This window comes from Marmota flaviventris, chromosome 8 (assembly GCF_047511675.1).
Source record: "Marmota flaviventris isolate mMarFla1 chromosome 8, mMarFla1.hap1, whole genome shotgun sequence".
Lineage (NCBI taxonomy): Eukaryota > Metazoa > Chordata > Mammalia > Rodentia > Sciuridae > Marmota > Marmota flaviventris.
The window spans coordinates 9,254,076-9,398,254 of NC_092505.1; the positions used below are offsets into that span (position 1 = coordinate 9,254,076).

Genomic DNA, 144,179 nt, shown 5'->3' on the forward strand with positions numbered 1-144,179 from the left:
GAGTAGCATGTGACCTTTTGTGACTGGTTTCTTTCCCTTAGCATGTTTCCAAAGCCCATTCATGTGATGACAAGCATGGGTACTTCACTCCTTTATATGGCTGAATAATATTTCATTGTAGGACTATAGTCCTGGTGGATCTCTTCATCAGCCCAAGAACACTTGGGCTGTTAGGAATAATGATGCTATAACTTCTGTGCACAGGTTTTTGAATGGATATATGGTTTTATTCCTTAGTTATACCTAGAACAGGAAGTACTGGGTCATGTGCTCTCCACATTTAACTTTTTTGGGGATCTGCCAAATTGTTTACCAAAGTGGCTGCATAGTTTTACATTCTCACCAGCAATATACAATGGTTCCAATTTCTCCATATCCTCACATCTCACTCTACTTACCAGTTCTCTCTGCATGAGTCCAACTACTCCTCTTAGACTTAAGTTCCAAGATATCACACTGGCAGATACAGAACTTCAACCATGATACGTTCTGAGTAAGTCTCTGCTGTTAGTTGGGTGCACTTTTAATTATAACCAGTTGAACTTCCTAACTAGAGGATATACCTACATCAGGAGAAAATACAGATCTAATATTACATCCTCCAAAAGAACCAAATAAATACAGCTGCCATTCATTTGAGCACTTATTGGATTCTTCTTACATGTGGCCTCATTTTTTTTTTCCTGAGCAAGTGAACTGATTGTCCAAGTAATCAACAGCATAGCTGAAATTCACACCCAAGTTTTCTTTGAATCACATTGTCCTTTAATGTGAAGGAATTCTCTTGAGCTTCTCCGTTTTCACTTTATAAAAATCACCAAAAGCAAGGATCAATGTTGAGCATAGTACATAAAAGTAATTAAAAATAGAATTCCTTCTAATTATATTAATTTTGGAGACTGATAAAATGACTAACAAATCGAAATATAAAAGTAAGGTTGGTTTCACGGTCTAGCCCCTTATTTGCAACTGCATCTGGTAATACAAGGTTAAGCATGTGTAACTGCTTAAGATTTTCCTGAATTCCCTCAAATGTTGGCCCTTGTGTTTCCAAACACCACCGCACGGCAACCTGAGCGCTGCCAGCTCAGCCATCAGCCTAAGGGCCCAAGGGCCTAAGGGCCAAGACCCTGCCTGGCATCCTCCAGTAAGCACCAATAGCCTACAGAAAAGAACCAGCTACAGGCCTTTGCCCCTGACAAATATGGTCGCGGTTAGGCTTCAGGCTTGGGGCGGTGAATGAGGATCACCTGATGAGAATCCCGTTCTTTTATTGGTCTTCTCTCCGGGAAGGGCCGGACACGGTAACCCAGCTGGGGCCGGCTTAAAGGGACCGCCGCAGAACCCGCCGGAGCTCCGCCTTCTGGGCTGGGCAGGCGGGGCGCCGCGCGGGCTTTCTGCCCCTCCCGCGCTGGACGGAGGCGGGCGGGGCGGGCGCTTGGAGGCCGCGTCTCCGGGAACCGTGGTGACAGCCGGCGGCCGGCAGCCCCGCGATCCCGAGGGGGTTAACCGGGAGCCAGCGGCCGCGGCGCGGAGGAGAGAGCGCTAGGCTCCGGCGCGCGAGCCCGGCGCAGCCGGCGGGGGCGCACAGGGGCGCGCGGGCGCGAGCGCGGGGATGGAGGACGGCGTGGCCGGGCCCCGGCTCGGGGCGGCAGCGGAGGCGGCCGAGGCGCGGGCGCGGCCCGGGGTGACGCTGCGGCCCTTCGCGCCCTTCTCCGGGGCGGCCGAGGCCGACGAGGGCGGCGGCGACTGGAGCTTCATCGACTGCGAGATGGAGGAGGTGGACCTGCAGGACCTGCCCAGCGCCACTATCGCCTGCCACCTAGACCCGCGCGTGTTCGTGGACGGCCTGTGCCGGGTGAGGGCTGGGCCGGGCGGGCCGTCGGGGCGGAGGGCGGACACTTGTTGCCCCGAGGAAGCGGGTCGCAGAGCCGAGGTCCGCCGCGGATGGCAACCCCGGGACGCCCGGACGCGGGCCCTTGCCCCCGGGGTGGCGCTCCGCGGGTCCCCAGTCCCCGAGCGCCTGCCGGCCGCGCGCAGCTCTGGAAGCGGGTCTTCAGCGGCTCCGCTCCGCTCGGCCGCGGCTTGCTATTGCTTCCCAGCGACGCCCCTGCGCCCGGTGGGTTTTCGGGTGGGGACGAATTAGGACCCGAGCGGCCGCGCAGCTCCTGTCGCCCCCCTGGGGCGTTAGCCACAGCCCTGCATTTACTCGATAGGGGAGGGGGGTCACCTCATTCATAGGGAGGAGGAAACAGACGTTGAGCGGCGACGTGACTCACTGTTCATAAATACGACGACGTCTCTGCATTCTCAATCTGCACTATTGGAAGAAAAGCCAGTGTTTGGGTGAGGATCCGTGGTTGCTCATTATCCTGCGGTTCGTTGGCCAGTTTTGGTCGAATGGTGTTAGGGGGAAGGGGACCATTTTCAAAACCTTTCGGATATTTAGCCAGGAAGCTAGCTCCCTTGAAGGAGTGACATGCCACCACCATGGACACTCAGTACCTTGGGAATTGATCCCCCTCCCCCAAATCCGCACATTTTTAGACACTTTGGAGGGTGAGAGAGCAAGTATGAGTAATCAATGATGGTGGTGGGGAGGAGGAATTTATTCCAATCTTCAGTTATTGTGGAGGAATAAAATTTGGACAGTGTAGGCGTTGCAGAATGAAACCTGCCTTTGATAGCTGCCCCGTTAAGAGAGCAGCTGTCAAAAAAGCAATGCTTTCAGGCTTGGCTCTGGGTCCACAGGCACTGTCAATGAACTGTAGTTGAAGCTGCTGCCAAGAGGAACACTACTGTGGAAAGGGAACGGTGTGCCTTCGTCTCATTTATTTATAATTTATTTGCCCATTTACTTTCAGAAAGGTTTTTATAATGGCCACATCAACTTCTGGGCATGCTTTCTAGAGCAATAACTGTCACCAACACAGGGTCTTCCTCATCTTAGTCCCAAACCTGTTCTTCTCAGGCAGCAGTGGCTAATGCTTCGCTTCTACTCCCAGCCACTGGGGAACCCATGTCAGGAGAATTGCAAGTTCAAAGCCAGCCTCAGCAACTTAGAGAGACCCTGTCTCCAAATTATATTTTTATTATTTATTTATTTATTTACTTATTGAATAAAATAAAAAATAAAGGACTGGGGATTTAGTTCAGTGGTAAAGTGCCCTGGATTCAATCCCCAGTACCAAATAATAGATAGATAAATAAAACAAAAAATAAAGCTGCTTCTTCTCTGGGTAGGATAAGCACCTTTCTTAGGGGGTCCTAGGCTATTCCCTGGAGTAAGATCAAGTCATGTAAAACTGCATTGGGTGTCCAGTGCAGTTGCTGGATGAATTTCTGGGTGTCAGGTGAGTTGCTGGGTGTCCAGCAATTCATAGTTTTCATTTTCTTCCCAGTGTCAGGAACAGGCCCCAGACTGCTTCATTTAAAGATTGGCCCACTTTGCCAACTCTTCATTTTAATCTTTATTGGGACTCTGCTGTAGGCCAGGAACTGTTCTAGGAGCCGAGGCTACATCAGTGACTACATTAGCATTTTCGTTTTGAGAACTGACATCTTTGTTGGAGGAAGCAGATAATAAACAAATGTCAAATATATCAGAAGATGACGGTGCCATAGGGAAAAACAGACTTGGGGCTGGACGTTTGGGAGGGATGGAGGTGGTGGCTTTCCATCAGCTGATTGGGGAAGGCCTTACCCATGGGCAGTGCTTTGAGTGGACACACTGGGCTAGCTTGTGTCCCATTTGTGCATTCTCTGTGTTGACTGGTGCCCTGTTCCAGGCATGGTTTTGGCCTGAGGACAGTGGTGAACTTGCCAGGCTCCCCGCTTTTATGAGCTTGGGCTCTAGTGACTGGGGAAGAGGTGGACCCTAAAAAAGCAAGTAAACAAGGCACTTGTAGATACAGTTAGTTGTCTCTTGGTATACATGGCGATTGTTGGTTCTAGGAAACCCGTTAGTACTAAAAGTCCATGTTATGTGCTTAAGTCATGGCATTTGCATATAACCTAAGTGCATCTTATACTTTAAATTATCTCTAGTTACTTTTTTTCTTTTTCTTTCATTTTTTTGTGGGGGGTACCAGGGATTGAACTGAGGGGCACTCGACCACTGAGCCACATCCCTAGCCCTATATTATTTAGAGACAGGGTCTCACTGAGTTGTTTAGCGCCTCACTTTTGCTGAGGGTGACTTCAGACTCACAATCCTCTTGCCTTGGCCTCCTGAGTCACTGGGATTACAGGTGTGCACCATCATGCCTAGCATCTCTAGTTACTTTTTTAAAAAAAAATATTTTTTGATGTTGATGGACCTTTATTTTATTCATTTATTTATATTCAATGCTGAGAATTGAACCCGGTGCCTCACATATGCTAGGCAAGTACTCTGTCACTGAACCACAATCCCAGCCCCTCTAGTTACTTTTAATACCTAACACAACTTGATCTGTAAATAGTTGGTATGCATACTTTTTTCAGGAGTAATGATAAGGAAGAAAGTCTTTACCTATTCAGTGCTGATAAATTAATTTTGATTCATGACTGGTAGACTCTGCAGATGTGGTGCCCGAGGGGACGGAGGGCTGATGGTAGTGACAGACACAGTGGCAAACATGGCTGTTAATGAAAGTGGGCTAGAGAGTGACAGGGTGGGGGGCCGGGTCCTAGTGGTCAGGTCCTAGCAGATCAAGCACTGTGGTGGTTCAAGAGGTCTTACTGAAGAACTGGTTTGCTGGGGTGACCCTGAGGGAATCCATAAGAGATGTCAGGAAGCAGTGTTGGCCGGAACCTAGGGGAGGAGCTACCTGGCAGGAGCCCTAGACTTAAAAGTTGCCCATTTGAGGTGTTGAGGCCCAGTCGGGAAGGGAAGCACCCATGTCTCCAACCTCAGTAGCCCTGAGTGAGCAGCCAGGAGACCAGAGAGCCCAAGCTGTAGAGTCCATAGGTAGAGTCAGCCTTCCAGAGCCCAGAGAAGGGCAGAGAGTGGCTCTGGGGACCGTGTGGGTAGAAGGACACACAGAAGCCTCAGCCTGGAGCCTCTTTAGATTGAGTGGCCCAAGAAGGCCTCTGTGCAGCTCGAACTGGGTTGATAGGGTGATTTTTGTGTGGCTGGCTCCAGGCAGAGGGAATAGCAAATGCTGGAGTTCAGTGCAGGGATGAACTACGGGTAAGGCGAGAAGGAGTCCCAGGTGTGTTGAATTGGAGGTGGGGAGGTGGTGGCTGAGGTCAGGGGGCAGCCAGGGAAGGTTCCTTGGAGGGCGATGGGGCTATGGTACAGTTCAGATGTCATCTTAACTGCAAGGCCAGGTGGGGAAGAAAGATGAGTGGGCAGGAGAGAAGTGGAGAGGCAGGCTGGGGGCTGCTGCCATGGTTGGGGAGCTTGGAGGGTGATTGCTGTAGGTTCCGTGCAGGTAATGGGAAGTGGAGAGAGCCTCCATTCAGGCCCCCTTCTTCTTCTGAAGCTTGTGAGGAGCTTCCTGCCCTGGTTGCCCCTTTGCAAAGTCCTGTAAAATTTACAACAGTAGGGGAAGACAAGAACCCACTGGGCTAAGGGGTCTCAGTCCCCCAGAGGCAAATAGCTTTGGGCAGTAAGGCAATCCAGGAGCCAGAGCCACATCTTGGGATGTCATTGGTAAGCCTTCTAGAGAGTGGGTCCTTTCTCGTTTAGCTAAAACCAGCCCTCTGGGAAGATGTGGCTTCTGAACTTCAACCTGAAGCTTCCTTCAGGGTAGCGTGTCACCGTTGGGTGGTATAAGGGACATGTGGGTGTGCTTTAGAGTAGTAGTGTTCACCTTGGGTAGACAGATAATGAACTGCAAATGCCTGTGAGCTGGCATCCCCTGTCCACAGCCAGTCTGCTGGGGGCCACTGTGGAGAGAAATAGCCTGCAGAAAAAGACTCTCTCAAGCTTGTTTGCATATAGCTTCCTATGATTCTGTAATCTGAGTCTCAAAAGCAAACAGAAATTGCCCTGACCTACTGATTCCTTTGAGAGTTTACAGAAGCTGTTCTGTAATTATTAATGTCTGGTCTGAATAGTGAGATCATCTTTATTAGCTGGATCATCATCAATAATGTAAATAATTTATAATGACTCAGTTTTTACCTAACAATAATTGAAACTATATTATTAGATTAATATCATTGTAAATTAATGAAAACAATAAATGTAAGATTATTTTCTTTGTCTGTAACTACTACTTTTATGAACCATTGTTCTGCTTCAGAAAGAAAAGCAGTGCTTTGAACCAGTAACTGCATATGCATATGCTTTGCACTGTGGGCAGTGGCTAGTTATTGGTTCTCTAGGGTAAGAGTTTACTCCACCATCATCAAGGTGACCAGGAATTTCAGAGTTCTCAAATAGTATTCTATTAGAAGCAGTGAGTAGAGTTCCACATAGCAGTGGAAACACATACCATTTTTTGGTTGTCTGAAACATGAATATTTATTTGACTGATAGAGTGTTGCTTGAAGGCTAAGTTAGAAAAATCACAAAAATCTATTCTAGTGAATATACTTATACATACTTTAAAAAAATGCTTACCAAAGATTTGTGGTAGCTACTTCCCTTGATTCTTTTAATAAAACAATGTTCTGATTGGTAAAGAGGGAGTTTCAATGATATCCTTGAATTCTTCCATCAGGAGGCCTGCGCAGGTTGGTTCTATCACTCTAAGTGTACCTTAGAGTCTCCAGGACCTTGTGACATTCCCATTCCCTTGGCAGGCTCTAGGTGATTTTGTCAGTCACAGTCGAGGAAGGGTCACTACCCCAGCTAGAAGGGTCTGGCCTGACCCTAGGCATGACTGTATCTTGAAGGTAACGGAATACTTGATGACCAGGTTCCTCCTCTAGCCAGATGACAGCCCGTCTGTACCTTGATTTCTTTGAGTCTCTGATGGGAGCCCGGCTCTTGGACTGGAGGATGCCTTCTCCTGGAGTGCTGTTTGACCTTGAAGCCTGAAAGCAGGATTACTGGTGGTCAGCAGGAGGGCTTAAGCCCATTTTACCCAGGGATGGGCTACCTCCCTTAAGCCTTTATATGCTGCACCCTAGGGCAAATCACAGACTCCGCCTCCCAAAGCTGACTTTGGTAATAAGACATCCTTTAGTGGCACTCTGCTGACTGAGGTGTTTTGAGGATGGAAGGTGGCACAGCTGTGGGCACAGCCTCTGCCTGAGGTTGTCTTTCTGCCCATTCCTGTCAGTCAGTGAGCGCAGCACATGGTAAAATGTGACAGTGGGAAATCAGGCAGTTTTAGGCATTTTCACTTTTTGTCCTAGTAGGAGGGTGAGACGTGTGGTTTCTCAGACTTAAATTATGGATAAAGTCTTCCCTTAAGTGATCTGATATCCAATATGGTCTGGTTCAGTTTATTTGGTTGTGTTTTTAAAAGTTCACACATTACATAGATGCAAGGTATGTTTTAGAACTTACCCACGATTTCCCTAATTTTAGAATTTCTGACTCTTAATAAATCAGTGCCTGCTACACCCACAGGTATTTTCTTAATTCCTCCCCTCCACCTCTCCACTAACAAGAGCGTGGTCCACACCCTCCCTTGCTCAGAGCCTTTTTACTTCAGTAGCAATGGCTTTAAATGTTACAGTCTGCAACTACAGACTGACTTTTCAAGGCTTGGGACAATTACATAAGGGAAGGAAAAATAGGCTTTGTGATAGAGCAGAATAGAGAGAGCGGGCTGCTGGTTCCTGTGCTTATAATTCAGGCTCTTGCCTTTGTCTCTTTGTTATTCTTTCCTTTTAAAAAATGCCATCAGATGACACAATCACCGTTTCCCCTCATGCCACCGAGGGCCTGGTGGTGTGCAGGTCTGTGAGTGCGTGAAGCGTGGGTAGCCTGGTGGTGGTGGGCACACACTGTGCACAGTCATGAGGGTTCGCCTCAAGGGCTGTGGGAGCCGGCCAGTCACTTGAAATGCAGTTCAGTTGTGAGAGAGCGTCCCCTTTGTAGATACTGACCTCCCTCAGGACTGCAAGTGCATCAGTCTCCCAATTTTGATGGTGGGAAAGGGGGCTTCGTGTTGTCTACAGCTCACTCATCATAGAAATCCTGGGTGAAGGCCACCCATGAGGAGATGTGCAGTGTCCTGGTTGACAGCAGGGGTCTTCAGCGTACCTTTGCCACTTAGGCAGGGTGACTCTGGGAATTGTTACCCTGACCTGGGCCTTAGTTTCTCTGCCTATGAAACGGGGATGCTAGTGGTACTTACGTCTTTTGCTGGGTGTAAAATGCTTGTCATGGAGACTGGGACATTGGGCCCTTGCACATTGGGTCATTGTATCTGTTGTCTACTGCCATGTCACTAACCAACCCAGCACTGAGTGGCTTACACCAATAAACGAGTGTTACCTCTCAGCGTTTGTGGTCAGGGACTTGGGGATGGCTAAGCTTGAGCCACTGCCTTAGGCTCTCACCAGGCTGCACTAAAGCCTCAGTGCCGGTGTCTCCTTGAGGCCGGCAGCATGGTGTTCCTTGGAGACTCTTGGCTGGAGGTCCCCTCAGTTCCTTGCCCCTTGGGCCTCTCCAGGGCAGCTCATGGCATGGCAGCGGGTTCCCTCAGAGCGAGTGGGAGAGGGCATGCTGGATGGAGTGGGACCCGTTGCAGGTCATTTGAAGCGAGAATGACATGGGCATGAACACCAGGAGGTGGCTTACAGGGCCAGCCCCCCCACCTCCCCACTGCAGTGAGATGCTGGTCCATTCATTTTTTTCTTTATAAACTTTCCGATGTGTGTGGAGCAGTTAATGTCGTTCAGAAATGAGACTGAGAGCTTGGGGATGTAACTCAGTATAGGGCACTTGCCCAGGACGCACGAGACCCCGGTTCAACCCCAGCAGGGGGGAAAGGTTTATTAAGGTTTCTTCTAATCTGATTTTTTCTTTTTAGATTCAACAGTGTAAAAGAATACACTTCTAGCCTCCACAACTTAATATACAATACCTGATTGGTGGGGTGATAGCTAGATTTTTAAGTTCCTGATTCACCAAAAGCTGTTATCTACCTTATTTCTGAACCCTTGGTTTAGATAAGCTGGAAGGTCCAGTACTTTTCCTCTTGTTGCTAATTTTGGTGGATGCAGTATGAAATTCCCACGAGCAATCGTAATTAGCACCGTAGAGAGAGGTATTTGAGGTTGGCCTGAATTTAGAATTAGAAGACAAAAATGTTATTTAATTCAGAGAGCTAATTTTGGATTTTTCCTCCCGAATATAACAATAGATTGTCTTATTTTATTACCGTATTAGTTGGCTTGGGCTGCCATCACAAAACACCAAAGATTAGGGGGCTTAAACAATGACATTCACTTTCTCCTAGTTCTGAAGGTTAGAAGCCTGAGGTCAGGGTGCCAGCACGGCTGGGTTCTGGGTCTGCTCTTTCCCTTCTCACTGTGTCCTCACATAGTCTTTCCTCTGTGTGCGCCGAGACAGAAAACCCTGTTGCCTCTTCTTGTAAGGACACTAATCCTGTTGGAGCTTTAACACATGAATTTGGAGTTGAGATACAAATGTTGTCTATAATAATTATCCTTGTATTTTTTATGTTAATCTTTGTGGGTTTTTTTTTTAAGACAATAAAGGTTTCCATTCATTAGTATGAAGTGCTTTATTTTGTACCATCAGTATGTAAGTATACATGTGGCCAGGCATCGGCCAAGAGACCCGTTCCAGGTCACACGGCTGGGAGGTATGGGTCCTGTGGCTCACACCTAGCTTTAGCTAACTCTGGAGCTGTGCCCCTTGTTGTCTCAGTGAGACGGTAATGCACATGGGTTTTCGTATGCCTCTTATGGGTTTTTCGTTTGCATCTTCTTTAAGGCTTAGGACAGCTCTATGAAGAATGTATTTTTATCCACAGGAAACAGGTTCATGCAGTTACACCTCCATTATTCCTTTGGCCCTGTGTTTTTACTTAGTGGCTATCTTGAGTGCTCATTGTGCACCAGGCACAGTGGCAGCCTTGAACATGTTGTGTTCAAGCAGAAGCAAAGCTGGGCTGCTAGAGCCGGGCAAAGCTGCGTCCTCCACTCATTCTGATCATTCGCTCAACAAATACTCCTTAAGTACCAGCATTATGCTGGCTGATGACCCAGCTGCAGGACCCCAGGCAAACCAGCTGACCCCCCAGGCCCCAGCCTCCTGTGTTGCCCCGCAGACTAGGAGGTCAGCATGAGGAGGGCACGGCTGCAGACAGACACGTTTCTCCCTTCCTGGAATTCACAGGCTAGCAGGAAGACCAAACTTAATTCTGTTGATATCATGCATGTCATATAAATCTAACTAAAAGCTTTATAGATCACTGTTGTCCTTGGGCACCTTATTTGGCCTCCCCAGGCCTCCAGTGTTTCATCTGTCAGTCAAGCAGCTGAATTAGATAATCCCTGAGGTCCTTTCTGGCTCCTCAGACTGAATGGCTCAGCTCTCTTCTACCCTGGGACACTGTCCGTGGGCCCCAGGGGCCACACCCCCTCTGCTTCAGTCAGGCCTTTCCAAGTAGGAATTTGCTCAAAAAGAGAGTTCATTCATTGTGGTTCTAGTTCTTTTCCTTTCAGCTTCTCCATTCTCCCACCCACACCCCTGCTGTGCTTGCCTCAAACTCAGCCTCAAACTCAGTCCTCCTGCCTCAGCCTCCTGAGCACTGTCTGCTGGTTTGTGGCTAAAGAGAAAGTACGTTTCAGTCATTCCAGCTTCGTGTGTTTAGATCTTGGGGATTCGTGTAAGACTGATCCATAATGCCCCCGTGTCAGAGGGTTCAAATGAGCCAGCAGCAATTCTGTTGAGTTACCATTTGAAGGTTTGCCAGAGATGACTTTCAGTGCCAGAACATTGAAGTGAAATGCTTTTAAAAACATTTAAAAACCTGACAATTACTGGAGACTTTTCCAAATGTCATGGTAGCTTTACCTTATTAATAGAATGATAATATGTCAGGGTTTGGCTATCTTGGTTTCTGCCTGTTGTCCTGGAATGAATTTATTTATTTATCTATTTATTGAGATGGGGTTTTGCTATGTTACCCAGGCTGTCTTTGAACTCCTGGGGTCAAGTGATCCTCTTGCCTTGTCCTCCTAAGTAGCTGAGACTGTGAGTTTGTGCCACTGTGCTTAGCGGGGAAATTCTTGGTAGCACCTATTTCTACTCTTACGTGTAGAAATTATATAATTAGCAGTTATATAATTAATTATAAATACTGTACTTAACATTTACTAATTGTGCTAAATATCTTTTGTACATTGTCTCATTTAATACTTCATACAACTTCCTTTTGGGGGAAGTGGGTTACTGGGGATTGAACCCAGAGGTGCTTTATCACTGAGCTACATCCCCAGCCCTTTTTAAATTTTTTATTTAGAGGCCCTCACTGAGTTGCTTAGGGCCTCCACAAGTTACTTAGGCTGGCCTTGAACTTGGCATTCGTCCTGCTTCAGCCTCCTGAGTTGCTGGGATCACAGGTAGGCACCCCACACTCAGTAATCCTTCCTAAAATTTCTAAAATTGATGCTATTATTTACTTTTTTATATATATAGGTAAAGGAGACTACTTCTCCCTTTACAAAGTAATAAGTACCATAGAGTTCCATGGTTCCTAGTCTCCTGACTCTGGGGTTCTGAGTCCCATGGCAGGAAGGGCCTTCTACTTCTCCCATGAGTGGCTCAGGCTCAGAGGGGCAATGACATGGCCTCAGGAGTGCTCAGTGGAATGGGCAGAACCAGAACTGAAGCTGGGTCTCCTTTCCACTGGTTTTAAACAGCTCACTTAATTCTGTGTCAAACAATGTCTTCCCTTTCCCACCCAACACAAAGGAACTTGGAGCCCACAAATTACAGACGATGTCTAGAGTCCAAGCTAGCCAGAAATTGGATAACCGGCAACACATGGGAAAGGCCTGTCCCCAGGACACAACTAGGGGGCTGTCAAAGGGCAGGGTGTCCCTGCACATGGAGGGAACAGAGAGCTTTGTACTGATGGTGTTCAAAAGACCAGTGGTCACCAGCAGGGGGAAGCAACTTCCTGTGTGTTCTGCCCTGGGTCCTGCTGTTGGCTTAGACTATTTCAGGCATCAGAGACAGAAAGTGTTTTCAGAAGGAAAGGAGAAGTCATTTCTTATGGCACAAAGAAGTAAGTTGTCATTTAAACTTAAAAAAGGAGAGCTCCCATCTCCCATTTAGAAAACCACACAAGCGAGAAGCCATTTCCTGATGGTGGCTTTTCCCTACTGCGGGTGAAGATGTCTCTCTGGGGGGAATCTGAAGTCAGGGAGCTGTGTTCACCTAAAGGGGAGATGTTTTAAAGGAATGATTCCCACCCACCAGCTCATGTACTCTGATTTGGTGCAGCTTGTTTGAAACACCACTCAAAATGATCAGCCTGAGCAAATGCAGAGAGGGTCGCCGGTGCAGCTCAGTGGTACAGCACTTGCCTGGCATGCGCCAAGCACTGGGTTCCCTCCCAGCACCATGCAAAAAGAGAAAGAAAAAGGGGAAAAAAATGCAAAGAAAGAACTGACTCCTGAAAACGCACGATTTCAGAGATACTGGGGATTTGTGAGCAGACTTCCAGTATTAGGTTCCAATTAAATTACTTTGAAAGGAGAAACTCTTGCTGGGAGGTAGATCACCAGACTGATGTGGTGGGAGTTGCTCTCTTGAATGGGATGATTCCAGAATGACCCCTGCTCAGGCCATGTAGTGATGGGAGCCTGGACTGGAGCTGAGAGTCCAGGGAATTGGATCGATCTCAACTCCACTTTTGCATCCTCGCCCGAGGATCTCAGGTGGTCTGGCTCGACTACCTGTAAAACTGCTTTGCAGGCCTGGAAAACAGGCCACCCATCAGAAAGATTCACTGGGCTGCCATACACCAATGGGCCTGCAGATACTCGCACAGGTTGGAAAGTGACTCAGGACTCATTCGGTATCTCTAGAAAGCTGAATCCAAGATGGAGCTTTTCCAACCGAGGTGAGGTTGGCTGGGGATAACAGGCTGTGTGTTGAGTCGACGACTTCCTGCAGTTATACAGAGGAGTGCAGGGCACATTGTGTCCTGTGTTCGAGGCTTGACATGGAGGAGCCACCTAGAGGGCTGTGCTTGGGACTTCGAGCAGCTTCACCTTCATAAAGTTGAAATGCTTGGAACTTTGTGTTTCAGATTTGGAGGTTTTTGGATTTGGGGATATTTGCATAGTCTTTTGGACTTTGGATTTTTGGATCAGGGATGCTTGACCCACAGTGTACAGAGAGGTCTAGATGGTGCCTCTGCCACTAGGATGCTGTGGCAGTGTTCATGATGGCATTTGAAGACAGAAGATGCTCAGAAAATAGTCTTTAATGTCAGTGAGTATATGGTTCAGGGTCTTGTATTAGGTCCCCACTTAATTCTTGTTTGCTTGTTCAGTTGTTACATCCTTCATTCTCTCTCTATGAGCACAGGGGTTGCATGGCAGGGCCACCCACTTGCAGGTTTTCATGCCGCTAGTTGTTAGTCTTACTAGATTTCAGGCTCTGCTAAGAGTGGAGGCGTGGGTGAGGTGTGTGCACACACACCCTGCATGCCCACCTTCCTAATGGACCACTACCGCCCTCAGTTCAGAGTTGTCCCCGTTAGGAGGCTATGCCATTATGGAAATTAGGAGGCTGTGCCCAAGAGCCCAGTCAGCCTGGATTCAGATCCCAGCTCCGCCAGCCACTGGCTCTTTCTTCTTGGGCAAGTAACTTCTCTGCTGTTTGTGGAGCACTGAAAGTGAAATGACCATAAAAATGAAAATATTGTTACTGTTAGTATGCTAACCAGGAAGACTTATTTTCCCAGGAGTAACTTAATCACCTTTAGAAGTTGCATCAATTATTTCAGACCAAGTGTTTGAGGCTTTAAATCATTACAGTGGTGTGTGTGTGTGTGTGTGTGTGTGTGAAATAAACAAACTTAGGTGTTTTCAAATATTGAGAATACTATAGTAAAATATACAATACCATCAGATTAGCATGACTCATTATCACTTGTAAATGCTTAGAATAAACTGTAATTTCACCATAATGTATTGGGACCTTATTAAAAGATTGCTTAATGTGAAATGAGCTTTCCTACAGAGTTGAAAATATTTGAAGAACTTAAATACTTTAAAAAAATCAATATCAAATTAATTGAATTTTCAGAAACTATAAAGTAAAAATCATTATTGTAGGTGAGAGGAAATCCTAGACTTCCTAGCCCAATTTAATAAAATCCTGTAATTGAAAAATAAACGTCCATGTGCGGTGGTGAGGGTCTCCCTCTCTCCTTCCCTCCCCTTTTTCTCGTTGTGCTTTGAATCTCCTCTAGGGCACAGACAGGCCTTTTCAGAAGTACATTATCATCTGCGACATCTGCACCTCCTGCACCAGCCAGCCGCTAGCACCTGATGACAGGTGTCTGGGTCCTGTCCATATCGGGTCCTAAGCGGGCCAGATCACCTTGCTGTCCTTCTTATCCTGAGTGCTGTCCTGGTTTCCATCAGACTGTGCCAGGGAAGATGACTTCCCATGGCAAAAGGCAGGCTGTCTGCTGGCGGCCCAGCGCCCCACTGTGCTTTTAATTAAACCAGCTAGTCTTCAAAAACGAGATTCTTACCCTGAAGTGGCATGTCACCCCACAGTCAGTCTGTCCCCAGTCAGTACTGCTAGATAATGGTGTCATAGAGAGGTGTGGGGTTGGGGTAAGGGGCTGAAGATTGAAAGGAGGGGCTTTGGCATAGTGTGATCCTGGAGCCAGTTCGGAATGACCCACATCTTGTCCACCCTCGTTGCCGGCTGCACAGCCATTCCAGGCTGACTTCAGCAAGCAGTTAGCACCAGTCGAATTAGGTCTGCCTGTGCTGCCATAAGGCTCTTGAGGGACACCGGGTAGTGACTAGTGCCAACTCGTAAGTACCATTTGCTGAGCACCAACTATAAGTTATTATACTTGCTTACATTGCTCTGTGATTTGAAAAAATAGTTCATTATAAAAGCAATGGTTGGCCACAAGAAATAAGAAGACAAGCATTTCCTGAAGTCCTCCACTGTCTTCTTTCAGCCTGTTCCTCAGAGGTCACCTCTGTGGAGTTTTACATAGAAACATGTATGGTGTATATAGAGATAAACACATTTGAATAAGTGCCAAGTGTATGTGTTTACAGTATTACATAGTACTGTGTTGAATATTATTATTTTGCTACCTGCCTTTTTACCATATTGTGGTTGTCTTTCCAGTGAGCTCTGCATTTCCTTTGACTGATGGATGTTTCGTTATAAGAACATAACCCAGTTAAACTAGTTTTTTCTATTGATGAACATTTAGGTCATTTCAGTTTTTTTTTTTTCCTATTATAAACCATGTTCCAAGCAGCATTCTTGCATATACATCTTATTTTGCTTATGTGAGTATATTAGGAGATGCATTTCTCCAGTGGAATTTCTCAGTCAGAGGATATGGTTATTTTACATTTTTATAGATATTGTCAGTTTGCTTTCCAGAATGTTTATATTGATTTGTATCATCACCAGCATAGCATAAGAAATCCTCTTTCCCCACATTCTTGCCAGAATTGTAAGTCAGTTCGAATCACTGCCAGGATCTTTGATACATGCAAAATAGTATCTCCTTGTTTTAATTTGCTTTTAATTACCTTATTAGGTACAGGGTTAACCATTTATTATGCTCATTGGTCATTTGTTGCTTTTTTTTTCTCTGTAAATTGATTGCTTATAATTTACTACCTTTTGAGTGAATTTTTCCTGTACTTAAGAATCTTAATTCATTTTTTTTTGTTTATTAAGGAAATCAGTTCTTTATCACACATATTACAGATATTTTCTCCAGGTGACCACTTGATTTTGTGATATTTTTAACCCACAGAAATTTTATTTTTTTTATTTGTGGTTTAAGTGCAAGAAATGTCACTTCCTGACTTCTGAGTTTGTCACATATCTAGGCCCAAATGTATAGGAGTATGTTTTCTTCCAGTATTTTTACATTTTTGTATTTGTTGTTTGCCTTTAATTCATTGCTATTGTGGCATAAGAAGAGAGTTCAGGCTTCCGGTTTTCTTCTTTATAGTTACCTGTTTGGTTTATAGAGTTAATTGACATATTTACATATTATATTCCTATAATGTTCTACCTACTTAAGCCACCTTTCAGTATAGGTTTGAAGTTTTCTCTGTATAGATCCTATTGGTTTTAGTTTGTATTTATGTTTTAGATCCTCCAGTGTAAATATTTTTATGTAAACTTAAGAAATGTATTAAAATTAGATCTTTTTCCCCTTACCTTTGTGGTGTTTTCACATAAAGGAAATGAAATGTGTTTCTAAGTATTAGCTTTGTAACCAGCTGCACCCCACACTTAGCCTTTTTTGCTGTTTCTAATACAGGTTGCATGTCTCTTAGCACCGGCCCAGAGGAGTCTGGATTTTAGAATATTTGTTCATATTTGGTGAGATTTCTTGGGGATAGGATCCAATATTAAATGCAGAATTCATTTATGCTTCATGTTCATATGTTGTATGTAATACATAGAAGAACCCAAGGGCAGTTTTATATGTTTAGTGCTTCTGTGTTTTGACTACAATGCATCTTGTGAAATTTGCTGAGGTGTCATGTTGGCACTCAAAAAGTTTTGGATTTTGGACCTGATTTGAATTTTTGATTAGTTCCGTACAACTTATTGTTCAATCTTTTGCATTATCCAAGTATATAATTAAATAATGATGATCTTGCCATCCATCATCTTTACAAACTTACATGTGTATTGTTTTCTTGTACAAATGATACTTCAGCATTGAATCATGGAAGCAGCAGATGAACACTCTGTCTTAGATAAACGCTGGTGCTTCACCTTTGGTTGTAACCTTGGGAGGGCATGCGCTAGTTAACTCACCTTCATGCATCTTTGATGAGTATTTTCCCGTTTTAGACTGGTTAAATACAAGAACAAACCTGGCTGTCTTTGTTACTTTTATATAGGTTCTAACCTAGCACACAATTCTTTAAAGTGGCTGCAAGAATGTTCCACACATCTCCATCTGCAGGCCAGAGTCTGCCCAGTGGAACTCTGAACCCAGATGGAAATATTCCATGTGGCAACCACTAGCTACATGTGGCCACTGAGCATTGAAGTGTGGCATATGTGACTGTGGAATCTAACTTATAATTTTATTATATTTTAATTAATTTTAATTGCCACATGCTACTGAGCACTTAAAATATAGCTAATTCTACTGAGGAACTGAATTTTTAATTTGATGTCTAGCCAATTTTAATGGAAATAGCCACATACGGCTGGTAGCTGCTGATGGGGAGCATGTTCCTCATTTATACCATGGGAGTGTATGCTGTTGGTGCTAGAAGGACCTGGTGGCCACTCAGTGTGCCCAGAGAGGTTGAGGCCCCTTATTTTGTTTCTGACTCCAGCTCTGCTCCTCACACTCCACTTCTCCTCTGTACATAAAAGCCAGGGTCCCGGCGTGTGCAGACCAGTAACAGCAGCAGCACACGTGCCCGAGCTGCACCGACTCCCTCCAAGCCCGGCTGGCCTGAGCGCGTTCAGTGACCATGTCTGGCTGAGTCACTTCCCTCAGCACTGCAGAGGCTCTCCCGAGGTAGGGACTGGGAGGGGGAGGCCCTGGCTGTGTGTCAGGTCTTGTGTCTGCCTCTCTGGAGGGGAACTGAGAGCACCCCAAGGTGCAGGCCTTGGGTTCCAGCATCCTCAGGGGCCCTAGTGCCCTTGAGGTTCCTGTGTGGAAGCAGTTTCCCTCTGTCCCTGTGCCTGCCTCACAAGAACGTGGGTCTTTGTGAGCCGGAGAATTAGAGAGGAGAAGGAAGAATGGACCTTCTGGGAGGACCCCACGAGGCTGCTCAGGGACTTAGGATCCTCAGGAACTGGGAAGCCTTGGCCTTGCCTGTGAGGACCTTGGAGTTCTTCTATTCAGCCAACGCTTTCTCGTTCCCAGGGAGTCCCGTGCCAGTCAGCTGGAACCCTGCTCTCTTGGCTGGCCTTCCAGTCAGCCCTGGGAGGAGGCAGGAGTGAGCTCTCCTAGGAGGGAGCCTTGGCCTTCTGGTGGGGGGAAGGCCTGCCCTCTTCTCTGCAGATCAGGGCTGAGAGGCCTGAGCGCTGCCTCCTGGGCCTCATCGAAGCTCAGCTGCTCCCTGGCAGTAGGGCTGTGGGGCCTCTGCTGGCCACCGCAGGTAAGGGTCATGACAGTAGCACCTTATGGGGCTTAGTGAGGTCACTTGACCCACAGGTGGACCATGCTCAGAGAGGACTTGGTTTACCAGCACCTCCACAGATGTCAGCTCTGACACATACTGAGGTGGTGCTGCTGTCCGTGCCTGGAGGGTGTCCCTGTCCTGGAGGTCTCTAGGCTGGGTCTTCTCTGTCTCTAGTGAGAACCCTGATGCAGGTATATTGGGGGGGACATTGTGTGCAGACGGACTGTGCTGGGGTCACTGAGAGAGAGCCCCTTTCATGCTAGAGCACAGTGTGTCCTGACTGTACAGTGGTGGCAGGTTCCTTGGCCACTGCAGGTCCTGGGCTCCTTGGCAGAGCCTTGAGTACCGGGGCCTCCACTGGAGCCCTTCCGACAGTGGTTTGTGGGTGCTGGGGAGCAGTGTCGCTCCTCCCTGCAGTCAGCCAAGGCCACGTACATACCCGGATCTGTTTGCCAGTTAAGAAGTCAGCCTCTGGTGGGTCAAGGACCCTGCCTCCTGGGGGCCTGAGCAAACCCCTCATTTTTTTCTCTCAGCCCAGATTAGATTAGATAACAGCAACCACCTGCAGTGCCCAGGCTCCCATGCCTGGGCAAATTGGTGGCAAATAGATGGGCTGTGTGTACTCTTAGCCGAGTTTGTGATTTGCTGAAAGGTCACCCACAGCTGGAGCCAGACACAAAAGCACCAGGCCTCTATTCTCCTGGCGGGTGCTGTTCCATTTTGTTTCCATGGTCAGGGAAAAGCCTTGAGGCATTTTTTTAGAACTTAAAAATTAGGTAATTTCTCCTCCCTCTCTGCTGGCCCTCGGTTCCTGCCTCCAGTGCACCTCAAAAGGGAAATGGTGACAGTGGATTTATTCAGGACCTGCTAGGTGCCAGCCAGGGTAGAAGGGGCTTCTGAGTTCATCGCCATTCTTTGGGTGGAGAAGCTGAGGACTGTGGAGGTCAAGTCACTTGCTCCGCATTGCCCAGCCTAGTGGGGGAGGGTGGGAGGTGAACCATGGCGGTCTTGGTCCAGTCCCTGTCCTCAGCCCTGACCCCTTGCTGCCTGTCCTCCTGGTCCCTCACTGTCCACAATGCCCAGGATCCTTGCATGGTGTGTTCTTGTTATGACTTGTGTTTTATAGGGAGGACACCCAGACCTGGGGAGTTTGTCCCCAGGCCAGTGCCTGCTAGACAAACACCTGTGGTCTGACTGTAAGCCCTGTTCTTCCCCCAGCACCACCTGCCCTTCTCTCACTGTCCTGCCAAGCACCTGGCCTGTCTCATCCCATGCTTCCCACATTACTCCAGGCTTCCAGAGAGGGGCGCCCCACTCCTCTTCCACCGGACAGTCTCACTTTTTTCAGTCTCTGACTCAGGATCGCTCTCTTTTCCCACGTGTTCACTAGCTGGTTCCGTTTCCTCTGTGGGCTGGGGGTTCACATCCTCCACTCGTTCAGCCGTTGCACTGTTTCTTTTACGAGGTCCACATTCTGATGCAAGGGTCAGGAAAGACACTCTTCTGATATCATCTATCAGTTGTGAACATCTGCGTTCCCTGTTTTGCAAAACTCTAAAATAATCACTTGCCCACGATGAGAAGGGTAGGAACGTGGTCGCGCCCCCAGCCCTCCTGCCCCAGAATGAAAGGAGAAGTGGAGCTGTTTCTCCCTGATGGTCACGGAGTTCTAGGTCTGCCTGGGACAGTGGCTGCCCTGGGGCGCTTCTCTAGACTGGGCACTCGTTCCTCGAGGGCGGAGGTGGTCTGGTTCAGCCTTCCAGACAGTTTCCAGTTGCGTATTTACTAAGCTGATTTCCTGGAAGTGGTGGCTATCCTCCCTCCACACAGCGCTGGGCTCAGCGGCAGAGCCCCTGGCCCATCCGTGTGGAAGCCTGCCCCCTCGGTGGCAGGCCGTCTGTCCTCTGGAGGCAGGACTCTTGTTCAGTCCACGCTGCCCCTGCCCACTCCGGGGAAAGGCAGCAGATGTGTAGACTTTGCTTGGCAGGAAGCTGTGACCTGGGTGGCACCTCAGCCCATAGCACACCCACGTCTTGTTCACGAAGATTCCATTTCTTGATGATTGTGACAGCGTATTGAGAGGGCTGGACGAGGGTGATTCGTACCTGGGGAGAACAGTCACAGGTGTCCTGGCAGTGCCAGTCACCCTAAGCATGTGGCGGTTGGGTGAGGGCTGGTTAGTGTCATGTCAAAACACATGAAATTGCCAATATTTGAGCATTTTTGACCCCAAACTGTATGCTTCACTGCTATGCCTCCATCTGACCAGTTTTCTCATGAGATCATCCCATAATGATGTCTTCCTAACTAGCAAGTTTGAGGACATCATCTGATGTCCTAGTTTGTATAAACTAGGTGTCAAGTTTCATTAGAAGACGGAGCTCCTTTCAGAGTGAAGGCGGGAAGTTCTCCCTGGAGCCCTGCAGCTGGTGTGCAGGACTGCGCTCTGAGGCTCCAGTGCTCCGAGCCTCAGGTACCCAGACCCTGTTCCCATCCCAGGCCTCCCTCCTGTGTCCACAAAGGGCCAGCACCACAGTGCTTTCCCACGTCCTCTGGCACTCCAATTCAGTCAAGCCATTGAGGTTTTCCGGTAATTGTAGATTGATGTCTCCAAATTGATCACTAGAAAGCAGACGTTGCATAGGAAAATCTGGTCAGGAACGAGACGGCCTCGGCCAAGAAAAGGTTTTTCCTTGGAATCAGAAGACACAAGTAACAGATGGCTGGGTTCTGTTGACTTCTGAAGGCAACGTCAGTCAATGTGGGTTTGTTGGTAAGCCATTCTCTTGCAGACCTGGAGTCCTGGTGTGGAGTAGCGGTGAGCCCTGGGCCCAGGAAGGTGGCTCTGGTGAGGAGGGAGCCCAGGGCTTGTGCGGCTCGCGATGCTGCAGATGGTCCCACTTCAGGACTGCCTTGCATCTCATCCTGGTGCTGGGAAGGTGGGGCTTTGTCCCCTCAGCGTGGGCCTGGGTCCCCTTCTGACCAGGGTTTATATTCAGAACTGTAGCCCTACTGATCCTGGGGTTTATCAGACCTTTTTTTAGCCCAGTCACTCAGAGGACAGGGCCACAGGAGTGTGGGTGTGTGGCTGGGCACCATCACCAGGAGCTAATGTGGGAACGTGCCAGGCCTGGCGGGAGGGCTGTGTGCCCTGCTGCCCAAGTGCCTGGCAAGGCTGGGAGCCACGCTCCCCCACCTGTAAACTAAACTTCTCCCCAGAAAGGAAGTTCAGACCTGGGCAAATTGGGGTGGTGTCCTCAGGTTTGCTCACCACTCATCTTGTTTCTTTCATCTATTTAAACTCAGTGGAGGGTTTGCTAAAGATAGATCTGAGATTCTGGCAGGGTGTGGGGGGCACTTCTTCAATACACTGGACGGCACCCCTCCAGCCGAGTTGTGATTGACTGCTTAGATCATGTAATTCAAGGTGCGTGTTCTGTGGTTTGGCACACGTGGACACTGAGCACCGTGGTGGAGCTGGCGAACACTCGGCTAGTTTTGCAGCCTGAATGCTGTCGTACTGTGGCTTGCTGTTACTCCCGCCCCTTGTGATTCAGGTGGGGAGAGGATGAGTGACATTGGGTGGTATTTAAGTTCAGTGGACCTGGATAAAATAGTGGTCTTTTGGGTGTTAACACAGCCGCAGCAGGATCCACCGCATGAGGGTCCCAAAGCCCCTCTTCTCCATAGATGGATGGATGAGACTTAGAATTCAGTGGCATTTTAAAGGACTTGAGGCGTTGACTTTTAAAAGTCATGCTTGAAGCTCAGCTGAAACTTCCCTCCACTTTGCTCTGACCCGCCGTGGTTCTCCACGTCCTGCGTGCTGGGCAGTGTCTGTGCTCACGGGGTAGCTGCTGGGTCCCTCACCATTGCCTCCATGTTGTTCTCTGAGTACACTGTGTCCCATGTCCTGTGCTGGCTCTTCCCTCCTTGCGGGTAGTCCCCACCCTCCCAACCTCCTTCAGGTCCTGTCACCTTTGCAGGGAGCCCTCTCAGCCAGCCGGTTTCATTTGTACCCTCTCTGCACCCTCTGTCCCTGCCCTACTTTCTTTTTCCCTGTGCTACCTTTTACTCTTTGCTGTTCATCTCTTTCCACTAGGGTGTGAACAGCTTGCAGACACGAGTTTCATTCCATTTCGCTCTCTGCTCCTTCCCGCTCCTAGACTGGCCTGGTACAAGTAGGTGCTTAAGTATGTATTGGGCATCACTGGGTAATATTCAGGAATTGAGGACTGGCTCTGGGTCTGTCTTGATTCCCTGCTTTTCCTAAGGAAAACCGCTTTGTATGTCCTGGTGAGTTTCTCCTGAGGCATCACCGCTCTCAGGTCCCTGAGGATTTTTAGTCAACAAACAAACCCTTATCCTGACCTCCCAGATCAAGTCATGAAATATTACCATGGCCAGAAGTTTCTAGGCTATCAAATCCAGTCATTCTTACGACTCTAGTATACAACCGGCTAGCTACGCTTTATGTTTATGATGTATTTTACCTGCCCACAAAAACCCACGCTTCTCAGGTAAGTGGAGCCTCTGTGTTTGTTTCTGCACCCCTGGGTCCCAACAACCACAGATGGAAAGTATTCTGGGAAAAAGAATCCCATCTGTAATGAACACGTACAGACTTTGTACCTGCCATCATTTCTAAGCAGTGCAGTGTGACTGCTATGCCCAGGACACTGGCTCTGTGTCATGTCCTGCAGGTCCTCTGGAGCTGGCTTAAAGCAACAAGAGGATATGCATAGGTTCTATGCAAACAAGCTGCCGTTTTATGTAGGGGGCGTGAGTACTTGGGGATTTGGGTATCCTGGGGAGACCTGGAACCATCCTTGGAAATGTACCTTCTAGTCTTGTAACTTTCCTTCAGTTATCTACACTCAGGGACCATCAAGACGTGGCCGATCATCTCCTTGCACATGCTCCAGGAGGAGGAAGTGCTGGCTACAAGCTCAGCACCCCAGCCTGTGGGAGCCCAGGAAGGGGACTGGTGCTCAGTGCTGGGATGGGAATAGGTTGTCAACCGAAAATATATGTGTGAGGATAATGTGGAAAAAACTGTCACTTAAAGAGATGCACTTGGAAAGGGAGCTCAGCACCTTTATTCCCTCTGGATCAGGGTGCTGGGAAGCTTTTTCATGATTCGTCATTCATTTATTTGTTCATTCAAATAAGCATTTTTTGACTTATTCTGGCAGTGTACCGAGACCTAGGGGAAAGCAGCCATGCCTTTGCCCTGGTGGAGTGTACATTTTCATGGGAGATGGATATTATTTTAAAATACATTAGTTATACATTGTGGTTACTGCTACAAATGAGCTGTGGTGGCAGTAACAGGAGGCCCTCTGGGCCGTGGAAGGTCTCTGCAGAGGGGACTTTTAAACAGGTCTGAAGGATATAAAGAGCTAGGTGAGGTCCAAGCAGAGGGAGCACAGGGCACAACGGCCTCTGGTGGATAGGGCACAGTGTGTGGGGGTGTCACAGTGCAAGCCAGATGAGCAGCGGGCAGTCGGGGTTCTCCAGAAAACCAGGCCCGTGGGATAGATGGAGTGCAGAGATCCAGAGAGATGCTCTGTGAGGGCCCGGAAGCCCACAGTCTGCCAGCCAAGAGCCGGAGACCCTGGAGCCGTGGTGTCGAAGGCCTGAGAGCCCGGGGTGGGGGTGTCATGCTGACAGTCCCAGTTCAAGGGCAGGAGAAGGCGAGATGAGAAGCCCAGCACCAGCAGTGAGGCAGGGAGGAGGGGCAGCCACCCTCCTCTGTCTTCTGTCCTGTCCGGGCCCTTGGCAGACTGGGTGGTGCCCTCCCTCCCTGGGGAGGGCAGTCTGCTTTACCAGGTCCTTACCAGCTCTGCGGGTTAAAGTGCCGGTCTCGTCCTGGGACACTCTCACAGACACCCCCAGAAATGATGTTTAGTTGGGTACCCCGTGTGGTCCAGTCACGTTGGTGTGGACAGTGGACTATCACGTCTTCTGTACTGGGCTGTCATCTCTGATTTTCTGATGATCTTATCCTTTCCAGGAAAACTAGTATCATCTACATAATGCTGCCCCTTAAAACTTTAGTTATCAGTCCCGTGAAGATCGCAGACAAGGTGAAAGAGCCTTCCAGTCTGAGTACTTTACCTTCTACAAAGCCCTTTTCATGACCAGGCCCTCATAAAGTGTCATGAGACACCCCAGTTAACTCCCACAAGTAAGTATGTCCCTCTCTGTGTTCTCCAAAGTATCTATCTTTATTGTGCTTTTTTTCTTAATAAGCTTTTAAATTAGAGTAAAATTCACATAACTGAGAATTTACTGTCTTAGCCATTTTTAGGTCACAGTTCAAAAGTGTGTGTTTACATTGTTGTGCAGCCAGTTCCAGAAGACTTTGCATATTGCAGAACTGAAACTCTGTACCCACAAATATCAGCTTCTCATTGTCCCTCCTCCTGCCCCTGATAATTATCAGAATTCTACCTTCTATCTCTGTGAGTTTGACTACTCTAGGTACCTTATGTAAGTGGAATAATAAAGTGTTTGACTTTGGTGGGCTATTTCATGTAGCAGAGTCTCCTCAAGTTTCTGCATTGTGGCATTTGCCAGAATTTACTTCCTTTTTAAGGCTATAAAGTATTCCATTGTGTGACTATTCCACATTTTGTTGACCCATATTTCTGTGGACAGACACTTGGTGGTCGCCATCTTGGCTGTTGGAAATGCTGCAGTGAACCTGGTGTACAGATACCTGGTTCAGGACATTGCTTTCAGTTCTTTTGGTGTATACCCAAAAGGGTATGGACTGTATGGTAATTCTATTTGTGACTTTTTGAGTGACCACCACACTGGTTTCCACAGTGGTCAAACCATTTTACATTCCTGAAAATAGTGTGGGGTTCTCGTTTCTCCACATTCCTGCCCACATTTGTTCTATTTGTGAGTTCTCCTTCCTCCCCATTCTTTCCCTTCCTCTCCACCCCTTTCCCCTGCCTGCCTTTAGGTGTGCTGTTCACTTTCCCTGGCTGCGGGAGTGCGCTCTTACACTCTGGTTCATTTTGCTGTCCTTTTTTGTACGTTTGTCCTACCAGCTGAGCTACATCCCCAGCCCTTGCTGCCGTTTTCAATTGGGGGGTGGGGGGTTATCTTCATGTCCATGAGAGACACAGGCCAACGGGTTTTCTTTCTTGTAATACTCTTGCCAGGTTCTGGGATCAAGGTTGTGCTAAAATAGAGCAAGTGGGAAGGGGCCCCTTTTTGTGTTTTCAACTGGAAGAGTTTGTGTAAGATTGATATTATTTCTTAAATGTTTAGAAGATTTCATTAATGAAAATATCTGGGTCTGGATTTTTTTTTCCAAGAAGGTTTGAAATTAGAGATTCTGGAATTTTCTTATAAGTATAAAACCAACTGATTTTTTTCTCTTCTGTCATTTTTGTAAATTACATTTTTCTTGGAATGTGATGATTTTATTTAAAATTTAAAAAATATTGGCATAATATTTTTATAGGCTTTTTAAAAACTACAAGGCCTACAGTTTCGTCCCCCCCTTTGAATCCTGATTTTGGTAATTATTTTTTTCTTCATCAATCCTGTCAGAGTTTTATTAAATTTTTCATTATTATTTTAGAAGAGCCAACTTTACCTTAATTTATCCATCACATGTTTATTTTATCTATCAATATTTGCTCTTTTTCTCTTTCTAATTTCTTTGAGTTTAATTGCTGTTCTGTTTTTTTCCTTTTGCAGTCAATATGTAAAATGTTGATTTTCATCTTGTTTTCAACATATTCATATAAGGCTATGAATCTCCTTCTATATGTGGCTTTTGCTGCATCTTACAAGTGTTGATATGTCATGTCCTCATGATATTTCACTTTAAGATTTTTTTTTTTAAGTTTTACTATGATTTTTTTCTTTGATCTATGGATTATGTAGAAGCATGTTGCCTACATTACCAACATTTGGGGATAGTTCTAATTATGTCGTATATTACCAACTGGCACAGCTCAACTATGATCAAGAACCACTCTGCTTTAGTCCTTTGACTTTTTTTCAGACTTGCTTTATAGCTCAACATTAAGTCAATTTGTTGTTTCATGTGCACTTGAAAAGAAGGTACAACTGTAGTTAGGTGCAGTCGCTTAATAGATATTAAATAGGGTCAAACTTATTATCATTATTGTTCATATTACTGAAGTTTGTTCTGTCAGTTGCTGAGAGAAGCATGCTAAAATTTCCTGTTGTGATTTGAATTTGCTTATGTTCTTTTTTGCTAACTTTTGCTTTTGAAGATATATTATTAAGTACATAAAAATTTAGAATAGTTGTATTTCCCTGATGAATTGACCCACTCTTCATTTAAATGATTCTCTGGTAGTCAGCTTTCTATTACTATAACAAATACCAGAGGTAACCAACTTACAAAGCAAAAGATTTATTTTCTTTCCTGGTTTTAGAAGTTCTAGTTCTTTCATTTTTTTTGGGGGGGGGGGGAGGTGCTGGTGTTTGAACCCAGGGCCCTGTCTGTGCATGCAAGGCAACACTCTTCCAACTGAGCTATATCCCCAGCCTAGAAGTTCCTGTTCTTGACCAGCTGGACCCATTACTTTCAGTCCTGTGGTGGGAGTGCTGAATGGCAGTGGCAGGAGGCATGTGGAAGAGCCAGAGCACCCAGCTGATAGCAGAAAACAATGGAGAGGAAGAGAAAGGGGCCAGGGCCCCCAAGTCCCCTCTTTCTAAAGGTTCCACCATCTCCCAGTAGTCTCATCTGACTAGTCATTTTCTACGTGTTCTATGTATTCTGTAGCCCATTATTTACTTTCCTGCTTTCTTTTGAATTAAGTATTTAAAAAACTTATTCCATTGTCCCTTACACTAACTTGGCTGTTAGACATTGCTCTCCTTTTAGTGGTTATTATAGAGATTACAGTATGTATTCTTGACTTATGAAAGTCTAGTATAAATTAAATGGGTGCTACTTCTGTAACTAATGCATTGCTCTGGGAATACCTGTACATTGGCTTCTTTCTTGTGTATCAGTGGAATCCCCAAAGATCTCTTAGAAGTGCTATTACAAATAATCATCAAAGTGAGTTGAAAGGTTGAAACTTAGATATCTTTACAAATCATTCAACTTCTAAAAAATTCTATAACTAATTTTCCTAGGAAAAAAAAATTTGCTGGGTGTGGTGGCTCATGCCAGTAATCCCAGGCTTGGGAGGCTGAAACAGGACGATCGCAAGTTCAATGCCAGCCTCAGCAAAAGTGAGGCTCTAAGCAACTCAGTGAGACCCGGTCTCTAAATAAAATACAAATTAGGCCTGGGAAGTGACTCAGTGATCAAGTGCCCTGAGTTCAATCCCTGGTAACCATCCCCCACCCCCCACCCCCCCAAAAAAATAAAAATAATGTATAATCTATTTTAAAAAGAAAGTGCACAGTTTGTATAAAATTACTGCTTTGGCCTTTCAGCACACAGAGGTGGTGTGTGCCAGATGCATTTCAAAACACGATCCTCAGATAATTCTTGATTTTGGTTCCTGAGGCCACACATCGACACGCAGCTGTTGGGAACTAGTGGTTGGTGTGTATTTAATTTTGTTATTTGGCTTCAGGATGCTCCAACTAATCTCTGGTGAGAGTCAGACTGAGACTGGAAAGCATGTGGGTGCAGGGCTCTTTTCACCAGGGCTGTCACCGTCACCAGGCAGGCAGGTACCTGCTTCTGTGCTGGCTTGAAAAAACCTGACCTGTGAGCTCTTTTTTAATTTGTAGCACATGACCCCAAATTACAAGGACTTGAAGGTCTGACCGTGTTTGACGCCTTTGGACGGATGTCCCCCACATCCCTTCTCATTTCCCCAGCTCTCCCTAATTGCACCTTCTCACCCAGCAATTTGATGAGAACCTTAACAGGCCTCAATATCAACAGGATCAGACTCCAGAGTGGAATGCACTTTTCCATTGCGGTCAGCAGAGGCAGAAGAGTGATTCGGCAGGAGGAGACCTTTTGCAGGAAGGATGTGTTTGAGGCGTTACTCACGAGATCACTATAATTATGAAGTATTATTTTACAAGGCACATTTTTTTTGACCATGATAATGTCCGTCTTCTTGGATTAGGTAGAAACATTCAGAAAGAAATGTTCTGGTGCGAGGAGGTTTATTTCTCATCATCATTGTGCTTTAAAGTTGTTTGGTAAGTTCATTCTGAATGAGTTGTTTTGGATATTTCTAGCATAACTGAGTTTCTAGTCCCTTTGGATTCTTAACTTCTTCTGGGGGCCAGGAAGGGATATTAACAGAGATTACTGGAAGTAAGGTGTGAGATTTTTATGCCTCTAGAATATGGGCAAAAGGTTTAAAGTCAACAAATGGTTGCATGGTGACAGTGACGGTCACCAGCCTGGGGCTGTCCAGATGGCTCTTACAAGCTGCCTTTGGCCAGCCTTGGCCTCAGGATCTAGACAGTAGCCATGGCCTTTAATAGGAGGGCCTCCAGAAAGTTGTCCCAAGGTAACCGGGAGTAAATATTGCTAACTTTGTTGTTATGATCATTATGAACCATCAACCCTGTGTGTGTGTGTGAAGTGAGAGGGAATAGTTTGCTGTTTTCATGGTCAGCCTTCAGGTCTCTTCAGCGGCTACTCTGGTCATGTAGTCTCTGTGAATCATGGTCAAATTTATCAACCTATATAGATTTAAAGCGAAATAGGCTGTTTGTGTTACCCATAGAGACTAGGTGTCTCCAGCAGTGAAAGTTTCATTTTCTCACAATCCTGGAGGCTGGAAGTCTAAGCTAAAGGTACCAGCAGGAGGGTTTCCCCTTCTTCTTGGCCTTCAGATGGCCGCCTTCTCCCTGTGTCCTTACTGGTCATCCCTCTCTGCATGCCCATGTCTGGTGTCCTTTGTGTGCCCCAGGTTTGTCCTCTGATGGAGACACCAGTCAGTGTGAATTAGGACTCAGTCACCTCCTTACAGACTGTCTGCCTGTATGTGGTCACTTCTGCAGTCCTGGAAGGTAGGGAGGCCTCAACACATGGATGTGAAGGGCAAGGGAACATCAACACAGTCTAGAGCGCTGTTAGAGTGGTCTGAGTTCTCCATTCTAGTGGGAGTATCTGCAGGAATTTATGAGCAAGTGCTGATTCTGAAACCTAGTGGGTAGATCTCTCTGATCCCCTTGGAAATGGCTCTGGGCTGCCCACAGCCATCATCAGTGCCCTTCCCCAGGCCTCACGTCCAGCCCCACAAGTCCTGGAACTCGTCAGAAGAGTTCCAAGTCCAGCTGCTTCTCAGCTCACCTCTTGTCCCCGTCCAAGCCAGTGCCCTCCACTGCCTAGGCCCCTGTAGTGGACTTCTGATTGTCACCTCCCTCCCGCCATTCTAGAACTCTGACTCCACAGCAGCTGGTGGTGTTTTTAAAATACGAATCAGAACAGGCTGCTCTCAGAATTCTCCAGCAGCATCCTGCCACCTTTAAGGGGGGCTCTGAGTGCCTACCTGGGCCCATAAAGCCATCTGTGAACTGCCCCCCAACCCCGCTCCTGCAGACTCCCCTCTGCTCCTGGCATGGCAAGAGCTACTCCAGCCTTGTGCTGTGTCCCAGCATAAAAAGTGTGATCCTTCTTCCAAGGCCTGGAATTTCTGGAATATTCTGCCCCCCCCCCCCCCCCCCCCCCGAGCTTCACCACTTCTGGGTCTGTGCCACTTTCTTTCTTGGAGAGTTCTTCTCAAGGCCCCAGCTAAGCCAGCACTGTCCTCCCCCTTGCTGTCTCTTCTCTTAGCTGTCTTTGTGGCAGTGGTCGCTTCTTGACAGTAGGGAACTTAATTACTTATTATCTTTTCTTTGCTAGAATTTCAGCTTTATAAAGGCAGCTGCCTCATTAGCCACCAAGTACCCAGCACCTAGGACAGCACCTTCCGTGCATATGTGTCGCACTGGTGCATGACCTTGTGGCTTGAATGGGCATGTGGTGTCCAAGGCTACGGTGGGCACGCTGCCTTTGTAAGGAGCACAGACCCCCTGGAGCACAGCAGTTCTGGGGAAAAACCTGCACCATTTCCTACCTGGTACCCAGAATCGCCTTACCTGGGAGGATGTGTCGAGGATGGCTGTGGGGGACATGGAGGCTGGCTTGACAGAGATCAGCCCTGATGAAGTCTCAATACAGACTCAGAGCTGGAAAGTCACTGACGAGACTGGTCTCTGACTCTTCAACCTAAACGGAAAGGCTCTTGCTTTGTAAAAGTAAAATACCCCGCCGGAGGTCCCCTTCCCACTGCCTCTCATCTCCATTTGGGCCACTTCCTGATCTAATTTAATTAATTAATTTTAGATCCTTCCCATTAATCCTGTGTGAAATGCAAGCTATCCTGATGTCTTTAACATTCTGGGGGCCTTATGCAATAGAGACTTTTCCTTTTGTGTTTTTAAAAAATTTAATGGCATTAACCTCTGGGAATGACTGCTATCTTTCTTTGGGGCTTGCTAGACTTCCTGCCAGGGTTTGGCAGATAGAGAGGAAAGAGTGGGGTTTGGGGATATGAATATCATCTTCCGTCATCATCTGCTCCTCCTCACCCTCGTCCTCATCCTGTTCTCCTTCCCCGTATTGCTCTTCTTCAATTTGAAAAAACCTTTCAAGTGCAAAGAAAGAGGGAGTATGAATAATTCTTTCTCAGGTGGAAAAAATGGTTCAGGGTAATACCAAGTCATTTTTCAAATCCCCGAGGTCTCATTTTTGTTTTGTTTTGGTTCGGTTTTGAGTAAACTTGGCTTTTAGTTTTCCTGTTCTCCCAGTCCTGGAACTCCCATCTTGACTTACTTGGGATTTTGGAACGGGTGTCCTTAGGAAAGGCAGCAGAACACATCAGACACTAGTATGGCAATATGTAAAACTGTGGATGTGTAACCGATGTGATTCTGCAATCTGTATACAGGGTAAAAATGGGAGTTCATAACCCACTTGAATCAAATGTATGAAATATGATATGTCAAGTACTATGTAATGTGTTGAATAATAAAAATTAAAAAAAAAAAAAAAAGATGCTTTAGAAACACCAAACAGTTGCAAGAGAGGCTCACACAGGGACTCCTTCCCAGGGAGACAAAGGCATCCCTGGGGCCATACTGGATCCACTGGGAAGGGCCTGGGACTCTAACCTGCTCCTCAGTGCTGTATTTTCCCCCCAGTGGTCTTTTGCCTGGTGCTTGTCTAAAGGACATTTCAAAGTTTGGGCCTAAAATTCTTCTCTTCTTCCTCTTACCCATCCCTTTTCACAGATCGCTCTATGACGCCTACCTGTCTGTGCTTTTCTGGGTTTCTGGTGTGAGTGTGCACAGGTGAGACAGGCGGTGCGGTGGAAGTTTGCAGGTCTCCAGGTGTTAAGACTTGCAGGCCCTGGGATTTTCCTGCTTTGTGCAACCTCAAGCCAGTCATTTGATCCCCCAGGGCTGATTCCCTCCCCTGCAGAGTGGAGCAAAGACCACACCCTCTTAAGATGGAGGGGAGCTGTGCAACAAGGTGAGAAGCCAAGGGAAAATAGGAAAAGCATACTTCATCTGCCTCCGGGGCACCTTGAGGTGTTCCCGCAGGGGACACCACACCCAACTCTGCCCACTGCAGTTCCTGGAGCCCATCCCATGCTTGTGTTTGCACACAGCTGCATCATTCCTGTAGCCTGGAGGAGGAGGGACTGGACCGGGTAACAGCCGGTCAAGTGAGTGGCAGTGATATTTCAGCACAGGCCCTGATCTGATTATTCCTCAGTAGTCCTAGGCAAGAGTGGCCTCATACTTTCCATCACGGCCTGCGCCAGCCGGTTTCCATATCAGCCAGGCCTCAGGAAGGTGGAAGGACACATGGTCATTCTTTCCATTCTCGCTGACCCTGCTTGCTGTCAGTCCCAAACACCAGCAAGTCTGGCTACAGGAAGTTGCAGCTGCTGATCAGGCTGTGCAGAGCTGCGTCTTCCAGCACATGTGCACAAGCCGGACTTGCCTTTCTCTTGAGAGCAGAACACACAGCCCACCTCCTTGGGAGTCCTTGGTCAGGTTCTATCTTATTTTGAGCTGTTGAGGTAATTATGGTACAGACACTCTGTCTGATTCTAACAGTGATGCGGCGTGACTCTTACCACTCTGGACCCTGACATCTGGTGTTAGCAGGAGACAGAGTGATAGCAAATTTCATGTGAATTCTCAGCAGCCCTAGGAGGCAGGTTGGTGGTGGCTATTTCTGTTTGGCAGAGTGGAAGGACAATCTGAAAGAAGAAGCTGAAAAATTCTTTTTCTTGGGGTCATAGTGGTAAACCAGGGGCCCCAGTGGAAGTAGCGCTCATGGCCCTGGACCTGCCAACAGGTTGCCTCTTCTTCTGAGCTCAGGGATGTGGTTGACACATTTTAGTTTTTGAAAATTCACTGCAGGGAAATGAAGACAGAGGGTCTATTTTAGGACCCCTGACTAATTCGTTTTCTTCTGTGTTTTGTCAAGTAAGAGTTATTAACAGCAAGCACAAGTAATGTCTGAGTAACTACACTATGTTAGGTTCCAGGGTGTGGCTACTGACTTGGTCATGAGCATTTGTTAAATATATGCAGAGAGTCACAGCTCAAGGGAGCTTTAGTAATCATTTAATCCAGTGGTCCCTAATCTGCTTGTTTATCAGACTCACTTCCAGCCTTATTCAAAATTCAGATGCCTGCTCCTACCCCAGATTCAAGGTTAAAGGTCTGGACTCTGTATCTTGGTTTTATTTTTTGTTTTTCTGAGTAGGGTACTGGGGATTGAACCCAGGGATGCTTAATCGCTGAGCCACATCCCTAGCCATTTTTATTTTGAGACAATGTCTCAATAAATTGCTAAGGGCCTTGCTGATTTGCCGAGGCTAGCCTTGATCCTCCTGCCTCAGCCTCCTGAGTCACTGGGATCGTAAGCATACATCACTGCACCTGGCTGGACTCAGGTTTCTTTTACACTGCATTTTAACAACCCCTCCCATGTGGATCTCAAATAGCCAGCCTAAAATCTCTAAGGGACCTACATTGAGAATCATTAAATACAAACACTTATTTTGTTGTTGTTGTTGGCTTACTATTTTTATTGTTATTCTTCAGCTGTGACCTTGCCTGGGTCATCTAGCTTGTTAGAGTTGGAATTGGGATGGGAAACCCAGCTCTGTTTCTGTCACACGTCTGTGTGAACATTAGGATAACCAGAGGATCTTTCTCAAAAGCACAGGATTCAAAGGCACCAGACGACTTCAGTGGTACTTTGTAACATGCCTGGGGTTCCTGGGAAGTTGCTCCAGGCCCAAATAGAAATCTTGTCATCTCAAAATGAGGACCGGTGGATTCAAGAAATTTCTTTCCAACCCTTAGGAAAGGTTCTTTGTGAGGCTGTCTCCAAAGCCTTCTCTCTGGACAGGCCCATCTCCTCGAGGTTCAGAGTGGGGCCACTGAGACCAGAGCAGGCACCAGCACTTGACCCTGGACAGGACCTGTTCTGTCCACTGACCTGCCATCTGGGAACAGCCACATGCCATGTGCCTGGTAGACCAGCAGGCCCAATAGAGAGCCGAGTGCTTGTCGTTTGGCCTGTCTCAGATCTCTAGGGTGTCTGGCCTAGAGACCAGAGACCCATTTCCTCCTACAAGACAATCCTGACATTTTCTTCCATCCCTTCCCTTCCTGAAGGTTCTCACTTTAGTATGCCACCTTAGTTCCCAGTGGGATAGGTGAGTATTTATTTCTCGGATTGTTCCTGTCCTTCACATTTAACATGGAGCCCAGCGTGGTTTCCTCAGTTGCTTATTCAGGTTATTTATTTTTGGGGTGTGGAAAGAGATCATGACCTGTAAGCAGTCAGTGGTGCAGGAAGGTAGTGTGGAGGGTAGAATTTTACATTTCCATAACACATCTCACCCTTTCCCTGACTTGGGGTCCTTGTCCTGTCGGGGAGGATGTCCCTGTCTCTCTGCCGGCTCCAGACATTTCAGGCTGTGTGTCCAAACCCTGCACTTGCTGTGCCTCTTTTGCCCTCTTTCACCCACTGAGTCAGTCATTTGTGCCAGAGGAGATACATGGGCACCTCTTTCTCAGCCCCATGTATTCGGCTAAAATTTGTAGATCTCAAATCTGACCATGATTTCAGTCTATGTTCAAAATCCTTGCCTTAGCAAATAAGGTCTTTCATTCGGCTCTGCTCACGACTCTGTCCTGTTTCTTGACAGAGCTCGTCAAGCAGGGATGCTGGACTTCTTGGGGTCCCCAGATCACAGAGTGCGGAATGATGGAAATATGGGCTCCTCCTGGGCCTCCTCTCTCACTTTCTGCACGGAGCTGACCCCTCTGGCCTCAGATGGGCCTTTCTCAGTAGAGGTGAACTCTTCTGCTGACCTCTAACCTTCTAGAATGAAGAAGCTACCTTAATATCTCCAGCTGCTACCTCCAGTACAGTTGCTTGCTTGCTATGTTACCAGTTAAGTTTTAGATGAGTGAGTTAGCAAGTCATTTAAAAACCAAGTCATGCAATTGCACCAAAGAAGAAAGCATAATGCATTAGGTGTCTTTGGGGCTTCTCCTATCCATGCATTTGCATCATAATGTTCATTTCACGTTGTAGATTTTCTAAATAGTAACTAGATTCCCTGGAAACTCCACCCAAGATAAACTTTAAAACATTCACATCTATTTACCAAAATACCCATAGTTCTACCATGCTTTTGTGTTATTCTTGAGCTGCTATAATTTTTTTTCTTCTTAATGTAGTACCTCTTGGCTGGTTTTAGTTCCATTTTTACAAAGTTTCCCATTCTTCCTTGCACAAGAGGAGACGGTTGAAAGTGAAAGGAGAAGGCCATTGAGCCTGGAATGTGCAGCAGACACGCGCCCCAAGTTCACTTGTGGCTGAGTTGGATGGTGTCCCACGGGCTCGTTGTTTCTTATCACAGGCTCCTCTTCATGCAGAGGCCTAACCTTGGAGGGGCCCCAACTGTCAGGGCTGGAAAGAACAGCTCAAGTAAAAGGCGTGGCCCTGTGTGGGCAGCACCGGTGAGAGCCGAGGAGCTCAGGACTGGGTTATTGCACTTACCCGGGGAAGATAACCTGAACCCTGTCCTTGTATTGGGAACAGAAGGGATTAGGTGGACAGCTGAGAGATCAGAATTCTACCACCGGCAGTACCTTAGGGGTCATTCGAGGTTGAAGGAGTTGCTGAGCTCCAGGACTTGGGTCACAAGTTCCTTGGACTCTCCTACGTGTGGCCTTTCCTCCTCCAGCCTTTGGAATTGGCACAGCAGTTTTGGAGAATTCCAAAACTTCTATGTGAGCTCCTTCCCTCCAAGTGAATGAGAGTTAGCAGCTTGTTCAGCCTGAGCTGGGGGCCCTGGCTCTGGCGCCCACCCTGCCTGGGCTGAGCTGGGCTGCTCCAGGTCTTGGAGTCCATTTCTCAGCGGTGGTTGACAATGTAAAATTAAAATTCTGTGCTCCTCCCACTGCCCACCCCAGGGAGTTGTCCTGAGGATTAAATCTAGTGCTCTGTGTGTTACTTTCTAAGATTTCATGGTGGTCCCCCAGTACACTACTGTCCCATATACTCTGTGTGGGTCAGTTAGAGGATTTGTGGCAGGTACTCTGTCTGTTGGTGGAGGAAGTGCTAGTCACTGATTTTCTATGTTAAATGCTTTTTAAAAAACACTTTCACCTCACCCAGGCTTCCTCCTCAGGCCATAGGTGTGACTCTTAGTGGGCTCACCTTGAGAGCAAGGCCATCTCAGCTCCTGAGCTGGACATGTACCAGGGGCTCAGTAGATAGGAGAAGAGGGAGGGAGGACTCCAAGCGGGGACTGCTGTTTCTAGCAAGCTGGGTGCCACAGCTGCAAATGGAGAAGGGAGAGCTATGTCTGGTTTCCTGTGGAGCACCCTGTGCCCTTGGCCCTGAGGTCCAGCTGGGCCTTCTGGGGGACCCAGACTTGGACGGCGGGGGAGGGCCAGGTAGCTCATGTCAAGAGAGGCTATTCTGACCATACGTTCTGAGAAATCCTGCAACCTGATTTGATAAAGAGTGACCAAGAAAGCTTTGTTCAGAAATTCACCGATTTTGCAGATACTCTCAGCTTGTATAACGACTGGTTTCCATCTCCCTTCTCCTCTCATGTCTTCTTGATCCCACATCTGCCTGCCTTATTGTCACATTAAGATGCTAGCATGTTCTATGCTATAACTGCTGACCACGTTTTATTCATAAGTTGATTCTTAACCCTGAAGCCAGCGAGTAGGTTTATGCTTGGCGCTATCCCGGTATTCCTCAGGGTGGGGCCAGGCAGTAGCTAGGATTCCCTTCCTTTTGAGTAGGCCCAGCCTCCGTCCCAGGAGGCTCTTGCAGATGAACTTGGGAGCAAGTGGACACACCAGTTTTGCACTGAGACAGCTGTTTAAAGTCCCACCACGTCGAACTGTGCTTCCCTTCACACCAGATCCGACTTTCTTGAACAGCACTTTACTTTCTCTTAGAGTTTCTGTTATCTTTTTTCATTATTGTATGCTTTCTCATTGTCTTTGGCTTGTTGCATCCTCTCAATTATGGCAGACATTCTGTTTTTCACATTGTCCATTGTGGACTGCTCATCTCAAGATCCGAGGCTATGCATCCTCCACCAGAGACTTCCCTTCACCCTGTCCCTGAGTTGACTCTAACATGTCCAGGTTCGTCTCTTCTTTGTGGTTTATGCCTTCATATTGATGGACTACATTCACATGAATCCACTCTGCCTCCCCATAAGAGAATGAGGAGTGAATTATCCAAGTTCTTGAAAATATATTAGTATATTCGTGTTCTGCCCTCGCTGACTGGACCTTAATCTGAGCCATCCACTGTGGCTGATAAAAGGCTGGAGTCATTGACTGGCACTGTCTTGCAAGGGACTGGTTTTGCTCTCTCTGTGACATTCTAGAATGTGTTATGGATGTGTCCATGTTGGGTCTGGGCTCCTGCTCGTTGCCCTTGCCATCTGTTTCCATCTGCAGGAAGCGGCTTTGGCCCCAAGGACTCTTCGGTTGCATTCCTGAAGCTCATCATTTCCATGTTCTTCTGTTCTTTCTGGGACTCCTGATAGTCACGGGTCTCTTAGATGGCTACTCTCTATCTCTAATCTTGTATTTTCTGTCTTTATGTGTTGTTGAGACACGTAATTTTGACAATTTTCTACTAATTAAAGAAGTGGTGTGCATTGGAACAGCCATCCCGGAGATCGCAAGATTACATGACTATAGGATGACGTAGGCCCAGGAGAGCAGGAAGAAGCAGACTGCAGGGATGGAAGAAGGCGTTTTCCTCTGGGAAGGAGGGATGCTCCTCATTGACATGGTAGAGATGCAGAAAAAGGGGAGACCTGAACTTGTTATTTGGCCTTGATAGTCATCAAGTAGAAGTTGAGGTCCTCTACTTAGATCAAAGACTTGGGGTTGCAAGAAGTATGAAATGTGCTGAGAAGACAAATGTGTAGTGCAGTTTTGACCCAGAGTCTTGAGGACCCATCTGAAGTTGCATAGGACATATCTGTAGTGGGGCCAAGTGGCCTGGTTTCACAGTGTTCACTAAACTGTCATCAGGAGGAGGACTGAAATTTGGCAAGGTGAGCGTGGTACCAGGACGTCGGCAGGGGAATTCTGTTGAGGCACATTTTCCGTCAGTGAGGAGTGCCAGGAGAGACGAGCCGAATAGTGTTCGCCTGTCCAAGTTGGTGACTTCATATTCTTTCTGGGTCCTTCTCGCTCCCCTCCCAGTCACCATTCCCACGCTAAAGTGAGAGAAAAAGGAAGTTGGAAACTTTTGGTCCCCAAATTTGTGGTTCACTGCTAAAAATCTTTCCATTTACATCAAGCCAGTTTTCAAACAGCATCCTTGGATCACTGTGGTAAGACCAAAGCCTCACCCGACAGAGTAATTTTGTCTTGCATGCAGAATTTCCAGCTGATGTTTGCTGGGGCCTAGGAGCAGAGTGCAGATTAACCTGCGTCCATGGATTTAAAAATGTTGAGGCTGGAAGAAACCTTAGAGACTGTCTAGCTCAGTGGTTATAAAATGCTTTCATTTTTGTTTTTTTTGTCATTGTTCTGATTGAAATACCTTTTTAAAAAATATTATTTATAAGTTATTTTATTTATTTATTTAATTTTATGGGGTGCTGAGGATGGAGCCCAGCGCCTTAAATGTGCTAGGCAAGCGCTGTGCCACTGAGCCACAACCCCAGCCCTGAAATACCTTTGAAAATGAATTATTTCACTGAATTCTGATATTTAAAGTGGAGCTGCCCCACCAGAAGTGGGGGTCAGCCCTGAAGCCTCACGGTGAGCTTCCCGGCAACCCCAGAATTTCTCCACTATCATTTCCCCTTATTCCCAGTTGAGGAGGCAGAACTGGGAGGAGGACATACAGGGTGGACTATTCCAGCCGGCGTGTTCCTTCTGTGGGATATTCTCCCTGCTGCTCCTAAGCAGCAGGCCCTGAGGCAGCAGGAATGCAGATCCAGGCCTGGTGTTCCACTGGAGGTTTAATCTGAGGTCATGTCACCCTGGGTCTTGTGAAATCTTCCTGTCTTGGAAGTTGGCTGCTGATGTCTCATGATGCCTCATCCCACAGGTGTCCCATGTCCTCCAGATAAAGTGCAGGTGGACTCTGCTGATGCCCTAACCTACCATGCCAAATGCCTTTGATGCCTCAGAGCAGCTGGTACAGTGGACCTCGGGGCCCACAGCTCCCGCGCCCATGGAGTCCATCATCCCCAAACTGAAAATACTAATAAAAAATTCTGAACCCATGCCAGGCACGGTGGTGCACTCCTGTAATCCCAGTGGCTCAGGAGGCTGACGCAGGAGGATCGCAAGTTCAAAGCCAGCCTCTGCAATTTAGTGAGGAACTAAGCAACTCAGCAAGACCCTGTCTCTACACACACACACACACAAAAAAAAAATTATATATATATATAAAAGGGCTGGGGATGTGGCTCAGTGCTTAAGCACCTCTGGGTTCAATCCCTGGTACCAAAAAAATTAAAAATTAAAAAAATAAAATTCTAAACCTGTTCAGACTTCTTTTTCTTGTTGTTTCTCCCTAAACAATACAACATAATAATGACCTATATAGCCTTGCATTAGGCATTATAAGTAATCTAAAGATGATTGAAAGTCTATGGGAGGATGTCCATAGGTGACGTGTAAGAGCGAGGCCATTATATAGAGGACACTTGAGCACATGTGGAATTTGGAATTCTCAGGGGCCCTAGAACCATCCCCCGTGGATACCAAGGGGCAACCGTATTGTCTCCCTAGTGATCACAAAGGGCGTTTCTTAAAGTGGGATGATCATTCTCTGCCTTTTCTTGGTCACCAATTATGTTAGTGATGATTAAATCAGGTCTTGGATAGGCGTGTAAGTAAAAGCAGTTTGTTGTAATTTATCACATTAAGTCAATTGTCTCAATGATTCATCTGAAAGTCCTTAAAATTTTTCATTTGTATTCTCTGCATAGTTCTAATTTGATGTTATTATGGAAATTTGATTTCTTCAATTAAAATGCAGTCTTGTTTTAATATAATACTTATTTTTAAGAAATAGATGTTATGTTTGATTTTTATAGAATATAAAATATAAAATAGCAATTTTTTTTTTTTTTTTTATTTTTATTTTTATTTTTTTTTTAATTTTTATTGTGGGTTGTTCAAAACATTACAAATTTCTTGACATATCATATTCCACACTTTGATTCAAGTGGGTTATGAATTCCCACCTTCACCCCATACACAGATTGCAGAATCACATCAGTTACACATCCATTGATTTACAAATTGCCATACTAGTGTCTGTTGTGCTCCACTGCCTTTCCCATCCTCCACCCTCCCCCCTCCCCACCTCTCCCCTCCCCTCCCCTCCTCTCTCTCTACCTCCTCCACTGTATAACCCTGAGGGTCTCCTTCCATTACCATGCAATTTCCCTTCTCTCTCCCTTTCCCTCCCACCTCTCATCCCTGTTAAATGTTAATCTTCTTCTCCTGTTCTTCGTCCCTACACTGTTCTTAGTTACTCTCCTTATATCAAAGAAGACATTTGGCATTTGTTTTTTAGGGATTGGCTAGCTTCACTTAGAATAATCTGCTCTAATGCCATCCATTTCCCTGTAAATTCTATGATTTTGTCATTTTTTAATGCAGAGTAATACTCCATTGTGTATAAATGCCACATTTTTTTTATCCATTCGTCTATTGAAGGGCATCTAGGTTGGTTCCACAGTCTTGCTATTGTGAACTGTGCTGCTATGAACATCGATGTAGCGGTGTCCCTGTAGCATGCTCTTTTTAGGTCTTTAGGGAATAGACCAAGAAGGGGAATAGCTGGGTCAAATGGTGGCTCCATTCCCAGCTTTCCAAGAAATCTCCATACTGCTTTCCAAATTGGCTGCACCAATCTGCAGTCCCACCAGCAATGTACAAGTGTACCCTTTTCCCCACATCCTCGCCAGCACTTGTTGTTGTTTGACTTCCTAATGGCTGCCAATCTTACTGGAGTGAGATGGTATCTTAGGGTGGTTTTGATTTGCATTTCTCTGACAGCTAGAGATGTTGAGCATTTTTTCATGTACTTGTTGATTGACTGTATGTCCTCCTCTGAGAAGTGTCTGTTCAGGTCCTTGGCCCATTTGTTGATTGGGTTGTTTGTTCTCTTATTGTCTAATTTTTTGAGTTCTTTGTATACTCTGGATATTAGGGCTCTATCTGAAGTGTGAGGAGTAAAGATTTGTTCCCAGGGTGTAGGCTCCCTATTTACCTCTCTTATTGTTTCTTTTGCTGAGAAAAAACTTTTTAGTTTGAGTAAGTCCCATTTGTTGATTCTAGTTATTAACTTTTGTGCTATGGGTGTCCTATTGAGGAATTTGGAGCCCGACCCCACAGTATGTAGATCGTAGCCAACTTTTTCTTCTATCAGACGCCGTGTCTCTGATTTGATATCAAGCTCCTTGATCCATTTTGAATTCACTTTTGTGCATGGCGAGAGAAAGGGATTCAGTTTCATTTTGTTGCATATGGATTTCCAGTTTTCCCAGCACCATTTGTTGAAGATGCTATCCTTCCTCCATTGCATGCTTTTAGACCCTTTATCAAATATAAGATAGTTGTAGTTTTGTGGATTGGTTTCTGTGTCCTCTATTCTGTACCATTGGTCCACCCGCCTGTTTTGGTACCAGTACCATGCTGTTTTTGTTACTATTGCTCTGTAGTATAGTTTGAAGTCTGGTATCGCTATACCGCCTGATTCACACTTCCTGCTTAGCATTGTTTTTGCTATTCTGGGTCTTTTATTTTTCCATATGAATTTCATGATTGCTTTCTGTATTTCTACAAGAAATGCCGTTGGGATTTTGATTGGCATTGCATTAAACCTATAGAGAACTTTTGGTAATATCGCCATTTTGATGATGTTAGTTCTGCCTATCCATGAACAGGGTATATTTTTCCATCTTCTAAGATCTTCTTCTATTTCTCTCTTTAGGGTTCTGTAGTTTTCATTGTATAAGTCTTTCACCTCTTTTGTTAGGTTGATTCCCAAGTATTTTATTTTTTTTGAAGATATAAAATAGCAATTTTTAAGTGACAATTTTTTTTTTCAGAATAATTTAACAACTATTTCAGAAAACCATACAGTGTTTTGACATATTTCAACCTGTTTCCTTCATTTGTAAATCAACTTCCCTCGGAGATGAGATTATTTTTGTTCTTTATCTTCATGATTAATTTTTGTGAGTCTTTGTTAAAGTTTGCACCGAGTTGTGATTGTGGGAAGGATTTTTGAATGTTTTCGTTGGTGCGCTGTAGTTTTATTTACTGGTGGGGTTCATTTTCAGACATTCCTCGATGCCCGGAACATCACTGACTCCACTCCACTCCCAGCCCTTCTCCTGCCCTCCCTCGCCCTGTCCCCCGCCTCCACCCCTGTGTTCTCCTCTTTGTTTTCACAAAGGAAAAAGGAGTTTTTTGAGAAGACATTTTATACACTGTCACGTCAGGTGCACTGTGCTGAAAAGCGCTGGCCACTCTTTGCAGTTGTGTTTGGAGCAGGTTCACCAGCACAGCGCCAGAGAAGTGCATGTGGGTTTTGAGCGATTCATTTGGGTTTATAACAGTGTTTCTGTGTTCACCCTGGACTCTGCGTATCATATTTTGCCTTCAAATGTTTAAAAAAAAAAAACAGTCCAAAATCATCAAAAGACAGAGGTGTGTCGTCAGAAAAATACGTTACAGATGAAGGCAGTGTGCGGCGTGACTCCCAGAAGAGCTTCGAGCAGGGCAGCACGGAGTGCGTGGGCAGTGTGCTGGCCCAGAGGCCAGCCCTAATCACAAGGCCAGGAGGGGTCTTTTCCATGCTGTCCTTAGGGGGTTATCGCCACATTTCCCAGGCCTCTTCCACCTTTGCCACTTATTTACAGAAGCAAATCACTCTAGTCTTTTGAAGGAGTTTTGTACCAAAAAGCTTTCTTCCTTTTTTTCCTTTTAATTATTCCCTTACTCAGTAATTTGCTCCTATTTTTTCCAGATCATATTTTACCTGTAACAATTTTGTTTTGACTCTGCGTTTTTGGAAAGGAAATGGCCTTTTTCACTGTTTCAGATTTGGTGGATTGACAGGTTTTAAAAAAATTTCTATCAACCCAAATACTACACTTAGGAAAACTCAATTCATATAGGGGCCTGGGGCCTTGGGCTGCCTGTGGACATGGGCGTAGGCCCTCCCCGCCCCACCCTCTGACCCTAACCCTCAACCTGCAGTGGGCTTCAGCCCAGGCCTCCCAGGAGAAGAAGTGGGAGCACACACCCCACCTTCACCCCTGCTTCCTCCAGCCCCGTGGCCTCTACCAAACCCCAGGGGGTCATGCCCTGAGCCTGGTGGGCTTTGTATTTAAAGACTAGCTCTAGGAAGGAATTAATTGGTGGCTTTGGGCAAGGTCTTCATCCTCTTTTTTGAGATTCTTTTCTCTCTGTACAGTGGGAATAGCACCTACCCCAGCCAAGATGAGAACTTTCAGAAGACCGTGTGCGGGAACAGTTGGTGCATAGCTTGTGCCTCACCTGCTAGCTTCCCCCTTCATTTTCTTCCCTTTTCACCCCAGGTGCCCTCCACCCACCTCTCAGTGCTCTGTCCAGAGCTCTACCACGGGGCTTCCCGCCTCAGAGACATCATGACTGAGGGCAAGGGGAGAGGAGAGGCCCCTGCCTCCCCCTGGGCTGGGGAGCTCTTCCATGGCATCAGTCATAAGTGGGTTTCCAGTCTAGAATGTAGTAGGGTGTAAAGAATCGCCACAAATAGGCATTGGTTATTTAGTAGTATATTAAATTATTTAAAATAATGTAAAGGAAACAATCTGTTTCTTTTCTTTTCTTTTCTTTTTGTACTGAGGATTGAACTCAGGGGCACTTGACCACTGAGCCATATCCCCAGCCCTATTTTTTATTTTCTTTAGAGACGGGGTCTCACTGAGTTGCTTAGTGCCTTGCCATTGCTGAGGCTGGCTTTGAACTCACGATCCTCCTGTTTCAACCTCCCGAGCCACTGGGATTACAGATATGCACCACTGTGCCCAGCAACAACCTTTTTCTTGAAGCCCAGTCTTCCTATATGATAGTTGCTTCACAGCGTTACTCCCAACTTCACAAATAAGTTGTATTCTAGAAAGTCTGCAGACCCACTGTCTAGTGCTGGGGAGGCATTTCCCCACAGGGACAATGCTGTAGCACTTCTCCCTCCAGCCCACAGACACCCGTAATGCGACTAAATCACACCACTGGAGACTGTTGGAAAACAGACACAGGAAGGATCCACAAGAGAGGAGGTACACTGAGGAAAGGGGGATGGATAAAAATCAGACTGGAAATGGCTCTGGGCCCTCTTGGGGTCCTGGAAAGGCAGCAGGAATGCGCCCTGGGCTGTGGTCCTGCCCCAGGCTTCTGTGAGTGCAGTGGCTCTGAGAGGAAGGGTCCTTTCTGCTCAAAGAGCCCTTTTATGAATGCCTGACCACACTTCCTGCGTCCACTCATCTCAGCAGCTCAGTGGTTGCCGCAGACCTTAGGTGACTAAGGGGGCACCAGCACACCTGGGCCTCCCAGCTTTGATGCCATCTCTCACCAGCAAACACTTCTACACTCGAAGTTAGCCCTTCACTTCATGCGAAGATGGAAAAGAATCTCACAGTTAAAGATGAATTCAACACATTTGAGGTCAAGTTCTAACCGCCCGTCTATTAAACAGCAAGCCCTCTGGTGGCTGTGTGGGGCTGGGGGAGGAACTGCGTCAAGGACAGACTGTCCCCAGTTTACCTTTTTGATATGATCGCACAGAAGTGTAGATCTCAAGGCTGAATGTGATTGCAGGGAGCTGATCGTGCACAGGCCCCGTGTCAGCAGCTGGCTGAGCCCAGTGGCAGGAGGTTTGAAGTGTGCCTATGAACTGCCTTCTGGTGGGACGTGGCGCACTTTCAAAGCTGCAGCTGAGGGTCCTGGTGGAGGCTTGCCGCCCAGCAGAAGCCTCTTGGAATGCATCGCCACCCAGACCTGCCAACTCCCTCCTGAGTCCAGGAGGAGGAATCTGGTCCTGACGACGAGACTGGCAGATCAGATGCATGGGCCATTTCACTGGATTATCTTCAGTCCACGTAGCAGAATGAACTCTGGAATATAAATGGCAGAAGGAGGCAGGTGGCTCCCCTTCCTCTTATGTTACATGAGCAATAAGTAGAAATTCCAGTGAAGTGCATTTTGTTAGAGATTCTTTGGTTGTAGGATATCTTTATAAAGATATCCCTAAGCATTTTAGTCTAGTAGCTAGACTAAATTCTAAGTCTCAGAGTTGACAAGATTATCCTGAACAGCTACAATTGCCTTTTTCTAACTAAGGGTTCCCCTTAGAGATTGTGTTCTCAACCTCCTAAGAGTGGAGTTCAGTTTTAGTGGCAGTTATCTGTTTCTTTTTTGGGTTGTTTGGTTTGTGTCTACACAAGAGTTTCAAATTGCTAAAATACATAGAACCATAGTGAGATTTGGGAGGTTGGTGGGTGGAAGGTAAAGCAATCCCATCTGTCAGATTTTTAGCTTAAAGCCAAAGTCAAGTCAAAGAACACTGGAATAAGACTGTTTAGCGTGGTCTGGCCTCTCCTCCCTGACCCCCGGCAGGTGGGGTTTGAGCATCATTGGTCCCTTGTGCTACTATAGACCAGATCTTGCTCCACGTCTCAGGAGGTAGCAATGTGTGTGTGCGCAGGGAGAGGGGAAGAGAAGGAAGGAGGTCAGAGACTCTGGAAGTCATAGATCCAGAAGCCCTCTTGCACTGGGCTACCTTGCCAGCCTGTGCCATTTGGTTGCCTGGCCACCTCCTCTGTCCCCAGCAGCCCATTCCATCTCTCTATGGCTCTAAAATAGTGCTCCCTTCCCGCTGGCTAGAAATATCTCTGTTTCCCCACAGTGTTATCTAGTACATTCCAGAGAAGTGGCAGGTTTTGAGAGACGGAAAGCATTCCTGTGGCTGTGGCCATCCCTCGCTCTCCAGAAGACAGGAGGTGCAGGCAGAGGCCCCACACTGTCCTGTGCCCCTCAGATGGGAGGGCTAGCACTCTGCCTATGTGGTGCTGAGTATGGGAACACACATGCACTGCGCCCAGCCCGGAGAGCCCTGCCCTCGTGGAGCTCCGCCAAATGGTGACCTAGGTGGTCAGTGATGACAAGAGGTCCTGAGTGAATCAACAGGTTCACTTTGTGGCTAGTATTTATTTGTTTTAAGTTGCAAATTTTGCAGAGAGCACATAGAGAGGTCACTGATTTAATCTCAAACTCCCTTTCTAAAATGACAAAAAGCCATGGTTGAGGAAAGGTGTGAGGGCTATCATTGGGACCCTTTCTTCTGTGGGCAGTTTTCTAACCTGGAACAATGTTCTCTTGTTGTGATCTGCACCACGCAGCCCTGTGGAGATCATTACAGAGCACTGCCCAGCCTTGGCTGTAGTCCTGTGTAAGGGGCCTTTCCCAGAGGCTGACCTCTCTTTCCTAATCAAGGTGTCTGTGGAGCTGCAGCCCCACTTGGGGGTGAAGGTCTGACCAGAGACATTGCTGCTGCTGAGCATGAGCTGGAGCAGGTCTCTCTGGACCACCAGCCCTGAGAGGCTGCAGGCCTGTGACGCCCTCCATCCGAGCCTCTCAGACCATCCATAAGGAAGACCAGTTTCCTCTGTCAATTTCCAATCTCTTGCCAGTCGACAAACATAATGTAATATAATAATGAATTACTAGAAGAATTAAAGGGACATATGCCATATAAGATGTTTTTTTTGGGGGGAGGCGGATACCTGGGATTGAACTCAGGTCCACTCAACCACTGAGCCATATCCCCATCCTGATTTTGTATTTTATTTAGAAACAGGGTCTCACTGAGTTGCTTAGGGCCTCGCTTTTGCTGAGGCTGGCTTTGAACTCGCCATCCTCCTGCTTCAGCCTCCCGAGCCACTGGGATTACAGGACTGTGCCACCACTCCTGGCTGTACAAGCCTTTTTATTTGCCCCAACAGACCAAGCAGTTCTGGTACCTTGCCTTCTGGGTTCTAAAGGCTTACTCTCTCCCCTTTCCTGTTCTTCCGTGGTGACAGAATGGCCCTGTCCACAGACTGCACTTTGGGCCGTACTTTCCTAAATGACAAAAAGAAGTCTTCAAACTCAGCATTTTAAATGTAAATATGTGTATTTATAACTGAGATTTTCCTAAGCTTTTTTTAAAAAATTAATGAATGTCATATTCAATTTGCCTTTCTTCGAATTTACTTTGAATTTTCTCTTGTGAACAGGCCGGGGTTTTATAGGGTAGTGACTCTCGACTTTTATATTCTTCTTTGGCATGTTGGCGGCCTTGATGTTCTCCCCTCGCCTGTTTCAAGCCCAGGTCTGTGGGGTGCCCTGAGAGTCTTCCTGCGTCACAGAGCTGCCTCATTTCCTCCAGCCGCTAGCACCTTGATTCTTCCTCCACCCCAGATCTGGCCCTGCTCACCCGTGGGCTTCACCTCTTACTTATTTCCTGCTCTGTGATCCTCTCTGCCCCACCCAGTGCCCTTCCTTCAGCCAAGCTGAGCTCCATGAAGTTCTGGAAGGTTCTGCAAGCCTTTTCGTGCTCCCTGCCGTTGGCACTGGTAAACCAGCCCTCAGTGCTCAGTGCTCTGGTGGAAAACAAGCTCTCCATTTGGCTTCATTTCCCCAATACTTTTCTGGCCTCAACAGCATGAATTTAAACATTGTTTGACACTTATCTTTTTTAACGTAAGAATTAATTTCCCTAAATGGAATTAGAGTCTAAGACTATGGGTCCTTTATAAAATATTGTTGCCAAATGGTTTTCCAGAAAGTTTGAGCCACTTTTCAGTGTCAACATTGATAAAACCTGAGTCATTAACTCGAGGTGGCCCCACCTCGAGGATCACACTTCAGCGCATGGTGTGCTCTTCTCTTTCTAGTAGCTGATGGAGGAGAATTGGCTTTCTGCTTTAAATGCCAGTTCTCCAAAGGCAAGGCCTTCACTGTCCAGAGTTGCCCAGCGTTTGTCCTGAAGACAGTGGACACACAGCTACTAATACCTGAGGTGATGTTGATGACATGGCCTGATGTTGAAGCACGGACAAATTGTGATGTGGGAGATCCTCCTTCCTGTGCGTCAGACAAAGGTGGAAATGAAGAGTAACAAAAGCGTTCGGCTTTCTAAATTGGCTATGCCTAGGGTGTGCTGGTGGCAGCAGGGTGACATGGTGTGTGCCATCTATACAGTCTTGGATCACATGGGGTAAGAGTGTCCCACAGAGTGCACTTACTGGGACAGCCTTGGGCACTGTGGGCATTTTATGCTTATTGAATCCTTGTAGCAGCTGCATGAGCTGAGTACCAGGTATTGTCCTATTTCATGGATGAAAAGACCAAGCACATAGAGATTAAATGTCTGGTCCAAGGTGGTACAGAATGAAACCAGAAGTCAATCCTAAGTGGTCATGTCCTCCCATGTACTTAGAACCATCTCTAGATTACTTGAAATACCTAATACAATGTAACGCTATGGAAATAGTTGCTGTACTTTGCTGTTTAGGAAATAATGATAAGAAAAAAGTTTGTACATGTTTAGTACAGATTGTTTTCCAATTATTGTCAACCATGCCTGGTTGAATCATGGAAGCAGAACCCATGGATACAAAGGGGTGGCTATAATTGGATCTCCAGGGCATAAGAACACATCCAAACTGATGTTCCTGTAGAGCAAGTGAGTGTTCCATGAAGTCTTTATTGATTTTTAGCCAAAGTGTAGCTTAAAAAGTGTCCCTAAATATGAAAAATTGTGCTCTATATGTAAATATGGATTGTAAGGCATTATGCTGCCAAATATAACAGATTAGAATAAATAGAATTTATTAAAAAAAGAAAAAGAAATTGTTCCCAAGAGGACTGTAGTAGATGCTCATGTCACATGCCCTCGTCAGAGTTCCCAGAGGGGTCAGTGGCTTCTCTTGAAATGTTTGTTCTGCATGACCTCACAGAAAATGTGAGGCAGCCCTGGGAGTGCCCAGTTCAGTTGGTGCAGTCACGTGAGGGAAGGGATAGTCAAGGTGGCACTGACGTGATAAATGGCCTGGAATTTTCTGGGTAGTCCCCGAATTGGAAGGATTAGGATCTCGATTTTAAGGATCCCTGAATCCCCAAATCCCGAATGCCAGACACCTACGGGAAAATGCAGCCAGGGGGGCCAGCCCTGTGTGCTTTGGGTGTTCTGAAGGGTGGGACAACTGTGGTCCCTTAACAAGGGGCCAGTATTGAGAGGACATTTGGAGTTAAGATCCAAGTTTTATTGGCGTTGTCACTGTGTGGATTCACATTTAGCCTCTCTTCTTTTTAAGAGCCATTGACCAAGGAATTAACTTTTGTATATAATGATCTGAGAAAGTATGAACACTTTCCAAAAAGTGCTAGTTCTCACAGTTTTGCTCTTAGGTGTTCAAGTCGGCTGTGTAAAACTTGCCACATTTCTTAACTCCGGGAGGAAGATGAGACTATTTCAAGTGTTTATGGAGAGAGCGTTAGAGTGGAATTTAACATAAATGGGAGATGCAGGCAGATCACTGTTGCTGGTCTCAAAAACAGTCTGACCGTGGCTTATAAAAACACTTTGGTATCATTTTTCTTTGTTCTAAAAATAAAAGTTTTAAAGTAACCACTTGTGAGGAAAAAAAAGTGTCCTGGTGCTGGAGAAAATCACGTAGATTGGCAGGTTATGCCCCATTTACAGCGATTGTGATTTGGGCACATTGGTTTTGAGCGGCAGAGTGGCGGCTCTCTGGGCTCGGCTCTTTCTTGTTCCGTGATTTGAGCGGGAGTTCATCTGGCTCCCTCTGAACAGATGTGCTGTCCTTGTGTTTGGATAACATCACGTTGATATTTACGATTTTTAACACATTATTTTCTTTTTGGTGTCACTTCAACCAAATTTTCTTCAGTACATTCAAAATTATTATATTAAGTGTTGGAAAGTACTAAAGAATTGCAAAACAGTTTCCATTATGAACCCTGGTTTCATCAGACAGAGTGTTACGACAATTCTCCTTTTGTAAAGATGTTTTCCAGGAAGCCGATGCCCCACAAGTCAGCTCGTCTATGGGTGGCCACTGTTTGTTCTGTCCTTCTTCCTTGATTTTTATTCTGATTCTCTTTTACCTCTTTGTTCTAGAAGTAAAAGATGGAGCACTGATAAAGGAATACCCTGCTGCTATGTTTTGGATGTGGTTTGTCCCTGTCAGGATTCATTGAAATTCCATTCACGGTGTCATGCTGTTGGGAGGAGATGGGAGCTTTGAAGAGGTGATTTAGTTGTGAGGAGTTGATGCCTTTTCCTCCAGGATGAGGTTGATCCTTGAAGGACTGGATAGTTGCTAGAAGGAAGAAGAGTGGGTGATAAAGCAAGGCCACCCCTCCTGCTTTGTCCCTTCCTCCTGCACCATCTGCCCTTCCACTTTCCTCCACAGGTGACCGCAGAGCGAGGCCCTTCCTGGTGCCATGCCCTTGGCCTCCAGTAGCCTGATATTTTGCCTTAGCCTCTAGAAACAGAGTAAGAGAATCTCCTGTGTGGAGCAGGTCAGAGCTTTAAAATTAGCCTTTTCACAGAAACCCCCCAGCCCCCGTGTGGGCACTGTCGTGGGCAGCTATGTCTGTGCCAGTGTGAGCCTGGGGCCAGCCGCATCTTCAGACCAACCCAGGATGTTAGGGTGGGGACTTGTGAACTTCTTGAAGGACTAGTACTGGCTTAGCAGATTCTGGGTTTTTCTTGGGGTACTCAGAAATGCCTAGACATTGACTTCTTGGGGGGAAAAGTTTTCTTACTGTTCTGAACCTTTCTCACTTCAGAGCCTGAGACCTGCATTGACTCACTGTTCTCTTTAAGTAATGTTTTCAGGGCAAAATATTTGAGTGCAGCCATCCTGGGTAACAGTCTGAGAAGGTGAACAGGAACGTCAGCTCCACGGGATAAGCTCCACGGCCCTGCGCGAGTAATCTGGGAACCCCCCCACCCCACCGCATTTTTGCCAAGATCAGGACAGGAATGCCTTTCTCATATTCTTCCAAGGATTTGGGGAAACATAATGAGTTAGTACATGTGAAGGGACCTTGTAAACTGCAAAGTGTAGGTTGAACTTCACTTGGAGTCCTTATCAGGCAGAGCCTGCGTAATAAACTGGAAAAAGTGAGCTCCATTCAGAAGAATGTCAGGACCTTCTCTTGGATCCAGTTCCAGATACCTCCACTGACTTAATCCACTGGGAACAAAGGGATACTTCAGAGCCTGGCATTTAAAGCATTAGGCTTCTCAGACATTTATTAGCAGGGAGAGCATTGTGTACCTTACAAAGGAGGTCTTTTCTTTATCTTCTTGCCCCTGAAAGTTATAAAGAGCTGCTTTGGTGGCCTCCTAGGAGTTAGGACTCATGGAGATAAGATTCATTGTGGGCTCCTTGCTGGGCTGCACTTGCTTGCTGAACTCACTCCTGAGCATGCTAGCCTTTGCCCACAGCAAGCTGGTTTGATGGGAGCTCTTCTGACAGGAAGAATCCTGAGCTGTGAATCAAACACAGATCATGTGAAACTTCCTGACACTACTTCATTTCTCCCCACCCCCCTGCAAATCCTGGCCTTGTTCTGAATTTTCCAATTATTCCTGGAATAAGCAGACCATATTTATCCATCTTTGCATTCTCACAATTTCCAGTGACCCTAATGGGGAACTTCATGCAGCTGCAATGAACGGCAATTTATGATTTGTATCATTGCTATGATTGCTGGAAAGCCTATTTTTAGTATTCAGGTGAAACATTTTGATAATGCTCCATTAGCCTTTGATTTCCCACACGTGGTTCAGTTATATAAGCTGAATCACATTGTACACAATTTGATTTTTTTTTTTCTGAGTGTTGGAGCCCTTAGCACTGATCCTGCCACAGACAAGACTGAAATGCAGGAAGTGCGGTGTCCTGTCCAGTGCAGCACACAGCCGACAAGGCCACGGGTGGAGACCAGGACTTCACACTCACAGAGCAGTGTCCTTTTGAAGCTGTACAGTTCTTAGGGAACCAGAGTAAAACTTCTCTACTATTCAGAATCCTTAGGAAATGCATCAGGCTGTTTTGGATAGCCAGGTTTTCTAAGCAGATGAAGGGCATATAACCTTAGTCACTAGAAATGTAATGTTTGGCCATTTGGGGATCAGCGTCTAAAATGTCATCCTGTAGAGATGTAGATGTGGTTCTTGATCATTTCCTTTCTTAATGGTTCTTACGGTGCCTTTTCCTGACTATCCAGCTGGTCCCTCATCTGAATCTAAGCCACAGTGCTTTGCTACAGGTGGAATTGGTGTGGGTAGAAGGTCCACACACCTGGAGAAGCTGGCTGCCTGGCAGACCTCTCGGTCTTTTCCTCTTTGTAGCACATGTGTTAGTGCAGGGCTGCTGCACTGGGTAACGGGAATGGGAGTCTGAGGCAGCCTTTGCCCTGGGAGTTTCTCACCTCTGGAGTATCTTCCACAGAGAAGCCAAAGGTCTTGTGGGTTGACAGCAGCATTTTTTTCACCAGTAATACATGGGGCCACAGGCACCTCATCGACAGCTTGAACCTGTCCACATGGTTTGTCAAGGGGTTGATGAATCATTCCTCACTATTTTAAGAATTCGTGTTAGGCTGGTTACAGTTTCACTGTAGCTTTGCCTCAAATTCTGATTCCAAGTCAAACATCCAAGAGAATTAAGCAACACATACAGACCTCAATCCTCTTTGTAGAACAGAAACAACACCCGTCTGGTGGTTTGGGTATTCAATAAGAGAATGTACGTGGAGTGCTTGACCCGGTACCTGAGAGGTGATAAGCTGTCAGCTTATGGTAGCAACTTTTCTCCATTGTCTCCGTCGTTGTCATCACTAGTTGCTGCTTAGTCTACCAACATCATCTTCTGTGAAAAATGAACACTGGCTCTCTTGGGTTTCAAGTATGTTAAATGTGAAAAGTTGCTCTCATGTTTACTATTTTAAAAAATTATCTCAAAATTTAAAAAGCCACAGCATGATACTTGCTAATGTGCATCCAAGTATGCCATTCAGTCGAGCATCTCCCCAGGCTTGGCAGAAGGTCCTTGGTGACAGTAAAAGCTGCCTGCTGGGATTTTGAAACTTGGGTTGGGCTCTCACTGGCCATCCCCTTGACTCATCCCCCAACTTGAGCAGTCACAGGATCGGCACTCAGGCTGCCACCTTCACACCTCCATAGGTGGTGGTAGGAGTTGTGAGCTAGTGCTTCTGGAACAGGGGGCTGGAGTGAGCCACCCAGGTGTGAGGCAGCCAAGGAGCACACCTGGGCAGGTGGGTGTGTACCTTAGTCAGTGGTTCTGGCATGGTCTTCTCAGCCTAGAGAACCACAAATGCTTCCACATGTCTTCTCAGCAGGCTGTGTGAGCACCCTTCCCAGCACGGCCCGCACACCTTCCAGGTAGCCTGATGGACTTGAGACATAAGAAACTCCTAGACCATAGACAAGCAATTCTGGGATCCTTGGTCTTCACCTGAAAGGCACACAAGGTGTTTCCAACTTATGTTTTCCTAGCCTTTTGGAAATTATCCAAAGTATTTCCCCTGCTGATTGAAGTACAATGATAAAAATGATCTGAATATTTTTACTACTGACTATATTACATGATTGTATGAAGAAATTATTCCCAAGAGAATGCTGTTTGCACAATTTTAGACCTTTCTCTTGAAAAAATTGTTAAAAATTAAATTATATATTCCATAGGTTGAATGTAATTTGAATTATACATTTTATTGTGAAAACCAAGTTATATCACTTCTATTTAGAATTAGTATGGATAGTGACCTTATTTTAAGTCCCTTACCACATCTTTGTTCCTTTTTTTTTTTTTTTTGCCATTCTGTTTTTAAATAACCTTATTATGGAGGTTTCTGTAAGCACACAGGCAGGGAGGGCATTCTCCTGAACCCCAGGTGCTTAGCTCATCATCCAGTCTCAACGATCACCCACGCAGACCCTGCCACCCTCACACCGCGGGGTTGTTGTAAGCATGCTCCATGCATCACTAAGAGGTATGGATTCTTAATAAAAATAAAATAAGTGGAAGTGCTTTCTTAGCACATCAGATATCCTTCTGTGTTCCTGTTTCCCCAGTGGGCTCATGGGTATCTTTTTTTGTTTGTTTTTTGATATTTTTTAGATGTAATGGACCTTTCTTTATTCATTTACTTATATGCAGTGCTGAGAATGGAACCCAGTGCCTCACACATGCTAGGCAAGTGCTCTAGCACTGAGCCTCAACCCCAGTCCTCAAGGGAATCTTTATAGTGAGCATGTGTGAGTTAGCATCCAGATAAGGTCACCTGTGGCCTTGAGTTAATCTCTTTCTTCTGCCTCTTCATGTTTGCGTTCTTCATCCTCAGTCATTTGCATATGAATCCACCCATCTCATTTGTCTATGGAAGGTCCCCACTGTCTGGAAACAGCAGTCACACCCTTGGCATTGTTTAGCACCTTCTTCTGTCCCCTCTGTTCATTGTCAAGTCATAGTTAGAATGAGCATTTCTTGTTGGTTTCATTTTAGTTCGGACAAGGCTGCTTCTCCCGCGATGTCTTGTAATGGCCATTGCTGTGCATCAGGAGGACAGAATGATGGCTGTCTCTCCTTTGGTGATGTTAAGATGGAGCCATCCCCGGTTGGTGTGGTCAGTCTGGTCCAGCTTGTAAAGTTCCCCTCAGCCTTTCCCCTGCTTGGCTTTAGCAGCCATCACTGACCCTTGCCCCACAGTTCGCTAAGGCACGAGTGTTTGGGCACCTGAAACCTAACTTTCAGCACCTGCACATAACTGTTTGAAAAAAAGGATTTCTAGAAAATATTCATTAGCAGGTATGTAAAAACTCTGAGTGAGTCTAATAAAATAATGATTTTTAGGTGAACATGATGGCCCAATCAAAATGTTTTTGACATTTTTATATAAGAACACATACTTTTCATAATGGTAAGTAGAAAAAAAATTATTAGTCTCAAAAAAAGAAGAATGTGAAAAGTAACTGGAAGAAGGTCGCTTATTCGCTGTCTTCCCATAAGCTCCAGCTAAAAAATTGTGCATTGTTTCTTAGAAATTTTTTAGAAAGAAATCACAAGTAATTTAAAACATTTATCTTCTTTAGAGCACAAACAAATGGAGTACTTCATATTCCTTTTGGTAATAATGTTAAAAAATCAGTGACGACTATTGAAATATCCCGTTAACTAGAGCAGATGCCCAGCCGTCTCACGGAGCCGGGGAGCGGGCTCGGGGCAGCCTCCCCTTTGCATTTGAAGCACCATCTCCCATTGTGCTTCTCCATTCCAGACCTTTTTGGTATGAAAAGATTCCTGCTTTCCACTCATTTGTTATAAGCCGAGGAGACTCGGAGGTGTTGACCATGAGCCCAGCACCATGTCTCACAGGCTGGTGGACTGGAAGGTGTGAGTCCTTCAGAACCCAGGAGAGTCGATTCAGCTCATGAATTTATGGCCAAGTGTTTATTTGGGACTTAGAGTTAAGATTTAAAAATTGTACCTAGTTTCTGGGTTTTATATATCATTCCCTTTTTTATGTGGAATAACCTTCATCAGAATCATTTCAGGAAATGAGAAAAGTAGGATAGAATTGTGAGTCAGCCATGGAAAGCTACAGCATGGAATGAATTAGTCAGAAGAAAGTGCTTCGGTGGCCAGCCGGAGCTGCATGCTATCAGGAAGTGGCGTGACTTTCCATGATTTTATGGGCTATAAATCATGTGGCATCATGCTCCAGACACTGAGAGTCATCTTCTTCCCTTTTACCCCTTAGTTCTAACTTTTGAGAGAAAATTGACAAGTGTCAGTGGGGCAGAGACCACCGAAGCCCTTTCTGTGGTTGCTCCCCACTCCCATCAGGGTCCACTCTCAGTCCGCTGGGGACAGGGTCATTCATCTGAGGCTGCTAGGTGTAGTTTGAGAACCCGTTGGCCATGACAGAGTTGCTGCTGCTACAAAGGTGGCATCTGTTCCTTGTGCTTCTAATAATTTTTTTCACACTCCTGTTCTGCCTGCTTTTAGAGCTGTATCGAGTCTGATCTGGAAGGGAATCTCGTCTCCCTGTGTTCTGTTTTAGGAAGGTGGTCTGAAGTTCAGAATAAGGCAGTTGTGTTGCAATCTTCTCTCAAAAAAATCTCAGGGGAAAAAAAAAACTCGTGGAAATGGGGTGGATTAAAATTGGAGTCATGTGAAATCCGTAAAATTCATCTCTAGAGGAAAATGCTGGAAATACAGTCAGCCACTAAAATTGCTCATGGGGGGAAATAAGTTTATTGCTTTATTGGTAATGTAAGTCAGTTAAAATATAATCAAGTCATCCTCTTCACTTTTATGATGGATAGGTGTATTCAGCCTTCAATAATTACAGCCGGGTGTGTGTGTAATTTCTTTTCTCTAGCCAGCAATCTAATGGAATAATTCAATCAAGAATGGAGTCTGTATAGGAGTGGTTGCACTCACATTAAACATTGATGAAATTCCAGTTGATTCTGATGCCCTTGGCAACCCGGTAAACATTGGAAGAAATTCTGTAAACCAGGGAGCTGTTTGTGGCATCTGGCAAGCTTCCTAAGGAGAATCGTTGGTCCAGAAGTTAATCCAAGGCATTTCTGTGTTCTTATCACATGGTGTCACTTCACAATCAGATGGTAACAATTGGCATGTTCTTCCTGCCCTTCTACCCGCCAACAGCTTCTCAGACCTCACTGTGCAAGAGAGCCAGTCACCTGGGGATCCTGTAAAAAGCACATCTACTTCAGTAGATCCCAGGTAGGGCCAATTCTGCCTGTGCTGCTGGCTCGGGGACCAGCCCGGATCCTTGACTGTGTCCAAACCCTAAAGGGTATCATGGCCTAATGCTAACAGAGCCTTTTGTTCCCAAGACCTTGAACATCTTTAGGTGACATTATTGCCACTCTCCCCAGCAGGATTCCCCACCCCACACTCCAAGATGGAAAGGCACTGGATAGGGACATCCCGTGAGTCCTCACCATGAGAAGGCCACTGCAGCCTGCCTTTTTTATCCTGAACCTCTCTTCGTCTTCCGGGCATGGGCTGTATGTCCCCAACTCTCTACAGGCTAGTGAGGATGCACTCACCCCTTCCTCTTCCTGTGAACTGCACTCTTTCTAGAAGTGAGGAAGGAGTCCCGAGCTGTCTGTCACCGGAGTCTTTTCATGGGACCCATGAGCCCTCTTCCTAAGTCTTCATTCCACAGTGTTTTATGAAGCCCGCTTGTCTTCATTCTCCAATGTGCAGAGCAAGAGCAAGGGTTCAGCAAGTTCAGAGGCACAAGAAGGATTTCAGCATTGGTGGCAAGAGGGAAGATGCTAGAAGCTTTGTGAGCAAAGGTTTCAAGGTTTAAGAGTTCTTCAACACTGACTCGAAGGAAGAATTGAGAAAGGATGTTCCCCGGGGAGGGCCCAGCATGGCATCTCCCTGCTGCTGGTTCAGAATCACCAGTTGCAGACACGGGTTTCCGACTAGCTGAAGAAATTAAGGCAGAGTGACAGAGCTGCTCCCGCCTCCTCTTGCTCCCCTCGGTTGCTCCAGTGGAAATAGGTTAAATCTTCAGTTGCTTATTTTATTTCCATGGAATTTTCACATAAATTAGCAAACCAGCATCATTATTTGAAAATCTTAGGAAACATGATTCAGGGTTTGTCATTATTTTTTCCAAGGAAGAAACTACTGTGGATATTTTCTGCAAGGATACATGGTGACTTTCCCAGTTGGAAGCCGGCCAGCAGACCTGCATGCGACCATCTAAGAGGAAACCGGGTTCTGCCGTAAGAGTAAACATAGTTACTGCTGGCATACTTTCTGTTCATGATGTTTTCTCTTGGTGTAGTTAAAAAAAAAAAAAAAAAAAAAGGCCTCATTCCCGATGGTTGCCAAAGATGTGGCCTTTGGAAAGGGGAGTTCAATCGTTGTGCTAGAGTTGCTTGCCTTACTTTATCCACATCAGTGCTGGTTTGTGCCTTTGGGTATGTGAATGAGCTGTTGTGGCTTGGTTTGGGATGATGGCAGGACGTGAATTTCGTCAGATGGGTGATGAGGCCTGGTGCACCGACAACCCTCTGAAGCTGGCGGCTGGGCCTAAGTGGGAGGACTGGAGCCCCCACTGCATTTCTGTCTGGTTGTTTTCTTCCAGAGATTTTTCCTTGAAAACCTTAAACTACAGATAGGAAGCAGTGTTTCTGTGAGCCCTGGCCTAAGAAGACGTGTGGTTCAAGATGGACACCTTTTATATTGTGACCTCTTCAGTTGGAGAGTGTTTTAGTTTATTGGGGTGCGGCGACACACACCGCAGACTTGGTGTTAACCAACAAAAACTTATTTCCTTCTATGCCTGGTGCCTGGAAGTTCAGGATCAGGGTCCAGGCAGGTTGGTTTCTTCTGAGCCTTCTTTCTTGTAGATGACACCGTATTGTGTCTTCACATGGTCTCTCCTCTGATGTCACTTTGTATGTCCAAATCTTCTCTTCTTGTAATGCTACCAGGCAGATTGATTAGGGTTCACCACAATGGCCTTATTTTATCACCTTTTGAAGGTGAAGACTCCATCACTTTCTGAGGTACTGGGTTTAGAACTTCAACATAGACATTTTGGAGGTGATACCATTCAGTCCACAACAGGGTTCATAGAGACCACCTTGAAATTGCAAAACTGTTTCTCAGACTTGGCTTATGGTTCTTCCTTTTCCTTGTAAGTGTGGTTCTGCCTTCACCTAGTGGGCAGAGGGCAGTTCTGGAATTTCATCATGGAGGTTAGAAGTGGAATGGTGACATAATTCTTTAAACCATATTCTAGGCCATTGGAAGAGGCCTAGAAGATTTCCTGCAAAATACATCCAGGAAGTTATGTGAAGAATAGAGGGGACTTGCCTCTTAGAAGTCTGGGATGTGCTCTTGCATCCTCATGACTGCCCCAGACCTGCCACCACCAGCAGGAACATCAGGGGCTGGAGACCTGGAGGGCCTCAGCAAAACAACTGGGTCTGTGCTCAGTAGATCCTGAGGTCCAGTGGGTGGTGAAGTGTGCCAGGTGGCACCATTGGCTCCTGTAGGAGCCCGGCACAATCATTTCTGAGCCACAGCAGCTGGCTTAGTCAACGCCTGGCCCTTAGTAGATATTCCGTGAGTAACCAAGAGTGGATGACCAAGCGAATGCATCGACAACTTGGCAAACCACTCCCCACCTCCTGCACTCAGAAATTTTTCAGAAGAATGTCAGCTATTGGGGAACCTTCTCTTAGTTGTCTTGATTGTTTTCTGTCATTGTGTCCCCCTAGGACATTCGCTGTGGACTCCTCCAGGAGAGTTCAGCCCTGCATACATTGGCTTCAAGGCAGGTGTTGGACATCCTGTTTGAACCTGGACTGGAGGGTCACTGGTGCCACACGACTGAGAGACAATGCCAGTGTTCTGAATTCCCCTCCATAATTTGCCATTCGGGAATCTTGGGTACACACCACTAATACAGATTTTGAAGAACCACAGTGAGTCATCTGGTAGATGCATTTTCAAACTCCAGGGCACACTAGATTATCACCTAAACCACCACATTAAAAAAATGAACATTACTATAAAAGAAATAAAAATAATATTATATAGTCACAGCTTAAGTTCTAGATGGTGCTGTTGAGGTTTTTGAACACCAGCTGCCACACTGTGGCTGCTGCTGATGCTCCTTTCTCCCCGTGCCATTGAAGGTCACCGGGGGCATGAGTCAGAACAGGTCAGCACCCAGGCCAGGCGTGCGGAGGCACAGCACCTAGTCCTTGGCCAAGGACTGCCTTGCTTTCATCATAGAGGATGGAGATAATGAAGAGTGTGAGTAACAGGTGGAAAATGAAGAACCTCAGACCGTGGTCTTTGGTCATACCCCAGCACCTGGCAATCAAAATCTGATTTGGATTCCAAGCCCTTGTTCCTTCCTTGGTATTTGACCACAACAGGCCAGTTCAGCAACTGCAGTTCAGCAAAATCATCAAACCTACACAAAATAAGAAGCAAGCACGTAAATTAAGCCCAAGGAAGAAAAGCACGCGTTGCTTCTCAGGGGCTGGCGTAGTCCTCCGCTGGAATCTGCAGTGTGAACTTAGAAGAAGAGCGTTTTCCTTCCGTGGTGCTGAGAGAGCATTCTTCGGCCAGCATGTTTTAAAGATTAGTAGATTTACTGGTAGGTGTAGATTCGATGACACTTTTTGAATTTTCATGAGTAATGTTTTTTAATTAAAACAATGATTATGATGGTAAGCAATTTATCAATTTTATCTCAAAACAAAGACAAAGATTTTAAAAGTGCTACAACAGTATGTACATTATATCTCAATAAAGCTGTTTTAAAAGTACTATGCTTTTATTTCAAAATGTTTAATATTGCAGAGAATTTTGTCTGCCTTAACTTTGTTATTATATGAACCCTTTGAAAATGTCCACTTTCCCAGTTGAAGAGAACATAAAGGAGCTTTTGCAGAAATCATAGTCATGCCGTTTTAAAAGGAGATCTGTTCTGATTATTGATATGTTAATTTCAAAATTCGTATTCATTCAGCTTATATCCAGCCATGCAAAACAAATTTTGTATGTAGCTTTGAAAGCAAAAATGTACTGTCATTAAAATATATTGACTGTCCTAATTCATTGCTTCTCAAAAAGTAGCAACATACTGTTGTGAAGAACTTAGGCCTGGAATCCCTAGACTTTGTTCAATATCCTGGTTCCCCAGCTGAGTGATGGTGGTATCTTAGCACCACAGCCTGGGTTGGAACTTAAATAGCAGGCATTTCTCTCCCACAGTTCTGGGGCCTGGAAGTCGGAGCCCAGGGTGTGGCGTGGTTGGTTCCTGATGAGGGCTCTCGTCCTGGATGGCAGATGACCAGCTGTTGCTGTGCTCTCAGGGCACACATGCCCAGAGAAAGCAGTTCTCTGGTCTCTGTTTATAAAGACGCTAATCCCAACACAAGACCACCTCCTCACGACCTCTTCTCACACCGATCCCCTCTCAAAGGCCCCAGCTCTGTCTACTGCCATCACCTTGGGGGATGGGACTTCAACATATGATTTTAGGGGGACAGTGTTTAATTATAGCCCAGTTGCCTGGCTCTACGTGCCAGCTTTCTGGTTTTTCCCACCAGGACTATTTTCTCCAATTTGCACATCTCCGAGGATATGTTTGTGACCCGAAGAAGGTGAGGGAGTGCAAGAGAAAGGAGGGTTTAGAGTGCTGCAGGAAGAGCAGGAGCCTGAGGAGGGTGGCCCACCCTGCTGGGGACAGGGGAGGGTCACTGTGCCTGGCTCGGGCTTCTGTGTTGCCTGTGTGATAGGAGCCCGAACCCCTCTCCAACTCCTGGCAGCTCAGTTCTGGTGGCCACCAGGGCTGCAGCCTCTTGGCCTTTCATGTTCTAAACACAACAACAACAAAACCACCCCTGTCTTGCTCACCGTGTGGACTTTCCATATATATAGTCCTCCAAATGGGGTTGGGGCAGATTCTTTCCTATAGATAGTCATTTTTAATAAATCATGCCTTCATGACTAATAATGTTCTCCACTTTGTTTTCTTGTTTCCCAGATAGGACATAATATTGGATCAGGCTACTTAGACTTTTCCTGTTTCCGTTTTGGGAAAAACATGCTATCTTTCCACATCTGAGATGGAATTGAACATTTCTTGTAAAATATACATCTCAGGGAAAAACCCATTGCTATTCTAAACCTGCTTCCTCCTATTCTTGACTTCCTGGTATGGTGGATGTTGCTTGTGTCTTCCAGCTTCTACTTTCTGCCTTGGAGAGTTATAATTTTTTTTGCTTAGTAGTTTGGGAGAATAGAGCAGTTACCTTCAAATGGCAAAGACAGTTTTGCTTTTCATGATTTTTCTTTCCTGTTCATCTTTGTGTGATGCTCTTTGCATCAGCTTCTAAAATAAATGAGAGCTATACACCCACTAACAATACATTAGCATTATTAGGATTTTTCAAATAATTTAAGTGTACCAGTAAATGATTTTCAGTTAGAGCCTATTTAATCTGAAACAAAGAGAATATTTTTTACATTAAAAAAAAAAACTAACAATAAGGATGAAACTGCCAAGCAGTACTATAAAGTCAACATTTTAATGTCATTTCCTCTTGGAACCAGAGTTTAGCCAGTTCTTGGCTTGCAGGCAAGAAGGGTTGGGGGTAGGGAGTTGTTACTAGGCAGGATATTTTTAATGAAAAAAAGGAAAGCTTTGCCTGATGTGACTTCTGGCCATTTTCTAAGTCACCAAAATGTTTGTTCTTATCCATTTTATTTCCATAAATTGCTTTCTTTGAGTGTCTTTCAGATGGTCAAATAGCATTGTGTATATCTGAGGAATTTCCTTTTATCCAGGGTGGATGGAAGTCTGTCAACATGTTTTCTGCATCTGTGCTCAGCCCAGCTTTGGAGATCCAGACAATACCAGTATCCCTTTGGACCTGTTTGAAATGACTTGTTTCAGAGGCACTCTGCACTGGAAGAAGTCATTCTTTCCTGTTGAACAAGAAATTGAATAAGTGCATTTGGTATTCTGGGGCTATTCTTAAGATGTTAAAACACCTGCTTAATTTTAGATCCCAGATTTATATACTCCCCAAGGGTCTACTCCCAGGGGCGTTTGAAAATCCCTGGGAGACTTTGGGGTTGCAGCAACAGATAGGGGAGAGTGGCTGGAGAGTTTGGGGGAAGAGGGAAAAGGGAGCAGTGGAGGAAATTCTGGAGAGCACCGGGAGAACAGTCTCGAAGGCAAGGGACACGGCCACCTAGAGAAAGACCGTTTCATCCAAAACGTCTTCAGTTGAGAAACAGCGAGAGAAATCGCGGGCTGGCAGCACAGGAGAACACAGGCTCTCAGATGCGGTCACCTGCTCCTCCTCCGGAGTACTCGGCGAGCGCGCCTGTGTGTGCTCCCTGTGCCTGCGTTCACCCGTGTCCCACATTGCAGCAGGTTTCATCAGAAACCACAAGGAGCCTGCGGACCACTTCCTCATTTCTGAAGTGACCTCCTTTGTCATGGCTCTAGTCAGTTTTCCGTGGGGGCCGACGCTCACATCTGTCCTTGCAGAATCTGTTGTTAGCAGATATCAAGCTGGTGTTCAGAGTGTCCTTGGCTGGGTTGGGGGAATGTGCCAGTGGCCCAACTGCCCACTGTGCAGTGCTATAGTCTCCCCCAAGGGCAAGAAATAAGCTTGAGGAGACATTGAAATGGGGAGGTGGTGGGGTGGGGGGGTTGAGCCTGCTTTTGTGGCTTTGCCTTGCCTTTGCCTTTTGGCTTAGTTTCCCCTGAGAAGCATATGAGGGGCCAGACAGAGAGACCCACCCACACCCACGTGCAGGCCCAGGGCCCAGGAGACGTGGTCCCAGCAGCTCCCCACCAACGGGGGCAGGGTGGGAGATGTTATAATAAGTGATGGAGCAAGTTCTGCCGCCCAGTCTTCTCCAAGCTTCAGTGCCAGATCCTGACGTCCACATCACACAGCTCCTGCCACTTATCACTGAGTGTCACTCTTCCTGCTGTTCACCAAGACTTAAAGGAGAAACCCATATACAGACATCTCCTCCAGCCGGAGAAGGGAGCTTCCTGAGAGCACGGCTGTTTCATTTACTTTTTCTCTTGGGGATCAATAGGTTCCTTGGACTCGGATAAGACTCAGAAGATGTCCCGTGAAAAAAATGCTAATTGACTTGAATCCCAAAGTCAGACTCCCCCTCAGTCATTTAAAAAGGTTGAGGGTGGCTGGGCGTGATGATGGCACACGTCTGTAATCCCAGCCATCCAGGAGGCTGAGGCAGAAGGATCACAAGTTTGAGGCCAGCTTTGGCAATTTAGCAAAACCCTGTCTCAAAAAAAATTAAAAGGGCTGGGATGTAACTCAGTGGCAAAATGCCCCTGGACTTAATTCAGAATGAAATAGATATTGAGGTTTTGTGTATTTGTTTTCCAGTTTTAAAAAATGTGGTCAAATATATGAAACAAAATTGACTGTTTAAACCATTTATAAATGAGTTCAATGGTATATACCAATTATCTCTTTTTTTCCCCCTAACTTCCTCTTTTTAGGTCAATATTTTGGAGTTTCCACATAGCTTGACCATTAATGCCCTCAGTCATTCAGTCAACAGATGTCCCTGAGTCATCTCCAGAAATTGGCTAGATGGGAAAACAGGCAGTCATTTTGTAGCCCATGGGGAATCTCAGTGGGCAGCCCGGGTGTTACAAAGATAAACCATGGACCCATTACACTTGTCCAGGAAGAAGAAGGAGCTCCAGCAGAGGACCTGCCCACGTCAGGGGTCCAGAGCAAGCTGTCTGGGGAGTGATATTTAAATGCTGTTAAAGTAGGAATGAGCCAGGAGAAGCTGTGGAAGATGCTGCAGGCAGAGGAAGCAACTTGGCTAAAGGTCCCAAGACCTGAGGACAGGCCGGTGGGGCATCAGTGAGCCGGAACAGGATGGCCAGAACTGGGAACCAGTGAGGCAGGACCTGAGCTGAGAGGTGGCAGGGGCAGTGCATGGTCCAAAGCTAGCTTTCCTTCAGAGAGAGCACATGGAAGCCATGGGAGGACTTGCTATGTCCCTCGCTTTCTTTGGGAATGTCCTTAAAGGAAGAGCTTGTTTGTCATTTGCAGAATGCCCAACAATCAACCTGACCTTAATATCTGAAATGGCAACTCTGGAAGATCTTTCTTTTTTGTGCTTTTAAAAACTTTTAAAATACAACAAAGACAGCCTGAAGATCCTGGCAATATATAATATATACAGCTCTCGGTCCCCCAGCACTGTGCTAGGCAGGCCCATTACCCACCCGGGTGGTGCTCAAACTTGCACATGCATCACAGTCACCTGGAGGCTTGCTAAACACAGAGTAAATGTCTATGTCAGTTTTCTTTTGCTGTGCAATAAATTAATGGCTTACAGCAACACCATTTCTGGCAGGTCTGTAGGTCAGAAGTGCAGGGACTCAAGGCTGGATTTTCTGCTCAAGGTATTACCAGGCTGGGACCAGCTCCTTGGCAGAGCTGCATCCTGACCAGAGGCCCTGCAGGAGATTGTCCCCAGGCACATCAGGTCTCTGTTCCCTTTTTAGGGGCTACTCTTGTTCCTTGAGGGCACTCACATTCCTAGTCACTTGGCCACTCTGTCTCCAAAGTCAGCAGTGGAGGTGTCTCTCACATTAAATCTCTGACTTCAAGAAAAGTCTGTCCTTTCCAAGGGCTCCCTACATAATCTCCAGTGCAACATAATCTAAACATGGAAGTAGAATCCACCAGAGTCAGTATCTCAGGGCAATGGAGAGAATGGACATGAGGGGCAAGGTCTTGGGGGCCACTTTAGGATTCTGCCTACCACAGTGAGGCAAGAATTTGCATTTCCAACAAGTTCCCAGCTAATACAGATTCCACTGCCCTGGGAACCACAGTGTGGAAGCGCCTGTCTCTGCTAATTCTACAACAACCTTTGACTTAGGTTGTCCCTACTCTACTGAGGCAGAAACTGAAGTCTAGAGGTAATGTTCAAGTCCAGAGGTAATATTTCAAAATATATAGCAACTAGTATGTCCTGGGCTGTGGCCAAAATGGATATCAAGCCCATCATGACAGATTATGGCTGTACATGCCATTGTGGCCATCCTGCAAGCACCAGTTGTTCAGGGACCCCCAGTAAGAGCTGTAGCCAGTGTTCATGTTCAGGCCAACCTGAGCCCAGCTTTGGCCATTCTACATGCTAACATCAAAAGGGAAATATCATCCCCTCTGCCCCAGGCTAAGACAAGAGGAAATAAAGAGGACAGTAGTTTATTGATTACAAAATATGTCTTTTGAGCATTCTGTCTGCTCAGTGTTGTACAAAGCTACTTTTCTCAAGGTTAAAGTCTGAATCGTTTCCTGTTGCCAGTGTAACAGATTACCAGGACAATTTTAATGGCTGAAAATAATACAGTTTTATTACCCTGCAATTCTAGAGTCCCATAAGCCCCTTTAAGGGGACACCCTCAGTAACCTAAGAACCTCCCACTTGGCCCCAGCCCTTAAAGGTTCTACCACCTCCCAGGAGCACCAACCTGGAGACCAAGTCTTTAACACATGGCTCTTGGGAACATTCAAGATCTGAACTATAGCAGACCCTACTCTTCTGGTCTGGTCTCTAGGTGGAAAACAGCTCATCACGTTGACCCTCCTTGCTTGTTTTCCATGTCTAATTATCACAAGGCTTGCCCCTTCTGCCCATCTCTGAAACGTTGTTCCAGTTACTATTACTGCAAACCTGCCACCCGGCCACCGGGAACTTGGCAGCTTAAAGCAGCGACCATCTGTTTTGCTTGTGCATCTCAGTTTCTGCAGGGTGGTTCTTTTGTCCTTCAAGTGCTGTCTGCTGGGTTTGCTGGGCTGGGTCTAAGCTTCTGCTCAAGATGTCACACTAACATAGCTGGCAAGCTGTGCTGGCAGTCAGCTATGGGCACAGCTGGGGCTTTGGAATGGAGGCCTTGGTTCCTTTCCATGTGGGCCTCTTCGTGGGCTGCTTTGGCTTCCTGACCACACGGTAACTGTTCTAGAAGGAAGCATCCTCAGAGAACAGGTAGATGTCTGTGGCTTTTTGTGACTTTGCCTTGGAAGTGACACGGTGTCTTTTCCACCACATGGTATTGGTTGAGGCCCTCACAAAGGCCCTCTGTGTTCAAGGGCAGGAGACATACATTCTCCCTCTTGACGGGGAATGGCCAGGTTCTACAAGACCATGTGGGATGGGAGACAGTGTTGGAGCCATCTTTGGAAAGCTCAGTCTGCCAGAATTGTCTTTATCACAGCTGCATGTAGCATCCCGTCCCAGTACACCACGCCCAGCATCCTCCCACCTCATCCCATTCTGTATACCTGTTCTCCAAGCCCAAATTGGGGTATATGGTCTATCAGAAGACTTTATCTAAGACATTAATTTACTTTTTTTATGCTCTTACCAAACTATAAGAAATGAACCACATATATTGCATAGATTGTTTTTATTTTAAAATAGACAAAGGTAGAATTTCCAAGAAATTCAGAACATAACAGATATTAGCACTTAACTGAATTCATCCAAAACTTAGGTGATAGATCAAAGGAATTCCTTGAAAATGAATAAAGTGGATATGTCTTTTAATAAAAGTAGCTCCTTATTTGATTCTGCATGAAAATTAACATGCCTAATATATATGTTTTAGGCAGTAATGACAAAACTTATTTTTTTTTTCCCTATTTATTTCCGATCTTTCCTATTATCAAGTCCTTAATCCACAGGACTTTCTATAACTGGACCCGTTCAATATCAAGATGGGATCATGACCTACTGTACTAGCCTTTCAGATCACCACCCTCAATATCCTGAGCTCTGAGCCTCTGCATCACACAAGAGAGATCATTTTTGTTATCTTGTCACCATAGTTGCAGTCCTGTCTCCCAAGCTGCTCTGTTAAACCCCTGTAGGAGCAAAACTTGTGTCTTAGGCTTTCGGAGCTCCCAGTAGAGTGCTGATACTGTACTGAGCCCTGGCAGTGGCTTAGGGTTTCTTGACTGATTTGTCTGTGAGCTTTCTGAAGGAGTGCCCACCCTTCCCTCCTCCTATCTCCAGTCAAGAGTCAGGTACTTGGCCACATGTTTTGTTTTGCACATGTTTATGAAGGACTTTAACTGTTCTACGGTCTGTGGCTTGATCTACTCTTAGTTTAGTAGAGGAAACCAATTAAAATGCGGTGAATGTAAGAACTAGAGGTCCCTTGTGTTATGACACTGTGTAATAGGGGTAATTAATTCAACCCTTGTGTTCAGCCTTGGGTTCAGGTTGGCACAGATCCTTAATAAATGGTGGTTGGATGAATGGACAGACTCATGATTTTCCTTTAGACTTGGAAGTCTGTTCCGTGTAGGTGCTTGCCCAGGTAGGCAACTTCTAGCCCCAGAAGAACCCACCTGTCTATTTGCCCTGTAACTGACTTGCTGCCTGGAATTTTCCCCTCAGCAATGCATTCCTTTGGGGTTGGGACTTTGATCTCCAGAATGTGCTGATTAAATACAAATTCTCTTGCAGTGCCTTATACATTAAACAGCTGTCATCGTTAACACCAAAATGGAAAATAGTTTATTGCTTAACATTCCAGTCTTGTTAGAAGAGGAGGCTCCAGGGAGGGGACCTTGCAGGGAGAAAGGAAAAGACCAGGATGTGCTTCCTGAGCATTAAGAAGAATGGAAACTAATGCAGATGAGAAGGGAGTACATGAAGGTCATGGCTTCCACAAGAAAGAATTGCATAGTTTCACTCAGAGAAGGTATGCTGGCTGGCTGGAGGTCATTTGCATTGCCCAGATGGCAGATTTTCCAAAGAATGTGGGATATCCTCTGCTGGCCACTCTCTGGAGTCTGCAGAATGCGCTTCATGACTTCTGCTCACGCATCTGCAGAGCTTGGTCAGCCACCTGTGGTGCATCGAAGTGACCGTTCCTGGCATGTGCAGAGCCCTGACTCATGGGAATGGCTCATCCAGCACAATTGATTAATTGGGTATTTCACAAGGTAAAGAGGGTTGGCAGGAGAGGTTAGCAAAAGAAAGCAAAATGGATGTTTTCTAGTGAAATCCCTGTCTTTAAAAGTGTTCAGGTAAGAAATGGGAATTTTTCAACAATTGGCAGAGTCGAGAAACACCAGTTTAAGGATTATGCATATGGTAAACAGTACAAATAAATTAAAAGCCATGATACCAAACTAAAGCTCAAAAGGGAGGGGGGGGGGACGTAGATTTTCCTCTCTGATTACCTTTAACCTTACATTGTGTATCTGTTAACCACAGTTATCTTGGCCATTGAAATACAGCATCTAGTTGGGGGTGGGGAGGAATCCTTTATTACAAAAGTAATCAGTGTTCACTGTGAAAATTCTATTAAACCAATTGAATCTTATTTTTTAATGTTTTTTTCTTTGCTTCTCTCTCTGTAGTTTCTCTTTGCTTTATTATTTTTGCAATCTTCTTTACTATAATTCTTCCCTTTTTTCACCAAAACAATCACAGCACTAAACATAATTTGAAACCTTTTTTGGTACTAGGGATTGAACCCAAGGATGCTTTACCACTGAGCTCCACCCCCCAGCCCTTTTTAATTTTTATATTTTGAGACAGAGTCTTGCTAAGTTGCTTAGGGTCTTGCTAAATTGCTGAGGCTGACCTCCAACTTGCTATTCTCCTGCATCAGTCTCCCAAGTCACAGGGATTACAGGCATGCGCCACCACACCTGGTGCCTTAACAGCAAGTCTTGAACATCTTTTTTGCCATTAAGTAGTCTTCACTTCCTTACTGTGAGTAGCTCCATAGTCTGTTGAATGGGTTTTTAGCATATTTATCGTCTGGTCACTGATTAGATATTGCAGTTGCATAAATAGACATACAGGGATATGTTTGCATCTAAATCTTTGCCCATGGCCCTGAGAATTTCCTTAGAATGAATTCACAGGAGTGACATTTTTGGGTCCCTATTCCGGTTCTAGTTGATGTGGTTTGAACTGAGAGTGAGTAAACTATAGAGTTCACTACTTTTTTACCCACATTTTCCTTTCTTTTTTTTTTTTTAAAGATGTTGATGAACCTTTTTTTTTTAAATTCATTTATTTATATGTGGTGCTGAGAATTGAACCCCATGCCTCACACATGCTAGGCCAGCGCTCTACCACTGAGCCACAACCCCAGCCCTCCCACATTCCTTTTGAAGTTCTTCCCAGTGATAGATGAGCTAATGGTTATATTTGTCAGAGATCTCAGATGCTTGACATTGGGTACAAATCTTTGGAGCCTTCTAATTTCTTCAGCTTGTTTCTGGTTGGTTGGTTGGTTGTTGAAGTGGACACTGTGATATACCCCAAAATAGAGATTTGTCTCTGTGTCCTCTTGGCTGTTGCCCACTTTGGGGATTACTTCATCCTGAAACAAGCCACCCCACCCAATTTCCACCGCTTCACCAGGGTAGCCCCTGTCCCACTGCTGATCAGTGTAGGTATGTCTCCTGCTCCATCAAGTGTCATCCTTCCCCCAGAACTCCCCAGAGGGTCAGCAGGCCATCGTATTGTTACTCCACCTTCCGTCTGCCAGCCCTGCTTTCTCCCCTCGCTTTCCCCCAGTAAATCTCCTGCACAAGGACCTCTGTCTCAGAGTCCAGAAGGCAGCAGCAGTTGGTTAGTTGGTTGGCTGGCCAGCTGGCTGGTTGTTTGGGTAGCTGGTTGTGTTGTTGTTTTGACTGGCTGGTTGGTTGGTTGGCTGCCTTGTTCACTGGTTGGTTGGTTAGTTGGCTGGCTGGCTGGCTGGTTGGTTGGTTGGCTGCCATGTTGACTGGTTGGTTGGTTGGTTAGTTGGCTGATTGGCTAGTTGGCTGGTTGGTTGATTGGGTTGACTAGTTGATTATTGTATAGGCCAAAGTATTTTCCCTCTACTGAGCGGAGTAGTGATTGTGACCTTTGTGACCTTTCTTAGAATGGAAGAGCCCAAAGGGGACTAGACTAATGGAAGGGTTTCTAAAAAAGATGAAGTTAGGCATAATCTTCCCAAGTTATTGTCAATATTAGATGATTGATCAAAATGTCTCCTAGATTTTTTTACAAGAGCAGTTTGAAATGCTGTCTTCTCAACCTGGTCTTTTAAAACTATCTCAAAACCTCACTCTGAAAATATGTTCAGATTGTCTTTCTGTGTCTTCTAATGCCAATCACATTAAAAATCTTTCTGCCTCCCTTAATCGTAAGCTAGTTCTATAGAGATCTAGAGATGAATCAGGGTTCCGGTTCTTAGCCATATTGTTCACTTCCCTCTTATGGCCCAATCATTTTTTTACTAAAAATTGCTTTAAGAAATCAACTCTGGTTTCTATGTATTTGAGGAGTCAAGGTCATCCCTATAACCAGGTCTCTCAGTATTTACAGTGTGATTTAAGGAGAGGGAGAGAACATTCCCAAGATGCGCAGGGAGTCACCAGGGGAATTCGTTGTGCCTGTGAATGGGCCACACAACACACACACAGAGCTGCCATGAGGAGAGGAGAGACGCGCTTTCCACAGCATAATTTGGTGCAGATCATTTGACAGAGGACAGAGTGAGCCCTAGCCAGGATGGCTAAGCTGCTCTGCCTGTGCCTACAGCCACCACACCCAGTGCCTGGCTCTAGGGGTTGACTGATCTGTTTTGATGAATTACTAAATTAAGCCAAAGCTGAAAATTTAAATGCCTTTGGGGGTCAGTCATTGGTGGAGGGGCAGGTGTGAGACCACAGGAGTGGTGGGGACCCTGGTACTGGAGATCCCTGGTTTCCACTAAAGGCACCTGCTTAGCCAAAAACACATGGTATTCAGGGCCACAGTGTCACATCCTCCTTTCCCTTTACCCCCCAAAATGTAGGAACACAGTTTCTATGTGAAAGCCCCCAATTTTTCAATATTGATACTTATTTCTTTTTAAGTGTTGGAGGCTACCAGTTCCCAAGGAGTAAACTGACGGGGCCATCTTGGCCTGAGAGAGGAAGGGCCAGCTCTTATGCCTCAGGCCCTCTGGTGCAAAGACATGAACCCAAGTCTTGGGCTCTTGACATGAACACACAGATTTTCCTGATGAGTGAAGTCAGCACATCCATTCTCTTTTGTGGTGGTGAGTGTGGGATCTTATTAGTTGTGTATTTGGGCTTATCTTTCCTTAAGAACATTTCCAGGATTGCATTGCTTCATGAGGATGGCAGGGTACATGTCTCTTCATGTGACTTACTATCTGACTTTTAAGTAGTCAGCAAAGAATGCAATATAAGAAAGCACATGCAATAGCCCTGTCGGGATTTCTCACTACAGACATGGAAACAGGGTGTGTGGATGGAATGGAAATAGTAGGTAAGAGCACACATACATTGAAAACTATTTCTGAGCGGACTCCTCCTTAGTTTTAAGACTGGGTGTGGAGACAAGCCCTGCTTAGCAGAGTTGTTGAGATTGTGTTTCTCTCTGGTGTTGACGATTTCCAGATTCCCATCTTGCTGGCTCTTTTCCTTTTCCTCCATGAACTCCTTGCCTTTTGATCTATTTAGTTCAGCCAGTCACTCACCAGGTATTGGTGTGGTGTTCCTACGTCCCCAGCACTTGGGCCAGGCTGCCTGCGAGAAGCTTCCAGAACAAGTCCTGGCCAGGGCATAGTAGTCTCAGTCCTTCCCACTTAAGTAGGAAATCCTGCTGGGGAGGAGCAAGGTTCATCCATGGACATCAACATTAGAAAGTAGAGCTCATCCTTTTAAGGTGAAAGAATGGATTCTAGGGAAAGAATTGAGCCTAAGGTGGTGAGAGCCATTTCGCACTAGAATAAATACAGCCAGGCATCGGGGAGTGATGCTGGTCATGGTGGACGTTCAGCGCCCACTCCTGGGCAGCCGTTCTTGCCCAGGTTTTGTTCACTGCAGATTGTGCCCCAGGCTGAGAATGGCATCAAAGCAGAAGTCAAAATCAGTAATCAAAGCAAGGTGAGTCTGGAAAGGAACAGACTAAGAAACAAAAGAAGAAATGATTAATTAGGGTGGCTTTAGGCCCTAGTAATCTCTAAATAAATGTTACCTCCCTTAATCCTCATCTGCTGGTCTCCAAGTCATTAAGTCTAGTTTTGATTTGCCTGTGGCTATTTCTTCATCTTAACAGGGCACAGTGTTTTTCCAAGAAGTTGCAGAGGGGTGGTTAATCTTTATGTGCTAAGGAAAGGTTGAGGTAATAAGGAAGCAAGAGTTAATGGGAGTCAGAGCACACACGGAATTCAACAAACCAGATGGAATCTGCTGAGAATTGTGACCTCTGTCTTCAGGAATAAATCTCGACACACTCCTCCTCCCAACCTTAGATGGGTGATTTCCTTTTCTTTCTTTCTCTATTTCTTTCCATGATGATGATTTTTCTTTATATCCATTACGAACTTGAACTGACCTTGGTAGGTTCACTGAAGTGTGCTTAGCATTTCACCTTTAGCAGAAGGAACCCAGAGTACGTTTGCACCCATCACCTTTGACACTGACATAAGTAAGCCATTCATATAAGTTTTGTATTATTCAAACTATTTGCACACTTTCTTGTACTAACTTGTACAAAGTATAAAATGTTATTCCAGACTTCTCTGTTCTTTTCAAAGTGTCAGCGATGTGTGCCAGCAGGCTGACATTTATTATCACTTCTTCAGTTTTCCTACAGAAGATGAAACCTGTCACACTTAAAAAGTAATTTTCTTATTTCAGATTTAGAGTTTGGTTCTCATTCATCCTCAGGGATGGAGAACTTCCCTGTTTTCTTCGGCACATTCTTTAGTAGTCAGAGCCCTCAGAGCCCATCCCAAAGGAAAAGTTATCTGCTCTACTTTGCATTTTCTTTGAAACGCTGTCACTTTGCTTTCCATTTTCTTTTAAATGGTGACCCTTCCTTATGGCAAGCACATTTTCCCAGAATTAAAGCAACACTAAGAGCCAGAATCCCTCAGTCCACATCTGGCCTCCCCTGAGCCATTCCCTGATTACCTCTGAGAGTGGCTAAAGATAGAAATTCCTTTATAGCTATCAAAAAGAAGAATGCTCTTCCTACTTTCTTTCTTCACACTCGCTGGTTATGAAAAGGCCTAAAGAAAACAGGGAATTGAATCGCACCACTGCTTAGACAAATGGTGTCCAAATGTTCTTGATCGTGAACCTCATTCTTTGAGTACCTCTGCCAGCCGAGCAGTTTATTTGTAAATTCTGTATAAGCTCTGCTTTACATGGCACACCTTATAAAACATGCCATAAAAGAAGGCAAGGTGAGTGTGTATTAAGTTGGACATGTTCTTCCCTCACGCAGAGGGTCGTGCCCTGCTGCGTGGGCTCAGAAGCAGGGCAGTGGCACCCGAGGGGCATGGAGGTGGAGGGACAGTGCTGCTTTGGCAGGGAAGGGCTACAGACATTAATTACCAGCAAGTCTTCCCCAAACAAGAATACAAGGCCTGCCGTCGTCCCAGGAGCTAAACACCGGGTAAAGGGGATTTTTATTAGCCTGGCATCCATTTAGTAGGTTGCCATTTTTCCCAAAAAGACCTTTGTAAATTGCTTCCTTCTTCTCTGTGCGTTGGTCGACCTCCCAGTCAAGCCTCAGTTTCCCTCCCTGGTCGCTTGGTTTTGTCCCTGGCTTCCTGTGTGGCCTGTTGCCAGGGCCGTTGTCAGCTCTGTGGGGTTTATAATGGGTGTTCTGAGGTCATCCTAGCTGTGCTGTAGGAATGCTGTGATGGGAATGATGGAATTCAGCATAAACCTCAATTTTCCCTCACCCTAAATAGAAACTTCTTAATGCAAATACCCTCTAACTGCTTGGAGCCAGAGGAGGCAAATGCAGGTTAAAGAGATTCATTTATGGCTTTTATGGTGTGGGTGGAAGAAATGCAAAACATCTAAAGCTTTGAATTGACTAAAGCATTTCATTTCTTTGTTAGCTTCTAGTTTCGTTTTACTGTTTTGAGTGCAACGTTTAGTATGCTTTTCAAGAGTTCTAATGAGACTTTGCTGTGGGCACTGCTGCCTCCAAATCAATCACATTTGACTATCAAACAAGAATCAAGAATGTACTTGTCTCCCAAACCACAAGCAATGGACAAGTAACAGAGAACAGAGTCCCCCCCTGCCCCCCCCACGCCTTTTTGTTTGATTTACTTTGAATATCTGTGTATTTTTTATTAGTGCATTACAGTTATACATAATTGTGGGGTTCATTTTGACATATTCATAAATGTATATGTCGGACTTCACTGTATTTCAGGCCCCACAACCACTGTCTCCCCAGCTCTCCTTCTTCTCCCTGATCCTCTTCCCCTACTCTATTGTTCTTCCTCAAGGTTTTTAATCGTGCATTATAGTTACACATAAAAGTGGGATTCGTGTGATATATCATACATGCACATGGGGTGGTTCAGTAAATTTCATTCCAGTTCCTCCCCTTCCCCTCTCTGCCTCCCTCCCCTAGGTGCCCCTCCTCTGCTCCATTGTTCTCCTTCTATTTTCATGTGATCTCTCTTTTCTTTTAATTCCTTATTTCTAACTTCCATAAATGAAAGAAAACATTTGACCCTTGACTTTCTGAGTCTGGCTTATTTCACTTAGCATAACAACAAATGACACAATTTCATTCTTACTTATGGCTGAGTAAATTTCCATTGTGTGTGTGTATATATATATATATACACCACATTTTCTGTATCCATTCACCTTCTGAAGGACACGTGGACTAGTTCTATAACTTGACTATTGTGAATTATACTGCTTTAAACATTGGTATGTACATGTTGCCATAGTATGCTGATTTTAATTCCTTGGGATAAATATCAAGAAGTGGGATAGCTGGGTCATATGGTGGTTCCATTCTTGTTCTTTTGAGAAATCTCCATACTGCTTTTCAGAGAATACTAATTAGTATTAGCAGAACCACCAACAATGCATGAATGTGCCTGACCTCCACTCCACATATTCTCCAGCACTTATTGTTATTTGCATTGTTGATGATTGCCATTCTAACTGCAGAGAGATCTCAGTGAAGTTCTGATTTGCATTTCCCTGATTGCTAAGGGTGTTGAACATTTTTTCATATATGTGTTGGTCATTTGCATTTTTTTTGAGAAATGTCTGTTTATTTGCCCAGTTGATTTTCTTTTTGTGTGTTACTTGTTTCTGAAGGTTTTTTGTTTGTTTGCTTTGCTTTGTTTTTTGCTTGTTTATTTTTGGTGCTAAGTTTTTTGAGTTCTTTGTGTATGCTGGATATTAATCCTCTGTCAAGAGAGTAGCTGGCAAAGATTTTCTCCCATTCTGCAGTTTCTACATGCTCTTGCTTCCTTTGCTGTGCAGAAGCTTTTAATTTGATGCCATCCTACTTATTCATTTTTGGTTTTATTTCTTGAGCTTTATGGGTTTTATTAAGGAAGTTGGTGCCTACTCCAACATGTTGGAGTGTTGACTCTGTTTTCTTTTAGCAGTTGCAGTGTTTCTGGTCTAATCCCTAGGTCTTTGATCCACTTTCAGTTGATTTTTGTGCAGGGTGAGAGACAGAAATCTCGTTTCCTTCTTCTACATCTGGATATCCAGTTTTCCCAGCACCATTTGTTAAAAAGCCTGTCTTTTCTCCAGCATGTGTTTTTGGCATCTCTGTCAAGGATCAGATAAAGATCCGATGGCTATGTCTGGTGGGTTTCCTCTGTCTTCTGCTCTGTTCCATTGCTCGTCACGTCTGCTTAATTGTCAGTACCTGCTGTTTTTGTTACTGTAGCTCTGTAGTGTAGTTTGAGGTCAGGTATTGTGATACTACCTGCATCACTCTTATTAAATCTGCCCATGCTTCTCTCCTTGCAGCCAAGGAGACCTCAGGTGGCAGATCCTAGGGGGTCTCTCTTCTAGTCTAGGGCCCTGACATGTTTTGTGACCTAATTATTTTATTTTTGCCAGAAACTTCCATTCCAGCCTCCTTACAAAATGGCAGGTATCATCTTGACCTGCTCCTATTCTGATCTAAAAATGGATGTGCTCAGGTTTGATTTCATGGAGCTGATCAGTCCAAAGGCAGGTACAGAATTATGTTTTGCTAGGCTTTGGGGGCAGCCTAGTGGAAGACCTATCATTTCTGTGAGCAAAAACAGTTGAACGACCTTTACATACCTCACTTCTTTTTGTTCCTCATTCATATGAAATTAAAACAGTAAATCCCAGTGCGCCAGTACTGTTGTTTCAGATGGACAGAAGTGTTCCAGTTTTGCCCACAAACCAAATTTGTGTCATGGTTTTTTAAAGAAAAGAGGAGGACAACGAAATGAGTGTTCTCCTGCTCCTCTGTTCACCTTTTAATGCTCTTTACCAAATGGACTCCAGGAGAGAGAAAAGAAGGCAGAGTGGGACCACAGGGAGGGCACTTCTCTGAGCTCTGGAGCAGTGCTGTGTCCTCTGTCTCCATCCCTTTCCCTCAGTCCCCCCACATACACCACCACTCACCACACGCACACCACAACCCTGATTCCAGGCAGATGCCTCCAGATCGCCCAGGCAGGTCCCCTCCATCACACAGCGCCGTCACAGCGCCGTCCTGGCTGAGCACTTCCTCCTTGGTGTTGACGCACACTACTGTTCAGTGTTCCAGGCTTTTTAGAATAAATGTATTTGGGTATTTTCAGGTTGGGAGCTATGGGTAATTTGGCAACCAAACACCGTAACTGGCTTCTTATGTAACCCTGCGGTTGGCAGCGAGGTTCAGTGCATTGAAATGAAGCAACACTCACTCATCCAAAGATGACTTTTCCTTTTTTAGGAGAGATAAATGTGCTGCTTTGTTTTTTCCTGTTGCATACATTGTTTTTAATTATTGGCTGACTTTAATGATACTTGCTTTAATTTTTAAATATGAATGGGAAGGTCTATTTAACTTTTGGAAGTTGAAGTTAGGTGTCCCTAACCTAGAGAATGCTTAAATAACTTGAATGCTTTCAGGTGATAATGAAACTGGAGAGAGGAGGAGGGACCCAGGACCAGACAGCATAGGAATCCAAACTGGTAAAGTGCCTAGAAGTTAGAGTTGCGACCTTTTGAAAAAACTGGAATCAGCCTTCCATCCCAAGGTGCTCCAGACTGGGCATCTCATGAACAAGAGGCCCCCTATACTAGCTTTTCAATTATAGTGTATATTCTTTCCATTTTTTCTTTCTTTCCTAAATAAATAAAAAAAAAAATAGTCTGAGTCTCTAAACAGACCTCCTTATTTATTTTATTTTATTTTTTTCTCAGTTTCAGAGGCTAGATTCTCTAAAATATTTTGGGTTTTGTTTTTCATGGCGCTGGGAATGGGACCCGGGACCTGAGGCAGCTCTCTACTACTGAGCCCCACCCTCTGAAATGTTTTTGTATCTTTGCCTGAATTCAGTAGCCATTAGAAAATGGGCCAAGTGTTGTATCCCCTATTTCTCAGACTACAATAATAAAGTTTTCAAATGAAAACTCTAAGATTGCTTTAATATCTCTTCCCACCATATTCCTGTAGAACACAAGTGGGAATTGGGACATTCATCCAATAAAGTTCAATTGGAAAAAAACAAAAAACAAAGGGAAACACTACATTTCAAAATAAATCCCACTTTTTTCTTTAAAAGCAGAGTTCATTGACCAAGACAGATTTCAAAATGTTTTCTCTAAGGCCCCAGCTGAAACACTGATTGAGGCTGTCAGGAAATTACAGGGATCAAGCAACTCATCAAGACTTGGGTTTCGAGGTCTCCCAAAGCCTCGAAGTGGCCCTGGAGGCTAATTGCTGTTTACTGCAGTGGACCTTCGTCCTTGTTCTTCTGTAACATTTTCCATCTTAAGAAGGGCCGTCCCATTCAGCCGCGGAGCATGCCGTCTGAGTGGCTGAATGGAATTACTACCAGTGGAAACTATGCTGCGAGAGGGTGGACAGGGCAGCTGGGAAGCAACCTCAGCTGGTTTTCCATCCTCCCGAGCAGAGTTAATTAGCATAGGGAAAATGACTAAGGTGTTGACGTCACCTCTTTCCAGTAGAAACTTACACTTTGTCCCTGTCTGCCTGCGAGCATGCAGGACTTGACTCAGGAATTTGCTGTCCAAACAGGATGCTCTGGACGCTGGGCTTTTTTTTTTCTTTCCCAGGGGCCTGGCCCTCCCCCTCCGTGCTTTATAAGCGCTGGCTCAAGAAGGGACCTACAGTCTCTTGGAAAAGAAGCTGGCTGCGCGGGCCTCTAGTGCTCTCCCTGTAAGAAAGCAGGATGCATTTTAGAAACTTTAACTACAGTTTTAGCTCCCTGATTGCCTGTGTGGCAAACAGTGAGATCTTCAGCGAAAGTGAAACCAGGGTAAGGCTTCTAATGTAATGTGATTTTTCGAGAGTTTTCAAAGCATTATGCTAATTAGGACTATTAACTGAAATACGTGTGGGTGTGTGGCTCTCTTGTGGGTTTGGGGGTTTTGAAATAAGTCCATAGTATTTTGAGTCTTGAAAATCAAAAGCTGTTGCTTTAGGAATTAAGATGAGGGAATTTTTAGAGATCTCAGAATTTGAAAGCATCTAGGTTACTGGACCAGCTTCCTAGCGAGGCAGAGTTTGGAAATTGCATGGTTTTCATTCCGAAGGTGTGGGTGGACCTTTCCAGGGAGGCCTCTTCTCACCGTGAATAGAACCACCTTTTTACAGCTAGAGTTCAGAATAATTTGATTTCGTCTTAGGGAATACATATTCTCAACTTATTGCATGTTTATAGTAATTATAAGGGTCTGCTTCTAGCTTCCAGATTAGACCAGCTAGAGAAAATGCGCCTTAGCAAATCATCACACTGGGATAAATAATTTAAATGTGGGATTAATGTGCCTCCTGGGCAGCAGATCTCATTGAGGTAATTACTAATTAATATAATTAGTAATTTTAATCGCTATACTTTTCTTCTTTGTTTAATTAAAATGTCAGATATTTTGTTGATAGCTAGCTACCCAGCTATCTGAGTTTTTAATAATATACATAAATGAATATTGTGTATGTTCTGTTTGAGGGATGATGTTTGTGTTATATGCTTTATACCCAAAGCCATATGGGAACACGCAAAGGTTTTTTTCTTCTTCTTTTTAAAATCAAATTTAACTTCATAATTGTGTACTAGGATTGTGATCTGGGACCATAGTTTGCTTTTTTTTTTTAACTAGATCGTACAGCATATTCTAATGCTATTGAACCACTATAATAACTAGATTAGAACAAATAAGAGAATGTTATGGTAGGAATGGGGATTTAGCAGGGAATGGGGATTTAGCAGAGAATGTGGATTTCTCTGTTCTGATCCTGAGCCCTGAGTTATATTCTAAAATTATTCATCAAAGTCATCTCTCCCAAATTCTGAATCATAACTTCAGAACTACACAGTTGGTCACAGTGCCTACTGATGAGGTCATGTGAAATTCCCCATCGAGCGAGACACCCTGGCAGCTCGGCCACCGGAGAGAGGTGGGGAATAGTAGCCTGCGGCCAGCTGAAATCGCTGTCAGGCGCGTCCTTTCACACGTGCCTCTGCAGAGCCCCTGGTGGGAAAGTCACAGAAACGTTGGGGCTCAAGAGCAGCTCAGGCTTGTGCGAAAACGAGGCTGGGAGCTGCTGCCCCTCCCGCGACCACCTGCCCCGGGGCGCCTCGCCGCTTTCCTGCCGCAGCCGCGGGGGAGCGCTCCGGGGACCAGGCCCTCCCTTACCAGCCGCGAATATTCCTGCAGAGGGTCCGCGCGGTGCACGAGCTATTTCCTGCTCGCCTGCGCGTTAGAGGGCGCGGTGCTCGGGATCCGGGCGCTCTGCCGCCTTGCACACGGGTTCCTACAACCTGTCCCAAGTGTTTAGTTTGGAAAAAGACTCCAACAGCGTCTAAAAGCCCGTGCAATCTTCCTTGAAGTCCCCATTGCCCACCACCCGCTGCCCCACTCCACCCCTGGCAGGTCTCTCCCCAGAGGCTGGTGGGCCGGTTGCTGAATCAGAGCTGGTAATCCCACAGCTGGGCGTTTCGTTCTAGGAGCTCGGGATGTTTCCTACTTTTCACTCTCTCTCATGACGTGTGCCTGTCTGTATTCAAGCCAGTGCAGAAATGGGTCCATTTGCAATACATTAATTTTAAACCAGCATCATTTTAGAGAGTTAAAAAAAAGTAACAGACTAAGATTTTTAAAAAAACAGTGGGAATTTTTAAACTACTTCCTTTAAGAAATGCAAGACTTTTAAAAGTTCATTGTTCAATTTAAAAAAGTTTCCCAAATTAGCTGCACTTAGCACTTTAAGCCCTAAAGAAATATTTGACATATGTAAAATCACCCTTAGCTAAATGGCAGGATTGGAGTGGGCCAGGATAAGGAAGTTCATAGGAATATGAGGCCTAGGAATAAGGAATTGCCAAACTAAACCTTCTAGGAAAATGCTCATTCTGCTTTAAAAATATTTTTTTCTCTTATCATAAGAAGTATTTAATTATTGGTATTGTTCTGCTCATTAAGTGAGTTTAGTAAGTCATCTTCTTACCTTCTTATAAAATCACCTGTAATTGTAATTGGCCTAAATAAGGGGCTGTGTTGGCTAAGGATGTTGCTCAGAAGTAGAGTGTGTGCCTAGAATATGCACTAAAAATACATAAAGAAATGGCAGCATCTCCTTAAGAAGGAAGTTAGGAATTCTTGAAGTGGTTGGTAACTCATTTCTTTACTAAGCAATGTAATGATGTCCTTTAGTCAAAGGTCACATACAGATAAATTTCAACTCCTTTTATTTTTATTGTTATTTTTCAGGCCAAATTTGAATCCCTCTTTAGGACATATGACAAGGACATCACCTTTCAGTATTTTAAGAGCTTCAAACGTGTCCGAATAAACTTCAGCAACCCTTTGTCTGCAGCTGATGCCAGACTGCAGCTGCATAAGACTGAGTTCCTTGGGAAGGAAATGAAGTTATATTTTGCTCAGGTGAGTCAGGAGTCAGGTGCATTGGCTATGCATGCATCTCTCTTCCCATCCTTTTTTTTTTTTTTTTTTTTTTTTGATGGTACTATGAATTGAACCCACACCCCTTTTTTTATTTGGAGATATTTGGAAACAGGGTCTTGCTAAGTTGTTGAGACTGGCCTCAAACATGCTATCCTCCTGCATCAGCCTCCTGAATCATTGGTACTACAGGTGTGTGCCACTGTGCTCTGCTCCTCCTCCCATCCTTTTTTTTAAGACCATCTATACATTGATGATGTTATATATGGAAAACCCAAGAATTCATCTCAAGAAAGGAAAAATTAATGCTCTGAATTCTCGGTCTTGTACTTATTTTAAGAAGGCAGTGAATTTGAGAACAACCTCAGAAATGACACTTGGCCTTCTGGAGTTGAGTAGCAAGAGAGGAAGCACAACCCCCCCCCCCCTTCTTCTAGCGAGCTTGCAGGTGTGCTGTCAGGGCCAGGGCCATTTCCCAGCTCTTCCTGGAATCACACCTGTTCCACCTGGCACTTGGCCTGTCCTTTCACATCTGCCTTCCAGAAGCTGTGGCAGGTGCTATTGACACTGTAGTTCTTCACTGCAGGGCAGTGACCAGTGTTGACTTTTCTCCTCAGACTTTACACATAGGAAGCTCACACCTGGCTCCGCCCAATCCAGACAAGCAGTTCCTGATCTCACCTCCTGCCTCTCCACCAGTTGGTTGGAAACAAGTGGAAGATGCTACTCCAGTCATAAATTATGATCTTTTATATGCTATCTCCAAGCTTGGGCCAGGTAAGCAGTGCTCTGCAGGCAGGAGCCGGGGTGGAGAGGGAGAGTCTGCTAAAGACCTGCTGCTCACAGGTCAGGGAGGATCCCCATTGGCCCTTTTAGCTCCCTCATGAGCCAGTGCAAGTGTGCCCTCCCTTTGTGTTCTTCCACATCAGTGCCACTTGTGCTATGAGTGTGCATTCCTTGGGAAGGTGTGCAAGAGCCACCATAACTGCTCATTAGTCCTGCCCTCGATGGGCACCCTCACCCATGAATCCATCCCCTCGCCCAGGGGCACAGCCTGCATGGCTCGTGACCAGGTCTCTCTAGGTGCCAATGAGCAGTGGAGTCTCGAAAAGGGAAAACCGACTGTCCTTGTAGAAATTTCAGTTTTAGTCAAGGTAATTTCTCCCTTGATTTCGTTGATCTGATTCTCACCTGGCCTTTTTAATGGGTAGGAAGAAGAGAACCAGGGATCATAGAGAAGAAAGAACCTCAGGCTCTTTGTCCATAAAATGGGTCTTACCCAGTGGAGTTGAGGTCATCATCCAACAAAAGACACTTCACAGTGCCTGACCTCAAGTCGGTACTCAATCCTTGGTCTTTGGGAACAGTCAAGTGTGGTGGGTTCCTGTCCTATGTGCTAGGATTTGGCTGAGTATGCAGAGAAGAGAGGGGGTCTTGGAGTAAAGAGGTGTGAGCCCCTTCTGCCCCGCCCTTGGAGCAAACTGGATACATGCTGAGACTGTCAGCTCCTCATTTCTCCTTGACCAGCAATCTGATGTTCCTTTGGGTCAAGGGTTTTATTTTCGTGGACCATCAGCAATTTCATATTGAAAAGATTACATTTCTGAAAACATTGCCCAAATGGAAATTTCCCCTGTGGTATAAAGCAAGAATCACATTACCCACTGCTAATCGTGGCTTGAAGGTCAAGGTCAAAAATGGTCTGTTGGAGGAAGTGTGTGGCCCTCCACAGCAGCTCTTGGTGAGAGGCATTAACAAAGCTGAGAGCTGCATCTATTGGTGTCCTAGAGACAGGAGCAAATGGGATCCCCCACCTGGGGAGAGGTGCCCTCCTGCTCTGGAGGTCAGAAGTGCCATGAAGGAAAATTCCTCAGCCTCCAGAATCTATCATGTCTTTACAGAAGACCACGGAGAAGGCTTTTGAAAACAGACATCATGAAACCAGTTTGCCCTTGGTTTACTTAGCGATGGGCTGAATAGTATTTCATATTTTGGCTGTACTCTTCAGGATTGCAGATTTTGCAATTATAGCCCTAAGTCCCAAGCATTCTGGATTTTGTGGTAGATAGGTAAGGATTTGTAAAGAGGCCAGCACCTCCAGTGACCTGTCTGACATCCCAGACCTGAATGCTCTGAGGGAGCTGAGGCTTCTTCAGATGTAATTACACTAGCATCCAGTCTCCAAGAGACAAGGCAGCCCTGTGTGAGGGACAGTGCCTTCCTTGAGGAGAGGAGCATGCAGGGAGGCAGGAGGCTGGGAGCCTGCCGCTGCTCCTTCAGCTGGAAATGAGCCTCTGAGGAGCACACAGTGGTGGGTGAGGAGCCTCCTCACTTGCATGGAGCTTCAGAGAAAGTCTGCACGAAGCCTTAGAAGAAAGCTCACCCGAGCCACCCCAAGGTGGGCGAGCTGAATCCTTAGCATTTCCACACCTCCTAGCTAGGGGTTGACCACAGGGTCTGTGTGTGCTGGCAAAAGCTTTACCACAGAGCTACATCCCCAGCCACCTCCATTTTTAAACATAATTCTAGGTAAAATTGCCAGGCATGCATATCATGAACCAGGTACTGCGGGCTCTGTGGACATTCACTCATGCCACTAGCTCTGTGAGGTTGATGCCTTTGTTGTACCATTTTATAGAGGAAGAGAGAGGTACACAGCAGAGTGAGACAACATACCCTGGAGCCCTGGTACTACAGGCTCGCAGCCCACGTGGTGGCCACACGGTCACACTGCCTCCCATCAGCACCCAGTGGTCAGACTCTCCATAGCCAAGCTGGAGCCCTGAAGGGATGCCCAGCTCCTCCATTCGTGGCCAGGTTCCTCAGTTACAGAAGGCTCTTCCCATCCGTGCTGGACCTGAGTGGTCTGACCTTGAGCCTGGTCAAAGTCAGGCTGGCACAGAACAGCAGAGCATGCTTGGCTCCAGGAGGCCAGCAGTTTTGTAAGAAAGGGATGCCGTGGTCATGAAGGCGAAAGGAGCACCTACCTGCGTCTGCACACTCGGCCTCCGCAGGTGTCCCTGTCCTGGGTCTGCGCTGCCCTCGGAGGAGGCTCAGGATATCAGTTACCAAATGTGTTTATCCTTCAGCATCTTGTTCCTGAACTGATGTTCCTCACACCACACTTGGGGACTCGCTGGCAGACAGGGAGCCTCTGGGTAGTTAGTGTAGGGTGCCTGGTGACATGAGAAGCGTCAACTAAAAATACACATTCCATTTATTCCTGTCACATGCCGGACTCGGAGTCAGACACACTGGAAATGAGTCCTTTTTTTAACGTAGCACCAAAGAAACGTAAATGCAAAATGTGTCTGTCTGTCTCAGCCCGTTGAGCGTAGGCAGGAGGCGGCTGGGCAGACCTAAGTGTGACTCCATTTGTTCCTGTCGTGGCACCCTCCAGGTCTCATCTGAGTTATCTGCCATTATTTCTTCCCCAGGAGAGAAGTACGAGCTGCACGCAGCGACCGACACCACCCCCAGTGTGGTGGTCCACGTCTGTGAGAGCGATCAAGAGAACGAGGAAGAGGAGGAGATGGAGAGGATGAAGAGACCCAAACCAAAAATCATCCAGACAAGAAGGCCAGAGTACACACCTATCCACCTGAGCTGAACTGGCGCCGGGCGAAGAAGCATTCTCAGTCATACTCACGGGAGGAATCTTTTACTGTGGAAGTGGCCGGTCACAACTTGGGAGGTGGCAGCCGTGACCGCTATGGCAGAAATCCAGTTCATGTTGCTCAGAAGAGAATCAAGGCTTCGTCTCCTTGTTCTGATGCTGCACCTCAGTCCACGTCCATGGCACCCAGGAATGTCTTGGGCCAATCACTGAGTTTGTTGTGATCGCACAAGGACATTTGGGGACATCTTGAGAAAACCAATAATGATAGTGTCTTGTACTTGTTCTTTTCTGGTAGGTTCTGTTTTCGCCTAGGGCAGGTTGATCAGTGGGTCCAGGGAGCGCTTTCCGCTTCTAGCCAGTGTACAGGGTACAATCCCAACTGGTAGGAAGAGGCCTCACGCAAAGCCACCAAGCGTCTCGTGCAGAAAGGTTGTGAAAACAACCGCAACGCCATGTGGAATTGTAGCGTCTCATTTCTTCCCTCATGTTCGAATGTCTGTGCATGTTTATTACTGATTTTCAAGACTAACCTTTGTTTGTGTATGAAGTTACGCATTGTTGTTTCACATCCTTTGGGAAGTAGGAAAGCATTGGGAAACTGTCACCTTCCAGATCTTCAGCTCTTTGCATCCACATGTGAAAGTGCACCTGGAAGACCGTCTCTCGGCATCCTGTCCAGTGTAGCACGTGACTTGTGCTCCTGCAAAAGACGCTGATCTGAATTCCTACGTAGAGTAGCTTATACAATTCAGAGAATAGCAGTTTCACTGCCAATTTTTAGCAGGTGAGAAATTTTAGTTTAGGTGTTTGGGTTGGATATCAGTCTCCATTGTTTCTTTATGTAATGGTTTCTAGACAAGAATCATAACCAAAGGTTGCTTTGGGAACTATTGGTTGAGATAGTTGGTTTTTCACCCCACTGAAACATCCAGATAAACGTGTAAATAGAGCTGACAGCATATATCCATACCTGTTGTACTCTTGGGTGAAGAAACGTGACAGTGGAAGGATAGTGTAAGCTGTATTAACCTACCTGTGAATCGTATGTTGTAGAAAAGCCGTCCACGTGTTTAATGGGATGAACTCAAAGCATGTAAAGTGAGTAGTAGATGTGTGTTGATATGAGAGGGATGCAGTGCCTTTCCCCATAATTCCTGATGGAATTGTTACACTAGGTGAATATTTGTAATTTTTTTCTAGTTGTAATGTGTATGTCTGGTAAATAGGTATTATATTTTGGCCTTACAATACCATAACAGTCTGTCATTCTGAAATACCTAATGCCAAGTAACAGTGCATGCTTTGGAAATTTGGAAGATGGTTTTCTTTGGGAAGCAAATACGTTTGCATTAACTTCTTGGATTGTTCATAACAAGAAATCGATTGAATATTCTCAAAACCCTGTTTACAGTGCTTGGTAGGAGGGCACCGGTTAGGGAGAGACCATTGCATAGCTGTTCAAGTGTTTCTAGTTAAGTGCTTTTAAACTGGAGAGGCTAACCTCAAAATATTTTTTTTAACTGCATTCTATAATAAATCGGCACAATATGCTCTTTCCGGAAAGTTACTTGTTTGTCGTTTGATTTCTAGGATTAATCTGTGAACCCTTTCAGTTCTGCAGCCTCAGAGGACACATTCCTTTGTCACTTTGAACTGAAAAGCTTCTAATTCTGTGCTGTGGTTCAGAGTGTCCACTGTACTGCAGTCCATCACTTAGAAAAGGGCAAATTGGATTAAATAAAAAGCAAAATTCTGAGCATTTTCTTGATACAGAAAATACTGTTTATTAGCCCCTGCTTCAAGCAGTAACTTTTTTTTTTCTTTTGCGATGTTGGGGATGGAAACCTAGGGCCTCAGGCATGCTAGGCAAGTACTCCTCCTGAGCTACGTTCCAGCCACCAGTAATTTTTTAAGCATTAGTTTGATGAGTTTTCTGTTCAGAAGAATGTCCATAGAAGAGCTAACTTATGAAGGCCAATTATGTCCAGAAGATTCGTCTGCAAGTCTCTGTTTGAAAGAGTTGTGGCCACCTCTTCCCAGAGCTCTTTCCAGAGGGTGGCGAGCTTCCTGGCCAGTCCTCAGAGCCCTCAATAACCCCGTGTGTGATGGAATCTTTAAAAATGACATTGATCTTGATCCAGATTAACATTAGGTAATTGCACTATGAAAATTCACATGCCACTTTGGTTTTCTTTTATAAAATACACCATCCTGTCCTTTTCCAAGAGCATTTGCATATTTGAAAGCCATTATGTTCAAAGCTGCTTTCAATGTGCTGAGAGACCCACGTTATCAATTCAGTCAGTCTGATCTGATTATTGGACAGATTCACTTACTGATCACCTAGGGACAGGAGGGGAGTATTTCCAAATAGAAATACTAGAAATATGGGGTGAGGCTATTATTTATCATCATTTTGAACAACTAGGAGCCTGTTACAAGAAGCGAAAGGTGAGCTGTTTGCTGGCCCAGGACCTGAGTTCTTGAACAGCCCTGAAAGGAAGTTGGAATGTGTCATTAGTTCCCTCGGATTCCCAGTGGGTCCCCTTACGTAAATGGGGCAAACACTAGTGACCCCACTGCTGGTGAAACTGACAGACCCTGTGAACATCCTTGGCGTGGACACAATCTCCTTAGAGGATAAGGCATGTGAGTGTGGCAACCCCAGCTGGGGTTTTGTACTCAAGAATACATTGGCTCCCAGGCTGCTGGATCTCAAAGGCCCCCACATCAGGGCACACCCAAGGCCCACCAATTTCCTTTTCTGAGAGGGGCTTCGTAAAATGCAGAATGACGCACATAAAACAGGTAGAACCATGCACAACATACTCTGCCATTGACTGAACACATTTCTTAAAGAGGTTTTGATAGATCATACTACGGAGCTGGTGGGAAGTAACTTAGGGCCATATGAAGAAAGCCCCTGAAAATGTATGCAAGAGTGGATCATGGCCATTCATGTAGCTATTGATACTGGGGCCTAAACATTGATTTTTCAGTCAGCAAGCATTTAGTATCTTACATTTCCAGAATGTCATGTGAGCTCATGCCCACAAGAGATTTGGGCCACCAGAGAGCTTTAATTTTAGGTAAAATGTGCAGAACTCACCAAGAAGTAAATCGATTGTATAGCATATTAAGTTGCGGAGGATTAAACACACCACGTGGGCACGTCACGGGAACACTGAAGGCACAGCTGGAGTTTGTCCTGCTTCCCAGTGTCTGCAGAACTCCGTGGAATGTTTGCCTCGGTGAAATAAGTGCATCCCAGGAACATTCACCTAAAGGTCAGCAATTCAGAGGGAAGCCCACCAGAAATTGACATGAACATTACTCAGGACGAAGGCTGGCCATGGGTGACATTCGTTGCGGTTCCCTGGACTTGTGCCTCTGCAGTAGGACATGGAGGGATTTTTTCCCCAAGTACACTGCAGGCCCTCCCTGCTGTTCGTGAAAGGTCATTTAATCATGGCCATGTGTAGGAAAGACAGGGACATTATTTGCAGGTGATTGAGATATGAGGCCTACAGCCAGTGTTTCTTTTCCTTTCAAGATTCTGATTAGGACTTTGATGACTGTTCTACACAGTGCCTAAGTGCCTAGCAGGGGATGGAGCCGCGGCTCACAGCTCCCCCTTCCCTGGCCACCAGGACCCCCTCCTGCCAACATTCATGCTCCAGACACCCCAAAATTTCAGTGTCTCTGACTCAGCAGACTTTCTCTTCCCTGTGCCTAGAAATGACCCCACTGCCCAGCCTCCCCACTGCCTCTGCCCTGAGTGCAGGCTCCTGTGTGCCCTGCCCACCTCTGCCGGAATCAGGAGCAGTTTTCCCTGTGCCTGGTGCATGGCCCTCAGTAAATATGACCAAAATAATGAACCGACCCCATATCTGTCCTGCAAATCTCTACGTGAATGTCTCTTCCCCCGAGACTCACTGCCAGCCACTCCTGCAGGGTGTCCCCTCATGCCCATCCTTCTCCATCCTTCTCCGTGATGAGTATCATCCTTTTCAGGACCACCTGTGAAGAAGAACGTACCCACCACGCTGTGAACACCACGGTACGCTTGGGATGGCGGGGGGCTTATGAAACAAGAAAGGGACAAGAGAAGGGCAGCACAGGCCCTTCTCCAAGGGACACCCTTCATCCTCAGCCAGCCCCATGGGCAGGGCCTCACGGGCAGGTGCCAGGCTGGCCTTGTTCCCACCCTGGCCAGGTAAGACCTCATCCACGCCTCTGTCACCTACCTGGAGCAGATCCCAAAGCCCTGCAGACAAGCAGGGCTGGGAGAGAGAGAGAAAGGAGACTTCAGGCAGAGCGGGGCCGCTCCACCCAGTGCCAGGCTCCTCCAGTCTGGACAGAACTGGTCATCAAGGAAGGTGCTACAGGCCTGAGAACTAGTGTCCACTCCCTGGCTGCCCCCAGCCCAGGGCAGCAGCGCCCCCTCCTGCCTGTGCTAAGGCCATCTCCTGGACCTGAGGAGGGAAACGCAGTGGGGGAAGGAGAGGGGAAGTAGGTGTTGCAGAAGCTTGCGGTTCTGTGGAGAGCTGCAGAGGACACTGCACCAGAGAAGGAGATTTTTGACTGAGGCCTGAAAGAGAGGAGGGAGAAACCCTGGAGGACTGTGGGTGTCTAGGAAGAGGGCATCCCAGGCAGAGGGGAACCCAGGAAGCCATCAGGCAGGGAGGGCGGTGCCTGGCACGGTCCCACTAGGAGATCAGGCTGGCAGGTGCAGGAGGGCAGGGAAGGTGAAGCCTGGAGGTGACCAGCTGGCATGTGGGTGTATGGGAGAAGGCAAGGGGCCCACTGGTGACCTGAAGAGCGTTCAGGCCTTCCCGGGCTCTGCAGGACTGCTGCTGGATCACCTGAGTCGGAGGGGACAAGATTGGTGGGAAAGATGTGAGTTTAGGTTCTGGGGTTGTGATGGACACAATGCTAAGTGGCCCCTAAGATTCCCACCCTCCATGCCTGGGGTGGACAGCCCCTGTGTAACCTTCTGCCTCTGAGTGTGTACAGAACCTCTGACTGCAGTGCAGGTGACAGCACTCGGCATTGTGTCCTTTCTATGGCAAAAGGGACTTTGCAGATGTGATTAAGATCTGGAACCAGTAGACTTTGAGTTCATCAGAGGGAAGTTTGCATCGGGTGGGCCTGGCCTAATCAGGCACACTGTGAAAGAGGACCACAGCAGCAGCAGGCATCCTCTGCTCACTGAAAAGAAGCAGTCACAGGGATAATGGAGGGGCCCTGTGGCAAGCAAGAAAGGGCCTGAGGATGACCTCTAGGAACTAAGAACAGTCCAGCCAGCAGGCACCGAGCACCTCAGTCCTACAACCACAAGAAATGAATTCCAACAACTATGTGAGTTTGAAAAAGGAACTTAAACCTCAGTCTAGACTGCAGGTCTGGCTGCTCCCTTGATTTCAGTCTGATGAGACCCTGAACAGAGGAACCATCCAACCCACAGGAACTGAAATGGTAAATCTGAAAACTAATAGAAAGTCTGCTGTAGCAATAGAAAACTAATATAGAACATCATCTCAAAAGGGCAGTGTGGCCTCTCATCCAGGCCAGGCTCACAGGGACACAAGGCCAGCCCAAGACCTACACCCCTGGAGCAGACTGTGTGTCCTGGTGAGCCCTGAGCCCTCAGCTCTAATGGACCTGAGCTCTCAAGTGATTCCCGTGCGTTCTGCTCCAGGTCATGTTGATCAGACACTGATTTCTTGTCTCCTTTTTAATGAATGACTTATGAATATATTTTAGAATTTATAACAGTTTCTTTTCTAAGTAACTTTGCAAAAAGACACAGCTGTGAATTTATTTTTTGAAAATGGCAGGACACAAGCTGGGAATGGAGCCACCATTTGACCCAGCTATTCCCCTTCTGGGTTTATTCCCTAAAGACCTAAAAAGAGCATGCTACAGGGACACTGCTACATCGATGTTCATAGCAGCACAATTCACAATAGCAAGACTGTGGAACCAACCTAGATGCCCTTCAATAGATGAATGGATAAAAAAAATGTGGCATTTATACACAATGGAGTATTACTCTGCATTAAAAAATGACAAAAATCATAGAATTTACAGGGAAATGGATGGCATTAGAGCAGATTATGCTAAGTGAAGCTAGCCAATCCCTAAAAAACAAATGCCAAATGTCTTCTTTGATATAAGGAGAGTAACTAAGAACAGAGTAGGGTCAAAGAGCATGAGAAGAAGATTAACATTAAACAGGGATGAGAGGTGGGAGGGAAAGGGAGAGAGAAGGGAAATTGCATGGAAATGGAAGGAGACCCTCAGAGTTATACAAAAGTACATACAAGAGGAAGTGAGGGGAAAGGGAAAAATAATACAAGGGGGACAAATGAATGTCAGTAGAGGGGGCAGAGAGAGAAGAGGGGAGGGGAGGGGGGATAGTAGAGGATAGGAAAGGCAGCAGAACACAACAGACACTAGTATGGCAATATGTAAATCAATGGATGTGTAACTGATGTGATTCTGCAATCTGTATATGGGGTAAAAATGGGAGTTCATAACCCACTTGAATCAAAGTGTGAAATATGATATATCAAGAACTATGTAATGTTTTGAACAGCCAACAATAAAAAAATTAAAAAAATAAAAAATAAAAAGAAAATGGCAGGACACGCCTGGTAAAGCATTGTCGTAAGCATGCAACAGGAGTCATTATGATTTTAAACATCAAGCTTCCCATAGTTACTTGACCTAGAAAAGAGGGGGAGCACAGATAATATCACACAGACTATTGCAATATTTCAGTATTTCACTCAATACTCATTCAGCAAGTATCCCTTGAGCACCCAGATGTGCCAGGCACCAACCCCAGAGTTGGAAATAGGGCTCTATAGAGAGTCAACTCAGGAGGTCCCAAGTCTAAAACCAAGGGGTCGGCAGGGCTGCGTTCCTTCTGTAAGCTCAAGGGCAGAATCGGCTCCCCTGCCTTTTTCAGCATCTAGAGGACACCACCGTCCTGGGCTCTGGCCTTGCATTAGCCCAACCCTCACTTCAGGTGTCTATTTTATAATCACCCTCTAGTCACCCTGTTGGGAATGGAGGAACCCCTGCCCTGTGATTCTGGGAAGCTGAACAGATAACGAGCAACTCTGGTGAGATCAGCAGCAGTTGATTAGCCACACAGACTCCCGGCCTGAGGGATGACCCAGAGGAAGAACACCACACACCACGTAGGGCCACATGGGTGTGGTCCCCCAGGCAGACTGGACCAGCAGAGACTTTGAGAATCAGGCTATCCTAGTCCATTCCCGCTGCTATAACAAAATAGCTGAGACTGAGTAGTTTATTAAGAAGTGGAATTTATTTTCTCAGAGAACCAGGAAGTGGAAGGACAAAGCACCAGCAGGCGTGGTGTCTGCTGAGGGCTGCTTTCTGCTTCCACCATGGCACCTCTTGCTTGTCTTTCATGGGGGGAGGAGCACCACATCCTCACGTGGCAGATGGCCAGGAGTCTGAATGCTGGCTGATGCCTGTTGTAAGGACCTTAACCCCATCCAGGCAGGGAGCCCTCATGACCTGATCACCTCTTAAAGGCACACCCCTCTTAATGCATCACATTAGTTTCAACATCTGAATTTGGATACATGCAAACCATACCAGCTCCTCCTCCTAAAGCCATCCCACTGGGCCCCAGGTTCCGACATGTGAGTTGTGGGGGACACAGGTGTTCAAATCACAGCACAGTTTCATAGTTTTGAGGAGGGGGATGACCTTTGGCTCTGGAGAGAATGTGATTGACAAGTGAAAAATTCCATGCTCTGGGAGGGAACTGAAACATACTGCTCAGGAATGAGCAGGAACGGATCCTGTCTGTTGGTTGAGGGGTGTTGTTCAGCTGAAGGACCTTATTCACAGGAGCAAGCGGTGAGGGGGACTGGCAGTCAGGCCATCAGAGGCTCTTAGAATTTTACCCATGTCCAGGCAGCACACGATACTGAGTCTTATGTCTTAAACCACTCTCACATCTCCTACCGGTGTTAATCCTCCCACTTGTCTCTCATAAGGACACTTAATGAACGCTGAGCCCACCCAGATAACCCAAGATAATCTCCTCATCCCCCGATCCTGAACGTAAAGCCCCTTTCACTATGTAAAGTCACACATTCACAGGTTCCTAGGATTAGGACATGATTATCTTTGGAGGGGCCTTATTGAGCCCACCACACAGGTTGATGGGACAGTGCGTGACTTTAGATGGCACTCAGGGAAGGTCTCTGAGGGAGTGACTGTAGAGTTCAGCTATTTGAAAACACCAACAAGCCTCTTAGAAGAAACAGCTATGCATACTCCTGGGGAGGGAAGAAAGCTTGGCGTGCTTGCAGAACAGAAAGGAAGTGGTACCAGCTGAGCTCACCATGAGAGAAGCAGGCAAGGCCGACACAGGTGCCCAGGCCAGGGGGAGGCGGGGTGTTACCCCCCCTGCATGGGAAGGTAGGGGAGGGTCTTAAGCTTAGGAAGAGTGTGGCCCAATTCATGTTTTTATGACCATTCTCACTGCCATATGGGCACTGGGCACAGGAGGACAAGACTGGAGCCCAGGAAGACAGTTTGGAGAACCTTGCTGAAGCCCGGGGAGGGGTGATAGGCTAAGAGAGATGGAGACTGTGAAAAGTCTGAGTCGGGCAGGTCTGAGAGGATGGTTAATTATCTCGGATCATCTGGGTGGGCTCAATGTGATCTTTATATGTTGGGCTGGTTGTGTATATATTGGGGTTGGGGGAAGGTTGTCATAGCTAAAAAAATAAAAGGCTGTGCATCAAAAATGACTACTTAGTATTTGACTTAAACACAGAATGAGTGATAACATCATTGACCCAAATGCAGAAGACTGACAAATTATCCCAGAATTCAGTGACTTAAAACAATCTACATTTCTTATCTCATGGTGTCTGTGAGTCAAGAATTTGGCACAGTTTACTTGAAAGTCTCTTGTGTGACTGCAATCAAGGTACAGGCCTTGGGTCTCTCACAGGCTGGACTGATAGTAGTGACCAGGGCGATGGTCATTGCAGGGTTGTGATGGTTAATTTGAATTGTCAGCTTGATTGGATTAAGAGATGCCAAGGATTAAGAGGCTTATGGGTGTGTCATGAGGGTGTGTCTAGGAATGATTGGCATGTGGGATAGCCAACTGAAATGGAGATCCTCCCTAAGCATGGGCAGCACCATCCAATAGGATTATGGCTTGGATGGAATAAAGTTGGAAGAACAAGGAAGCAGCAGCAGATGCAAGCTGGATTCTTCTTGAACATGTTCTTGATTGCTGCTGCAATCATCTGAGGATATCAGACTTGACAGTGATTTTCCAGAGGCCTTCGGTCTCAGACTAGGGTAGCACCATTGATCCCTCTGGGACTTCAACCTCTTGGACTGTGCAGCTACTGGTTCTTCCAGCTCTCCAGCCAGCAGATGGCCACTGTGGACTATCCAACTTCCAGTTGGATAAACCAACCTAAAAAGTCCCCTTTTTATAATTCTACTTCCTGTGAATTCTGTTCCTCTAGAGAACCCTGACTGATACAAGGGTCCAAGTGAGGCAGGATCCCTCTGGTATGTGGAGGGTACCCTCTGTTCCTTGTCTGATGGCCATCTTCAGAAGGACTAGAGAATACTAGCAAGGTGTAAGTCACAATTTTTGGTAACCAAATTATAGAAGCAACATCTATCACTTGTTCTGCCAACACCTTCTCTTCATTCACAGCAACTTACAGGTGCACACTCCAGGGGAGGGAGTTGTGTCTGTGTGCCTGTAAACACAAAGGCATGGATATCAGAAGTCCAGGGTCACTGGGCCCATGGCAGGAGCTGATGATCATAGAGGAGCCTGACTTGGACCATGCAAATTGTCACAGTGGACAGAAGGACATATTTGTCTGAAGTTCCAAAGAGATCTGAGCTGGAGAAATAAATCTAGGGGTCACCAACATGCAGGTGGAGTCAACACTACATGACTGGAATGTCCCACACTCCAAGCACAGGGCTCTCAGGGGGCCAAGCTGAACTCTGGGCCAAGCCCTAACCCTCCCAGGCCCCACTTCCTTGGTCTCTGCAACAGAGCTGGGAAGCAGAGGAGCTCCAGGAGGGAAAGCTACACTGAGCCAATCCCTCTGCTCCAGGCTGGAGAGGGTTTCCCTCCACTTATGATGACAAGGATGCCCTCACCTCTCAGTGAGAACTGAGGGACTTTTAATGATTTCATTAATTTCTTTCACAGCCTGGAGAGTCAGTAACTTGTGGAAAATGTCACCAGCAGCTGCATTTTGGAAAAACGCTGAATGAGTTGCATAAAGTGCCTTTGAAACAGATAAACTTAAAAGACTTCTTTCTTCCTTGAGGCTTCTTTCTACGTTTTCTCACACAGGAGCTGGTGCCTGGTGAGCGGGTGGCTGCAAGAGCGCTCTAGCACAAAGGTACAGCTTGCCTTTACGATGCCAGGCACTTGGCTAAAACTGTCCTGTAGCCTCATGTCCCATTTAGTCTGCGTACCAACTCCATCAGATAGTGTTCTCCCCCACAATTTTACCTTTGGGAAAAAATGAGGCATGGGATTAAAGTAACTTGCTGCAGGTTGCAGAGCCAGGAAGTGACAGAGATAAAATTTCAGACCACATTAATCTGACTCCAGGGCTCTTACTCCCTTCAGCCTCTCTAGCACTGATGGTTGTGGCTGTCACTGTGCAAAGATGGTGCTCAAAGAGCCATACCTGCCAGCATTCATGCTCTGGTGAGCCCACTGCCACGGTGAGTCTGAGTTGGCTCTGAGCCTCCACTTACCCAGCAGATGGTTGTAGAAGTGACAGTCCCATTCTGGGCCTGAGAAGGCCTGGTGGGCTCTGTTTCTGTAGTTCTGCATCCAGCTGTAAGAAGTCCGGCCATGTTGCCTTGGGTGTTACGTTTTCCACACATGAATTTGGGGAGACTCATTTGAACCCTGGTATCATCCATATTTCCTGGCCTCAGTGATAAGCACCCCATCCACCCGGTGACTCCAGCTACAGTCATGAAGGTATCCTATCCCCCACTCAGTTACTTACCCATACTGGTCTGTGGGGAACAGTGACTTGGCTCAGGACCTCTGACTTCTTACAGCAGGAGCCTGCACTGGGAACTTCCTGTGGAAAGGTGCAGCTCAAGATTGCCCAGTTGCTATGGTGACACCTTGCTTAAAGAGGTTCTGTGCAAGGCACAGGGGACTATCAGTCTTGACCCTGAGGTCAGACGCCAGCTTCCAGAGAATTATGAGCTCAAAAAGATAATCATAATTGGCTGCCAGTACTCCACCCTTCAGCCTGCCTGCTTTGCAGAAACTTTCTCACAAAAAACTCTTTTGATGATAAAAACCTATATAATAAATGTGCTGAGCTAGCTCTGGGTCATTGTTCCTCCACCAGAGGACTGTGTCCCACTGGTCCTAGCTTTGTCTATGTTTGTTTGTTTGTCTTTTCTAATCCCCCATCACCCCTCAATGGTTTCTGAATTAAAGGTGCAGGTGGCGGCACTGATCATTCTCTCTTCTGTCTTTAGGACACGCCCGCTATGCTCCACCCCCAGAGCTACTTCATGAATTCAGCCCCTCATCATTTCCCACCTTCTTATAAGCGAAACCTCTCCATCCTCCTCCAGTGGGCCCTCTGAAGTGTCGGGTGTATGTATGTCTGATCATACTCAGTGGCCAAGGCTGATCTCCTAACGTGCACCCATGACCCAGAGGAGCCGCTTCTTGCCTCCCAGGGAGACGGCAGGCACAAGGGGCCATCTGCACTTCTCTGGGGACGCCCTGCTTCCCTGGCTCATGTCTTCTCCTGCAACGCCTTCCTCTGATTTTTTAACTTCTAGTCATCCTTCAGGTCCTTCTTGTCCTTTGGGGACCTTTGTTGGACCCTTGCCAGTCCCTTCTCCACGTCCCTCTCTGGGTTCCAGTGAAGCCATTGCCCCCTCACCCTCTCACCTGAACTTCACTACAACAGCTCCCCTGCACCGCTCTCCACCCTTGGCCCAGGTGTTCACCTTACTGGACTCCGATTGCTCATCCCCTAGAAGAATACTGGAAATGGAAGAGCAGCTCAATGAATAACTGTGGGACGAATCCTTCCACTCAACTTGTTCCTTTTCTTTAACTCTTTATAAACACAGATCTCCCCAAACACCACTGGGCGGCACTGGGTCTGTGTGGGTGGTGGGACCTAAGGCAAAGCAGGTGAGACACATAAATATTTTATAGGGGTTGTTTTCTCAGTGGTGGCGATGAGCCCAAACATGGAAACCCAAGCCTGGCTTTCCCCCAGTGCTGCTGGGACCAGCTGCTTCTTATCCTCTGGGCCCCCCTGGCTCTGTTCACGGTGCCATCTGCCCAATCTAGAGGGTCCGTGGGGTTGAGCTAAAGCAGGAAATCTAAGTGCAAGAAAACATCTGAAAGAGATGATAAATATAGAAACCTAGTAAATCTAGGTTTCTAGAAAAATCTAAAACCTAGCAATTTTAGGAAAGGTTGTTCCTTGAGATCTGTAGGTCCCAGTTGGAAGAGCAGGGACAGAGGGAACATTCATGAGTACTGACCTGCTATACAGAACCTCTGTGGCCACATAATCCTGAATGCACAAAGGCAATTCATTCCTCAAGGATTTCCTGTAGGGACCCAAGAACAAAATAATCCCCCAACAGAGCATTCGACATGCAAGGTTTATATGCTGAAATCACTTCTAGATAATATTCTATAAAATAGACTGCTGTTAAAACACCTTGTGTTGGGCTGGGGATGTGGCACAAGTGGTAACGTGCTTGCCTGGCATGCTCAGAGCGCTGGGTTTGATCCTCAGCACCACATAAAAAAATAAAATAAAGATGTTGTGTCCACTGAAACTGAAAAATAAATATTAAAAAATTCTCTCTCTCTCTTAAAAAAAAAAAAAAAAAACCTTTGAGAACTCTCTGCCTTGCTGTATGATTCAAGCAGTTGCATGCACTTCAAAAGTTCCAGAAACTTGGAGTTGAAAACTCTGAGTGTCTTAGAGATGAGGACGACGGGAGAAGATGCCCCAAGCCTAGTCCTTCTCAGGGATTCAGTCTACTCTGGCCCTTCTTGAGCTGCAGTAACCAGCAAGGACATCGGCACTCCCCTGCCTCACTTTGTTTCAGGTGAAGATTGGGACAGACAAATCTGCACGGACCACTCAGGACTCGTGGATGAAGCGAGCGCAGGTAGACAAGCCTCTTAGCTCCTAGGGATGTGGTGGGGACTAAAGGACCTTTGTTTGCAACCTCTGTGTCTAGCGTGCCTGGGTCCCTGAGGCCTGGGTAAGATGGCTCAAGCCCCCATTGCAGGGCTTTTGAGAGACCCAAAGCCTGGTGCCATGACCACCGATTCCTGCCCCACACTTTCCCCAACGGCCTCTGCCTCTTTGGGCTTCCACCCGCCACAGTGTTGCCCATCATCCATTCTTATGTGAAATTAAAATTAGAATCTTTGGCCTTTTTTTTTTTTTTTTTTTGCTTTATTCTTAATGGCTTTGCTGAGATCTAATTCACATACACACAATTTGCTCATTCAATGTGTGGACTTCAGTGGTTTTTGGCATAGTCATAGATATGCACAACCATCATCATCACAGTTGATTTTGGAACACTTTCATCACCCCCCCAAACAAACTCTGAATACTAACACCCAGAGTAGCCATCACCCCCTGTCTTCAGCCCCTCCCCAACTTTACCAGCCCACCCCTGAGCTACCACTGTTCTGCTTTCCATCTCTACAGATTTCCCTATTCTGGACTTTCAGAATGGGATCATATAACATGTGATCTTTGGTGACTGATGACTTTTCACTCAAGATAACATTTCCAAGGCTCATCCATGTCATAGTTAATGCTTCTCACTTCTTATGACTGAATAATATTCCTCTGAATGCTTACGCCACATTATGTCCATCCATTCACCTGTGGATGGACATGTGGGTTGTTTCCATAAAATATTAATCATACTATTTTGAATAATGAACACTTGTGTCTGTGAAAACATGTTTTCACTTCTCTCGGGGTGCACACCTAGGAGCGGAAGCACAGGTAATGTGGACACTTCCTGTTTGGCCACTTGAAGAGCTACTGGAATGTTGTCCACAGCAGCTGCACCACTTTGCATTCCCTCCAATGGTGCTTGAGGCTTCCCACTTCTCCTCATCCTCGTCAGCACTTGCTGTGATCCCACTTTCTTTCTGGCCCTCTTAGTGTGTAGTGGTATTTACGTGTGGTTTGGATTTGCATCCCCCTGGTGACTAGAGATGTCAAGCATCTTCCTCTGCGCCGATTGGGCAGGTGTTTGGGTTTGAGAGGAAGGGTCTCATCTTGCAGAACATTCTACCACCTCCCCCAGCTCCTCCTCTACCTTCCTAAATCCCTCACACACTTAGGGCCCAACTCTTCTACTCCACTACACGGGGTAGATCCCCCTTCCTCTGAAGGCCCCATGCCAGTCAACACAAGGGCTCAGGAGCTCCGGTAGGCTTACCTGGCCAGGGCAGAACTTTTCACACCTGCTTAGGTGAGAATTCCTCCATCCTCTCAGATCTGTGCAAGGAGCCTAGGAGGGGGGCTGACTGGTGGGGATCTGTTTGGGTGAGTGTATTTACTGTTTGGGGTGCTGCCAATTCATAAGGTAAGGTGCTTTTCTAGAAATTCAGAGGGAAGGACAGCATTTGGTAGCAGACATTAAAATTCTAGACCCTCAAACAGCCTACTTTTCCTAAGAATCTATTGCCCATAAAGTAAAACAGGTGGTTTTCTAAAGACGAGGAGGAGCTCCTGGAAGGTGAGACTTGCCTGCCCCTGATGGTAACCATGGTGAGGTTTGTATGGCTAGGTCAGACATTCTAGAGCGGCGCCTGTTAATGAAGCCATTGTGGCTTAATAAGGACTGTTGTGACCTCTGATCCTGTGTCATTTCCGCCCCTGGCTGAGTTCCAGGCTCCGGCTGGTGCCACGAGCCTCTCATTGCATTTCACATGTGTCAGTGCAGAACAATGCACAGCGGGTCCTCAGTGCTCTCTTGTTGACTGATGGAGTAACCCACAGGTCAGGTCGTCAGGCAGAGTCGGGTGAGTGAATACGGCAGCGGGTGGGGGGGATGCACGGTCCTGTTACAGCACCAGGTAGGCAAAAGAGAGAATGATAAGAAGAACCCCCAGGTAAGTCCACACCCATGGGAAGGACGACATGTGTCCTGGGATGAAAGATCATTTTTTTTTCCTGAATTTTGGTGCCAAGAGACGAGAAACTAACAAGCTGGGTAACTGGCAGATGGGCTAATAATCTTCAGACCTGTTTCTTGGACTCCTGAATTCGTTCCCCCACTCACCCAATTGTTCTCTGAACAGTTACCGAGTGTGCTGTAGGTGCTCCATGCAGTGCCACAGTCCTGGGACGGAGGCTGATCACTCTTTATGATGCAGCCAGCACTGAATACAAGAGGAGCCAAAGGGAGACTGGGCTGTTCTTCCCGAGAGCTCTCAAGCAAGGCTCCATTCGCAAGGTGATTCTCACGGAAAGGCAAAGGCTTGTGGAAATGGTTTTCAAGTCCTCTACCCCCCATTTCCATGGCATCCATAGGAATATTGATTCCTACTCTAAGATTTGCCTCTTCCAGGTCCACACCCATAGGCTGGTGACAACATCAGGTTCAAAACCCAATTAAAGATGTGGGGATGGCCCAGGGCTTACAGATACTCTGGGCTATTATGGAGCACATTGTTTCTGCTGTCCAGAACCTAGCTGAGGTGGACCCTGACCAGAGACTGGCAGATGCCATCCTCACTTGCAGAAGTCATAGACAATCCAACTACAGAGCAGGGGCCTATTAGGGGTGAGGTCACAGTTCAACAATGGGTTCTCACGACTGGGATTGTTCCTGGGTGCTGGCATGGGGCCCGTGGACTTAGAGCCTTCTTCTGTCTACCGACTCTTACACCCCAAGGCTCTCTGGTCCTTAAGTACTCCCATAGGCTCACCAGCCACCCCCTCTTGGACCCAGAGCCTACACACCTTTCCTCCACCTCCGTTCTGGCCTTTGGGGTCCTGAAACTATCCATAGGCCCTGAAACCAATAGGAATGACCTCATCCTCTTTCTCAGACAATCGAGCATTCACTTCTAGGAAAATAACAAGGGTTGAGACTGGGGATGGACGTGTCTTCCTATATCAATGGGTCCCTGTCCCCATGTCTGCCTGAAACCCCCTCTCCTTTCCCAGTGCAGCTTGGGCAGCATTCCTCAAGTTCTTCTTGGGAGTTGCTCTCATCTTCTGCCTGGAGCAGACGGCCTCTGTGTTGGAGGATGTGGAGGTCTGTGTGTCTAAGTTTTCCTTTGGGCAATAACTCATTACAGTGCAGAACCTTGACTTCCTGGTTCCTCTACTATACTGAGTATATAAGTAGAGTCCCTGGTTCCCCTTCCATGAGATGCAGGATGGCTCCAGGGCCCACTCTTTTTTTACTTATTGACAGTTCAACTTGCGCACTCCAGACTTGACATCATACACATACCTGAGCCCACCTTTGCTGAAGCAGGAGATGGTTCTGGCAGCCAGGACAAGTCCTATAGCTCTGGGCCAAGAGTGGATAGCCTTGCGTGATGTCCCCCAAAGTCTTGCCTCCCTCATCTACTACAAATCAGAGTTTATCAGATGTCCATCAATGGGGACTGGTTGAACGAATCCTAGTATATCCACATAATGAAGTGCTATGCAGCCATGAAAAGAAGACAGAATATTCTCCACTAATGGATATGGAGTGATATCCATGATATATTGTTAGTAGGGGAAAAAACAGATATGGACAGGGTATATGCAATGCTGAATTGTGAAAAATAAAATAAGAATATATATTTGTGTGTGCAAATACACATTTGCTTTTTTACTTTAAAGAAATATGACAAGGTAAGCCAGAAAAAAAAAAAAACCTTCAAACTATAAGGTGGGTGGGAATGGTATAAGATAGTACTGAATGCAAGAGTTCTCTGACTATATTTTTCAAAAATAGCTTTGAAGCCAAGCATGGTAGCTTGCATCTGTAGCTATTTTGGAGGCTGAGGCAGAAGGACTGCTTGAACCCAGGAGTTAGAGGCAGTCTGGGCAATATAGTGAAACTTTATCTACAAAGAAAGTTTTGGCTTTTGAACCATGTAAACGTTTTACATTTGAGAAAATAAATGAAATTTTAAAAGATACATCATCTCCACATTGCACATCCAAATAAATTAACCCAACTACATATCAAATTCATAACACAATCACATGGCAAAAGGGAACTGTTGAACGTGGTACTCAGGCTGTTCATCTTAGTAGGGCACCGTCTGTGCCAAAGAGTATTACAAGGAAACTTTGCACTTATTGGGCTTTTTGTTAATAAAGTTATTGTTGCCCTTTTGAGACTTCTGTGTGAATACTGTTGGATAAAACAAAAAAGTATATTCAGTTGACCCCCAGTATTCATGGGGACTGGGCTCCAGGACCTCTCAAGGATACCAAAATCTGTGCATTTTTACATAAAACAGCACAGTATCTGCATCTAACCTTCTCCCATTCTCCCGTATACTTTAAATACTTGTGACACCTAACATAAATTATTTGTAAATAGTTGCTATAGTGTACTGTTTAGAGAATATGGATAAGAAGAATGTCTATACGTATTTTTTTCTCTAATATTTTCCAATTACGGCTGGTTGAATCCATGGATATGGAACTCAAAGGTCCAGAGCACCAACTATATATATATTTGAAGGTTCAAAGAACCATAATTTTCTCTGAAAGAAGAAACAGATACAAGTTTTAAATAACATACAGTGACAATAAAAATTTGGGGCCAGGCATGGTGGTGCCCACTAGACTCTTGTGAGCCTGAGACCGGAGGATCACAAATTCTAAGCCAGCCTCAGCAACTTAGCGAAGCTGTAAGCAACTTAGTGAGATCCTGTCTCAAAATTTTAAAAAGGGCGGGGGCTGGGGATGTAACTCAGTGGTTAAGTGGGTTCAATCCTTGATACCCCCCAAAATTGGTAATGTCACATTTGAGTTAAAAACTGTGACTTTATAAGTATACACATGTGTGTGCAAGCCTCATGTCCCAAAGTTATGTTTAAGCACCAGTCCCCAAGAAAAAGAGTCCCAAGAACAAGAACTAGGCCTCTGAGGGTGATGCTGATTCCAAGCCAGAAGTGGGGGATGCACAGCAAGAGCCCAGGATGCCCCATAGTACCAGAAACCAGGGACGTGCTCAAAGACTCATGGTATTATGTCAAAGGCACTCTGGGTTAAAAGGGCGCCAATGGCCAAGTTGAGACAATTTGAGTATCAGAGATGGCAATGATGACAATTGGCACTGTGTTACACAGAAATGCAGGAGTCCACCGAGGGAAGAGAGACAAAGGGGACATGTCCCTAGGAAGTGCAGAAGGGATGACACCTTCACAGCAACACCAAGCAGAGATGGGTTCATGCCAGGACCTTCTGTGGTCGCTAGAACCACTGGGTCCAAGGCTGTTGGAAAACAGAAGGACAAAGTGTCATGCAACAGATTATTTACTCATTTCAAGGGGAGTGAACGTACTTCCCTGTGAGAGATGTGGCGGTCATCACCTCCATGGAGGGATCAGAGAGCAGTGCCTGCAGGGACAGCCCGGCATTGTGTGTCCCCAGCCCCATGTGATCCAATAGGACATTCACAGCATCACCATGAGGGATCCTTAACCCAAGTCCACTCCAGCCTCCAGACCCACATCCAGTTCAGGAAATACAGGGGACAGCAGAACAAGCCAACGAGACCCCGGCAAGGCTGCCTGACAAAGCCAGGATGTGGGACGTTCAGCAAGGCAAGAAGCCCAACACCAGAGATGACCACAAATTCACGACAATGGAAGACTTCTGCGAGGCTCACTGGATGGAGGAACTCACCTCCAGCTGCAGCGGAGACTCTGTTTTCTGTGTTAGTTGAGCCCAGTACTCTCCGGTCACCAGAAAGGCTTATCATGTTGCACAGCTCTCTCAGTCCCAAAGACCAAGATCTCCAGTCTTCTTCCCAGTTCTCACCAGGCAAGTTAGTCCTCTTGAAAGGTAGAAAGGTCTCAACAGAAACCACTGGTTCTGGTCTAGAGGGGCTTATATTTTGGAGAGGCAACCTGAGCCGAAATTGACAATTTGGACAAGCACCATCGTCTCTGCCCCAGGGCTGAGGGCACCAGCGTGCTGCAGCCCATCTCTAGAGATTGGGGTCTCCCTCCAGTCAGATACTTAGAAGTGGCCCTGGGGCTCTCAGGCATACATCCTCATCAGGGACCTGGGGTGCTGCAGGGATGTACTAAGACCAGCTGCCTTGAGGGGAAATAATTAAAATACGCCCTTCCAGAAGACTTGTTCAAAAACATAGAAAAGGAAAAAAGGATCCATCCATCAATTTGTCTCTCAGATGTATTCAATTGAAGAATTTGTCCTTGGACATTGATATACAGTAAAAAGAAACATCATATTAGTCAAAACATTATTTAATGAACAGAAATTGTTCCGATACAGATAATTAAAAGGAATTGAAAATACCATTTCCTGATCCATCATGCCACGTAAATTGGGCCAAGTATGAGTCCACCATATTACGGCAAACTTTTCTCAAGGTCTTCCACTTGGCTACACTTCTGTCCCAATACAATCTAAACTTATACATATGCATGCCGAGAGTTGACATGAAACAGAAGTTGGATTCCTGTGGCTCACCTGAGGACACTGGAAATCAAGAGCAGATTGAAAGATATTATTACTCAGCCCACAGACCAGCGTGGACGGTGGAACCAGGCTGAACCGTGTGTCACAAAACGGGCAACAAAGTTTGGGAAGATCGGTCACCAACGATTTCCAAAGAACCAATAACTGCTTGATGGGTAGTATCAATGATACCAAAACCCCTTATTTCCCTCCCCGGAGCTAGGCAGCCATGATCCTTTACAACAGATTTGCTAAGGAAAGAATCTCTGACACAACCAAGTGAGTCTGGCCAAACCCCACCAAAAAAATCTAAGGGGAAAAGAGTTTTATTATTACGTAAGCATTAGACTGCAAAATCTTATCAAAGGCAATTCGCTAAATAGAATGCAAAAACAGAAAAATGGATCACCCTCTCATATAGTCACACAGACACAATTTATTACCTACACGTGAGTTAATTACCTTTATCAAAGGGAAAAAAGAAACCTTTCTCCTATCTTTGCCATAAGCAGGAAACTGTAATTTGGCTCCAGGCTCCTAGCTCAAACTCCCACAGAGACCAGAGACTGCGCCATCAATGCTGATGTTCACAGATGGAGAGGTTCCCGGGGCCCCAAGAAAGACATCCTAGGAAACAAAAGTGGCAAGAGGCTTACTTAGATTTTGACTTGACTTACCTGCATCCTAAACAGAGACAGAATTCCAAAGGAAAGACCCTCTTAAGTTTAATTGTCTCCAGACACATTTGTCCTGAAGGTGTCCTTGTACATTGCAAACTGTAACCTAACTTGAAGTGTCCATTGACTGTAACCTACTCTTACAACAGGCAGCTGGGGCTCAGCCAATCACAGCAGCTGAGCTTCAGGCAACCACAGGCAGATGACGACTCAAACCAGGTTCCAACAAGGCCAAGGCCAAGCTCTAACCAGTGGCCGGGTCCTACTATCTCACTTCCTTTTCTCTGACCATCAGTGCTCTCCAGCCATGCAGAGCCTCAGAGCCTCTCTGAACCTATTCTGGACCTGGAGTCTAGCCTGTTTAGAACCTTTCCTTGCTCAATTCAGTTTATTTGCTTAACAACTCTAAGAAAGGCGGGAAAGGGCATTCCCTTTTGGCGTTGGGAAAGATCTTATTTCTCATTTGTATTTCCTGCATTAAGCCCAAACTCTTGAAACTTGAGGGCTCTCTGAAATAATAAGGTTTACTGAGGCATCATAGATGCTAACCAGAAAAAGAACCAGGTCCTGGTACAGGTTTCTGCAGGTAACGTAGCAACATAGCAGTTGGAAAAACGTCCACAAGGCCTAGAGCTAAGAGTATTTTATAACAAAAATTGGGGGATGGAAAGTATAAGTTGAACCTGCATTGGATACAGATTAGGGGGGGGGGGATCCCACCAGGCAGGGAAACCTTCAGGATGGGGAAGTCCATAGAGATTTAATGGGTTGGTTGGGGCTAAGAATCCAGGAATTTTATGTGGAAACAGGACCCAGTGGCTCTGGTTGTTGGCTGGGATGGGATTTAAGTCCCCTGGGGAATCTGAGACAGTCTTTGGTTGGTTTGTCTCGTCTCTGTTAACTGATTAAATTTTCTTATCTTTTTTTTTTTCTCCTCTATCTATCCTCTGGGCCTTATAATTAAGTTTAGGACATGGCATAATTTTTTAAATCATCCTTTACATTGCCTGGGAAATTAAGGGGCAGTAGAGGACCCAATGAGGAGTGGAATTGAGAATATTCCTCAAATCCAGGGCTGAGGAGTCCCGTGGCCCGGGTACACTGGGTCAGGGGCCACCTCCTGAATTACTGGCCTGTCCTGGAGCTGCTCTTTCAGGAGTTCTCACAAGTATAGTGGGGGGGAAAAACATTTCTCTGTCCCTCTAAGGCTCCCCAACTGGGGCTATGTGAATCAGACTGGGCAAAGGAAAACCAAGTGTATTTACATGCGCATCACCCACGGACGCATGGGAACACTCAGAGATGAGGGACCCAAAACATAACTTGAGCTTAAATATCATGTTAGACTAAAAGGAAAAGAGGCTGGGGGCTTCTGGGAAGGAAAGGCAAGTTCTGGGAGGGTGACCAGGGAAAGACAGAGTTTGCTAAACATTAGTAAGTTTTGTTAGGCAGAGTTAAGTCTGTGGCGTGCCCATTGATGAATCGCTAAGAGTCCTCTTCTTCCTGATAGTTTTATAATAGTTTTAGCCAGCTTCTTTGCTGCTGTGACTACAGGACAGACCAGAACAACTGCAGAGGAGGAAAGGTCTGGGGGCTCACAGTTTCAGAGTCTCAATCCATAGACAGCGGCTTCATTCCTCTGGGATGGAGGTGAGGCTAAACATCATGGCAGAAGAGTGTGGTGGAGGGAGTAGCTCACATGATGATGAGAAAGCAGGAGACCCCACGCACCAGATGTGAACTATACACTACGAGGCCATGCTCCCAGGGACCCTCCTCCTCCAGCCCCACCCGACCTGCCTTCAGTTACCACTCAGCCTTCTGATGAGGATTAATCCAATGATTGGATTAGGCTCTTATAATCCAATTGTTTCTCCTCTAAACCTTCTTGCATTGTCTCACACATGAGCTTTGGGGGGACACCTCACATCCAAACCATAACAATAATCCTTTGCAAGAGGAAAACTCATTCCCTGTGTTGGGAGTTTTTCCTACATCTCTCAACTTCCTTTAGAACAAATATTCCATATAACAAAGAGGCGTGTTTTGGAGTGGCATATACCCTTTCCAGGCAACCCCCCAGACCCAGAGACCCATATTTCCTTTCCTCTCTCCACTCCCATCTTTCTGTCTGAAACCTACTACATACCGCAATGGGACTCCATCTGGGAACACAAAGAACTTAGTTTTGACCCTTAAATACAGAAGAATAATTACCAACTATGGGGAGTGGAAAGGGGAAAAAAATCAAGCCTGAAGGCAAGTTCCTACCTCTCTCCTTAGATCTGAGATAGACAACAGCTGGGTCTCTGATAGAGGCAGGAATCTGCAATAGTTCAAGAAGGCGTCATCAGGTCGTGGGAAATGGAATAAAAAAACAGATACTTGGGACCCTGCCCAGGCTAATTAAATCATAACTTCTGGGCAGATTTTAATGCTCCCCTGGATTCTGAAATGCAGCCAAGGTTGAAAAATACCTTTAGGAAGCACGATGCAGAGGGATATTTTATGGGTTAGCAGGGAGTCCAGGCTAGACCCCTGAGCAAAGAGAAGCCTTTGAGACTTTGTAGGGGACCAGGATAGCAAGAGGACTTTGAAAGATCCTCTGAATCATGTGGAAGATGTATATAGGAGAGGAACAAGCAGAGAGGCAGGTTAGGAGACTGTGTTAACGCAGCTTTCTATCACTATAACAACTGCCTGAGAAGAATCATCTTTTAAAATTTTTATTTGTTCTTTTTAGTTATACATGAAAGTAGAATGTATTTGATGTATCAAACATGCATGGAATATACTTCCCATTCTTGTGCTTGTACATGATGTGGAGTCACACTGGTCGTGTATTCGTATAAGCGCATCAAAAAGTTATGTCTGATTCTTCTGTCTTTCCCATTCCCATCCCCCTTCACTTCCCCCCATTTCTCCCTGTCCATTCCTCCATTGGTCCTCCATTCCTCCCTTGCCCCTGGCCTGTTGTGAGTCAGGATCCCCATATCAGAGGGAACATTTGACCTTTGGCTTATTTCATTTAGCATAATATTCTCCAGTTCCATCCATTTATGGTCAAATGCCATAATTTTATTCTTCTTTATGGCTGAGTAGTATTCCATTTGTATATGCACCACATTTTCTTTACCTATTCATCTATTGAAGGGCACCTAGGTTGGGTCCATGGCTTAACTATTGTGAATTGAGCTGCTATGAACACTGATGTGGCCGTGTCACTATGGTATACTGATTTTAAGTCCTTTGGGTATATGCCGAGGAATGGGATATCTGGGTCAAATGGTGGTTCAATTCCAAGTATTCTAAGGAGTCTCCATACAACTTTCCAGAGTGGTTGCACCAATTTGCAGTCCCACTAGCAATATATGAGTGAACCTTTTTCTCCACATCCTCACCAACATTTATTGTTACCTGTGTTCTTGATAATTGCCATTCTAACTGGAATGAGATGAAATCTCAGTGTAGTTTTAATTTGCATTTCTCTAATTGCTAGTGACGTTGAACATTTTTTCATATATTTGTTGACCATTTGTATTTCTTCTTCTGTGAAGTGTCTGTTCAGTTCCTTTGCCCATTTACTGATTTTATTTGGTTGGTGTTTTTTTTGTTGTTGTTGTTTGTTTGTTTGTTTTTTTATGCTAAAGCTTTGGAATTCTTTATAGATCCTGAAGATCAATGCCCTATCAAGGTGCAGGTGGTACAGATTTTCTCCCATTCTGTAGGCTCTTTCTTCACATTCTTGAAATTTTCTTTGCTCTGAAGAAGCTTTTTAGTTTGGTACAATCCTATTAATTGATTCTTGATTTTACTTCCTGTGCTTTAGGAGTCTTGTTGAGGAATTCAGTTCCTAAGCTGACATGATGGAGATTTGGGACTACTTTTTCTTCTAGTTAGGTGCAGGATTTCTCCTCTAGTGCCTAGGTCCTGGATCCACTTAGAGCTGAAATTTATGCAGAGTGAGAGATAGGGGTCTAATTTCACTTTATTACATATGAATTTCCATTTTTCCCAGCACCATTTGATGAAGAGTCTTTTTTTTTCCAAAATATGCTTTTGGTGCCTTTGTATGAGACAACTGAATCTATGTGGGTTTGTCTCTGTGTCTTCTATTCTGTACCATTGATCTTCATGTCTGGTTTGGTGCCAATACCATGCCATAATATAGTATAATTTAAGGTCTGGTTTTGCGATGCCTCCTGCTTCACTTTTCTTGTTAAGGATTGCTTGGCTCTCTATTATTTTTCTAAATGAATTTCATGACTGCTTTTTCTAGTTTTATGAAGAACATCATTGGAAACTTAATAGGAATTGCATTAAATCTGTAGAGTGCTTTTAGGAGTATGGCCATTTTGACAATATTGAAGAACATGGGAGATCTTTCCATCTTCTGAGGTTTTCTTCAATTTCTTTCTTTAGTGTTCTGTAGTTATCATTGTAGAGGTCTTTCACCTCTCTTGTTAGATTGATTCCCAAATATTTTATTTTCTTTGAGGCTATTGTGAATGGGATAGTTTTTCTAATTTCTCTTTCAGTTGATTCATCACTAATGTAAAGAAATGCAATTGACTTAAGGGTGTTAATATTATATCCTGCTACTTTGCTGAATTCATTCATGAGTTCTAGAAGTTTTCTGGTGGAGTTTTTTGGGTCTGTCTTCTAAATATAGAATCATGTCAACAAATAGTGACATTTTGAGTTCTTCTTTCTCTATTTGTATCCCATTAATTTCTTTCTTCTCTCTTATGGCTCTGGCTAGGGTTTCCAGAACTATGTTGAATAGAAGTTGTGAAAGAGGGAATCCCTGTCTTTTTCCAGTTTTTAGAGTGAATGCTTTCAATTTTTTCTCCATTTAGAATAGTGTTGGTCTTTAACATATATAGCTTTTACAATGTTGAGGCATGTTCCTACTATCCCTAGTTTTTCTAGTGTTTTGAACATGAATGGGTGTTGTATTTTGTCAAATGCTTTTTCTGCATCTATTGAAATAATCATGTGATTCTTGTCTTTAAGTCTACCAATGTGATGAATTGCATTTATTGTTTTCCATATGTTGAATCAAACTTGCATTCCCTGGGATGAACCCCACTTGGTCATGGTGTATATCTCTTTAATGTTCTTGTATGTGATTTGCCAGTATTTTATGAAAAATTTTTGCATCTATTTTCATCAGGAATATTAGTCTGAAATTTTCTTTCCTCCACGTGTCTTTGGTTTTGGTATCAGGTGATACTAGCTTCATAGAATGAGTTTGGAAGGGTTCCCTCTTTTCTATTTCATGGAATAAATGAGGGGGATTGATGTTAGTTCTTCTTTGAGATCTTGTAGAACTCAACTGAGAATCTGCTCCTGGGCTTTCCTTTTTTGATAGGCTTTTAATGCCGTCTTCAACTTCATTGCTTGAAACTGATCTGTTAAATTTTCTAAGTCCTTCTGATTTAATTTGGGTAGGTCATATGTTTCTAGATTGTCACTGTCTTCAAGATTTTCTATTTTATTAGAGTATAAATTTTCAAAATAGGTTCTGATTATCATCTGTATTTCAATAGAATCCATTGTGCTATTTTCTTTTTCATCATGAATTTTAGTAATTTGAGTTTTCTCTCTCTTTCTCTTTGTTAACTTGGCTAAGGGTTTATCAATTTTATTGACTTTTTTCAAAGGAAAAACTTTTTGTTTTGTCAATTTTTTGGATTGTTTTTTTTTGTTCCAATTTCATTGATTTCAGCTCTGATTTTAATTATCTCCTGTCTTCTACTGTTTGTTTTTTTATGGGGCTTTGAGATGTAATGTAAGGTTAGTTATTTGTTGACTTTGTATTATTTTAATGAATGAGCTCAATGCAATGAACTTTCCTCTTAGCACTGCTAAGTGTTCCAGAGATTTTGATATATTGTATCGCTATTCTTATTAACTTATTTAACTTTTTAATTTCACCCCTGATTTTTTTCTTCTATCCATTCATCATTCAGTAAAGTATTACTTAGTCTTCAGGTTTTAGAATAGCTTCTATTTTTTATTTGTTGATTACTAATTTCATTCCATTATGATCTGGTAGGATGTAAGGTATTAACTTTCTTTCTTTTTTTTTTTTGTATTTTCCTCTAAGAGTTGCTTTGTGGTATAATATATGGTCTATTTTAGAGAAGGATCCATATGCTTCTGAGAAGAAAGTGTATTCAGCCTTCGATGAATGAAATATTCTATATATGTCTATTAAGTCTAAATATCAGTTCTATTTTTTAGTTCTATAGCTTTTTTATTTAGTTTTTCTTTGGAGGATCTACCCAGTGGTGAGAGAAGTATATTAGAATCACCCAGTATTATTTTGTTGTGGTCTATTTGCTTCTTGAAATTGAGAAAGTTTGCTTCATGTATGTGGATGCTCCATTGTTTGGGGCATAAATATTTACAATTGCTATGTCTTGTTGATATATAACTCCATTAAGTAGTATGAAATGTTCTTTTTTGTACCTTCTGGTTTACTTTGGCTTAATGTCCACTTTATCTGATAGGAGGGTAGAAACCCCTGTTTGTTTATGAGATCCGTGTGAATGATATGTTTTTTTCTCATCCTTTTACCTTCAGCCTGTGGATGTCTCTGCCTTTGAGGTGAGTCTCTTGGAGACAGCATATTATTGGGTCTTGTTTTTTAATCCAACCTGCCAGTCTATGTCTTTTAATGGCTAAGTTTAGGCCATTTACATTCAATGTTACTATTGAGATATTATTTTTATTCCCTGCCATTTTGATTTGTTTTTGGTTTTTAATTTGAATTAGTTTCTCTACTGAGTCACTATTCTTTTTGTGTAGTTCCTCTCTTTGCTGGTTTTCACTTTTATTTTTCATTTCTTCTTCATGAAATATCTTATTAAATGTTTTGTAGCCTAGGCTTTCTAGTTGTGAATTCTTTTAACTTTTGTTTATCATGGAAGGTTTTTATCTCATTGTCAATTCTGAAAGTTTAATATTTCTGGATATAAAATTCTTGGTTGACATCCATTTGCTTTCAGAGCTTTGTATTATTCCAAGACCTCCTAACTTTGAGGGTCTGGGTGGAAAGATCAGTTGAGATCCAGATTGGTTTCCCTCTAAATGTTACCTGTCATTTTTTTATTTTTTATGTACTTGGACACAATAACTTTATTTTGTTTATTTATTTTTATGTGGTACTGAGGATTGAATCTAGGGCCTCCCACATGCTAGACAAGCGCTCTACCACTGAGCCCAATCCCAGCCCTGTTACCTGTCATTTTTATCTGGTCACCTATAAAATTCTATACTTACTCTCTGTGGTAGGGATTTTCATAATAATGTGCCTTGGTGTGGGTCTGTTATAACTTTATATATTTGGGACCTGTAAGCCTTATGTATTTGATTTTCCATTTCACTTTGTAGATTTGGGAAATTTTATTATATTATTTCACTGAAAAGATTGTGCATTCCTTTTATTTGTATCTCAGTGCCTTCTTCATCTATCCTGACAATCTTAAATTTGATCTTTTCAGGTTATCTCATATTTGTTGGAAGTTCTGCTCATGGTCTTTTAACATCTTTTCTCCATGGTCAACTTTGTTTTTGAGAGTATCTATTTTGTCTTCATTGTCTGAAATTCTGTCTTCCAAGTTATCTAGTATGTTGATGATGCTTTCAATTGAATATTTAATTTGGTTTATTGATTACTTCATTTTGAGGATTTCTTTTTTTTTCCAGAAACTCTAACTCCTTATTGAAGTGATCTTTCACTTTCTGTATTTTCTCTCTGATTTCATTCCTTATACCATCCTTTACTTTGCAGATCAGTTTAACTCTGGTGTTGATGGATTAATGGAGTATCTTTGTTTGTTTGGGGTGATTTATTCCCTCGAGTTTTCATCTTGTTTGTGTGCCTACTCATCTCACAGTATGGATCTGAGGCAGTAGAATTTCTAACCTGTGGATTATAGTGTTCCTGAAGGTTTCCAGTACCTCACTATTTAGGGGGAGACAAATAATAACAATAACCAATGAAAACAACAGCATTAAACCAAATAGTTCCTACTATGACATATCTACAATGTTAATTATTACAATAAATAGAAATTATATGATCAGTTATTGCCTATAATAAAATAGCAAATTTGCAAATGTGTTTACAATTTCAAATGATGGCCAGGGAGAGAACAGAAGTGATACAGGATGTGATGATTATGAGGGGGAAGGAGAAAAGATAGAAGTAAAAAATTAAAGGAAGAGTGAAATATAGAACAATAGAAATTGGCTGTTAGTGAAAGAGAACAAAGAAAGAGAATCAAGGGAAACAGGTAAGAGAAAACAATATATATAGAGTAAAAATGTTTAAAATTTAAAAATAAAAACTAAAACTAAAATATGCTAATCAAACATCCTAGTCCTCAAAAAACTGATTCATGAAAAATAACTAGCTTCAAAAATGCTGTAAATGAGAAAAAAAACAAATACGAGTATGGATAAATGTCCATGTACCTTTAAGGTCATATTTAAACAGAAAATGGGGGGAAAGGAAGGGGAAAAAATCTCAATGAAAAGTTAAAGAATTCTTTTCACTAGAGTTCAAAAGATTCTCAGCTTCTTTTCTCAGAAGTTTTAGGTGGGGTCATCTGGAGCATGATGCTCCACTCTCCGGATTGTTGGAGTGAGAGAGGTAATCCCATAGGCAGAATTCCTGGTGTCAGGGTTTAGACTCAGATGGGCTCCAGGCTCTTTGCTAAATGCCAATTTTTCTGGAGGTTTTTTTTTTTTTATATCAGTGCATCTCCAGGACCTAGTAATTGCCAGAACATTGGAACACTACCATAGGGATCTCCCCTGGGTTCCATTCATGTGGGGGTGGGGGAGCCAATTCTTAGTCCCCTGCATCACCCATGTTTCCTGGTCTTAATCTCTGCTACCTCCACCCTTTTGAATTCCCAGCTTGTTCTTTCAAGCAGCAGGATTGGGAAGGGGTAGACCAGTGGGTTTCTATGACCAGTTGTCCCCTGTGTAAACCCTTCTCTATGTCTGATTTTCTCCTGGTCACCTAAGTATGTTCTATGTCATGCAGTGTGTGTTTACTGGGCCTGTATTTCTGAACAACCTGGGTTTGCCAGGAATCAGCTCTCTCAGCTGCCAGCCCCTGCACTGCGGCTGAAAAATGTTTCCTTGTTTTGTCCTCTGCAAGCTGTCTGGAGAGATGGCCGCTTCTTTACCATACAAGGACATCATGCAGTGTGTCCTTGTATGTCCTGGCAGTTTAATTGTCCAGTGTCCTCAATCTCTCAATGCTCTGTGCCCAGACGTATCTCAGACCTCCTAAAAATGCAGGGTCATTTAATTCCCTTATCACGAGCAAGGTGAAGGGACCACTCTGGCTGGTTCTTCCAGCCTGGCCGAGGCAGCAGCTGTGCAGCTGGGGATTTCTTCCTTATTTTATTATGTCCAACCTCTTGAGCCCCCAATCTGCTTTGAACGTCCAGTTTAAAATTCTATTAATGTCCCCCTCACTTTTTTTGTTCACCCACCTTGGGGAGAAGCTGCAAGTCTGATTTTCTGGTTCCATGCCACAGAGCAATCAGAAAAGCAACTTCCTCTATTCTGCCATATTTAACCCCCCCCCCCCCAAAAAAAAAGGTTTATGTTGACTCATAGATTTGAAGGTTTTAGTCCATGGCCATTCAGCCCTGTTGCTTTGTATCTGTGGCAAGGCAACACACCATGGCAGGATCCCATGACAGAGCAAAAATGCTCACCTCAAGGCCAGGAAGTGAAAAAGAGTGAGGAGAGGGCCAGGGTCCTGCTGTCCCCTTTGATCTGACACCCCCAATGACCTGAAGACTTCCCACTAGGCACTACCTCTTCAATTCACAAACTCCCAATAGTGTCACAGGCTGGGACCAAGACTTTAACATGTGGACCTTTAGGGGACACTTTTCCAAACCATAACATTCTGTCCAGTCTCCGAAAGGTTCATGACCATCTCCATGTAAAAGGCATTCAGTCCATCCCAAGATTCTCCAAAGTCTTAACAATTCTAACCCTGCTCAAAAGTCCAAATTCAAATTCTCCTCTGAAACTCAAAGCAAACTCAGGTTTTAGCTCCTGTAAAAATCAAAAAGAAAGTTCGTACTTCCAAGACACAATTATGGGACAGTCACATGGTAAACATTCCTATTTCAAAAAGGAAGAACAAGAAAATAATAAGGAGGGACCAGATAGAAATAAGACTGAAACCCTATAGCCAATCTTAAGTCTCTGTGTGCAACACCCAGTCTATACTGTAGTGGGATATTGGCTCCCAAGGGTTTGGACACCTCCACCCATCAGCCATCTGATTGCAGCTCACATGGCTATTCTTGGGCTGGTCCTGCTCGAAGCCCACAGCTTCCTTTGGCAGGTATTAGTTGTTGCTGGCTCTTATACCTTTTGGGGACATCTACTACAGCTTTGGTTTCACTCTTGCAGCTCCACATTGACCTGTCAGGGGATGCTTACCGGGACTCTGATCTTGCAATTCACCATCTGGCCTCTTAGTCTTTCCTCTGAGATCTAAGTGGAAGCTTCCATGACTCTGACTCTTCATTGAGCATCACATGGATGATGCCAAAGCCTGCTGCCAGCACAAGCTGTACCTGAGACCACTTTAATCACAGCTGTGGCAACTTCCAAGTGTCTTGCTGGCTTAGGCAGTCCTGGGCAAGCATGGTGCTCCAGGTGCTTGGGCAGTCCTAGGCACAGCAGGGTTTCTCTTCTCAAGAGACTCTGCCCTAGAAAGTCTTTGAAACAAATTTTCATTTCCGTATCACTGAGCCTGTGATAACTGTGGCCTTGCCAATTTCTGAAAGGCCCTCAGGCAGCTTTCCTACTGTCCTAGTGCAAAGTACTTGACTTCTTTTTAGTGGTGCTAATCTCTTTAGCAACTATGCCTTTCTTGGATACACCATTACAAGTACTTCTTTTCTGGGCAAGCTATGAATTTTTCAACTATTTCTGCTCTACTCTTTTTTGCTACTGATTCTTACTCAAATCTGACTAAAATCAGCCATTAATACTCATTGCGCAGTCCAAGTGCTTTGCTATCTTGAAATTTCCTCTGACAGATATACTAATCCCTCACCTTTAAGCTCAACCTCCTGCAAAGTATCAGAGAATGGTCAAAATGCACCCGATTCTTTGCCGCAGTGTAACAAGGATGACCTTTGGTAGAACAGTTAATAGAGTCCTCATTTCCATCTGAAACCACTTCAGTGTAGCCGTTACTGTCCACATTCTTTTAGCATTCTGGTATTCTGAGCCCTTACCAGACTCTCCTGTTAAGCTCTGCTTATAACATTTTAGATTTTATCTAGTATGATCTTCCAAATTCTTCCAAACTTCTCTTACATACAAATTCCAAAGGTTCTTCCACATTACTGGATGTATAGTAATGGCAAAAACCCAACCTCTTGATACCAATTTTCTGTTAGATTGCTGGCACTATAACAAATATGCAATATAATAAACTTTTATAAGGAGAAAAGGGTCTAAGTGGTAGAGGACTTGTCTAGCATGTGTGAGACCCTGGGTTCAATCTCCAGCACACACACACACACACACACACACACACACAGAGAGAGAGAGAGAGAGAGAGAGAGGAAGGGAGGGAGGGAGGGAGGAGAAGAGGAGAAGGGTCATTTTAGCTCATAGTTTTGGAGGTTTCAGTCCACGATTGGTTGGTCCCATTGTGCCCGTGGAAGTCAGCACAAGATGGTGGGCAGGGAAAAACTGCTTTCACCCTGGACAGGAAGAAAAGGAGAGTGAGGCATGGGCCAGGGTCCCACAATCCCTTTCAGGGGTATGTTCCCAGTGACCGGAAGACCTCTCACTGGGCCACACCTCTTGAAGTTTTCTCATCCTCCCAACAGTGCTACCAGCTGGGACCAAGTATTTAACACATAACCTCTGGAGACACTTACCCAAATTACAGCATAGAGTTAATCCCAGTGAGAACCATCTGACTGTGGGCTATGGTGGGGGCAAAACGAACGTGAAGAAAGATGAATGATGGCATGCGTGACCATTTTCCCCTGCTCTTTAGCATCTGCTGTCTTTAAGAAAGTTCCCAGAGGAACAGAGTCAGTGTTCCAGCAATGAGGAAAGTGTCCCCTCAGGAAAGGGCAGAGATACCTGCTTACATCACTCATCAAAGATGATTGCAAGTGCAAGCTCATTCTAATAGGGCTATGTTAGGGTAGAGAGATTCTGGATTAACTTTTATTTCTGTTCTACTTTGCAAATTTTTGTAACATGGCTCCATTATTTAGCTAAAGGAAACCCAATTTAAGATTTTAAAAAAATGATCATTAGACAACTTCTGCTCATGGTTATATTCTTGACGCCAATTTGAAGTTCTTGGGATCCAACTCAGGGAATATTTAGATTTCTTCTTCCTGTTCCTAACAGTCATCTAAGGAGGACGATTCATGTCCCAGTCTAGTTGATAAAGGAATTCCCTAAAATGGAACATAGAGTACTTTAGCCTGGGCCTAGGTTTGGGTTAACGGCTCTCTGATGTGAGGCGGTACAGTATCTGTGGCTTAGTCCTAAGCCAGGATGTGATAGACCCTTTAGAGGGACTGGAAGTCTATCTCCTCCTAACTCCCCCTATTCATTCCTTTTCTCACCATCACCTGAAGCCACAGGAATTCCTCAGGAACCTTGGTTTCACCTCTTTTTATCTGGGAAAACGTCCCCAGCTTTGGCACCCCCATCTTATCCCACATTCCAGCAACACTTGCTGCAGTTAAGCACCCACCCCCCTTTTTGAGACAATTTTCTTGGCTTCCTGGAGGACACCCCCTTCTGGGTTCCTCCCCTCTCTGGCTGCTCCTTCTCAGCTTCCTTTCCTGCTTAATTCTTTTGAGAGACTCGGTGTACAGATGGGCAATGGCCACATCACATGTAAAACAGAATCTGGCTCACCACCCAGCAGCCTGCCCAGTAAATCTACCCCCTTATCTACAAAACAACCCAGGAAGCCAGGCTGCTAGGGGTCAGGCCTGTTAGAGGCCAGATTGCTATCTCTGGTAGCAATCCAGGAAACTCAGTGATAACATCTGTAACAACTGGACCAAAATGGCCAGGATTGATTAATAACTGATAATTTCCCCAACGATTTTCCCAGTTTCCAATCTAGGACCAATCGGCTTCGCCATGCCAACAGACTCAGGGCTTTTTCCCATGGCACACCTTTCCCACTCCCCTCCCGGCTTGCCTTTGAGTCTCTGCCAGAATGCAGGTGATGGTGGCCGATTCCCCTGATACCACCACCTCTGAAGACAGAGCCTTTACCTTTCTCGATCGGTTGCTCTCCATGGACTTATTTCCCGACTCCTTTATGAAAGTTACCATTGCAGTGCCCTTGGCTTTGACCCTTGGATTTCACTCTCCTGCCTGCCCTTTCTCCAGTGCGAGGGGTCCCATCTAGCTCCATAGCATTAAGCACCATCTGTATACCGATGACACCCACATGCATATTTCCAGACCAGCTCCTCTTTTAGCTTTAGATTCCACGTGTAGCGTCCATCTCTAGACAGACTTGGTAAGGGCTCGCCAACATCACACACTGAAAAGAAAAACTGTTGGTCATCCCCCAGCTTTGCCCAGCCAGGCCTGCTTCTCCACCCTGCTCTCTGTCCCTATTAATGGTGCCACCTCCACACAGCGGCTCATGTCAACTCCTAGCTGTCCAGGATGCCTCCGCTCACCCCCTGGATTCTGCCAGCTTATTCAGATCCATCTGGTGACCTCTGAGGGCTCTGCCTCGATATCCTTCTCTGATCTCTTTGTTTCTGTCTCTCTCTGCTCTGCACTCAGCCAAGTTCAAGCCCCATCCCATCTCCCAGGGCCGTGTGGTACTCAGTTCATGCTGTGGAGAGAAGGACTGAGAAGCTGGGTTGGCTTCTCGTTAACCTCCCGGCTGCTCCTGTGGTTCCAAAGAGTCTTGTCAGCGAATGCCATTATCTCCTAGGGAACTTCGGATTGGATTTCATGAAAGATATGAGGGTAACGAGGGAGTGGTGAAATACAAATGCCATCAGTCTTGGAGTTAGATGTACTTGTGATGTAAAAGAAAACTAGTTTCCATCTGCAGAAGACGTATGGATGTGTTCATCCTCAGCATCACAGAGGACAAGCAATCGCAGCAAAAGACTTATCAGTTGTTAATTCTAATATGTTTTTATTCTATTCAGTCTTAGTTCTGTGTTCTTACAGAGCGTGTGTTCTCTTTCTCTTTTTTTAACACACATTTTTCCCCAAAACTAGAAACAAGCATTGAGAATAATATCATGACTGCCCATGCAGCTCATCCAACTCTTCACAACTTTGTTCACAACATTTTGCAATAATGTGCTTCACATTTTTAAATAGACATAAATAAAACATTATAGGTAGACTTGAAAAAAACCTGCATTTCTATTCCCTTTTCTCTCTCAGCAGAGGGAACTGCTAACATAAATTTGGTGTTTATAATCTTGAGTATATTTTTCTACTGAGAATTAATTTTTTTCGTAAGCAAGATATAGTTTGTTTCCCAGAGAGTAAATTTTCTAAATTGGCCTCTTTTAGGTATTAATTATATGACCACTTATTTTTTTCAGCATAGCTTTTTATCCATATGGATACACACAGTTCTGATTCATCCCTGTTTTCTTTCCATTATACAGAAAAGTGCACAAATTAATGAATGTCTGCTGAATTAATTTTCAGCACGTGAACACACACATGGACCCATGAAGGGGGTTGGGGACTAGAACATGAATGGCTCCTGGCAGCCCTCCCCCCTGCATTAGCAGTCACCATCTGCTCTGCTTGCCCAGAGGAACCACGTTCCCAAGCACTCACACCAGAGCTGCCCGCTTAGGCACTGCACAAAGGGATCCCCGAGTGGGTAGGCTGTGTCTGGCTGCTCCTGCTCCGCTTCACATTCAAGAGATTCATCTTTGCTTTGTGCAACATTAAAGTGGTGTATTCATTTAAAAAAAAAGTTTTTTAAGTTTTTTTTTTTACAATAGTTTTGGAGAAAAATTGAGCAGGTAGTACCGGGAATTCCCATACCCCTCGTACTCATTTTCCCCTATTGTTACTATTTTACATTTGTTACAATGAAACACGTTAAGGATGCATTGCTAACAAGCATTCATCATTTATTTCTGGTTTTCGGGAATTGTCATTTTTTTTGGTCTGGTCTTGTCTGTGGCAGTTTCACAGGTTTCCTTCCCCTTCTTTCTTTCCTCTCTCTCTCTCTCTCTCTCTCTCTCTTTTCTTGGATACCCTTGAGAATTTCAAGGATGGGTCAGGTGTTTTGTAGGATATCCCATTATTGGACTTGGCCTTGTGCTGTTCTTATGATAAGATCATGGTCCTAGGTTATTGACAGGGGACCACAGAGCTGATGTACTATTTCATCACATCGTATGAAGGGCTCGACTGTCAGCATGGTTTATGAGTGCCGACAGTGGCCTTGGTCGCCTGCCCAAGTCCATGTGTATCGCTTTCATTGCTTTCTCCACTGTAAAGAGCCTGCTTCTCCCTGTTGGGTACTGACGGTGCTCTTGAGGAGCGGGACTGGTTCCCTCTCCTAAACCAGAATATTGCTGTAGGCTATTGGAATTCTGCAAGGGAGGTGTGTCTCTTCTTGCCTGTTTGTTAATTTATTCAATCATTTATTTGTATCATTTAAGTTTGTGGATATTTACTCTATATTTTGGGTTAAAATCCAAACCTACTTTATTTTATTCCTCAAATTGCTCCAGCTTTGGCTGCTGACAGTGCTATTGGTCAGCTCCTGTGCTGGTATAACTTCGGTTGGTGTTTGTTTTGCTTTAAGCCCTTGCTAACTTTCCATCAGTGCTAAATGCTCTGGGTTTATCTTGTATATTTTCTGCTCCAGTCCTAGAATCAGACATTTCTCTAAGGAGAGTTATTTTCATTTATTGGAAAACAGAAACCCAGGTCGGAGCACTGAGCATGTTTGTTGTTACTGGGGAGGCATTTCTTTTATGCCCTCTCAGAAACAGAAAAAAATGTCCATGCATGCACTGAATTGTCTATCTACACACATCTACCGGTGTTAAGTTAAATGTGAGTTTGTACTGCTCTCTCCAACTCAAATCTGTCACTACAAGAACCCTCCTAGCTTCCTCCCCCCCATACACACACCTATAAACTCCCATCAGTGGTGAGAAGCATGGCTCCCACCATCTGTGGCCCATTTCCATAACTGCCTGATTCCAGCTCACACATACAGCAGCACCAGAACTGCCATCCAGTACCCGGAGTGGAATAATTTCATCAAGCAGGGTTCAAAGCTCACAAGCAGTCTCTTTTGCCTTTAGTCATACAGACAACTCATTCAAATCCAGAGAGATTTAGGCCAACGTCTCTCCCACCCCCACCCATCCCCTTCAGTGAATTTGCTTCATGCATTTGTAATACAGTTAGAGTCTCTTGTTGTAGCTTGCATTCTTCCCTGAGATCCCAACCATTTTTTAATTTGATCTATTAAGGTTCAGTTGTGGTTAGTTTCTGACAAGTACCTATCATCATGCACCTGCCATTACAGTGACCTTATTGCCCTAGAAGTCCCTGGTGCTTCCCTTATCCATCCTCCCTCCTCCATCCTAACCCTGGCATCCACGGATCTCTTCGCAGTCTCTGCAGTCCTCATTTTCCAGGCTGTCGTATGATCTCAATCACATGACATGCATCTTTCCATAATTGGCTTCTTTCACTTAGCAACGTGCATTTGAGATCTCTCCACGTTTCTTCATGGCTCAATACTCATTTCCTTTTTTGTTGAATAAAATTCCATTGTATAGATGCACCCAGTTTTAGTCATTCAACTATTGAAGGGCTTCTTGGTTGCTTCCAGTTTGGGCAGTTTTTAATAAATCTGTTCTAAAAATTCACATTTAGACTTTTATGTGAAGATAAACTTTCAAATCGATTGAATCAGTATCTAGCACAAGGGATGGATCCTGTAATAAGACTCTACTTGATTTTATAAGAGGTAACCAAACTGCCTTCCAAGGTGGCTGTTTCCTTTGGCCTTACCATGGTCAGGGAAGGAGACTTAAGGTTGCTCTGCGTCTTTGTCAGCATTTAGCATCATCAGCTCTGGGATTTTGCCCATTCTGGTAGGTGCATGAGATCTAGGAGGGGTAGTGATGTTTCACTGTAGTTTTAATTTGGGATTCCTTGATGCCCATAAGATGGGCATCTCTTCATCTGTGTGTGTGCCGTCTGCATATTTTCCTCGGCAATGTGTCTGTTCAGATCATTAGCCTGTTTTTAATAATTGCATTACTTGACCTCTTGGTTCTTTTCCTTTGTTTTTTATTGATTCTTTTTAGTTATACATGACATCAGTATCTTGTTTTAAAAGGGTTTCCCCACCTCTTTTCTTTCTTTCTTTTTTTTTTTTTTTTTTTGGATATAAACCCTTTATCAGATGAATGTTTCATAAACATTTTCTCCTTGTCTTTTGATTCTCCTAACAGTATTTTTCACAGAACTGAAGATTTTAATTTTAATAAAATATAATTTATAGATTTTTTTAACTTCAAGGATCATGCTTTTTGGTGTCATATTGAAAATGTCATCATCAAATCCAACGTCACATAGATTGTTGTGATTTTTTAATCCTAGAAGTTTCGTAGCATTGCGTTTTATTTTTAGATATGGAATCCATTTGGGTAACTTTTGCAAAAGGTAAGATCTGTCTAGATTTACTTTTTCCCCTGTGGCCGCCCAGTAGTACCAGCACCTGACCTTACTCCTCCGAATTGTCTCTGCTCCTAATGAGACAGCTGACTTTGTCCCTTCTGGCGTCTGCTCTCTCCACTGACTGAGCGTCTGTGTCACCAGGTTGCCCATTCTTGATTGCTGGAGCTCTCTGTGTCATCTTGAAGTCAGCGGCCTCACTCCTCCATATTATTTTAGTTATTTCGTGTCTTTTGCTTTTTTTAATCAACTTTAGAATCAGGTTGTTGATATGCACAAAATAGCTTGCTGGGGTTTGGAAGGGATGGTGTTGAATGTCTTGGTCTAGATGCTATTGTGAATAGTGTTTTGTTTAAACACAACTATCAGTAAAATACAAGAGGAAAAATGGTGGAAAATACAAAAATAAAAAACATCAGAAAAATTGAGAAAGACTAGAAAATTGCTTCCTTTATTAAATTGTGGTGACCTTTGAATCCTATTAATCCATTGAATTTTTACTTTTTCTTGTGTTAGTATTGTTACCTTAGATTTCTGTTGTTTAGTCTTAGCATATTTTTTATTACTTAATTTTCAACTTTTTGATTTATTTTTTATTTTAGATGTGTATTTATGCTGCATATTTTTAGCTTTTGTTATTCAATTTGATATTTCTAGTCTAACATGTGCTTATTCTATTTATAGATACTGTGATTATTGATAGTTTGGATGTATTTCTAATGTCTTATTTGAAAATTTCTGTTTAGCAGTCTTTGTTTGTTTGTTGTTGAACCAAGCGGTTGCTGAGGCTGACTTGGAATTTGTGACCCCCTGCCTCAGCCTCCTGACTTGCTGAGATTACAGTCATGCACCATTGTATGGGCCAGTATTTTTTTTTTTTTTACTTCTTCTTAAAACATTTTCCCTCTTTTTTTTTTTCTGGAGTGATAAAGCATTCTCTATACACTTTTATTTTATATTTTGTTGCTTTGCCACTTAAAGATTTTTTCCTATACTTTTCATAACTGCCTATACATTTTAAACATATTTAATCAGCTATGAATTTAATAATATTCCAACAAACTCTCTAGGGACTTGGTATTTCTATCTTCTTCCTGAAAACATCAGGGACTCCAGGAAACTACTGTCTACTAGACTCTCACTTAATTAATCTTATCCCTTTTAAATACCCAAATTAACCATCGCTTTATTAACCTTAGTGGTGATTTCTCATATGATTGCCATTCCTTTTAAACTTTGCTGCTAATGAACAGTTTCATACTTTCCCTCTTTTTGTCTGACATACAGCCATTAATAGTTCTTTTGGCGAATATGAATACTCTTCATCTTTTTGGAATTCTGAAAATCTTTTCCGTTTTTCTTATTCTGAAATGGAATTTAACTGACTTCATAATTTTAAGCCCAAATATTCTAATGGAAAAGATGAGTCTTTTCAACAAGGGGTAGTCAAACAATTGGATGTTTCATGCAAAAACATAATCTGAACCTTTGCCTCACCATTTATGCAGACTATAAATTGAATTGGGAAATAACTTAAATTTTAACTCAAAACTATAACACTTCTAAAAGAAAAGGTAGTTGAAAATCTTATTATCTTTGGCTTTTAAAACAAAAAGCATAATCAAAAAATAGATGCAATAAATTAGATTCCAGGATCTTTGAAAAACTGTTAATAAAATGAAAGACAAGTCCCACATTAGAGGAAAATATGGGTGGCCAATCTACATGTGAAAAGATGGCTGTCACTAGTCATCAGAAAGCTGAAACTGTAGCTGCATGAGATGTCGCCACATACCTCCTAGAATGACTGATTCCTACAACTGACCACACCAGCTGTCGGCGAGAATAAGGAGCAACTGGAACGCACATCCTGCAGGTGTGCACAATGGGACTAATCAATATGAGAAAATGTTTGGAAATTTCTTTTAAAGTGAAACATACACCTAGTTGTCCTAAGTATCTAGCCAAGAATACCTTCAGGTGGAGGTTATTACCAACTTCCTCTTTAAGAATCCCAAAGCTGAGACAATCTTCATGTCTGTTGACTGGTGATGGATAAAATATGGCAAATCCATAATGAAACAGTAATGAGCAATAACAGAGAACAACCCACTGACTCCTGGAAGGATGTAGATGAGCCTCCATTCACATCCATTCACATCTACACAGAGGGCTGCAGATTGTATGATTCCATTCACGCTTCGTTTTGGGAAAGGAGAAACCACCGGGACAAACACCAGGTTAGAGGTGATAGGAGCTAGGGTTGGGGAAGGTATAGTTAAGGGGTGCAGTGGGACTTTCTGCAGAGTAGGAAATAGTCTATATCCTCATGATGATGGTGAGGGTGTGCCTATACATTAGCCAAAATTCCACAGACTTTATACTTCAAAGAGAAAACTTACCTTGAATGCAAGTTGTAGTTCAAAAAACAAGACTGTAAATAAGTATGAATAGGGTCCAGCAGATGAACACTCATCACCAGGTCCATTGCTACTTTCTTGGTCTATGTTGCCACCACCACTCTTAAGCCTCCTAACTAGTCCTCCCTTTTCAGCCTTCTCAGTCCATTTTTAACATAACAGCAAGAGTGAGCACACTAAAATGCCAGTCAAACCATCACATTCCTTCATTCAAAACCAGTGGTAAACACCTGCAATCCCAGCTACTTGGAAGGCTGAGGCAGGAGGATCACAAGTTGAGGCCAGCCACAGAAACTTAATGAGGCCCTAAGCAACTTAGTGAGATCACCCTGTTTCAAAACAGAATATAATTAAGGGCTGGGGCTGTGGCTCAGTGGTAAAGTGACATGGGTTCAATCTCTAGTACAAAAACAAAAACCCAAGAAATAGTAAAAGTTTCTCTTCCTTTCCTTCTACTCCATAATCCCCTCTCTCTCATCACACTTGCCTATTTATTTTTCCTAGAACCAAACTGTCTTGATCTATTTTGTGTTATTATAACAAAATACCCAAGACTGGGTAAATTATAATGAAAAGAGGTCTATTTTGGCTCACAGTTCTGCTGGGTAGAAAGTCCATTAAGTATGGCACTGTCTGGTGAAGGTCTCATGTCACAACATGGTAAAGAACTAGAAAGGGAAGTGAGTGAATGTAAAGAGGAGACAGCGCGCGCGCGCGCGTGTGTGTGTGTGTGTGTGTGTGTGTGTGGAGGGGATCTCCCTAGTGTGGTGCCCCATAGCCCCAGACACCTGCCATTGGGCCCCACCTCCCGACACAGCCACACTGAAGACCAAGCCTCCAGCACTTGACCTTTGGGGGACAAACCATATGCAAGCCACTGCACGGACCCTTCCCTCCTCTTTCAATAATGCTTCTAAATGTTTGAACACACTATAAATGTTAACCACTTCTTTTGTTTATATTGTTGGTCCTTCTTCTACCTACTCCCCACCCCAACCGTTCCAACCAAATCCAACCAAATCAAAGAAGGAATTTTTTTTCTGTTCTTTTGATCCCTGTCTGCAATTATAGAGGTCTAGAAAGTCCAAAATCTGCAGAGCCAGTGTCCCAGTTCAAGCCCAAAGGCCAAGAAGAGCCAATGTCTGTAGAACCAAGAAGAGCCAATGTCCCAGTTCTGGGACTGTCAGATCCGAGAACTCTCTTACTCAGGGGAGATCAGCCTTTGTTCTATTCAAGTCTTGGATTCTGTTCAAGAATGAACTAGGCCCATTCACGGGGAGGGTGATCCACTTTACTCCATCTTCAGATATAAATGTTAATTTCATCCAAGAATATCCTCACCAAAACTTCCAGAATAATGTTTAACCAAATATCTGGACACATTCTGTCCCAGTCAAGTTGACACGTAAAATTAACCATCAAATCATGATGCAATATTAATATTACTAATAAGTGAATTACATTCATTGATGTTCTTATAATGTGTTAAACCAACCTGGCATTCCTGGAATAAACCGACCTTGGCTATGATGTAGGGTTTTTTAAATTAATTTATTTATTTTAATTAAATATATATGACAGCAGAATGCATGTTGATTCATTGTGCACAATTGCAGCACAACTTTTTACCTCTGTGTTTGTACGTAATGCAGCATCGCACCACATGTGCAGCCGTACATGTACCTAGGGTAATGATGTCCTTCCCATTCCCCCATCTTTCCTGCCCCATGCCCTCTCCACAGCCCTCCCTCCCCTTTGCCCAATCAAAGCTCCTCCATTTTACCCATGCCTCCCCCTCCCCTTTATGAATCAACATCCATTTTCCAGAGTATGATGTAGTTTTTATATTAGAATTACTGGATTCAATTTCCTAATATTTTATCTAAAATTCTATTCTACTTTCAGGAGTGACGCTGTCCTCTGATTTCCATTTTGTTCCTCTCTTCCTATGACTTGATATTAGTGTAGGCCAACCTCAGAAAATGAGAAAAGCATTATCAGCTGCTCTTAGTATTAGATGTTGTCATGTTTTAGAATTTTGGTTTTTAGGCTCATTTTGAGTGAGTTGTTTCTTTTTTTCTTCTTGTCCTATAGATGCCCAGCTGCCTCTCCCAGACAGCCTGACCATCATTTTGTGATAGCTTCCACTGGGACTCTGAGATTCTGTCCTGAACCAGATTCTATAGCAGCAGTTTGGGGTTTCTGCCCCATGGGAAGCTGCCCCATAGTGAAACTTGGCTAAGTATGCACAGGTGAGGCTTGGCTGGGGGCTGGGTCTCCAGCCCCACCCTGTAGACCCTCATTCTTCCTAAATCTTGGTCTCCAGGCAATGGTGAGACACTATTTCTCTTTTCAGGTCCCCCACCCCAGTTCCTGACTCTGTGCCTAAATATGCGCTTGGCTTCCTTATGTGCTCGGCTCCTGTCTGCCATCTGGGGGGCACCCTGAATTTGGCCTGCAAGGGCCAAGCTCCCTGCCCGATTTAGACAAAGAGCCCTGTGGGGCAGAGTCTTCCAGTTGTCTATTTTCTGCTTGTTTGAACTAGACGTGTCTAGTTTTGTACTTTATCTGTTTGTTATGGCTTTCTTTGCCTTCAGAGCTGAAAGATGGATCAAAGCATGAATTTATTGGGCTTTCTTGTCCAGAATGTTCTCCCCTGTCTTTCTTATGTACAGTTCGCTGCCTTATTGTGCAGGGATTTTAAAAGGCTATTTTATTTCATCACACAGTCTACCTGACACTGTGTGTGAACCCAATAGAACAGGTATTCTTATCACACCGAGCGAGGGAAAAGTGAACAAAACTAGAAATTGGGTCCCCCGGCTCAGGTTCGGTAAAAGGATGGCTAGCCACGGAGCCTGGAACCCCACGAGGGGCTCCAGACCCCGTCTTATTTTCATCTTTGGGTCACTGTTGCTGCCAAGAGAAACAGAGTGAACAATTTCCTTGTTCAGTTACTCAATGCTAATGATTCCTTGGGCATTTTGTGACCTCCAAAACAACACTATCAGAGGAGAAAGGGTCTGATTTGCTGTCATGACAACAGATTTTAATTTAGATACCGTCATTCACACTTATTCTTCCTGCTTTTCTTTCTAGTCCAGACTTCCATGCTCCAACAGACTCCTGAATTCAACTTGACCCAACAGAGTTCACTGAAGCTCTTTTGTCCTCTGGCACCACTCGGTGGTACACGATGGTCTAGGATTGTTCTAGAAAGAGGTGTCCCAAAGTCATGGGTAGACAAGTAACCAGTCTTCCACTTCAGAATTGCCTGTGAAGCCTTCCCACATGCCAAGGTCCTCTCTGGTCATGGTAGAGGACTTTAGGTAAATCAGTTGGTAGAAACTGACCTTTGGGAGGCTGAAGGTCGGGAGGGGAGCTGACATGGCTGTTGATGACTGACACATGGCAGGAGATGAAGTGTGGACCCCCCAAGGTCAGAAGGAAGAGGGTCAGGTTGGAGCAGCAGATCAGCTTAGACGCTCTTATAGATTCCTGGCAGAAGCTGATCTAGGCTGGCCTTTGGTGGGGCCTCAGAAATGAAAAGAGGAAACAGTTCTGAGGGCACCGGGGGACCAAAGGTGGTCGCATGGGCCACCCCAGTGCCATGGTAGCGTGCACAGTGGTTCCCAGCATGGAGAGACGGTCACTTCTGCCAGGAATTCTCCATGGGTATTGGTTGATGGGTAGATTGGTGAGAGGACAGGGCTGTGTTTTAGCTCTACCCTGAAAGGGAGGGCAAATCTGAACCAACCTGATTCCATGCCCTAGACACCATCCATACAGGAATTGAGTAAATAGTGAGTTAAACTGATTAAGGCACAGATTTATTTGAGGAAAAATTTTAAGCAAAGCACTCTTGAGTTCAGGTCTGAATGTTACTTAGAATAAGGATTTAGTTTGAAGATCAAGGTTGTGATTAAAATCTTTTCTCTTGAGACAAATCCTATAGTATGTTTTTTAAAATTGGCTTTTCTAAAGACTTCATTTGAATACATTCCCTCTCTTGCTCCCAGTCATGTTGGATTCCACCTGTTTTATGCGCTTACTCATTCAAGAGACCTGGGAAGCCCACACACCAACCCACATCCATCCATCCAGATTTCCGGGTTTAAGGTCCTGGTCAAAATCACACAGAAATCACGACAATGATGGTGGACAATTCTGTTTCTACAAAGTGACCTTGGCACACTTTCCCAGAAAGGCCTCCTACACCACTTTTAAATGCGGAGTTGCCCATGTCCTTCCACTTCAGGGACTTCAACCACAGAAGAGCTTCTGTGTCCTCAGGAGTTGGAGGTGCACCAAGCAGTATCAGGCAGGCCAGGAAGTGACCAGATGCTAATCTCACTCCTGCATTGCCTCACTCCATGGCTGGGGAAAACACCCAGCACGGTTACCTTTTTGACTTTCAATCCACAATGTTGAAAAGGATTGTACCTATGTCTGTTGCAAACTGGATGGATTGAGGTTTAAAAAACCTTAAAGACAATATTTATATTCAAATGTCAAACATCATGTGAGCAGATTTAGTGTTCTTTCCTACCCAGGAATAACATTCCACACTGTAATAAATGTATCCATGTTCCTATCAGCACATTATTCGGGGACAAAGGGGGGTGGAACAGGCAGAGGGGGTGGGAACTCTGATATTTCTTTTGGAGAAATTCTATTAATTGAATGTGTGTTTTTTGTAACATAACTATGGTTATTTACCAAACGGAAGGGCAGCTGTCTTCCTCCTGTGGCTTAAGGGTGCTGTGAATCAGTGCACATGCCCCCAGTCTGGGCAGAGGCAGCTTAAATAACTCTTATTTGTTTCTGCATTATGATCATACGTAATAGTGGGGTTGTCGTGACATATCTGTACATAGCATAATTTGATCGATTTCATTCCCCTGGACCTCTTTTCCCCTCCCCTCTTCTGATCTCCTGATCCCTTTCCTCAGTCCTACTAGTCTTCCTTCTATTCTTGTGAAAGCCCTTAAATTTTTTGTTTTCTTCTCTCTAGCTTCCACATATGATACAACCCTTGACTTTCTGAGTCTGGCTTATAGCATTCAACACCATGGTCTCCAATTCCATCCATTTTCTTGCAGATGACATCATTTCACTTTTCTTTATGGCCCAATAAAATTCCATAGTGTCTACGTGACACATTTTCTTTTTCCAGTCATCTGTTAATGGATACCTAGGCTGGGTCCCTAACTTGGTTTTTGTGAATTGTGCTGCTATACCCAGGGGTATGCACTTTAGTTCCTTTAGAAAAATACTGAGTTGTACAGAGGGTCATATGGTGGATCCATCCCTAGTCTCTTGAAGGAACCTCAATACTGATTTCCATAGTGGTTGTACTAATTTGCAATCCCACCAACAGTGTGTAAGTGTATGTTTCCCCTGCAGCCTCACCACCATCATTATTACTTGTACTCTTGATAATTGCCGATCTAACTGGAGCGAGATGTAATCTCAGTATAATTTTGATTTGCATTTCCCTGGCTGCTAAAGATGCTGAACATTTTTTCATATATTCATTGGCTATTAAATGACTATTTTAATGGATGCCTTACTGTCCATCAGTTGGGCAACATTCAGTGGCTTTTGTTGAGCCCAGTGCACAGTAAAGACTCATAGAATTGATGGTAAACAGTTAAGTTCTTTTAACCCAATTTGTCCCATCATCTCTATAAAAACTTAAATTGAACAATAAATGTTAAATGTGAAATAATTAATATGTTCACAGAATTGAAAACTTGGGACTCCATAGGTTAATAGAAAAGGTAGTTCTTACCCTAAATCAACAATTTCTCATGTGGCAGCTACAAATCACCTAGAGTGCCAGGGATCTATAAATCCTTTGCATTGTGGGTGAAATGTCGAACATGTATGCATTTGGGAGGGGAGAGAAGAAGAGTTATAGTTTTCAGGTTCCCAAGAAGAATCTGAAAAAATTAATAACCACTGCTCTAAAATGATAAACAGAGCATACATATCTGAGACAGCCCAAAGCACTTGCAACAGAACAAATGAGCAAGGTCAAAGCATTTCAAGTGGAAATGCATCCTCAGGTACACAAAGTGAAGGAGCAAACACATGCAAAGTTAGGAGCCAAAGGAAGATGTGGGAAGGCAGGTCCTAGAAAGGAAGGGCCTGGAACAGAGTGATAAATTCAGGACCTACAGACCCCTGCAGGACATTCATCCACTGGAGGCTGTTAGGGTCCTTGCTGGGGAGAATGCGAGGTGCAGGATCTCTGGTAACCTCTCTCGTGTGCATTTTACTGCAGAGATTCCCATCACCTATTTGTTGTCCTGCCGAAGGTAGGCATAGCCTTCCTAGCTCCCCTGAGTTTTTGTAATTGAAACCAGAAAGTTGGACATTTCATACGAGATCTTTTGATTTTTTAATCTTAAAATTAATTCAAAATTAAGTAAGCAAAGAGACTGTATTCCTAATGGCTCAGAGGTTTCCATCCCGGACCCCTGTGTGGGGCTGAGGTTTGCATGACTGCTGGGCCCTGTTTGGAGGAGATCAACAGCTTGTGGCTCGGAAGGGTGTAAGCAGAGAGAAGACCCCCTCGAAGGGTCTGTAGAGGCACCTGTCCCGCTGACCTAGCAGCTCTGCTGGGGTAGCCTGGTGATGGTGACCAGAACAGCAGGGCCCTGCAGGGGGAGGTGGTTTCTTTCTGGAGCCAGAGCAGTCCTCTGGGGGTCTTAGGAGACTGTCAACAAAGGACCTTTCTGTACCTGAGGATGCACGTCTCCTTGAAATGCTTTGACCTTGCTCATTTGTTGGGGAAGGATGCCTTAACAGGTAGGACTCCCAGCCAGAGGAGCCCTGCGGGAAACTGAGGCAGGTCTTCAGTGACTGAGGGATTCTACAGGAAGATAGTCACAGAAGGGAGGCAGATGCGACCAGAGAGCACCCAGGGGCCATCGGAGAAGACTTGTCAAGACCTCCACGCGGCTGGCAAAGGAACTGTGGGGAGACTGCCCAGGAGGCGGGGTCGGGGCTCTCTCCCTTCTTTCTCACCCATCGCTTGTCACCAGAAGGCAGGACAGGGACTTTCGGACCTTCTTCCCCTTTGTCTTCCTCCTGGGGAAGCAATAATATTAGCACGTTACTGCACCAGCTTATTCTGGGTGCTAAAGAAAGGTCTTTGCCTTGGAAGTGTTTCTCATTGAAGACCCAGAAACCCCAGGGCAATGAGAATAGTCCATGGGAGGATAGTGGGAGCCATAGGTAGAGGGGCCAAAAGGCAATGCTATGATTAGGACCTTAGATGTCCCCTAAAGGCCCATGAACTGAAGACTCGGTTCCCACCTTGGTACTATTTAGAGGTGGCAGAAACTTTAAGAGGTGGGGCCTCTAGCAGGAGGTTCTTGAGACACTGCAAACATGCCTTTGAGGAGGTAGTGGGGATCTAGCTCCCTTTTTCCTCTGTTTTGCTTACTAACCACAGGATGAGTTTTGCTCTGCCATGAGTCCCCTCTGTGATGTACTGCCACAGGTCCAAAGCAATGGGGTCAACCAATCGTTTGATCAAAACCTCTAAAACAGAGATGAAATAAGGTGTCAATCTTTGTAAGCTGATCATCTCAGGTCATGGAAAGCTGCCTAATATAGCCAACCAGAGGGGCCAAAGGGTAAGGACCTGCCCCAGCCCAACACAGGGACGTCTGGAGTTGAGAGCAGTCAAGAAAGTCTGCATGATCCTGCACTGCACGTGGGTTACACTGAAGACCCGACTGTTTTGGTGATAGATTGAGCCTATCTTACTCAGTAGCAAAGAGCAAAGTTAGGATCCAAAGGAAGATGTCCAAGTTCTGAATTAAGATTTGAGATTTTCCTAAGAGAGAATGAGAAATGGTTGGCGTGTAGGCTTTGGGGTTAAGTGCTCTGAGGTGGGAGGTGAATGGAAACCCACGAAGAGGAGCAGGGGCTGTGTTTGCCACCCTTCTAGTAAAGGCACCAAGAAGAAAGAAAGAGAAGGAAGGGGGGGGAGGGAGAGAGAGAGAGAGAGAGAGAGAGAGAGAGAGAGAGAGCACCTCAAGGCCTTTGCAGGCTGTGATTCTGTTAATAGCAACATGTGAAGATCAATCATACCTGTATAATGGGAAGCGGTGAGAAAGAAAGAGGAATAAGAGAAGAAGGAGGAAAGAAGAAGGGATGAGAGGAAGACATTCCAAGTTCAGCAAGGGCATGGTATATACACTGTCACCTGTAATCGTGCCTCACCATGACAAACAGGAAATGACATAATAACAAAATAATTCTTCCTACGGGGGATGGAAAGAACACACCCCCTCGCACTGTCTTCACAACAGCCGCTGAGCGGCCTCGGGATGAGGGCGATGGAGGCAGCTGGTCGGGGTGCTCTGGCATGTCAACTTGGACTGGGAGTAAAAGGGTTGCACTAGATGTTTGGTAGGACCAACACTTGACTTCATGCCTTCCCATGTTTCCTCCTGGTGGAGTCGTATGTGGACAGGTGGGCAGGAGGACACTGCATACATACAACATGACCTTGAGAGGAGAGAGTCCAGGGAATTCTCAGATAAAGGTCATTTTTTTTCCCTCTCTCTCTCCCAACATAAAAGTATAGAAAGTTGTTAAAAAGTGAAAACAGCCTAACCTCGTGGCTCATGCCTGTTATCCCAGTGGCTTGGGAGGCTGAAGCAGGAGGATCACAAGTTCAAGGCCAACCTCAGCAACCTAGTGAGGCCCTATCTAGCAACTCAGGGAGACCCTGTCTCTGAATAAGATATATATATATATATATTTTTTTTTTTACAAAAGGGCTGCAGATGTGGCTCAGCACTCTTGGGTTCAATCCTCAGTACCAAAATTAATTAATTAATTAATTAATTAATTAATTAAATAAAATTAAAACATAACAGCATAAATACAATAAACCCTGAATGAGCCCACCACTAATGGATAACATTAAAAAATGGTGGTGTGTTTCTTCACTCTCTTTTGAAACGGTGTTCTAGGATCCCATATGTACAGTTTAGGGCTTTGTATTTTTCTTATAATGTTGTAATATAAAGATCCCCATGTTGGGGCTGGGGCTGTAGCTCAGTGTTAGAGCACTTGCCTCACACAGGTTAGATCCTCAGCACCACATAAAAATAAATAAATAAATATATTGTGTCCATCTACAATTAAAAAAAATAATTTAAAAAAATCCCCATGCTGTAACCAATTATAGGTAAACATTACCTTAATAACTACATATAATATTTCACTATGTAGAATGGCATCCTATCATATGTACCATAATTTAATTCACCATTTTCTCTTTTTAGACATTAAATTCTAGTTATTATAAGTAAAACTGCAAAGAAACTTTACATAAAGCTCTTCTGTAGTTCCAAAATTTTCTTTTCTAAAATTCTTTCCATGGAATAGTTTTGCCAGAGTACAATTACATGTCCAAGGCTATGTGCATTTTAGGACTTTCCCAAGTGGCTTCGTGGGTTTATATTCCCACCCTCGTGGAGAGACTGCCAGATCTGCAGAAGGCAGGGTCCCACAGCGCCACACAGGCAGACCCCTCCAATTGGAGAGCCTCAGATTGCCCTCCTAGGAGGAGGCCCAGGGAAGTGACTCGCTGAGGAAGACCCTGGGGCAGTGACCTTAGACTGGCTTCCAGCTCTACATCAGAAACCTGCCTCCGACACCCGCCTGCAGACCTTGAGCCGGGTCCTTATTCCCGCGCTGCAATGGGCATCGGGCATCATTGGGGGACTGCCTTCTCACTGTGGCCTGTCAAGCCCGGGCTTCTCCCGTGAAATTGCCAGGAGCTCACCTGCACCATTGCACGGTTTGCCCCTTCGCTGACATAAGGGCTGTTCCCACCGCCCCGAGGACTTAGGAGTGTGGAGCCCGGGCTTGGGCGCCTCCACGACTGGCTGTCGCGTTGGGACTCTGCCCATCCTCAGCTCAGAGCCAGGCACCCAGTAAGTAGGTGCTCAATGGATGTTTGCTGAATGGGTTCAAAGCCACAACTGGGGTTGCGGGATAAAGCTAAAAGGAGTCTGGCGGGGTTCTGAGCGATCTTTGAGCGATTCCGTTCGGAGACGCGTGAAGAGGTGTTTTTCCAGGCGCGCGGCTGGTGGTGTGTGGATGGGGGTCATCCAGGGGGCATTTTTCTTGGCTCTGGCGGCTTCTTCCCTGCTAATCCCAAACTCCCACACTAGGAAGATTTTTCCGTCTATCTCTGGACTCTGCAGACTTTCTGCCAGCCCTGAGCCTACCCCGTGCGATCCTCGCGCACCGCGGCGTTGGGCTGGGGCGCAGGGTGCAGAAAGCTGGGCTGGGCGGGGCTGGGCTGGGGTCGCCCGCGGATCCCTGACTCTGCGGGGCGGAGCTCGCTGGATGCCCTCCGGCTCGGGAGGCCCCGCCCGCCCCGCCGCGCTGGCCCTACTGGGAGCCACCCCCAGGCTCGCCAGTCCGGGACCCGGCACTCGGTCCAAGCGCGGACTCGGCTCACGCCCAGCTCTCTGGCGCCTCAGACCCGGGTAAGTCAGGGGTTCCTGCCTCCCGGCACTTCTCTCCGTGCGCAGATGTCTTAGTGGGGACCCCACCGGGGCTCCCTGGACTTCGTCTCAGTCCCGGGACGCACAGCTCGTGCCCCAGGCCGGAGGCGTCCGGATCTCTGCAGTGGGAGATTCAATGCCCGGTTCAGCCTCTCACTCCCTTCCTTTCTCTCCGCCTGTCTTCACTTACTTATAAAACAAAGGCATAGGAAAACATGTCACCACCGTAGAGCAACAAACATTTTTTCCATAATTATAAAGTTATAGGCATTCTTGTAGAAAATTTGGAAAATACCTAAAAGCATCAAAAGAAAATTAAAACCACCCACCATCCCAATCCTCACTTTGTTTCAAAGAGAGGCCTCCAGCTCAGCAATACTTGAATACATAGCGGCCTCAAAGGAAGAAACTTTTTAATTTACTTTATTTGTTTACTTATTGGACTGGGAAGGTTCTCTCAGGGGAAAAGGCATGGAGCACAGAGAGCATGACTGATATCTGCCGACCTTGATGGTTGTGATGGGGACAACTGAGAATTTTTAGAAGAAAGCTGACCAAAGAGCCCCATGTGTGTAGGTGTCTGATGCATTAACATGATCCATGGCCCTCCGGGTTTTTCAGATTGCTGCATGCGAGTTGATAGCTCACTTGAGTCCACATTTAGATTAAGAGCTCCCAGCTCCATTAAGGAAGACCCTGTAGGTAACTGTAGCTGTCATTTATGGTTAGGGTGATGGGAACTTTGCAGAGCTCACCTGTGGTGGTGTGATGAGTAAGTTTCTAGGCAGCTGTGACTCGGGGTCAAAGCCTTCTTTCTGCCTTCTCCGCTGTGTTGGGTGCTGTCCATCAGAGCAGCCAAGGTCTGTCTGAGAAAGGCCTTTGTGTGTCCCCAGATGACAGTCTTAAGATCAGAGGTGTGGCTTGCCTAAGACAGGTGCTCAGAAAGGGAATCCTTTTAAAAATAAGGTGCACTTTGAAGATCTCAGAGGGACTCGATGATTCACTTTAAGTTACTGAGGATGAGACAGTTCCCCGCACAGTTTGGGTCATTGTGGTAGTTGAAAGGAACCCGTATGCATTCATGCATGCCTGCATTTGATGAATGTTTATCGCACCCCCACCATATGCTAGTCTCTGTTCTAGTCACTGGGGAGAAAATGAGGAACAATGCCTGCAAAGATCCGTGTCCTCAAAAGCTTATATTTTGATGAGAAAGACAAACATCAAACAACAGACATAATAATTAAGAAAACTATATTTATATAGCAGGTGATAAATACTACGGAAAAAAGAAAAGGAAAGTAAGGTAAGAGTTACTGGGGTGGGGATGAAAATTGTATTCTACCATCACCAATTTCTGACTGCCTCAAATTTCTTTAGGAATAAGGTGGATTGCAGATATATATGTGACTATATGGATAATATAAATTTTAATATGCAAAATAAATAATAATATGAAGAAATAAATATTATACATTTTAATATTATACATTTTCACATGCAAAGCAAACTGCATTGTGAGAAGTTTTCCTGTGACTACCCTATGGTCTATTTCCAGAGTATACTGTACTTTACAAATTATCCACCCTCTTCTCATTCCCACTGTAGTGGTATTGAATCTACTTTGCATTCCCATTTAACTCAGCAAACCCTTATTGAAATATTCTGGGTGCTGGGGTGGGGGGCATACGTGAACAAGAGAGTCTCTGATCTTCAGGCTCCCAGAAGGAAATGCCCAAACACATCTATAAATTATTCCAATACAAGTTAGAATATGATCAGTGTTGTGGGAAAACCAGGCTCTGTGAGGGGCCAAAGCAGGGAGGGGAGTCTAAATGGGGTTCACTTATAGTTTGACTTAGAAGCAGGCTTTCCAAGGACAAGCAGAATTCTAACAAGCAGATTAGAATTTTGGCGGGCAAAAGGAAGAGGTGGTGGAATTTTTTTATGTTTCACAAAACCTGCCATATGTAATCAGGTTAGATTTTATTATTCCCACTTTTCAAATGAGGAAGGTGGGGCTCCCTGGATTTATTTATTTAACTGAACATAAGATTTCTGTCTGTCCTCCTTATAAGTGATTTTAGCTGTCATCCATTCTCTGCCTAGAGTGCTTACTCTCTTCCCATATGGAGGCTGCCTGGGTCCCTCTCATTGGTGCCCTGGCTGAACTTCCTGGGCGTTCCTTGTTTTCCATTCCTCAAACTCCAAGCTCCCTGTCTATCTCCCAGGAGTCTGGGAGGCTCCTGGTAATAGAGAGAGACTCAAGGGCCACAGCCCATGCCCAGCCAGGTGGTGGCAGAAAACACCTTTCTCATCCATGTGGACACTGATTTCTGTGACATTGATTGTGTGATTCTGTGCCTCTGCATAGTTCACTCCTAATCCCTTGAGAGACCCTGGCCGCCCTAGAGACCCTATGACTCCAGGGAGAAGGGGAGGCTGGAACACAAAGACACCAGTCCCTGTCTGGAAGACCCTGGTGGCCCTGGGTATCTTCTTTCCTACGAGGAGATAAGTACAGCATGTTTCTAGAATTCAGACATAAGGTTGTGATAAAGACAAACCAATGAACAGTTGCTTCCAAGAAAAGTGGACTCCGAATTCTTGACTCAGATAAGATCATATTCACACAAATTAGGCTTATCCATAGTTGCTTTTTACCCTCATTCTGCTTCCTCAATCCAAGGCCAAATTGTTAAGGTGAGATTGCAATAAATCACAGAGTCAATCTTAAAGCAGGAGATGGAAACTTTATTCACCAGCCAGTGGTACGAATCCACCAGCTGGTGGGTCAAGGGGTAGACTGCAAGTCTACACCCTTCAACCCCCTCCTGGGATTTGAGTACACCTTTTATAGTCCAAACCCATATTAAAGCATAAGTTGCTGTTGCTATGAATCAAAACCATAAGCAAATGTCATGAGATCTAAAATCATAAGCAGAAAAGGGAGTGGGCCACAAAGTCCCTAGTTGTGTACAAGTTAAAGAATTTGTACTTTAATTCTTTACTAATATCTCTGACAGGGTACCTTGTCCAAGAAAAACAGGAACCAAAGAGAGAACATTTTTACATTGTATAAGAATTATCACTTTGTGTTGCCAAACACGCTAAGAACTGTAGATGGGTACAGAGGTGGGGTTTTCCATGGGAGAAGCATGTCTTACATGACGTGGAGTCTCAGGGCAAAATGGAGTCTGTTTGTCGTTGCCCATATAGCCTGGCCCATAGCAAAATGATCTCAAAGCTGGGTCTTTCAGTCTTACTTAAGACTGCTCTTTCGAGGAAACCCTTCAGGAATGCTGTTCCTGTTCTACCTAGGAGGGACTGTGTGTTTCACCCAGGACTGAGCAGGGCTGCACATCGGATCCCTGAGTTCTCTCTGGCTCTGACATCCAGGCCTCCCCTGCCTGCCCACAGAATCTAGCGCTCCTGGAAGAAGGCTGGGAATCAGCCGTGGAAGCCCCACCCAGGCAGTATGTGCTTAAAAAAGGACAGTTGCCAGTTCTGTTCTGGAAACTTCTAGGCTGTTATCAGTACTGATAGGCGACCGAGCCAGAGCATGTGGGAGAAATGTGTGCATGTAGGTGATACATGCTGGAAACAGCAAGGCCACACCCCTGCCCCCTTCACCCCGAGTGTCCACGTGGGCTCCGTTGCAGCTTGTTGGTTCAGTGCAGCTGCCCAGAGCCCTGTGTTCTGAGTGATCTCAAGCACACCAGCAGCTCTGGGCCCATGATTTTAAGAAAAGGAACAATAACAACAAAAGTACACTCGCTTGATTGGAGCTGTGCCCATGCATGCCTCCAATCTAGGCAGATGCAGAAATTTGTAGAAATTCGCCTCTTTCTGGACCCAACAAGACCCAGTTTGAGAATGTTCAGCACAGGCTGAGCATACAGCTGGATTTGCATGGAGCTGGACATCCCTGGCTCTTGTTGCTACTGCTTCCCACCAGGAAGGGCGGGAAGCCCCTTAGTCACTGTGCAAGTTACACAAGCCATGGTTCTCTCTGGGGGCTGGGGCTGGGGTGTGGAGGGGTGGGCATGGGACAACTGCAGGTGGCATATTTAGGTATCTGGCTCTGACATCCAGGCCTCCCCTGTCTGCCCATGGGAATACTCAATTGTGAGATCCAATTTCACCTGATAAAGTGGCTGATTTCTCAGTTACTCTGAGCCTAACTAGTCTGTTCCCTTTCTACAAGGTTTTAGGTACTCCTTTTTCTATACAAATAAAATGTGAATCAAGACCCAACATATTAGATTTCACACGTATCTTTGATAAGAGAGATGACCTTGGGCAAGCGCTCTCTCCTCTATGGAGCCCTGCCTTATAAGACTGTTGGATTAGTCACTCTCCAGATTCATTTGAGTGCAGCAGTCTGATTCCAGGGCCATGGCTTTGACATTATATGGAGTGTGAACCTGGAGAATCAGACACAAGCTCTCCCTAATGGCAGGCAGATTGGCTTCTGTGTCATTTACACCATGCTGACTGTTAGGATGACATTGCCCAGCTCATTTGAAGACACATTACACAAATACCTCAGTGACTCAGCCTGCAGGCTTTGGGGTACAGAGGGCATTTAGCAAAAGCAATGTGATAAATATAAGAAAGAAAAGATTTATTTATTTATTTATTTTACTGCAGAGTTGCTTTCTGAAAAGTAGTTGTTTCTGGTCTGTCATAAAGCTCTGACAGGTTAATAATCACTTAAGTTACCGGTGTGCATTAGGATGGGGGCAGATGGGGGTACAGTGAAGGCCAGAATTTCTCTCAGGAAACTTCAGTTCAGACATCAAAGGTACACAAGAATAAGAAAGATCTGGAAAACAAATGAGATTAAAAAAAATTAGGCAGTGAAATCACGTTTTGCATTCTTAGAAGATTCTTCCAGGTACTCTGCAGCACAAAAGACTGAGTGGTCAATTTTCTAAGGTGCCACACCACAGCCCAGAGGCCCTTAGTCTTGGCTGCAAACAGGGATCACTTGGAGGGATGTCAGTCTGTTTTGTGCTCTTATAACAGAATACCTGAGCCTGAGTAATATATAAAGAATAGAGGTTTGTTTCTTTCAGTTCTGGAAGTGGGAAGTCCAAGGTCAAGGGATTCACATTTGGCAGAGAGCCTTTTTTCTATGCACCCCATGATGGGAGGCAGAAGGGAAGTGGGGCATGAGAAAGAGAAATAGATATGGGGAGAGAGAGAGAGTCTTAAACTCATTCTTTTATTAGAAACCTGCCCCCAAGATAAGGCAGGAATCCATGCTAGTCAATCACTTCTTAAAGATCCCACCTCTAAGACCATTGTCTTAGGGATTAAGTGTCCAATTCAAGGGACACATTCAAACCGTAGCAGAATGGTCTTGAAAAGTCCCATTGCCTGGCAGGAATTCAGATGGACCTATTTCAAGTCTCTGGAGGTGGGATCCAGGCAGCACTTGGAGTGCCACAGGGGATTCCAGTAGGATACCAAGCATGGTCTCCTGACCAGCACTGACCAGCAACAGCACCACTGCCCGTGAACGTGTTTGAAATGCAAATTCTCAGGCCCTGTCCGGGACCTCCTGACACTCTGGAAGCAGAGGAGTCCAGTAATCTGCATTTGAACCCAATCTTCTAAAGCATATTGAAGCTTGAACCTACCACCTTAGAATAAGGCCCAGGTCCAGGAGATTTCCAAAGCAGATGTTTCTGGTTGCTTCCTCGGGCCCTAGAAAATTCCATCTGGTTTTAAGTAATGAGTCTTCTCAGTAAATCCACCAGTATGAATTAAATACAGAAGTTACTCTTGAGTTAATTTGCTGTGTGGAGTTATTGGTTCTAAACCAATTAACATTTGGGCTCTTAATGTCCCCCGCCATAGTCTACTCCCATGTGGTCATTAAGCTATAAGAACCTCCTAATAGTAATTGGTAGCAGAATTATTTGCCAATTGTGGTCACTCTGGGTTTTTGGAAATAACAACATATCATCAATTCAAGGCCTGTTCTTTTCTGGAGTAGGGCTCTATGCAGTCTTATGTGGCTCCAAGTCATTTAAGAAGAAATTGTGGAGCATCGAGTTTGGATCTGTTATCAGACGAGGGATAAATGTCGACTTTGTGCAAGAATCAGTGACTGGTGTCTCCTAAGCCCACACAGCTGTACTACCCCTAATAAGCCTCTGTGCACAAACTCAGAAGCCTAGCAGTCAGAAAGTCACAAGCCATCGTCACTTCTCATTCAAGACCAGTCTCTCCATAAGTAAAGAAGAGAGCCGCAGTGGTCAGCCATGGGGAAGCCTAGCATCAAACCCCAAATCCTTGGGCTCTAATTTCTTAACGAGGTAGAAAAACAAACAGTCCCATACTGGGGACCACAAAGTGTCACACTTTGTGCCCAATGTAGGGTCATCATGCTGTATCAGTGATCCAGCAGCCCACAGATAGCTGTGATGTTTCTTCCTCTTTTACTAAGGGGGAAAGGCACACCTGAGGAACCCATCCAGGATCCTGTGGCCAGGAGGTAGCAGGGCCAGGATCCAAACCTGGGGCTGGAGGGGCCATCCCAAAGCCTCAGCTCTTTCTGCATCTCTGTGCATGCTCTCGGGTTGTTTGGGGTGGGAGATCATTTCCATTCTTGAAAAGGGAGTTAGCTCATGCTCTGAAGCCAGCTCCTTGGCATCTATTAACTATTTTAAGCGGGTTTTAAGGAATCAGGCCCCACTCAGGGAAAGGTATTAAGTTCCCGTGGCTTCCACTCAACAACTTTCCTGGCAGATCTTGTGTTCTATGTGCCAGGTACCAGGCTAAAGATCTTGCGGGGGACAGAGTGAGGGGCCTAGAGAGCCTCTTCGCGATGCAGTTGGGAAGGAGCGTGCTGGGGTGGTGCTGAGCTAGCCCCATACATCAGAGGAGGCTTCAGGAAGGGGAGCTGAATTGGAAAGCATGAGAGGGCACCATGAAGGAGTCTCACAGGCCAAGCGTGAGTATCACAATTTCAGGAGAGCCAATGTGAGCTGGAGGCACAGAAAGATGAAGGAGGTTTGCAGGATCCACAGGGGTCAAGGGCATGGTGTCTGGGCACCATGGTGACAGTGGAGCTGAAGAGAAAAAGGAAGCCCCTGGAATTTAAGGCCTCTGTCCACACAAACAAGGAGGCATTCCTCTGAAGGTGCAGAGCTGAGGAAGGCCTTCGACCTGGTCACTGAGATGATGAGATTTGCCATGAGGGTGACTCAGATTTGGGGGTTGATAATATTGCCATTCGGCCTACTGAGGCAGGATGCGGTTGGCCCCTGGTGGGTCTTTGGAGATTTGGCTAGAAGGGAGACCAGGGTCCAGGTCAGGTGAGTGAACCTGAAGGAGAGGGTGTGATCATCCAGGGAAAGAGTGGACTGAGAAGACCAGTGGACTCTAAGGTACGTCCACATTTCAGGGATGGATAGAGCAAGAGGGGCCTTGGAAAGAGGCAAAATGTCTTCACCTGGTGCTGGCTTCAGTGTTTACATTTAAATTAGCCAAGTTTATGAAAATGGAGCTCTAGGTCTACTCTGCAGACCTAGACCTGGGCTTCTGAGGTTGACAGCCATCCCGGGCATATTGGTGTGCAGCGTCAATGGAAGGCTTACACGGCCATGCTAAGCCTTCCAGTGGAGGACAGTGGGCAGAGAAGGGCAGACAGCACAGGCTGCTCCACTGGCCTCTTGGAGAGGAGCTTCAGTGGACTCTGACAGCTTATTCCAAAGGCTTCCACGGGATGGGGTAGGTCCCATGCAAATGAACGAGGCTGTCCCTAGAGAGATGTCCATGGTGCCATAGACCACTGTGGTCTGTTTCCTGTGGCTAGAACTGCATACAGAGTAATGTATAAAGAATAGAGGTTTATTTAGCTCATGATCCTGGAGGCTGGGAAGGTTCTGGTGCC

At 45.2% G+C, this 144,179-nt stretch overlaps 1 protein-coding gene across 2 annotated transcripts; it reads left to right on the forward strand.

Annotated features, from left to right (window-relative positions):
- The first annotated feature begins 1,454 nt into the window (after positions 1 to 1,454).
- On the forward strand, positions 1,455 to 86,654 carry Rcan1 (regulator of calcineurin 1). 2 transcript variants are annotated; one of them, XM_027929230.2, is made up of 4 exons: positions 1,455 to 1,858; positions 81,281 to 81,454; positions 82,090 to 82,249; positions 84,910 to 86,654. In XM_027929230.2, exons 1-4 carry the CDS (start codon positions 1,616 to 1,618, stop codon positions 85,080 to 85,082), a joined length of 750 nt encoding a protein of 249 aa, XP_027785031.1. In that variant the 5' UTR covers positions 1,455 to 1,615; the 3' UTR covers positions 85,083 to 86,654. The 2 variants fall into 2 exon arrangements, with proteins under 2 accessions (XP_027785031.1, XP_027785032.1); XM_027929231.2 differs by lacking the exon at positions 1,455 to 1,858 and adding an exon at positions 78,577 to 78,828.
- The last annotated feature ends 57,525 nt before the right edge of the window (positions 86,655 to 144,179 follow it).

Coding starts and splice junctions, on each gene's coding strand:
- Rcan1 (XM_027929230.2), top strand. CDS start 1,616: ATGGAGGACGGCGTGGCCGGGCCCCGGCTCGGGGCGGCAGCGGAGGCG. Junction 81,455..82,089: donor TGAAGTTATATTTTGCTCAG/GTGAGTCAGGAG, acceptor TTTTCTCCTCAG/ACTTTACACATAGGAAGCTC. Junction 82,250..84,909: donor TATCTCCAAGCTTGGGCCAG/GTAAGCAGTGCT, acceptor TTTCTTCCCCAG/GAGAGAAGTACGAGCTGCAC.